Below are 132,284 nucleotides of genomic sequence, written 5' to 3'. Positions count from 1 at the left end.
TTTGTACAGTGTTCCAACTTTTTTGGAATCGGGTTTGTAAACATTCTATTAATTTCACAGGAAGAATGTTTGTTCATAACTTTGAACCTTAAGCAACAGTTCTGAGAAAATTCCCTGTTAGCTGGGGTGATGGGGACAAGAATACAGTATCCGTATCCATGGAGACTTCAGGCCTGAAATTACTTACAGAGAGCCTGCATGCAGTAGAGGAGATAGAATGATGTTTGATAGCTTGTTTAAATGTTAAAAAGTGAGAGAGTGGATGTGTTGACTGCAGAGCCTTGGTCTAATCCAGTTATGCTTAAATCCTGTGAGAGATTCTGGGTAAGACTCAAAACAATTACCCCTGCCAACAGTCTGTGTCAACTCTGATATTGTTATTGTCTGAGCGACCCAATCTGGGAGAAGCGCACCTACACACAGATATATTCCCTGGCAAGGCATGCAGACAAATGTAAACTCATTAATGAACCCACTTGCCAGCTGTACGCTCAGTCAAAACAAAACTTCAAAGTAATGCCTGCCAAAAAAAAAAAAAAAAAAAAAAAAAAAAGCATATTTGAGGGGTAAATCAATTTAGATTCAGGCAAGGAATTTTTGTTCAGAACTTTTTTTCTTTCTTTTCTTTTTTGCTTGCTTGTTTGTCTGTTCAAAGCAGCACTAAACAGTTTTTTTTCAATTGCTAACATGCTTTTGTCCAATCTGTAGTCACAGTTTCAAAACTCTAAACACATTTAGCAGAACATCCGTCTGTTGTGACCATACCATTAACACAATTCATGTCGTTTTCACACAAAATGCAGTCAATTAACATGTTTGTAAAATATTTAGAAATATTTATTACAATTTAATATTTAGAAACAGTAGATTCCAATCTCATTTGGAGGCATAGTCAGGTGTTGAATTTATTTTCATTACATGGACATACAGTAAAATAGGACTCTTTGAATCAGGTTTGTTCAGTGTGGATGAAGAACAACACAGAGGATCAGAGAGAAAATAATATCTGGGTAAGGGAGAGGAACAGATGAAGAAGGAGAGGAGAAGTTGGATCAGGACAAGGGAGAAGAAGAGGTATGGGAGAAGAGGAAGAATGTGTGCTGGATCTCTATGGTTTTCCCCCTCACACATGTGGAACCTATGAAAACTTATTTCTGCCATGAATAGAAAATAAAAAAAGGTAATTGTGACTTTTTATCACACAGTTCAGACTTTTTTCAGACTTTTTTCTCTCAATTCCTTGGTCATAACTCACAATTCTGGTAAAAAAAAAAAAAAAAAAAAAAGTCAGAATTGTGAGATGTGAACTCACAATTGCAAAATAAAATAAAAAAAAAAATTGATAAAAAGTCACTATTACCTTTTATGCTTTTTTATTCTGTGGTGGAAAAAAAAAATTCCGTAATAACCAAAGACCATGTATGTTGGATTTGTTGTTGATCAACTGCAGCAATTTCATGTTTTCATTTCAGTAAAAGCTTTATACTACAACGATTTTACTACAACGATTCCACTACCACTGTTCCATATACAAAATATGTGGCCTGCATAGGGCACTAGATACCAAGGGGACACCATCCCACCCTCTATAGGGGGAACATCAACACCACACACCCAACCCCAGAAAGAGATTTCAACTAAGGGGGACACTGAAGTTCTGCATATATGGGGACTCATTTGACCAGTAGCTGCCCTGAGCAATTCTGTTACTTTCTTCTTCTTCTCTTTTTCTACTGTACATTCTATAAAATAATGACTCACTTCTGTTGCCAAGAATGCACACAATCAACACTCAACCAAAAAATGTAGAATGGCTTACATGCATTATACTTTTACTGCAGTAAAAGGAAATTGAATTTTAAAAACTATGGATTTCTTATTTTCTGTTGGTAAAACTGTAAAAATCCACACTGCATATGCTATTGCTGACTTTTTAAACACACAGGTGGAGCTATGGATACTAAACTGTTTTTTAGGGGAAGATACAGTCTGCAGCATTTATCTCTGTAACTTTATGTATTGTGTTTCCTTTATAAATTCCTTTAATTTTGTCCTATCAAGACAGATGGAGGTATGAACTGTATGTGTGAGCTCATATCATTCTAAACCTGTGTTTCAAAACCTCAGTGTGTTAATCAATGTAGCAAACCTTGACAAATCATTCAGTCCATATCGCTTCAGAACTATGCTTGAAGCTTCACTTTATTATTTGTTCTTTTTGGCTTTATTTCGATGCAGCAGATAACTTCATCGCAACCAAAAAAACAGATTCAGAACCTAAAACACATTAATGATTTACAGCCCAGCACTTGTAAAGGCTGAATAACAGTGCAAATGGAAATCTAGTAGAACAAAGACTCAGTGAACCTGCAAAATGTTTACACATAAATGATTGATGTCAAATTACAGGGAAATTATTACATCAGCATACTGTTTTCTCAAGTTTCAACAACTGCTGGAAAGATTTTAGTAACTCTGGCTGTTTGTTTACTTTTCTGACAGTTTTTGCACATATTCTACTTTGTAGACTTATGAATAAATAAAAAATAAAGCTATTGTAAAATATGAAGATGGAAGGACTAGAGAAAACTGCCACATAATCCTTGTGTTTTGTGACTACTAGTAGATTGTGGCTTTGGTTTTAGGCATGGAGAATACTGTTAGAAACTGGTTTTGTCATTTGTGTTGTGCCAGTCAATTGACTGAAGGTCCACTTGTGCTGGTATAGAGAACATCACCAAAATTAACAGGGTAATATTAATCCATGAACTTCTTTCTAATTCAGTCTTGTAGTGCTCCTATTTTTTTATTTTGGTGAGCTTCATGTGAAGTCATATCGAAATGTCAGAAATGTTTGGTATCACCCCTCTTCCATTTTTAATCAGTAAGTGTGACAGACCTCCTCCAGAAGAGGTTGAGATTTTGAAGAAAAAAAAAAAAAGAAATTTAAAAAAAATTAAATTAAAAACATTGGTGTGAAAACACAATAAGTTTGAAACCCAAGACAAAAATTGAGTTAGAGTTGGTGACTGGGACCTGAAACTTGAGGGATGAAAATCTTTGTAAGCTAATAACTCTAAAGCAACTTGCCACAGCCCAATAATGAACATATTTTAATCATTAAGTGTCTATATTATGGTGCAGTATGCTATATTGTGTCTAAATATCAACAGTTAAATGTGGTTTTGGTGTTTTGAATACTATAAAATGTTGAGTGTAAATGGTAACTTCAATTGTCCGTTTTGCTTAAATTTATTCAAAAAGGATTTTATTTGTCCTATTTTCTTTATCATATCATATTGTAATTTTAGCATTTTTGTTTTGTTTCAGACCAAGCTGCATAAAGCTTCTGTTAATGGAAACCCATAGCTTGAGAGATTTTCAGGGAGGCAAAAACATTTTCACTCATGCAAGAGAAAATAAAGCTGTTCAGAGTTGGTTTTAATAATTTGACCCCAGGGGGAACTGGCTCGCTAAAAAGAGTAGTCCTTACTCTCCCACTGTGATTTCTCTGCTTACTATTATTCAGCACAGACTGCTCCATTACTGTTCTGACAGAGATGTACTGTTTTGTACATCTCCGTCAGAAGCACAAATGCTAGTATAAGGTGTGGTAGCATTAAAAATCTAGAAGTGCTTGACGCCAGCTGACCAGAGTTTCTTTGCAATAGCTTCAGTAATCCAGCAGTTTCACAAACGCAGCAAAGTTTGTTTGTTTTTTTCTTTCTATGTGTCACATGGGTATCATCATTAGGTGATCATGTTGACCACCGTTATCAGTGTCAGCAGTCATGGCACCAGCTTCAGGGGAGCTGCAGGACACAGCAATTAGAAAAAGTGTTTGTGCTAGTATGGCATGTTCTCGTCCAAAACACCAGAATAAAATGAATTCCATTCCCACAATAACTTTTCAAAGCTTCCCTTTCAAAGGTCCTCCTTTCCGCCAGCAAAGGACATACACATCTAACAACAGGGATCTTTTCATCCAGGCCGTACTGCCAGCTTCTCTTTTTAGCTCTGCCCATTTCAACACTTTGTTTGCACAAGATTGATACTCAAAACACATCTTCCATCTCATGAGATATGACAGCTGCACATCTGTTTCCACCTCCTTCACTTTCAAGGAACGGATCAGTCAACAGCCTCAGAACACCACCAGCTGCGCTTTGTAAAACACGGACTGAAAGCGAACAGCTTCCTGACTTGGACTCATGATCGAATTAGTTATCATTCTACTTATGGTACTGTCAAATTGTCAGCAGATGTTTGAGAACAGCTGGAGTGGAGACTGTTGATCAGTCCGTGAGCATGTGAGCCATGTGTTTACGACTTAAACTGGTTGATCTGCATACTAACTGAGCTCAGTTCGGTATTTGACATTATGTGCTACTGAAGAGTAAAACATCATACCATCAGTGATCAGTATATTACTCTGGAGAAAACTTTTCAAAGCATATTTTTCCCTTTGCCCATAAGTGTCTTGTGCTGAACCTAATCATTATATAATAACATCATAAAAGCTTCATGCAGGCAATATGACTTTATGAGTAGTTGTCAAGCTGTCAAAGGAATTTTGTCTTATTTTAGAGTTTTATAAGAGAATATATTGCACAAGCCATTGAAGGGGCAATTTGATCATCCTGTGGCAGGTTAATGCTGATTTGATGCTTTAGAATTTAGTACCAATCCATCCATCCTCTCTTGCTCGCTACTTTCCTCCACCCCGCCTGGTTTCTCAGCAACTGTCTCTAGTCACAAATTGTCAGGGGAGCTGTACACCACCCACCTAAGCATTTAATGAGATATTATATTAAGAGGGTATTAATTTGTTTCCATTTTCATATGCTTATTAAAATCCCAAGCAGGCCGCAGGCGCTTAAAACGTCCTTTTTAATTTCATTTAGACACAGCATACATGTTTTCTGTCTCCATAAAACAGAATTAGGGCTTAGTCTTTAAATGATGAACTGTCATGCAGGATTTGTGTGTCTGTGGGTCTGGTATTGCTAACATTGTGGCAACCAAATGACCCACCTGAAATCTCTTGCATAATAAATAGGTTTGTGCCAAGGCATAAATCTTTTTCAGACCTGGCATGGATAACAACTTTACACAATAAATAAATAAATAAATAAATTCTAATAAAAAAAAAATAATTAGAGGAATATTTTTAATTAAATTAACATATGTGAAATTACAATGCTATGATACATTTGTGTTAATATGACTCATTAAATAAATTTTACATTTTAATGTTAAGAATGAAAATGTGCAGTGTGTGATTTCAAGTTCAAATCGAATGGATTTGATAGAAAAATTGGGTCCTCCCTCGAAATCGGGTCTCCACTAGTGTCACACTTCATGTCCAATGAAGATGAAGATGGTAAGATTTACAAAATCTAGTCAGGTAGCTTCCAAACAGAATGAGTCAGCGTGTATCAAACTTAACACAAACAACAATGGACCAAACTGATGAATTTAGAGATAATACATAGAGATAATGATAATGTGCTAAATGAAGACAGCTGTGCTCTTTAATTTAGTCTCCATGACAACAGATAATGGTCGGAATATAAAACAAAGGAAACACAGGAAACAGGTAACTGAGGAACACTAACTAAAAGTCCATGAAAATGAAACTAACTGAACATAACTGTTACAACTATGGCCTCAAATGGCACACTTCATATGCATTTACGGACTTGCATGTGCGCATGAGATCCATGAGACCGTAGAGTGTTCCATTTGTCATTTTAGGTTTTAGAAATGTTCTCGCCAGCAACCCCTTTGCGGTCGATATGCACCCTCGATGCGCACATTTGCTGAGCCCACACTGAAGTGAGCTCCACAGCAGACTTCTTCCCGACAGTCAAAGCAGCTTTAAGTCATGAAAGCACAGACTCGTTCTGAGTTATATTAATAAATATCCTGACGCGCCCAAAGTTTATAATGGCAGTGAACAGGGGCAACGAGTTTGAGGCTCAAGAAAGTTAATCCATCCATCATAAACATGTGCTCCACATGGTTCCGGGGGGTAAATAAAGGCCTCCTGAAATAAAGTGATGCGTTTGTGTAAAAAAATATCCATATTTAACAAATTATAAAGTAAAATAGCATCCGCCTGACCGCCTTCCGTATTCAACTTAGGAAGAAAGTGTAACGGCTCTTGCAGTTCATCCTACGCCTTCCGTGTTCAACTAACAGAAAAAGCTTAACTGACGCTTTTTCCGTGAATATGAATATGGAAGACACTCTGAGGACACACACACACAAAGTGGTGGAACTGTGCCACTTGGTGGTGTTGTAATTGAACAAAACATTAAATTGGGTCTAGCTACAATATTGTTGGTCTGACTGACTTAAAAATTGACATGCAGTGTCTTTGTCTCAGTTGCTATTATAGTCCATTATGACACTGGTGTACCTTGAAAAACATGGCCATCATTTTAATTGCAAAATGACAAAAAAAGACCCAGAACTCTGCAATGGTAATGGTTTTGCATATTGACACCAAACTCTCCGTGTGTTGTTGTTATGCCACACTGACAGCAACACATCAATTTGCTGATAGCAGCACCCTTTGGTCAAATATGACAAGCAATTAAATAAAAAAAAAAGTATTGTATTTATGTTTTGTTTTGGGATTTTTTCAACCATTTTGCCTAATATTAAATGTCTAAAACTGGTATTTTTACAGTTGGTCTTGATGCTCCATGCCATGTTTGTTTCGCTCATTTTGCCTCTGTTGTGCTTGGCCACAATAATTGCTGCTCGCAGCTATATTTAAATGTGTATAGGGTCACTAGAGACCCGGGGTATGAAACAGTGTAAGTATATTTTTTTCTGCGCAACAATAATTGAATATCTGATGAGACAATAAGTGCATTTCACCTTTATTCTTCAAGGTGGCAATGTCTGATACACAATGATGACGTGATGTTTCACTCATAATTACCACAGGCATTAAACCTACACAAGTATCATTAGCAAAACATGAAATAGCTCTACGATTTACTGCAGAGCAATTACTGTATGCAATCAAATTATAGTGTCACTGTTACTTGATGGTGGATCTGGTGAAGAAGCTGTCAGCTCTCAAAATATTGATTTTGAAGACGTTGAAAATGATAGCTTTGAGAATATGATTGAGCCAGTTGCTGAATGTACTGGGAAATGAGCTCTGACAATGACTGTGATGATGGCAAAAACTCCTAGAGATCCGTGTTAGATATAGATCCAGGTTGCAAAAGACCCGAATATGTAATAACGATTGGCAAAATATTCATGCCTTTAAGAGTTGAATTGAATTTGTTACATGTGCCCTTGGTCTGTGTTCATCAACTTGGTTATATGGACTTCATTTCCCACAATTCCTAGGAACTAATCATGCACTCACACCTGTTTCCCATCAGTGACACTTTATAAGCTGTACTCTAACACACACACACATTGCTGAGTATTGTTTAGCCCTTTGTTTGCATTCCCTCTGTTCCTTGTCCTGCCTATCCTTGCCTGTGTTTTTGACCCTGGACTGATTCCTTGTTTGATCGTTTGCTGCCTGCCTTGACCTTTGCCTGTGTATTGGACTTTTCCTTTGCCTTGCCTTTCTGTTTGCTGGTGTTTGACCTACTGCCTGTACTACTACGCTCTCCTGTAAATAAAGCCTGCATGTGGATCTCCAACTCCGTTGCCCTGTTCCCTTCCGTTACGTGAATATAGCTAGCACCTAAAAATGGTAATTTTATTCAGTTTCTCTTCCATCTAAATACAGTTAATTTTGTCATTGCAACAAATAGGCCTACATAGTGTATTTGCTGCTGTATGAATAAACATGCTAAACAATGTATTCCTGAACATTTTGTGTGAGGATTAGGTTTTGGCAATAGAAAATATCCTTAGCGCAATGTAAAAACAATAGAAAGCCAATAGAAATTCCCCATCATTATAGAAATATGTGTGCATTTACTATTATGCCATACTTATTTATATTCACTCTCATGTAAAGGAAATATAATATTGAAGACCTCTAAATAAAAGTGCACCTGTCAGAATCAAATTTTTCCTCACCAGTTACACCAGTAGCAATACACAAATGTCATTTATTGGGTAGATCAAATATTCATGATAAAACAGAATGTGTTAGTATAAGCAAAGGCACAGCTTAACAGCATTTATTTAATCTCAGTCTTATCAGATGCAGGCACAATAACCTGCATTAAAGCTGCCATCTCTGCAGTGGCAAACTAATGTGCCATTTAGTACGGATTTAGTAGGGAGTCACAGGGATTGTCTCTTCCATCTGGACATTGTACACTTCTCGGAAACACTTTAGAATACTGTTCTGTCATATGAATAACTACAGTGTACACAGGAACAAATGAGTAAAGCACCATTAACATACTACTATTACAGTTTTTTACGATTTCTTACACACTAAAATTAAAAATAACACACAGTTACTGAAACTCTACACTCCAGGAGCAAAACCTTAGCCCAGATCTGCACAACTATAAGCACATTCTCAGCCTCACACTTTTTGCAAAAAACTACACACATTGTTTTGCACAACACTAAACACACTTCTCTACATTAGACACAGAAATCTAACATAATGTCACTTCTTTGCCTTTTCAAGACACTGCTTTCCAAAATACCACCCCTATAAACCAATTGATCAAACATGTCCGTCAGGTCTGCAGACACTTACAACAATCGATTTCAAGTACTATAAAAAGGCAAAAGATGAGTTTATGTGTCTTCAACAAAATGAAAGGCAATGTTGCAGTAAGAGGGAGAGGGAGAAACATCATTTTGAATCTCCCGGGCCAACGTGGTGTTAACATCACAATGTATGTTGCAATCATGCAGAAGTGGTCCTACACCAGCATGCAAACTTAGGCCCTTACAACACAGCCCACATACTCACATTTTAGACAGACTACACAAAATCGTCACAGCAGAAGACCAAATGCATGCAGAGCAGATGAGATACATTGTTATATGGGACAATGTAAATTTCCAACTATCTGCTCTGGTCCAAAACTGGTTACAAGTGTTTAAGATTGAGCACAGCAGTGTGTAAATGAATCAAACAGAATCAGAATGTATGAACCATATGTGTTCCATACGGTGTCAAAGTTGGGTTTTGTTAAATGAATGTAAAGTTTTGAATAAAGTGTTTCATTTTGCAAAAGAACTGAGGTGTTCTGCTACTTGTGTGTGTGGATCTGTAGTGTTTTGACAAAATGAGCCTTGTTTTTAAAATTGTACTAAAGCAATCGTAAAAAACTGTAACTAACAAGAAACTCTAATTAATGAGTTTGTAAGTAATAGTGCTCAGTTGAATGTGGTGGTTCACTATTAGCTAATCAGTAAAGAACTACTATATACAGATTCATAATTAATTTGAATAATGCATAATGTATAATTAATTCTGAAGTAAAGATCATGGTAACCCACTAGTAATGACTGAAGTATTACCAAATCCATCAGAAGGAATTACTATCCAAAACCTCACAAGGTTACAAAGACTTCAGTAATTAGGGAGTTATCATGCTGTTCACTTTAGAATACTGATCCAAATAATTAGTAGTTCCTTCTGAAAGATTCAGTAACACGTGAGTCATATCCAATACTTTTCAGTCATTAGAGAGTTATCATGTTTTTCGTTTCAGAATACAGATTCAAATAATTTGTAATTCCTTCTGAGGGATTTGGTAACACTTAATCATTACTAGTAGGTTACCATGATCTTAACTTTAGAATTAATTTTACATTATTAATTATTCACATTAATTATGAACCTGTATATAGTTGTTCTTTGTAGTTCTCTGGGAGGTATGAAAAAATAGTAGTTATTGATTATAGCTAATAGTGAACTACCACATTCAACTGAGCACTATTACTTACTAATTCATTAATCAGAGTTTCTTGTTAGTTACAGTTTTTTTCAATTACTAACATGCTTTTGTCCAATCTTTAGTCACATTTTTAAAACTCTAAACACATTTAGCAGAACATCCGTCTGTTGTGGCCATACCATTAACAATTCATGTTCATACAGTTCATGTCATTTTCACACAATGCAGTCAATTAACATGTATCTAAAATGCTTACTGTTACGTGTGCCCTGGGTCTGTGCTAATCTACTTGGTTATATGGACTCCATTTCCCACAAAATTCCTTGCCTTGCCTTGCCTTGCCTTGCCTTCCTGTTTCTGTTTGCTGGTGTTTGACCTACTGCCTGTACGACAACGCTCTTATGAATAAAACCTGCACGTGGATCTCCAACTCCGTTGCCCTGCTCCCATACGTTACAGAGCCTGCTCAAGCCCATGAGTTCACTCCTGAGCCTTCTTCAACCTATGAGTCCAATCCAGAGTCCACTTCAGTCCAATAGTCCAATCCGGAGTTTGCCGCGGTCCCAGAACCCAGCCTTGTAAGCTATGAACTTCCTGCCTGCCTGGATACGACCACAGAGGTTATCCATGAGTTCCTTGTCTGCCCTGAAACGACCACAGAGGTCGTCAATGAGTTCCCTGTCTGCCTGGATGCGACCACGAACGTGGTTTCTGGGGTTTCGGTCTGCCTCGACATGACATACCGACAGGTCATACCAGAACTGTCTGCCTGCCTCTATTTGACTAGAGAGGATGTTCTAGTTAGAGCCCTGGGAGGGCTTTCCTGAGCTCCCTGCCTGTCCTCTTATGGCCCTAGTGGCCAACTCTAATCTCTCTGTGCTTCCTGTTTCAGTTTCATCTGATCAACCTTTGTGGTTCCCAGTGTTACCAGATCTGGGCGTCTTCTAGTCCGCCATGAAGATCTCCAAGTCTGTCTGAGCTGCAGTGGTGGTCGTCCGCTCCACCATGGGGATCTTCAAGCCCGTCTGAGCTGCAGTGGTGGTCGTCCGCTCCACCGTGGGGGTCTTCAAGATCGTCTAAACTGCTTTGGTGGGCGTCTGCTCCGCCGTGGTGGTCTTCAAGCCTGTCTCCCTGGCCATCTGCCCTGCTTCAGTCTCCAGGCCGCCTTCCTCTCCATGGATCTGGCCCTCCATCCCACCCCCTGGTCCACCTCCGCTCCACTTCCCTCCGGGACTGTTTAGGAGTGTCTGGAAGCCACTCCTTTGAGGGGGGACTCTGTTATGTGTGCCCTGGGTCTGTGTTAATCTACTTGGTTATATGGACTCCATTTCCCACAATCCCCCACCTAGGAACCAATCATGCACTCACACCTGTTTCCCATCAGTGACACTTTATAAGCTGCACTCTAATACACACACTGAGTATTGTTTAGCCTTTGTTCAACCTTGTCTCCGTGTTCCTTGTTCCTTGCCTTGCCTAGCCTAGCCTGTGTTTTTGACACTGGACTGTTTCCTTGTTTATGATCGTTTGCTGCCTGCCTAGTCCTTTGCCTGTGTTTGGATTACTCTTTTGCCTTGCCTTCCTATATCTGTTTGCTGGTGTTTGACCCTCTGCCTGTACAACCACACTCATCCGATTAATAAAGCCTGCACGTGGATCTCCAACTCCGTTGTCCCGTCCCATACGTTACACTTACATTTTCTTTTCACACAAGCTTACCCAATACCAAAATCATGGATCTTTCTCATCTTATTTACAAATGCTTAAACACAGCAAGTCAGAAATGAAGACCTAATGTTCCAATCATTAAATATAGTATAAAACCTCTACTTTTGCAACAGCTCAAAAGTATTGAAAAAAATATATAAAACAAATACTGAAACAATTGATAAGCAATTTTAATTGGCAGATCACTGAAATATTGAGAAATAGCAGATTCTCAGTTGGAGGCACAGTCAGGTGTTGAAGTTTTTTTCATTACATGGACATACAGTAAAATAGGACTCTTTGAATTATATTTGTAAAAATATCAAAATACTAAAAGTTGATGGCATTACGAAAACTGCATTACTTGTCATGTTTCGGTTCTACCTGCAGAAAATATGAAATTCAGTTTCCTTACATGAAAGCCATTCTACATTTTTGGTTGGGTGTTAAATGTGTGCATTCTTGGCAACATACTATCTAAAAGTGAATGAGTCATTACTTTATAGAATGTGCAGTAGAAAAAAAAATAGAAATTAACAGAATTGCTCAGGGCAGCTACTGGTCAAATGAGTCCCCTATACAGAACTTCAGTGTTCCCCTTGGTTGAAATCTCTTTCTGGGTGTGGGGGTGGTGTTGATTGTGCTTCCATAGAGGGTGGGATGGTGTCCCCTTGGTAGTTAGTGCCATACGCAGACCACATATTCGGCATATATGGAACAGTGGTAGTGGAATCGTTGTAGTAAAAGCTGTACATGAAGCTTTTACTGAAATGAAAACATGAAATTGCTGCCATTGATCAACAACAAATCCAACACACATGGCCTTTGGTTATTATGGAAGCTTTTTTTTCCACCACAGAATAAAAAAAGCATAAAAGGTAACTGTGACTTTTTATCTCATAATTCTATTTATTTATTTATTTTAATTTTTTCCAATTGTAAGTTTATATCTCACCATTCTGACTTTTTTTTCTCCGAATTGTGAAATATAAACTATAGGAATTGAGAGAAAAAGTCAGACTTATAAGCTTTCATAGGTTCCACATGTGTAAGGGGGAACTCCTCTCCTCTCCTCTCCTCTCCTCTCCTCCCCTCTACCTCTTCTTCTCCCTTGTCCTGATCCAACTACTCCTCTGCTCCTTCATCTGTTCCTCTCCCTTACCCAGACATTATTTTTTTCTCTCTCTACTCCTCTGTGTTGTTCTTCATCCACACTGAACAAACCTGATTCAAAGATAATGAAAATAACTTCAACACCTTACTGTGCCTCCAACTGAGACTGGAATCTGCTATTTCTCAACATTTCAGTGATCTGCTAATTAAAAATGCTTATCAGTTGTTTCAGTATTCGTTTGATACATTTTTTCAATACCTTTGAGCTGCTGTTGTTGCAAAAGTAGAGGTTTTATACTTAATGATTGGAACATTAGGTCTTCATTTCTGACTTGCTGTGTTTAAGCATTTGCAAATAAGATGAGAAAGATCCATGATTTTGGTATTGGGTAAGCTTATATGAAAAGAAAATGTAAGCATTTTAGAAACGTGTTAATTGACTGCATTTTGTGTGAAAATGACATGAATTGTGTTAATGGTATGGCCACAACAGACGGATGTTCTGCTAAATGTGTTTGGAGTTTTGAAAATGTGACTACAGATTGGACAAAAGCATGTTAGCAACTAAAAAAAAACTGTACAGAACAGTATTCTAAAGTGTTACCAACTTCTCAAACACCACTTCTCCTGCCTACCCTTCTTCCTCCACACAAGCTGGCCTGTGCCACTTGCTGCTCTATTTAATTGGGAAAATCACCCAGAGAGCTGGTCCTCTGACAGCCGATCAAAGCTCATCATTCTCTAATACGCTAATAGAGCATGCTAAGCTATGGTTGTTTCTTCAGACCCTGTGCATGAGGGATTGAGTGTACGCTGCATGCACAATGGACTAATGATAGAACTTCTTTAATTTAAGCTTGCTGTCTCAGGCTGCTCTGTGTAAGTGATATTTCAGTGGGTTATTTCTCTTCATTAGGGCACAGTGTGCACAGCTGCACAGGCACAAAGAGCATGAGGTTCAACACAGCCTTTGATGGGATCTTATCTAGTCTCTGTGCTGTGACAGGCATTGGGGCAGCATTATGTGACTGTAGCTATCGTAGTATTGCACATTCCCAAGTCCATAATTGGTCTGTCAGTCCTGCAAGGAAAAGCCCTCCAAGGACTTCATAGCAGTCACTGATTTTATGATGGCAGAAATTTCCAGTCATTAAAAAAGCCTTTTCTTTCCCAAGCCTTGCATCAGGCACAAGAGCTTAATTCTCACTTTAGTTGATCTGTCTGGCTGATAATAAAAGCCAGAGAAGTGTTGCACATAATAACAAACCTATACGTGGCACACATAATGTTTTCACCAACATGTGCAGTAAGCAATAAAGTATATACATCATAAGTTATATTTTACAGCTATAGACACATCTCATATGAAATACTGAATTAGAGTGCACCAGAGCCACGGGCAACTTTCAACAAATATGCAAAATGGAACGGGAAAATGTCCCCGATGGCCATGTTCTGTTGCAAAGGTTCAGGAGGTCTTGTGCCAGTCATTTCAAGTGAAATTGCTGTCTACTTTAAATCATAATCTGCCCCCAGGCCTGCTCAATAAAAGGAAATGAGGAAAATGGCCTTACCTCACCCTCAGTTCAACAAAGACAATGGCTGTCGCCAAATGGACAGTGAATTCTTGTCTCTGTTACAAACTGATCACTTAGATACATATCTATATGAGATTTCTCACAGTGATTTTCTTTTAATAATGAAGGGACTTATACAGCTTATTTCATTATCAATAATACTAGACAATTTCAAGTATGAAAGTACTGTATTTGTTTTCAGTCACTGTCTATCACCATGTTTCACTGACAAGGAACAAGTTGGGAAATTTTTAAAAAACATGTCCTCTATCCATTTCGACATTGTTCTGTGGTAGGTGTGTGAACAAAAGTGCTTCATTATTTAAGATCCCCTCCGGTTGTTACATATCTTTTCTGCTGATTATGTTCATGCATCGTGCTTTTGAAAATGATCTATGTGAAATTAATCTGAAAATATATAATACAATAAAATATAAAAGATCAAAACATTTTATCTTTAATCATTTATAATTCCCTTTTTTCTTGTGTGAATATCTTTTTCTCCCATAGAAGTAAACCACCCAGTATGTACAGAGACCACAGTGAGAAGAGCAGTAATCCCATTTTTCCCTCTGTCTTCACTCTTTGGCTGTCTGAAGTTCCAATCCTTTTACATCCTTTTATCAACCTGATCTGTTCTTCAAGGCTAGGAAGCACCCCGATGAACAGCCATCAACAGGCTAATGGATTCACAGAAATATATATATAGAAAGAGAGAGAGAGAGAGTGCTACATGACTCTGTCAGAACAACAGGTAGACGCACTGGCAGTTTATGATTATCCTTAAAGTCACCATGAAATCAAAATTGACACTTCTTATTTTTACGGAATATTGTGCACATCATTATTTTTATTCATGTGCCCTCTTAATCTTGAATCAAAACTAGAAAATAATAATTAACTTCACCCATGAATAAGTAAATGAAAAGAAAAAACAGTTGTGTACACAATAGCAATGAACAGGAGTGTTGTTAGCATAAAACATAGCAAGGATGCCTGAGGCACTCTTATATAAATAAATATGCGCGCACACACACACACACACACACACACACACACACACTTTACGGGGTTTACGGGTACTCTCCATTTTTATACTGTACAAACTGGATATTTTATCCCCCTACACTACCCCTACACCTAATCACAGGAAACTGTCTGCATTTTTTGAATTTCAAAAAAACACAGTTTAGTATGTTTTTTAAGTCATTTGGTTTACAAGGACACAGGAGGTGTCCTCATAAACCATGTTTATGTTGTAATACCCATGTCATTATACACATTTGTATCCTCATCAAGCATGTATACAAGAACAAGCACACACACACATGCATACATAAATTCATAAATACATAAAGACATATATAGAATCAGGAAGCAATTAATGAAAAGAGGAGAAGATGACTCAAATTTCAGAGCTTATCTCATGCATTCATTGTATCCACTTTATTTTTCAACATATCAGTTTAAAATTTATTTAAAGGGATAGCTCACCCAAAAATAAAAATTTCTGTTCCAAACCTGTAAGAATTTTGTTCATCTTTGGAACACAAATGAAGATCTTTTGATGAAATCTGAGAGCTTTCTGTCCCTCCATAGACAGCTAACGCAACTGAAATTTTGAGGCTTCAAAAAGTTCTAAAGAGATCGTAAAACTAATCCATATGAAATGAGCAGTTTAGTCTAAATTTTCTGAAGAGAAACGATTGCTTTTTATGATGAACAGATTAAATTCAGGCTTATATTCACATATAAACATTATAAACATTATTCATATATAAACGTTAATGTTTGCATTCTTTATGTATTACTGAAATATGAGACTGAAAAAGATGGACCACAACACATGAGTAGTCATAATGAAACAATCCTCTGGCAGACGGGGATTTGCGTCTTGATGAGGGACACAGTGATGACAAAGGATATGTAAATGGTAGTAGTAGCAATAAAGCCAATACACAGCATTGTTACCTGACCACTCAAGGATAATATTACTTTGTAAATCACATTGTGTTTTTTCATGTGTTCTGTTAATTTGTCAATAAAATGAATTTTTACCATGACTTTGACACATTCATTAGATAGTAGTACTTTGTACTTAATGTTCCTTCATTATAATTCCATGAAATTCCATGAAAGATGATAACAGTCTTATCAATAATGCAAAAACACCTTTTCAAATACACACAAGTTAAATAGATTTTGGATGAACTACATCAGAAAAGCATTATGCATCTTTCATTCTTGCATTGCATCAAGGAGAAGAAGAAAGAAGGAGAGCGAAGACTGCAAAAAATACTTTTAATTTGATCTCAGTGTAAAGACACGCCTCCAATTTCTTTCCCACCTTACTTTGGAGCTGAGTCATTTCCATCACCTCCCTAAAGTGGCCCTGTGAAAATTCATTTAGCCTTCACTATTAAATTGATCTAATCAGTTTGCTCCAATTTTTGTCATGCATTTAACAGCAGCAGAGGGAAATCAGGCCCATAGTCTAGGGGGGGTTGAAAACCCTTTGCTACTAATGGCAGCTTTGTTCTACAAAAAGTGATTTCCTGGCTGAAGAATCATTGTGTTTTGTCCCCAGTTGTGCTGTATGCAACTTTCTCCATATGCTTCTCACACCAGCTAATATGCCCATGATGCAACTGATAGTCCGCCTAACAATTAGTCACTCTCATACTCTCATAATTTCTTGGGACCAACTGGCCCATTTTCCCAAAAGCCATCAGCAATAGGCCCAACTAACACATCCAGTCATTGTTTTTGTTCTCAACTGGATTGTTCAGGCTTCAGTGTTCAGTTCAAGGAATGTGGCGGGTCGCCCACCACCCTGTGCAATTTAATCAATGTCACCCGAGTCATATACAGTGGAAGGGTTTTCCAAAAGGTGCAGGACAGATGGTGTGCAAATGGGCAAATAATGGCAACCATAGAGGAGCATGTTGGTTCATGTTGGTTGTTGCATTCTGCACACGCACCAGTGATAAGACGTTTGCACCCATGCTTTACAAGAGCACCTGTTATTGGTATTTCTCAAGGCAACATCAACAGAGCAAATTAACTCAAACACATTTTGAGATGAAAGAAAATTGGTTCAGACATTTGAAAAGAATGCTTGTGGGATTTTTTTCCCCCTTTCAACCATATTGAGAGCATCAGCAAAGGCAATAAGACATTGAGAGTTTATTACCTTCTCATGTGAATGTAGGTTTGTCATTAGCTGAAGCCCTCTTTCATTATTCATCATTAACATCAGAAACTCTCCTTCTATTTGTTTCATTTTTTGTAGCACAGTGGTCTCACTCTGAGTTGACAGCTGCCCTTGTGTAATTTTACTGCTAATGAGGTCACTCCTCCGTTTTTCCTTTGAAAGGTGAAATTAAATTAAATAAATTAAAACTATAGGACATTCTTTGATTGGGCAGTTCCACACTTTTCAAGGTTACTCATCTATTTCTGTTGTACAAATTTTGGGATTCTGATTTTAAACCTTTTAAATGGCAAATATCCATTGACGATGTCTGAAAAACAAGAAAAATGAACGTCTGGTTTCAATTTTTCATTTTTGCATTTGCATTGTATGGTCTGAAAACTGAACTGTGAAGCGTTACACGGACCGGACCACCCATCACCTCTGTCAATATCATCTTCCTCACAACCAGTCATGCACAGTACACAACATTAATGCCTGTCTGAAATCAGGAATATTTGACAGTTTCTGTTTCTGTCAAATGAAGTTCCAAGTCTAATGCTATCTGTCTATGAGGAACTGAAATATAAATAACACCCTTTTGATTTGACAAACAGCATTACTGATAAGTCAAAATCAGTAAGGCTCATATTTAAACTTAAACAGGCACCTTTTTAAAATAAATAAATAAATAAATAATTTTACCAAAACAGATATAATACAAATTATAGATTCATTATTTGTTGTTTACTGTTTGTTTTGTTTGTTGTTTACTGTATTTACTGTTGTTTACATTATTACTGTTTACTATTATAGTAGTATAGTAGGAAATATAGACATAGAGAATATGTCCAAACATGTCCAAACATTTGACTGTTAGTGTAAATAAAACACTGTTTCAGATTTGCAAAGTCCACAGATAGAAATTCAGCCAACTGAGAAGTGGATCTTTCTGCAGAAATTGCATAATCATTTTCAGTTTGTGCAAACATTTTTAATGAGATTATAATAAGATACTCTTTACTTTTGCACTTTCCATTTGTGAAAAAAACATGACATTTCAATAAGTCAAGTCATAAACTTTTTTTTCTTTTTCTTTTTTTCTTTTTTTTCTTTTTTTCAAAAAATATGGCTGGGTAAGTGAAACTGAAAAGTCTAGTCAGCTTAGCCAAAAGAAAAATGCCTCTTGACAGTCTGTTTATACACAAAAGCAGCCTGACTGGCACAAACCCACTGTCATCTCTATGTGTCCATTTGACCGAAAATGACTCATAACCAGTAAAGTCATATTTTTGATGGGGAATTTTTTTAGTCAGCTTCAGTGGTGGAAAATAATGATGTATTTTTACTTCATTATTGTAGGCCTACTTAAGTAGCTTACGTTTTTAAGAATCTATACTGGGTTAGTGCCAAGCTCGGAGCCCTCTCCTCGGACAGCACGCCAAATACGCTATTTTTTTATACAATGTCTGATTATATGTAAATGTGAACTGTGTGAAAGAATGTAAGCGTACTTTTTACTCCACCACATTTCATAAAAAAAAACAATGTCCAGTTTATACTGTTGTATACACTGCATGTTAGTAATAAAAATGTAAAAGCTGCTCCAGGAAATAATGACATGTTAATATTAGTGGATTACTCACTGCTCGTGTAAAGACATATAAAGTCAAATTAGGTTAGGCATGCATTATTAATTATTGCTTTTATATTTTATTTGATAAACATTTTAATGAAGCAGACACTGAAAGTCAGCCATGCTTGCTTTTATCTTGCAACAATGGTGAAAATACAATTTTCATATATCAGAATACAGATTTCAGATCAGATTTCATGCACATACAGTAAGGACAAATTCCATGTATTCTTTATAAAAGGAAATAATACATACACACACATACATACACAAACATTATGACCAGTCACAGGTGAACCAAATGTCATTGATCATCTCCTAACAACGCCACATATTAAGGTCTGGTAAGCAAACAAGCAGTTCTGGTAACCAACTTTTTGGATGTGGAAGAAATGGGCAGGAATAAAGATCTGAGCAACTATGACAAGGGCCAAATTGTTAAGGCAAGGCAAGGTCAGAAAATCTCTGAAACAGCAAGATATTCGGCTTTCTCTCGGTCGGCAGTGGTAAGAATTTACCAACATTGGTCAAACCACAAATTGGCGACAGGGTGTTGGGCGTCCAAGGCTCATTGATGCATGAGGGTAACAAAGGCTATCCCATTAACAGCCTAGTTTGTTCCCTGGTGCTGTGTTGGTTTTGTGTTCATGTTGTGATTACTGTGAACAGTTTGTAGCAGAAGGCCTCACTCATATAGCAGTGGAGCTTTTTGATTCAATCTAATTAATCTTAATGTTTTGAAAGAAGTGTTTTCCATGTTTGTGTTTATCCACATAATATTATGCATAAATATACATTTATACATCTTTACGCCCATTAAAATCAAATGCTGCTATTAGCTGCTATTAGAAGAGATTCTCCTTATTTTATTTTTAGGCCAATTTTAAAGGTTGTGATAGCTTAAGTATGAGAAATAGTGAGAGCAAAATATTACAGTTTGGTCTGACTCTGAAAATATGAAAACAAGACAGAAAGCAATGACTGCTCTCTTCACCCTTCTGTGCATAGTCAGCTGAACTGCTGAAGAAACTGGCTGCAGCTGCTTCAACCCAGCGATTCAGCCTGTCAACCCCGCTGGAGAAAGAACCAAAAACACAGTGACATCCCCAATGCCAACACCCTCAGCATTTTCACTGTCCCTAAGAACCCTTACATCAAACACATCTCAGTCCAAAGTCTGCCTGGCAGTCAGCATATCTTTGCACATAATTGTCAAAAAGTGCACAATTCAAGTTTTAAGTAAGTATATATATTTTAGTCTGTACGTATATAACCACTGCTACTTTTCATATTTCTTATATCACTTTCTTGTTTAATACATCTTAATTGTTGATTGTAAAATGATCTCAGAGATGTCTGTTTTAATATTACTTCTATTGCAGTTTATTTGTTTATTTATTTGGATCCCCATAGCTATGCCCAAGAGCACTGCTAGTCTCCTGGGTCATCGCTTAAAAACACACTATTTGTTACATTTGTGAATGTACAAAAAATGTCTAAACAACACCAGGTCTAACACTTATAATGCATCCATCTAACTTCTGTTGCATAACCTCATATAAATATAATCATCCAAGCTGTGCCTTTACCTGTCTTTTAAAATGTAATTTCTGTGATATTTTAATTAATGACAATGGTAGAGAATTCAATGTTTTCATTGTCCTTATATACATTTAAGGAAATTAGTTTTTGCTTTGGGGAGTGAAAATCTGCCTTCTTTTGCCTGTCTAGTGGCATATGTATATGACTCTAAATTGCATTTTAATTGATTGTACCAATCCAATGGAATTTTAAACTGTAAAACCTTCCATGTTGCTAATAAAATTGCCTTAATCGTCTGGTCTTCCACTCTCAACCAATTAAGATGGAGATGCATGCTGTTAATATTTGTGCCATACGGACACTAGAGAGCAAGTCATGCCCTTTTGTTCTGTACTAGCTGAAGTTTACTTAAATCATTTTTGGTAGCATTAGCCCAAATTATCTGGCAATAGTCTAGCTGTGAAATGAAAAGAGAACCTAATACTGTTTTATCAATGTGTTTTGACCAAGACCATTTATTATCAAGGGAGACGCAATAACTTAGTTTTCTTTACTTGCTGAATAAGTGTTTTCTTTGATTTGAACCAAATACTATACCCTTTGTTTAAAATGTATTAAGTACCAGTTTGTTTTCTAAAATCTACTTTCCTATAAAGCTGTTAGCCAGCACCCCCGCTTTTGGAAAATCCCAAGAAATGACATACCCAAACTAAAACAGATACAGTTCATGAACCCTTTGCACTAAAAGCATAAGTAAGGTCTCATTTGAAAGCAGACACTTTGCAGTTTATGGTAAACTCATAATTAACTATTGTCACAATGAAGAAAATAGTTAAAAATAGCTTCAAAATTTTGAAAAGTTATTAGAAATTTATTTTTATGAAATATATTTATGAAAATAAAAGTGAAGTTGGCCTTGTGGCAATCTAGAAATGCACTGCAGCTAAAGCCACATGTCTGACCATGTTATATTTCAAATATGAAGATGATAAGTTTAAAACTCTGAGTTTTATTACATGCTTTTCAAGACCATGTCATGAGACTTTATTTAGAAAAGACTCTAAAATGTTAACTGATGTTTATTGTCATCTATTCAAGTGTATTGTCTATATTGTGTTTGTGGTGCTGACTGCCCCATTCAGTTTCAGTCTCCCCTGAACACATTCACACCTCTCCAGTCTGCTTATGGCTCTAATTATTCTTTTCTTTTGTCTCTATTATAATTACTGATGTTCTATTCAAGATGATTTAATCCCTCATTTCATTCACCGAACTTCTCACTTCACCTTCTTTCAAACTGTATCTAATGCCCTTCTTGGGAAAAAAGAGAGAAAAAAGTGAGCTTTACGATTCAAAATTATTTATTTGCATTAGCTCAGAACAGGTGCATCTCTGGGCTCGTTAGCATGTTAGCTTAGCACACCAACAAAACACGACAATTTATAAGATTAAAACCACGTTTTTGCTCCAAACTTACTAGTCGATTGTTTTAAATAACCTTCTTTGATGTGATGTGGCTTCGGATCAAAAATCAGACAGAAAATATATAATTTAATGCTATTCTGCACAATGAGAAAAGCTATCTCGATTAGCATTGCATTATAAATATAATCTACTATTATGAATACCTGACATGGCATGAAGAACACAGATAAACCACATATCGTCACAATCGTGTATTTATTACTTTCAAAAGTGACGTCCTGTATGTTTATATCAATGATTATAGCGATGTCTGGTAGCCTCTGTTAGTTCCTTGTATATCACATGATTGCCTCTTGTTCATCATGTGTTATTTGTGGACTAAGTGTACACAGAGCGCCCTCCGGCTGCAGGTATGAGTTGAAAACACAGTAGATCTGTGTATACAGCGCTCATATGATGACAACAGCGTGTTTTGGGTAAAAATTGAATAAATATTACTCCTCTGTATAGAAAATTGACATAAACGTACGAGAATCCATCAATATTTATCCAAATGTGCATGCTTTTAAGCTAAAAGCCCTGATGGATGTTATTTTGTGGAGTTTTTTCATGATGATCGTACAGAGTTTTTTTCTCAATGGCTGAGGCTGACGCTCATATTTCAATGAAAAGGTAATGACTCAGTTTCTCATATTCATAACTCCCGACGCATATTAACAAATAACGGTCACTATACGATGTTGAGAGTAAAATAGAGATTAAAAATTGAAGCTCAAGTCTTAGATCTTTTTATTGATGTATAGTTTGTCAAGGTAATTACATTAACAGTAAATTTGAGCTAATTTAAACAAAGAAGCTTCGGTGCGTCGGCGTGCCAGTACAGGTTAACTCCCCTTTCAAAATGGCAGTCAATGTTGGTGCAGATACATATACTGTAAAATCATCTGTGCATACATTGTTAATTTTGCATTTTTTAGAAAGAGAAGTAAATCCTTTGTAAAAAAAAAAAAAAAAAAAAAATGGAATACATAAGTGGTCCTAGACAGCTCCCTTGAGGAACTCCACATTCCACTGACATTCTATCTGAATAGCTTCCATTAAAAATACTCTGTGTGATCCGTTTACTAAATAACTTTCCATTTAAGCAACTGCTGAACATAACACTCCAGCTTTTCTAGAAGAAGCTTATGATCAATAAGATCACATGCTGCTGTGAAATGTAATAAGATTGCTCCACATATCATTTTATTATCCAAATCCCTATTCCAGTCATCTGTCACTTGCACTGTGCAGAGAGTCCATTTCTGTAAGCATGCTGAACATTTGTTATCAGATTGTTTTCTAAGAATCTTGTATTTGATCAAATACTGCCTTCTCAAGGATCTTACTTGTAACAAACTTACTGGACGACTATTAGGGCCATTAAATGGTATTTTCCTATCTTTGGGAAATGGAATCATTTTTGCTTCTTTTCAGTCCTGTGGAAATGTTAAGTGGCCTTCAATCTGTGTCTATGTCCTGATCACCCTTCATGGGTTTATTTTGCGATAATGACCAACCACATTATCCCTTTCTTAAACTGTTTATTTGTAGTATTCTGCATCATTACTTCTTCAAGTACAAGTGTATCAGATACATAGGCCTATGTATTCAAAAGAGTATATCATGTTGGCTTTCCACCAGCCATCTGAGTCTTTAATCAGCAGTGTGGCTGAAATCCAGAGTACACAAATGAATCTACTGCAAGACTGAATATCTGTAATACCCTCCACAAAACCTGTGGTTAACCCTGGCACTCTGAGGGAGCATGGCCAGCCAAATATTGTCTAAAATCTCTGTGAAAGTCATTTGTAAAAACATAAATACCAGAAAAAAAAACTGTGAATTTGTGAACAGCTGTGACTTTAGTTAAGAGGCATTTGACTTTCTGACAAAATATGAAGGGACACTATGAGAAAGACATTATGGCAGCGTTCATAATAAATAGGTCAGTGAGTATATCTGTGTGGCACACATTTCTACACTAATATACCTCCCCCTCACGCTCACCAACCCTGACAATGATATTGTAATCTATGATTTGTTTCCTACCAAGTTATGCTCCACTTACTCTGTTGATTATTGCGCCTCACATGTGAAATCATAATGTTCATTCCTTATTCATCAAAACCAGCCACACAAAGCTTTTGTAGGATTTTCACGTCTCCCTGTAAACTTTTGAACTACTTCTGTTGAAAATGTCAAAATCATTCAGCAGGACCAAGACAAGGCCAGATTCAAGTTTCATTCATTCAAGTTCATATATATATATATATATATATATATATATATATATATATATAGTACAGTCCAAAAGTTTGGAACCACTAAGATTTTTAATGTTTTTAAAAGAAGTTTCATCTGCTTACCAAGGCTACATTTATTTAATTAAAAATACAGTAAAAAACTAGCCTGGGTGCCAGCCCGAACCCCGCCCACAACATTTTTTGGACGGGAAGTTCGGTCTGGACTCGATCCATTGTGGAGTAATTATGCTCGGCTCCCAGAAGGCCGAGCCAATCAAATTGCCAGGGCGGGCTTTAATCGATGATGGACAGGCTATCTGCGATTACGTAACCACCCACGTCATTAAAGAGCGCTTGGGGAGTTTGATTGACAAGCGATCTAACCAATCAGAACGCCGCATCCGCCATTTTTTCCGACAAAGCAGTCAGGAGTTAGAAGATTAACATCGGTGGAGTTAAACTTGAAAAATTGTGCATATTGACGTCTTTCCGCGTTTGAAACAACATTCATTCTCATGTTCATTCATGTTTATTTGATGCTATAAATGGACTAGTAGAAAGAGATGATCGGTTAACGAGCCTCTTGAGCTGAGGCGCTACAGCAATCTGTCACGATCATGGTCACAACACATTAAAGAGCCACAAAACGGTTTTTATGGTTTGAATTTTTTTAATAACTACACAGTTTGAAAGCTGGGACTTTGTTTAATATCATAAGTTACCTGCTCTGTCTCGTCTGTCGATGTGTTGTCAGTTTCCTCTTTGCTCCGCGATGTATTTTCCACTCTGTGTGGCGTGACAGCGCCACGGCTTGTCGGACAAAGCAACAGTAACTAAGGGGGGCGAGTCTTTGCGAAAGGTCAATTAGTTTACAACAATGATGGCTGTTGAAGAATTGAGATGTGTAGATTCCGCCATCGCGTCCGTTATAGAAGATATCGACAGCGCATTAATTTTAAAAGAGGAACAGAGGACCGCGATCAAGGCATTTGTCGATGGGAAAGATGTCTTTGCCGTCCTTCCTACGGGATTCGGCAAAAGTTTGATTTATCAGCTGGCCCCGATGGTCGCTAAGAGTTCTGTTGACAACTATGCGTCGCTCAACATACGTCACTTACTCTGTAGCTCTGATTGGTTGTAGGTCTATCCAATTGAGGTCTTTCCTGGATCGGTTGAAATCGGGTGTGTCTCATACGTCCTGAAAAGTGAAGCCGCGGGCTCTTTGATCGCCCCCTGGAGGCTGGATGCAGTACAGGTCATAAACCCCGCCCTCTCAATGCAGTCGAATGAGACTTCAGTGAAAACTTAAAAATAAATTCTGCTTCAAATAAAACTTTCTGAAAGATGGTTCTGGTCATTTAAGGTAGTTGTTATCACGCTGATATATATTCAATTGTTCGTTTTTGTGATGATTTAGATTTTAGCTAGCAATTTGATGCTATAAAAACGGGGCGTGTCGTCGTGATTCGAAGTTGATTGACAGCTTGTCTGAGGACTGTCGGAGCTTCGAGGGGAGATTGAAGATGTATTAACTAACTGTTAATTTTCGATTTCTTTGTTATTTAACACCAACAAAATGAGTTGTTCAGCAGTAAACTGTACTAACTGACCTACAGGATCTGACGGATCACTGAACTTTTTTCTGTAACATTAAATGTGGGCGTTATAAGCTAATTAATAAATGTTATTAGTTAAGATAACACACCTAATGTTAACCATGTCGGGAAAAAGCAGGTGATCGTTATCTGGCAGTTACTTATTATTTTTGTGGGTATAAAATAATAATTAGCAGGACAAAACTAATGATAGCTTACTCTAATTACAGCAATCGATCTCCTGTAACGTTAGTTGAACTTGATTTAAAATGGCAGGACCGTTTCTGGCGATTTAGAGTTGTTTCTAGTGGCATATTATATTGATTTTATCTACTGAATTTGCTGTTTCAAAAATATTATTGCTCTAGAAACAGAATAGCCTATTATTTTATAGGTAGACTTTTAAATTGTGTATAATTTTTATAGTCTATTTAAAATACATGAATGATGACGCAGTCGCCTGGGCGGAAGTTTGATATCGCGACTCCGCCTCCGGCTCCACGACGATTCCTTCTGCGCATGCCCAGGCTCCAAACTTTTTTTTTTCTGACGTATTGCGTAACGTGTCAGCGCCCATTCATCAGCCCATTTTGGCTTCAGTTCAATACAATGGAAGGAAGCGGCGTCGCGTCGTCCATCTTTTTTTACAGTCTATGGTTGAAATACGCCCCCATAATCAAAGCCCAATGGAGCAGTATCAGACTCATATTCTGACTAGAATTGAGTATGACCACGTCAGGCTAGTAAAAAACAGTAATATTGTGAAATATTATTACAATTTAAAATAACTGTTTTCTATTTGAATATATTTCACAAAGTAATTTATTCCTGTGATGGCAAAGCTGAATTTTCAGCATCATTACTCCAGTCTTCAGTGTCACATGATCCTTCAGAAATCATTCTAATATGCTGATCTGCTGCTCAAGAAACATTTAATGTGTACAATTGTACAAAATATTTGTGTACAATATTTTGTTTCAGGATTATTTGATGAATAGAAAGTTCAAAAGAACAGTGTTTACCTGAAATCTAATCTTTTGTAACATTATAAATGTCTTTACTGCCACTTTTGATTGATTTAATGCATCCTTGCTGAATAAAAGTATTCATTTCTTTAATTTCTTTTCAAAAAAATAAAAATAAAAATTCTTACTGACCCCAAACTTTTGAACGGTAGTGTATAATGCTACAGAAGCTTTGTATTTCAGATAAATGCTGTTCTTTTGAACTTTCTATTCGTCAAGGAATCCTGAAAAAAAAAAGTACACAACTGTTTTCAACATTGAAAATAATCTTAAATTTTTTATTGAGCAGCAAATCAGCATATTAGAATGATTTCTGAAGGATCATGTGACACTGAAGACTGGAGTAACGATGCTGAAAATTCAGCTTTGATCACAGGAATAAATTACTTTGTCAAATATATTTAAATAGAAAACAGTTATTTTAAATTGTAATAATATTTCACAATATTACTGTTTTTTACTGTATTTTTAATTAAATAAATGTAGCCTTGGTGAGCAGACGAAACTTCTTTTAAAAACATTAAAAATCTTAGTGGTTCCAAACTTTTGGACTGTACTGTATATACATATATATACAGTATATATATTTTTTTCTCTCTCTTTCCAGGAAACATTGGATCTAATACTGGTATTGTGGAAAGAAAATGAGTTTGTTTTCACAGCACCTTAAATAATCCTCTTATTTGTGTTCAACCAATGAGGGAAGAAAGAAAGAAAGAACGATGTCAGAGATTATCTGCTGTCCCTATCAACTGGCATTAACCCAGTGCAGATTACTGCAGTCTTTGTCATAATGAATAAATGTCAGATGTTAGCATGTGGTAAGACTGCCCCCTTGTGGCAGCAGAATCATTTCTGTTCTCTCTTTGACTTGAGATAAAACGAGATGCTGAGATAAAATTTAAATAATCTCAAAAGGCTTCTTTTTTACATGTTCACTCAGATATATTTGAGATGCAGGGCATTTTTAAGAGGGGCCGTTTGGTTTAATCATTCACTCTGGAGAAACTGTGTCATTTGCTATTTAGAGACAGCTAAAGTTCTTCACATGTACTGGCAGACCTTCTACTATTTATTTATTTATTTATTTATTTATTTATTTATTTATTTATTGGTTTATTTGATAGGGACCATGCATATTCATGAACATTGTTGTATAAAATACACCATGTAAATATGCCAGAATTAGTAAAAATAACTACTTTTCATCTGCAGTCCCTAGGCAGGTAGGCCTAACATAAGACTAACATAAAGACAGCCAAACAATCATACAACATTCATTCACTATAAATGAAAAGTTACACATAATAGTGACATATACATTGACAAAACAAACAACAAAACGAAAAATACATAATGGCAAAGACATTGTTCATCCACCTCTATACATTCAATTTAACAGTGAAAGTGTATGATGTCAGGATGTCAATGAAAATGAAAATGTGCAGATTTTAATGAAAATGTGCAGCTTATATATATGGGCCATTCTACAGAATTGGTGGAAACTTCTGTCCCACAACCAAAAAACACATTTAAAAAGCATTTAAGTATTCAAATTTTAGATGTAATAAAAATATATATTTTATATTTTTAAAAAATATAAAAATAAAAATATATTTTTTATTTTTTTAAAAGTGAAGTTAAAAAAAACTTTTTTGGGTGTTATTCCATAAAATTTCATTTTTATGTGTGTACAACTTACTGTTGAGAACAGTGTTAGGTAACTATGTGCTGATTAGCATCTTTCAGCTCAAAAAGTATCTAAAACTGTCACTACCGAAACAGTCACAACCAATATGACATCATTGTTTTTGGGGGGTTATTTGATAAAATTTAGTTTTTGTTTGTGTACAACTGTTCAGAACAGTGCTGGCTAACCATGTGCTGATTATCATCTTCAAGCAGCTCAAAAGTATCTAAAATTGTCACTACTGAAACTTCACCACATGTTTCGATCGTGACTGTTTCGGTAGTGACATCATTTTTTTGACAAAAGGGAACACATAATCATTTATTTGGGGGAAATAAACAAAATTTTAGTAACGTTATGCGAATCATTAGAATTTTAGTATGTTTTATTATGCAAATCATTATGTGGTGGCTACCAACACATTACTGTCACTACCGAAAATATGCAGTCATGACCAAAACATGGATGTTTTGTCAAAAATAAAGTATACTGAATTGTCAACTAAGATGTGTTTGGTTCAATGTATATTCAAACTAATGAATCCTTAACTTTGAAATCAGTATGATAAACTTTAAACTATGACTTTTACAAAGAAAGATCTAAACAAAATCTTAATAGGTCAATGTAACCTTTTTTTATTAAATTATTTATCATTGTGTTTCGGTAGTGACAAATTTGGGAAGAGGAAAAATATTCCAAAACTGTCTGAAAATACAATATGAGAATTAAATGTACAATTACTAGAAATATGTGCCTTGGATATTATACAATTTGTATACATACAAAATTTGTGGGGAAAAAAAACAAAAAAAAAATTTCAAGACGTTTCCCACTCTGACTTTGCACCAATTCTGTAGAATGGCCACATGTATAAAGTAAATTTAGCAGTGTTTTTGAGACAAGTGGGAGAATCTTAAAGAGTGATAAGAGGAATGTGGTGGCAATTTAGTTATTTTAACTTCTTAACTTGTTTGGTTGGAATATTAATTAAGGTGAACAGATCAAGGGATTTATGTGTTCTTACTAAAAGTTATTAAATAATCAGTTAAGGGGGAAGTAATGAAAATATAAGTAGGTGCACATATCAGGCAAATACATGGGAAACCATTACTGACCCATTAACATTTCAACCAACAGGCTTTGATCAATAGGCTACCAGCATCTCTGTAATTTTAGAAATGCACAGATATCCTACTGGAAAGGAAACAGATGTTGTAATATATACATAAATAAATTTCTTTGTTACTTTTCACCCTACTGTTAACCATTAAACCTTCCCATAAGAACATAGAAGCAGTCAGCTGATGAATGGTAATCTCTTAACAGGCCAGTGCAGAGCAGTGATGCCAGATTTATAGCCTCATTGGTTGGAAAAGAGCCTGCAATAAAAGCACTTGTCCATTAAATATAACATGTGACTCTTGATAATCTCTTTGTCTATAAATCCTTTGTCTGAGTCTCAGGAAGAGACTCATTATGAACTGAACACTGAATAAGTAGCCATCATTGTGTAATTTAATAAAGCACACATTCTCAAAATGTCAGAGCTTTTAAGAAGAAAGCAAATGTCATGAATGCTATATGCAAATGTTTATCAAGACGCTATAAGAGACGGAGCAAATGTGAAACGCTAACATATGAATTCTCTATGGCAGCTAATGCATATTTTAATCTCAGAATGGTAAATAACACCAGTATGTATAACTAATGTGACAAAGCACAATACTTTTAATGAGAGCAAAAACAAATAGCAAGGCTTGTGTGAGCAAACATAGCCAGATTCTGGGTTTTTTTAATTGACTGAAGGAGAAAAAAAAAAAAAAAATATATATATATATATATATATATATATATATATATATATATATATATATATATATATATATATATATATATATACAGTACAGTCCAAAAGTTTGGAACCACTACGATTTTTAATGTTTTTAAAGGTCCCGTTTTTCGTGTTTTTTTGAAGCTTTGATTGTGTTTATAGTTTGCAATATAACATGTGTTCATGTTTCGCGTGGAAAAAAAAACAGTATTTTTCACATAATTTACTTATCTGTATACCCCTGTTTCCACTGTCATAAAAACGGGCTGATGACTTCCTTGTTCTATGAAGTCCCTCCGAGTTCTGATTGTGCCAGCGGTTCCTGTGTTGTGATTCGACAGCAGCTTAGCGCTCCTTGCCCGGAAAGGTCACGCCTCTTACCATAACGTGGAGATGCATGCGCTCAGTGTTATTAAACATGTCTTTAATTTTACCCTATCAATTTGAGCCGGAGTCAGACCCGGTGATTGGACTGCGGGATGAAAATAACAGCGTTTCGACGACATGGCGACAAACACACTCTACAAACGCAACTCTTGTGTATTCCTGTGGGCGGAGGTTAGTCAAAACAACAGTTTTAGTGACGTCATTAAAGAAGGAAGTAGAGGGATGTAGTCCAAACTGGCCGTTCGATGTAGGCGACTTCTGTTAAATAAAATATCTCGCTTGGCATTGAACTTTGAGCTTTAAAATTTTACAGATTTTATTTATACTCTAACAACAACATTACACACTAACTAAAGTTTGAAACATGGGATCATGAAGAACGGGACCTTTAAAAGAAGTTTCGTCTGCTCACCAAGGCTACATTTATTTAATTAAAAATACAGTAAAAAAAACAGTAATATTGTGAAATATTATTACAATTTAAAATAACTGTGTACTATTTAAATATATTTGACAAAGTAATTTATTCCTGTGATGCAAAGCTGAATTTTCAGCATCATTTCTCCAGTCTTCAGTGTCACATGATCCTTCAGAAATCATTCTAATATGCTGATCTGCTGCTCAAGAAACATTTAATGTGTTCAATTGTACAAAATATTTGTGTACAATATTTTTTTTCAGGATTCCTTGATGAATAGAAAGTTCAAAAGAACAGCATTTATCTGAAATACAAAGCTTCTGTAGCATTATACACTACCGTTCAAACGTTTGGGGTCAGTAAGAATTTTTATTTTTATTTTTTTGAGTCCTGCCATATTTTTATTCCACCCATAAACAGCCAGCTGATTTCACTAATTAGTTCTACCTCGTGGCTGAAAAACTGTGCTAATTAGCAAATCCATGTGATTGGAACAAAATACTGAGGGAGACTTTTACTTTCTGAACCTGGACTTTACACCTCTGTTTATAGGATTGCTAGGCATTGAGTGCTGTGGTACTGAAGATCTATGCATGCAGATGCCTAACAATTAGGTCAAAAGGCTCTTTATAACTGGAATAAGCATTGATTGGCTCACAAATAGCCTGAACTCACTGTTAAATCAAGGTCATGCTTTCAAGGTTGATGAACACTGCTTTGTGAGCATAAACTTAACCTGAAAAACTAACTATTTTAGTTCAGGGAAGAAAGAGCTTTGCTTTCTCCTGCCTGTTATGTAATGCTGGAGTGTACTGATGACCGTGGTCACCTCGGCACCAATAGATGTTTTGGGATTTTTTTGCTTACATCTGCCTCGTGTGTAAAACTGCTTCAAATTTACATTCACCCCTCTTAGTGAAAGATAATAATGTGTTTTAACAAAATCTCTTTGTAGGCTACTGGAAAATTGTCCTGATCCATGAGGTCATTCTGTGCAATGACAATAGATTAAATCTGAGATAAATGTTGCAGATGTAGAAATGCTGAAAATATAACGTATTTGTGTTGATGAAGGTGAGCAGAACAAACGTTTTCAGCATCTGTTGAACAAGTAAAAGGAAAGCATTTGGGGTTAGTATTTATAGCTAAAACCACTGCATGGACATCTATCTTCTTCTTCTTTGTTATTATTATGATGATTATTATTATTATTAATATCTCTACAAAGTGAAAATTTGCAAGAAAACTTCCTGACATTTATAAATAAAGCTTTTATTTTAAAAAACGTTTATGCTGTTTCCGGGTTTTATAGTATGACTTCCGGCTAGCTTGTTTTGGCTTTGCAGATCTGACGTCTGACTGCGTAGTGTGTTGGTTATCGTTTTATCGTTATATCGTTTTATCGTTGAGCAGGTAATAATGTCGGGGGGAACTCGACTAGAAAACGCCAATCCTTTGATCTTTCAGCGATCAGGGGAAAGACTCCTCACTGCCACTGATGAAGATGAGGATGTAGCGGACCCCATCGATGACAGGGAAATCTTCGATATCCTTTCAGTGTAGCTGTTAACGTTACATCATTTGGCTCTCGCTACACAAAAGCTGTTAAGTCAGCCTTGTTGCTTTGAATTATCTGCCATGACGACAGCTAGATGAAGGTCATGCTTTCAAGATTGATGAACTCTTTTTGTGAGCATAAGGTTAACCTGAAAAACTAACCATTTTATTTCAGGGAAGACAACTTTGCTTTCTCCTGCCTGTTATGTAATGCTGGAGTGTAGCAAACTGCTATAATTCAGAAGCCCCAATTTAATGCATTTTGGATACTTACTTTGAGTCAGACCTTAACTAAATGAATACATCTGATCAGATCGATCAATGACCCCGAGCACCCACTGTCCCTCGAAGAACTGAATGTCGTGGAACAAGTGCGCGTCAATGTGAGTCTGATCTGCGAGCAGTTTAAATCAAAAACTTAAGTTTGAGAACAACAGACCTTTACAAATTAATAAAATATTCTACTATCTATCTATCTACCATGTTTTTCTCTCTGAGTAGGTGAATGATCAGGAGAGCACAGTGTCTGTGGAGTTCACACCGACCATCCCACACTGCAGTATGGCCACACTCATTGGCCTGTCTATCAAAGTCAAGCTTCTGCGCTCCCTGCCTGACAGATTTAAGGTAAATTTAGTAAGCAGCCAAACACTTACAGTAGGCTTTGGTTTTCCCATACAAGTCATTTGATTTTGCCTTTTTGCCATTTTGTTAGATTGACGTTCACATCACACCTGGCACACATGCCTCAGAGGATGCAGGTAAATGTTTATTATAAAACGTAGAACAACCTTAACCCTGTAAAGTCTGACATATGAATTAATGGTCTGAAAATGTTAGTTGCACCTCTAGACAAAATAATGATAATAATTTGCATATGTGTTGCATGTTATTTTGATACATCAGGCTTTTATGGCCCATTTAGTATAATATGGTGAGAATATGGAGCTCACACAGAAAAGAAAAACATACATCAATTTTATTCAGTCCGCTGAGCAAAAATATATTTTATGATCAAAGCTCTGTAGTTTTACTTGTGGAGGGCAATACGTATAATGCAATACACTGCAACGATGATTAAGAAATGAACAAATAAACATTCCCCGTAGGCCTGTTATATGATATTTGATACATACTGTACATATTTATCTAAAAATGATGCATGGGTAATCAAATAAACCTAAGTTCCTTCAGTCCAGGAAATGTTCATGACTGGATTTCCCGAAACCTTCTTAACTCTACGTTGTTCTTAAGTTATACCTTAAGCTGTACGTTTCCCGAAACGCTCTTAGTTAAGTATACCTTCTGTAAGTCATACTTTCGTAAGGTTGGTCTGGACCACTCTTATCTATACCTTATTACTGTTGACAGTCAATATGAATATAATTCTCAAGCTGTAATACAGCCAGTGTTCGATTAGGATAGTGGCAAAGAATAAAATACAAAGATTCACTGCTTAATTTAAATGTGCTTTGGCGCTGATCCAGAGACAGACACGCTCACTGTTCAGTGTTTACAACTACATCAGGTTTATTTTAGGTTTCAGGCATTTAAATGCATATTTAAATAAAGAACTAGGCTATTTAAAAAAATACATTTATTGTTGGTTAAAATCAAATTCCATACACTGATGTCTACGGAAGCTGCAATAACAACCCTTTCAATTATATCATTTGACAAAGTCTTTTATTCATATCAGATACACTTTGTGTATGAAACAATAAACTTTACTCTATTCTTTTCCCAGTTCACTGACCACATACTTCTATGTATTTGGGGGGAAAATTTGTAAATGCAACAGCTCTGAATTGCTGTGCAAGCTCATTGCGCGACAAAAATTCACTTCCACCTTATATCTATATCTTCTTACGTGCGACATTACCAGGTGCTGTCCATGGCGGTGGTGCTGAATTGGTTGATATCGATGGCTCGAGAATCGATAATTCACTCTATACAGGGGCTGCTTCACTGCATTATGTGAGAAATCAGTGTTCTTTATAAAAAGAAGTACTTCAGAAGTAGAAATTGCATTTAGGACTCATGGGATCCAAATAATCCAAATTGCAAACTAAATCTATAGGCCTATTGTAATTTATCTATATTCTCGGGGCTCTATATTCTAGCAGAGCCCCCAGAGTGAGTTTAAGGCGACCGCTATTTTAGAACATTATTTTAGAATGTATTAATTCCTTGGAGATGCGTCATGCAGCTGACCGATTTGTAGGTATTGCGTTTATATCGTTTTTCCTTTTTTATTCAAAATATTCACAAACTTATTAACTATATCATAAATTTTATGATATAATACAATTGTAAAATATGTGGCGCAAGGAGTTTGTACCGCAATTCAGAGCTGTCCGATTTATGGATTTTCCCCCGAAATACATAAAAGTATGTGGCCGGTAAACTGGGAGAAGAATAGAGTAAAGTTTATTGTTTCATACACAATGTGTATCTGATATGAATAAAACACTTCCATAGACATTAGTGTATGGGATTTGATTTTAACAAACTATAAATGTCTTTTTTAAATAGCCTAGTTCTTTATTTAAATGTGTATTTAAATGTCTGAAACCTAAAATAAACCTGATGTAGTTGTAAACACTGAGTAGTTGTGATATATGACAAGCGCGGAGCGTGCGTCTGTCTCTGGATCAGCGCCAAAGCACATTTGAATTTAGCAGTGAATCTTTGCATTTTATTCTTTGCCAGTAGTCTAACTGAACACTGGATGTATTACAGCTTCAGAATCATATTCATATAGACTGTTAACAGTGATAAGGTATTGCTAAGAGTGGTCCAGACCAACCTTACGAACGAATGACTAACAGAAGGTATACTCAAGCTACCTCCTAAGGTATAGTTCGGGGAACACGCCTAAAAAAGATAGATCTTCAGTTAAGTTCTACCTTTAGAGTCTTCGTATCGCGCTAAGAGACAATGTTATCGGGAAATCCAGCCCATATCATTTTTAAATATTACTAACAAAAGGTTATTCTCATGTTTACATGTGTACTGCAACTTAAAGGTGGACCTTTTGAGAATTATACTAAAGGCCTTACTTGAACCATCAATCAGATGGCATTACAAGGCATGTATGTAGATTGTGTGCAATGGATTTTTCAGCAAAGTTTTGACTATTTTGACTATTTTCAATTTATAGATATCTTTAGATCTATATCAAATATGGTACAGTAGGCTTTATGTGTTAATGTAACATCATTTTTTCTGTTACACAGCACCGTTTCTGTTTTAAACTAAAACTTCAGTTTGATAATATGTTGTGTTTTTCTACTCCAGTCAATAAGCAGCTTGCTGACAAAGAAAGAGTGGCGGCAGCTCTGGAGAACTCTCAGCTGCTGGAGGTGGTCAACCAGTGTCTGTCCACCAAAAGCATGTGATCTGAAGAGTCGCATGCTCCTTTGACACATCATCATGATTGAACTCCTACAGCCAAGCTAGAGTTGTGTGAATAATATTAATGTAATCTCCATTATCATTTTTTTTTTTTAATATATAATTGTAGTGCTATACTCAAACAGTACCAGATCAGGGAGACTGCCTGGTTAGTACTTATAAAGTGAGATATGCATCCAAGTTGAGTTAAAAATTCATCAGGAAAGGAAACAAGAGTAATGGAGACTGTATATGGAAACAGAATTACTTTTTCTGTTTGAGAGTATATGGATACAAAAAGAAAAATTATTCTGTAACTATCTCATATATTTGTGAATATGTACAAAATGACTTTTAACAGTATTCTCATTTTGACATGGCATCGTTTTAGAAATTTCTTATTGATCAAACTGAAGAATGTGTACAACAGAGATAATTTGCACTGATTTGTTTTTTACCTCTTGTTTTTGCCAATAAAAGAAATCAATTTTGTGATTTTAAGAAAAAGTTCAAGAACTTACCCAATAGCAAACAATATTTTCCCAAGGTCAGTTGTATCAGAGGATTGCTTTGAAGTTACAGCTATTTACAGTAATGAGATTTTTCTTGGATAAGCTTGATTGAAAGGTAACAACTTATAAAAAGCTATAAAAAATAAAAATAAACGTAGGCCTAATTTGTATGCTGTGATATAAATGTTTTATTTCTATAGATAAATCAAATATGGATTTAGTGGTACATGAATATGGCATTATACATCAGTTACTTTCCACTAGATCCTTCACAATAGAGGCAGGGTAACTTGCGTAGAATTACTTTTAGAAATACCTTCATCACAGACCATTGAACTTACACTATATGTTATTGCAATTTAACAAGTCACTGACCTGTATTATAATTAAGTTATAATTAAAAATTATTTTGTCTTCTAAAAGTTGGAAGAGAATCCATAATCTGTCAAAGATAAAGGCAGAAGACTATGCAGATACTATAATAAGCACAATAGGTTGCAGAGTGTATTTAGATTACGCTTGCTTGGCTTTCAAGTCATAAAAAGTGCTTTCACTGGCACACATTAAAAATGCATGAAATATACTATTTCATGTAATAGAACTCTTATTCAATAGTCTTTTTTATAAATTACCAGACTAGCAAACTTTGCAAGTCTTTTTTGGTCCAGTCATAAAATTTCAAATATTAATTTTTGTTTTGTGCATCTATAAGTAGAAAGGACATACGTCAGGACACATCAACACAAAACAGAACGCATATACTGTCTGAGTTAAAACAGTACAGTAAATGATGCAGTGCATCAAGTAACTGTGATCTAATACATTTATTCTGGTTATGCTCAGGTGTCCAAGACTTGGTTATGCCTATGTGACTTATTGTTCTGTAAAGTGTTTCTTCATGGTTTAGCAGTTAGGCCTTGGCATAATGGGTGAATTTTAGCAGCTAGAGCAAGCTATAAAAAATCCCATAACTTTGGCAAGTCATTGAAATGAATAAACCCAAAATTATTTAGAGTCAGTGAGTCTTTTTTTTTTTTTTCCCCAAAGAAAAAACAAACAAATCAGATCTAATAAAACATGCAGAAATTGTCATATGCCATACCTAACACTTACCACTAGATGGCAATATTTAACTACCTCTAAATGCACTCCATCAGTGTGATGAAAGGGTAGTTTTGCCCTTGAGAATTACAGGATGTCAAAAAAAAAAAAAAATTGGGGGTGATGATTATGTGATGACATTTTGGTGACGTTACAATTTGTAACTGTATGTCATAAATTCATATAATGGTAATGTACCAACCTGTCTGAGTCATTTAATTTTGTTAATGTAAAATACTGGTAATAAATAGGTGGTACAATTAAAAGCATTATGATGACTTAAAAATTTACCTTTCCAGCAGATAACAATATAGAGCCCAATTTGCCACACAAACAAGAAAACATCAGGATAACACACATAACACTAAAATAATGCTATAAATACTAACTAAATAACAGAATGAAAAAAAAAGGAGAGAGATTTAATCAAATCTAAACAAATATTTTCTTTTCATGAATCTAAACAAATGTTTACATTTAAAAAAAAATCTGGGAAAACCTCTGTACATTTTAAGGTGATTAATATCCTACTTTAAAAAAACATAATTTGAATTTGTTGTGAAGGTATAGGTCTAGCCTATATATTCTTGTATTGTTGTTAAATATAATATACATTTTCTCTGTAATTCATAATTTTACTTCTACCTTTACTTCTTGCAATGTCTATTGAAATATATATTTACCATATATGGTAAAGCATCTTACAGTAGACCAATTTACAGCATTTTCACATTGTTTTGCCTGTAAAATTACGATTTTTACAGTCCAACTGTTGCTCTGGCTGGGAGACCAGCTTAAACCAGTAAAAACCAGCAAGATGTCTGTTTCAGCAGTAGAATGAAAAAAAAAATGTCTGTACCGCGATTGGTTTTCATGAAGCTTTGATGACTGACCAGGCTATACGCCTTAGTAGCCTACAGACGATGAAGAACGCATTTCATGCCTGTACTAGTAAAGGCGGAACCTGATTCAGCCCATTGTCCATGCATTACACGCGCGTGCAGGGGAGGGAAGTCCCTCTCTGCTGGACGCCCTCGCAAAATTGTGAATCACACGCGCTGGATTTCGCCCCTCCCTCAAAGTGATGTTATTACTATAAGAGAGACGAGTGATTCTCCGAGGCAATCCCTCCCTCGGGCTGACGTCACTCACTCGCATAAATAAAGGATCCGTCTCATCAGAGAGCACAAGCGAAACCCTCAGCGGAAGACTAACAGAGATAAAACGGAATAACTGGAATTTTGACATTGAACGGAAAACGTTGTAGCCGCACTCAAATGTAAGTAACATCTTATAACTACTCTTGGAGTTATATTATTAGCTACTGTTACCTATAGGTAGCCTATAGTGTATCGAAAGTGTCATTATATAGTAGCCTAGGTACAGTTGTTATAATATAGTTCTACACAGACAGGTTTGGAGTCATGACTTTGAACAAAGGAGACAAATTGAGGAACATGGATAAGAGGAGAGGTAGCATGCCGTTTCCCCTCCACCTGCAGAACTTGCACAGAAGGAGCATGCCGGTGGACGACCGAGAGCTGCGCTCGATGCCCGAGGCTCAGCCCACCGAGCTGTCCAGCCTCATGCGCTTCAGTCCGGGAGAGCAGCACAGGAACAGCTGCGTGTCCGACTCCTCCGACTCGGTCATCTCCTCCGGCAGCGATTCAGACTGCCAGGTCTACAAGGTGGTCCTCCTGGGCGAGCACGGCGTTGGGAAGTCGAGTTTGGCGAGAATATTTGGTGGAGTTGAAGACAGTAACGACAGCGAGGAAACAGGTAAATGTCTTGATTTCATCTGCTTGAATTAAGATTTAACCTTCAGACTAATCATTTCAGAAGATTTTAGTGCAATCTTCACGCAGGATTTGTCTGAAGTGATGTGGTGCTTTTTGTTTTACAAACCTGTGTAATAATATTATTGAGTATAATATTATTGTGTACTTATGTATTGCCCTTTCATTTCAGGAAACACATATGACAGATCCCTTGTGGTTGATGATGAGGAGACGTCAATCCTTCTGTATGACATATGGGAACAGGTAAGGAATAAGAGTAATATTTATTCACTTATTTATTTTAAATTAATTAAAATAAAAAATACTAAAATATTAAAATACAATTATTTAAAATAAATAAAAATGGAATGACATTGTCATTACTTATGATCTCCAACTGTATAACCATCCAATTTATTCCTACAGGATAACAGCCAGTGGCTGAAAGATCAGTGCATGCGTATGGGAGACGCCTATATCATCGTGTACTCTGTGACAGACAAGTCCAGCTTTGAGAAAGCTTCAGAGCTACGAATCCAGCTGCGCAGAGCTCGGCAGTCGGAAAACATCCCCATCATCCTGGTGGGAAACAAGAGCGACTTGGTGCGTTCCCGAGAAGTTTCTGTAGATGGTAAGATTTCACCCATATTCTTCTCTATTTTAAATATGGCACGTAGATGGCACACAGCCTTATGTTGTAAATGTTTTGGATAAAGTACTCTCCTGATCTCCTGAGCTTTGAGGAACAGCCAGGAGGCATATAGTAATGATGACACTGTAGCCTCCGTCTCTCTGGTAATGGAGTTATTGCTCACCTGCATGTCTTTTTCCTCATCTCTCTAGAGGGCAGTGCCTGTGCCGTTGTGTTTGACTGCAAGTTCATAGAGACCTCAGCCTCCCTGCATCACAACGTACACGACCTCTTCGAGGGCATCGTACGGCAAATTCGCCTTCGCAAGGACAGCAAGGAAGAGAACGCTCGCCGCATGGCCAACTGCAAGCGCCGCGAGAGCATCAGCAAAAAGGCCAAACGTTTCCTGGGCCGTATGGTGGCCCGGAAGAACAAGAAGATGGCCTTTAGACAGAAGTCCAAATCATGTCACGACCTGTCAGTGCTCTGAAAAACTGGACTTATATGCCCTCTGAGACCCATGACCAGAAACTGTGTGTTTTTAATGCTAATATAAGGACTATATAGCTGTACAGTTAAATATATGAACTTGTTTTGTAAACAGAAAAAGAGATTATATATATGAAACAAAATTGACAAAATCATGTTGATTCTGTTGACCGGTATGAAGCTTTTTATTGTTATGTTACTTTTTTCTGTTTTGTTGCCTTACTATGTATAGTTGTCAAATTCTACACATGTAAATAGGAGGTAAATCCACAAATTACAATATTCCCTTCAAAGAGCTATGGTTACATTTGCACGAAGGCAAAAGAATTAGGTTCTTTTCCTTATGTGTAATACAGCTGTATCAGATGTGGAATGCATATGTGTGCATATGAGCACAAGTCGTTTTTCTTGTTGAAATAACAAATGGAATCAAATGTTACTTGAAACTGAGTGCGCAGGTTCGTAACTCAGCCAAGACACTGAACTAGAAGGTTTGGGTTTTTGAGGGATGGGGTGGGGTAGGGCAAGAGGCAATATAAATAAGTTTCAATATAAGAAGTCTGACACATGTCTACTTCGACATCTATGCTCCATGTGCTAATGATTGACATAGAAGCAATAAATTATGTGTTGTGAGCTGTTTTTAAAACGTTTGATTTGCACTTAATGTCATTTAATATTATTGAGTTGTTGATTTTGTTACATGTTTACAGTTGGTTTTATAATAAAATAAATTTTAAAAAAATCTTAATTTACAATGCGTTCTATCTACTACAAACAAAATACAGATACAAACTTGAGCCTATAATACCATGTAATTTATTCCCCCATACATATGCAAGCCAAGGGCTTGTTAGTCAGATGTATAATTGGAGGAAACAAGGTAGTTAAAGGTTTTCTCGGGCAAATTAAGAAAGCTAATCATTAATCAGACACAAAGCAGATGCAATGCTCTTCTAAAGCTTAAAGCCATTCTCAATTTGACTCAAGGAAAGTGTGGACGGGAGGTAAGAGCTGCTTTTATTAAACAACATATGATTAGATATACAGAAAAAAACGCGTAAGATTTTGCTGTATCTGTTACAGTTCACCCTGACGTTAATTTATAGATTTTTGTTGTTAATTTATAGATTGTTTGCGTTGTTTTTGGTAGGCTACACGGCTGGCAGGCCTATAGACTATAACCGCGTTTTACTTATGGTAGTAGCTGTCGTGACTTCATTTAGCCTATATATTTTTTTTTTTGTTTGTTTGTTTGTTTGTTTGTTTGTTTTAAGTGCGAGTAGATCTAGTAATGTGTAGGGCGTATATATAAGCTATTTTTTTCTTTCTTCGCCGACATAAGCTATTAGTACATATTTTTATTTATTTCTTTGATGTACGCTGTGTACAAGCACAGAATTTATACTTTTGTGAAACGGGTAGGCCTACGTGCCGGATATTCTTGTTTTATGATGTCTTGTATTAAAAAAAGTTAGTCTAAATCGTGCAATTGTCCCTGAAAAAAACGCGCACAGAAGTAACTCGACACTAACGTGAAGTTACATTAATGAGGTGTACTCGAGTTGAACATTAACTGGAGGAAAAGTTGTCTGATGGCACGCTTGATTCTTTCACTCAGCCAGTTACTTTCTCTTAAAGGGATAGTTCACCCAAAAATTTAAATTCTGTCATCATTGCACCCTCAAGTTGTTCCAAACCTGTATGAGTTTCTTCTGCTGAACACAAAAGAAGATATTTTGAAGTATGTTTGTAACCAAACAGTTGATGGGCCCCTATTGACTTCCATAGTAAGAAAAAAAATACTATGGAAGTCAATGACTAACATCAACTGTTTTAATCACCAGCATTCTTCAAAATATCTTCTTTTGTGTTCAGCAGAAGAAACTCATACAGGTTTGGAACAACTTGAGGGTGCAATGATGACAGAATTTTAATTGTTGGGTGAACTATCCCTTTAAGGGAGAAATGCACATACAATTATGTACATGAGATTCTAAGTGTTCGGGAACCTACAGTATGGCCTGTGGAAAAAAAGAATCTTCTCAAACTTAGGCAGCTACTGAGTACACCTTAAAAGAAAATCCAGTAGAGTCAATTTCTATCTTCATCTCTTCTGTCTTGGAAAAACTGAAGAAAACTTTAGCTTGAACTAAAATAAAAAAAGCATAAATGCTAAAATAATTTTGTTTTTGTTTGTCTTAGGCATGAAGGCTGCTGTTGGCTCGATGGAATCTCTGAGTGCTTGCTTTATTGCACTGAGCGTACGTTCTCATTGCCTTTTTGTCTGGAATACATAAATGTTTATCATTACACATGCTTCAACTTCTGCAATTAATTCCTTTCTATTTTAGGTGCTGACTCAAAACATTTTGCTTTCGGAGGCCGCTCATCTTAAAATTGGTGTTCCAGAAAACTATGATGGTATTTTCCCATGGTACCTCACCAAGGTGAGCTCCTTCTTTAAGGAGGACAAAATGTCTTTGGAAAGTTTACATATTAGTGGAACATTTAGCTCAGCTTATATTGGGCATATTTGTTAAAATAAGTATATAAAATATGAATAAGTATTAATATTAACATAATATTAATTGCCTGTGCAGGTGTGCATAGACTGAATGTAGCTCAGATAGATGAAGAGGGGAAGGGCATGAGGAACTGTAAAGGTTAAGAGGTGTTTTTTTTGCACTTAATACAGGATAATACAGGTTGCCAATTTGTCTATCAATGGTTTTGTTGACTAGGCTGATGAAAAGGGCATTGCAGTAATCAAGAAGGGAGATTATGAAAGCAAGAAGAATGTCAGACTCTCTCATATTATGTATTGAGCAGAGGTGTGCCGTTTTACAGTCTAGACCAGAGAACTGATGTAATCTTCAAATGTGAGAATATGTGACACCAAGGTTCTGAACATTTTGGTATGCTAAGAATTTAAATGAGCAGTTCTGACATTCTAAGCAACATGTTGTCAGATTTTGTAACTAAAATACCATAAAGATTACTGAGCGAAAGAAATTAGGCTATTTTTATGTTATTTATAAACTGGATTTAGTTGATTAAAATGGACTGTCCTTATGCTGCGTTACGAATGACTAAAGAGTTCTGAGAATGTATTAATGACTGCTTCTAGGAGCAATGTAGAGAAAGGACTGAAAAAGCAAATCATTGAACATTGCATTCAATAAACCCTACATCCCACTCCCCAGAGCACTCAGAACTCAAGGTGTAATTATGAGCAGGCATTCACGTACCAACCAGACGTCACCAAACTAAATATGGATCTCCTTTATAATGCCTTACTTCAATCCATGTGACAGACATTTTTACCAGATGTAGGTTAGTAATAGCCCGGTTGCTCTCTAAAAAGCTTTTCGCTTAGACACTGTAATTGGCAGCATTTCTGACTGTTTGGGTCCTAGTGCTTCTTGCTCACCATTTTCTGCGTTTGACGCCATGCTATCAAAACAGTCTCTGTGTGGAGTCCAAAACAAGTATAATGGCCTACATGTGAGTGGGTGGATAATTACCCACACCCCGTGTGATCGCTGAAAGGACAAAATGATGGCTACATAATATTTGTTTAGGCTTTAAAAATAAGTGACAAATGACGCATTCATGTATTGCTTTTTAAGCCCTCAGCTTGTGTTCTGGCTGCAAGGACCCCAGACAGAATTGATCAATTTTTTGCAAGCATGGGTTTAAAAGACTGTTCCCTGGATATCTTGTGCAGGTGCGTAGGCAGCGTATCAGATTCACCAGGCAGGGAAAGAGCGAGCTACAAAGTGCCACGCGAGTCATGCTGTGTGCAATTAGTGCTTCAATCAATCTTTACCTTTCCTAATAAACACTCACTGACATGCTATTCTAAATATGTAGGGCAAGCATGGAAAAACGAGTTACATTCCAGGAACTAAACAAAAGAATTACAATTCACTGCCCAGGCAGAGGGGTATTGTTGGTATGACACGGGCTATTTAGGTTTGTGTGCTATTTAAGACGAGATCACACTGTACCTAGTATGGGATGTGTCAGTCAATATTGTACACAAAGCATTTACAATATGTAGCCTCATGCTCAGCTGATTTCAGAATCTCTGTGCAAATTGGTGTCAACCACTGAGCCACATACCTGCTGTCAGCAGCAGCCATGTTTGTTCACAGACATTTAGAGAAGGTTTCAGCCAAACATCAGTCTCACTGATCTCTCCTATTACACAACCAGAGCTCCTGTTTACACTAACAGGCATTATTGTGTGGAGTTGGAAATTTCATAATTATGAGTTTGGAGCTCATGAATGACCAAGCAGAGTTTTTTTTTTCTCGAGTGGGAAACTCTGAATTCTGGATGATACATGAGTTGCCAAGTTGTGATGTTGGAAGGAACATGTCAATTTGAAACACTGATGAATCAAAAAAGTTAATCAAAGTTGTCCTAAGACAAGAACAGGTATTGCATTTTGGTTTTAGGACAACTTTGATGAAAGGTTTTGATCCACTTCAAATGTTGACTAGTATATATTTATAGAGAGATCAACAGTGTTGAGTGTTGGGTAAAGTTACTTCTTAAAGGTGCCCTAGAACCAGTTTTTACAAGATGTAATATAAGTCTAAGGTGTCCCCTGACTGTGTCTGTGAGCTGAGTTTCAGCTCAAAGTACCCCATAGAATTTTTTTTAATTAATTTTTTTAACTGCCTATTTTGAAGCATCATTAACTATGCACCGATTTAGGCTGCTGCCCCTTTAAATCACACGCTCCCTGCTCCCCCGAGCTCTCGACTATAATACAGTGCATTTACAAAGTTCACACAGTTAATATAACCCTCAAATGGATCTTTACAAGATGTTCGTCATGCATACTGCATGCATGAGTCGGATCATGTGAGTATAGTATTTATTTGGATGTTTACATTTGATTCTGAATGAGTATGAGGCTGTGCTTCGTGGCTAAAGCTAACATTACACACTGTTGGAGAGATTTATAAAGAATGAAGAATGCGACGGCTCTCTTGTCTCCGCGAATACAGTAATAAACAATGGTAACTTTAACCACATTTAACAGTACATTAGCAACATGCTAACGAAACATTTATAAAGACAATTTACAAATATCAATAAAAATATCATGATATCATGGATCATGTCAGTTATTATTGCTCCATCTGCCATTTTTCGCTATTGTCCTTGCTTGCTTACCTAGTCTGATGATTCAGCTGTACACATCCAGACGTCCTGCCCTTGTGTAATGCCTTGAACATGGGCTGGCATATGCAAATATTGGGGGCGTACATATTAATGATCCCGACTGTTATGTAACAGTCAGTGTTATGTTGAGATTTGCCTGTTCTTCGGAGGTCTTCTAAACAAATCAGATTTACACAAGAAGGAGGAAACAATGGTGTTTGAGACTCACTGTATGTCATTTCCATGTATTGAACTCTTGTTATTTAACTATGCCAAGGTAAATTCAATTTTTGATTCTAGGGCACCTTTAAAAGTAATGCGTTACAATATTGCATTGCTCCCTAAAAAGTAACTAATTATGTCACTTAGTTACTTTTTATGGAAAGTAATGTTACGCTACATTTGTTATTTTTTTTTCACCTGGGCTGGACTTGGTTGTTTGTTTTGAATAACAAAAAAAAATAATTTTTGTTGAAAATGAAGGCCCTTTCACACCAAAAGTTAAATGACTTAGGAGAAGAAAGTTCTACGTGAAACACAAATGTGATGTTTAAGGTCATTTTTGCTTATTGGTTGAATTGGATCATTGAAGGTCAACAGCAAAAGCCATCATGTTTACACCAGTGGCGAGGCCAGAAATTTTAAAGTGAGTGGAACTTGGTGAAATAAGGTGGACCAATGCCTACAGTCAAATTACATCATTTTACAATACATGGAATAAAAGTTACTTTTTAAAAAATTAACTAATTGCATTACTTGGTTACTTTTTATGCAAAGTAATGCGTTACATTGTGTTACTTCTCTCACCTGGGCTGAGAAAAGTACAGTACAGTAGAGGGCGCAGCTCAAACAAACATTTCAGCTGTGCTGCTATTCTGAATTAAAGAAGAATAGGATACAGGAGAAGAAAGGTCAACACTCTTATTTCTAAATCTAATCTAAAGTAATTTTTGCTTATTGGCATGGTTGAATTAGATCATTGAAGGTCAGCAGCAAAGACATCAAATACATAAAGTATATTTGTGAAATTTAATATAGTTAATTATTACAGGCGTAAAATTTGAGTATTACAATCAGTGTTTGTTGGCGTAAAATTCTGAGATTGCATTTCACTCTTTTTATTCATTTTGAGGAATACTGAATATTTTCGTGCAAGTGAGATTAGTAAATGCATGTTCACATTTAGTCTAGAACTACAATAACCATCATGTTCACACAGACAGGAGAGCTGTCAGTCAATAAATATAAAAAACAAAGTAACTTATGTTACTTATTTGAAAAAGCAACTCAGAAGTAATGCAGACTTTTCTCATTGCTTGAAAAAAGTAATCTGATTACGTAACTCAAGTTACTTGTAATGTGTTACCCCCATCACTGGAGATCAGTGATTAGAAAGCAAGTCTGTAGTGAATTATAATGAAAGATTTCGAAAGGTAATAACTCTATGTTAGACATTAAGTTTTGATACTACTACTTTTTTCATCTTTTTGAGTTCTGATGTAGTTATTTGGGTTTATTGTTCACAATATAGTATCTTATTTTGTATAGGCTACTTCCGTTTTATGTTTCCAACTTGAATTGTAAAAAAAAAAAAATACGAAGTTACAAGTTTCACAGGTGCAATTTTGCAGCATACCAGACAACTCGGAACTCAGATTTTTCCCACCTCTTGCTTGAAAAATGCCACTCCAAATCCAACTCAAAGTTCAATAACTTCTAGACAGACAGAGACCGCTATCTAGCACTAACATCTGGAATAATATACCATAATATTTGATATTAGTTTAAAAGTTTTGAATAATAAATGACAATGACAATAAATGACAAATGTTTGGGACAGTCTTTATTTGCTTTAATTTATAATTTTGCCATAACTGGCAGAACATGAAATGTTCTTGTTGAGTTATGGAGTCATCTTGTGGGACCACTGACTTCGATTACGGTTACCACAATAACTGTTAAAAGTGATGATTACACCAGCATTTTCTTTAAAAGTAGTACGAATGCAGCAAAGGTTGTTATTTGCAATATGCTATTTTGCAACACAATTACAGAGCGCAATGGCCAGTCAGAAACATTTGAATGCCACCTGCTCAAAATGCCAGAGTTTTGTTTAGCGGGACTGCTTTCACTAATCTACAAAGTATAGACACAATGTATATAAGATATTTCTTGTTTGGTGCAGACAGCTTATGGAATTTTTCATGTGATTGACAACTTCTGTGATTATGATGGGAGCTTTTTTTGCTTGCATTGTGTATAATCTATTAAATATTTGAAAAAAAAAAAAAAAAGTTTTCATGCTGCTAAAGAGGCCATCTACACACTGAAAAGTTTCAACCGCACAAATGACATCAAAGCAAAGCAGTATTCATGTGATACTTCTAAAAAGAATTTGTGTGGTGGAGGAATGGGCAGGGTTTGTGTGATTTGAATGCAGATATGAAGACTAGATAGATTACACTGAAATCCGATCCCCAACTTTCTCAATATAACAAGCAGTTACTGGTAACAAAAGCTTTTACACTTGTGTTTTTAGTATTTGCAACCTCCATATACAGGTTGCATTTTAATGCCAAGTGTAAACTGAGCCAGTTCCCACCAGAGCCATGTCTCAAACGGCACATAATGCTGTCTGTCAAAACAAACTGGTTATAAAAAATAAATAAAGCAATAGATGTAAATAAATAGCCTTTCAGAACAACTTTTTACACATACGAACATACAATTTCCCATTATAGATATGTGTTTTTATATATTTACCATATTTTGATTTTACAGTTGCAGGATCTCCCCCTGACCTATTCTGATCTGACAGTGAGTGGTGATGATGAAGGGATTTTTGGGGTGGAGTCAGGTTTCCTGTATGCTCTTAAACCTCTGGACAGAGAGAAGCAGCCGTCCTACTCCTTGCAGGTGCAGAATCATAAAGGAATTTCCTTTTTCTTAAAAATCATTCAATATTAATGTTCCTTTGTCTTCAGCCTATGTCAGTTTTTCAAGATGCATTGATGAAATAAAGAGTCACTTACATATGTATCAATTCCATTTCAAGAAGATTTGTTTTTTAACATTCATTGTTACATTCAAGTTCTTTGTAGAATGCGTAAGTTACTTTGAGATTTATGTAAATTCGCTACTGCTGCATGACTTCTTGACTCCCTAATGTTCAAATGAAACCTACACCTCTCAGATCATTTGATACAATTATTTTAGCATGTCAAAATCCATGTTCAATACATCTGGAGACAGCCCAAAATAACAAACGCTGACGAAAATGACTGGCCAATAAAATGTCAAGCAAAAAGGTTTAAGCTCTAATAAAGACATGCTGCTTTGAGTGCTTTGACCTCAGTGCTTTTTCCCAGGTGTCCTTCACAAAGTCCATGCAGACTCAGAGCTTTACTGTCGAGGTGTGCGTCATCGATAAGAACGACAATGTGCCGGTGTTCTTGGAAGAGAGCATGAGAGGCAGCGTGCAGCTGGGGCTTCTCAAAGGTGGGTGGGGAGCGCTCAGCGGGTCTACATCAGGAAACATCCTTTGCTTGATGCTTATTCTAATTGCCTTGACTTTTTCTTCAATTCTGCAGCCATGAGATGCTGTAGTCTGAATGTCACACATTTCCTACACCACACCATAAATTAGTAGCATAGCAGCGCAGTTAGAAAAAGCGCATTGTGCTGTAATTGAATGGTAGCTTTTTTTTTTTTACTTTTACTTTCTATAATGAGACACATGAAGAGATTTATGTCGGTTAGACATACAGACAAGCTGTTTTACCTGTGATGGTAGATTAAATGTACTTGAAGTGCTTGTATGTTGAATTTCTCAGAAATTCTTGTTTGCTATTAGAAAGTGGAGTGAATAACAAGACCAAAATAATGAAGAATGCTTTTATTCATCAATGTTCAGAGATTACTCATCTCTCTTATTATAAGAAGATCAGAAAAGAGAGACTCATGTACTCTGACCTTAGATTCTTCGTACTGAGGAAGAAAATAAACGTACTTGAGAAACAAATGAACAAACTGATTTAATGTTGAATACACCTTGACAATTATTTGAATATAGAACATCAGTAAAGACCTGTGATGAATGTCAGGCTTGTTGTGAGATTGTAAGTTGTTTCACAATCACTTGATTGCAATCAAACATGGCTATTAAATTAATCTCAATAGACAGCTGTTAATAATTATTTTGACTAATACCCCATTTAGTAAAAACCCATTTTCTGTGGTAATCAACAACTTTGCTTTGAGATGTTGCCTTATGGCCAATCCAATTCCTCTCTCTTCTCCATGTCATTTTCTGTCTCCTGTCACACTGTTAATAAAATGGCCAAAAATATAATTGTGAGAAACGGCTATTTTTGAAATTCCATTCTGTTAATATGCAAATAACCACCATTTGCTCATCAATCAAATGCATCAGTTCAGTCAGTTCATGTAGATTGTGATAAATAATTCTGATGTGTCACTGTCACAGGAATTCCGTTCATGCAGGTGGAAGCGCTGGACCGAGACGACCGAAACACTGCCCACGCGGACCTGCGCTTCAGTCTTCTGGACCAGATACCACGCATCCCTGCCAGCCACATGTTCTCCATCGATTCCATCACCGGAGAAGTGTCTCTTACAGAGGATGGTAATAAACTACTGATGCTTGTCTATGACTAAAATTAGGATTAATTGAATGAATAGTCTGACTTGATATATTTGGTAAAGAATAAGTCAGTACATGTTCTATCACAATGCCATTGCACTGACCAATCAAATCTTGAAAAGGCATAGAATAATACCTCTTTTCTTGTGAATTCTGGACTAGTGAACTCACTGCCTTCCTCATCTGTCGCTCCTCACACCCCAATTCCACCATGAAATCAGCTAATAACTCTTTCTTTCACTCAGCCAGTCCAACATGCTCTGCTTATTGCATTGTTAACTCGGCTGTTAACAACATCGCCCCTTGTTTTGTTTTTTTTAAACCATGGCCACTAAATGAAAATAAATGAACCAGTGCCAGAAAGAGCCAGAAAATCAAGATGGTTAATTTGAATGAGTCATCAAGACCCCAAGCCCATCAGGTCAGCTCAGACAATTCTGGTTCAAAAGCAACAAGAGCAGCCTGGCATGAACTCAAAGAGATAAAAACAAAGGCTTAATACGCTCTCGGTTTGTACACTGTGTTTTGATGTGGCAGTGCAGACAGTAGATGGTTTTGCAGTGTTGGTCTTTACTGCTGCCTTTGAGTTGTTCCCAGGGTGATATAGGGGAGCGCGGGGCACAACCTAACGCTTTTTAACTTTCTCAGTTTGTGTAAATGTACTTAGGGTTGAGAGAATTTCTTTTGTTCCACATTAATTTCACACATGTCTGGTACAAATATGTGGCTTTGTTTCATTAATACAGTGTATACTTTTTTCTTTATTTACCCCGAAAGAAGGTAAGGGAAATGCGACAACATGCCCCATAGGTGGGGCACATTGTAACATGTGATGGGGCACGTTGTAACATGACCATTTGACAGCTAAAAATTTTATGTGATTGAATTTAAAAAATACACATGACAAACTAAAATATTTTGTCAATAAAAGACAATAATTATTTTTTTCATATAAAATAATAGTGTTTTTTTAGAAATTCAATTTTAAATAATTTTATAGTTTGACAATGAACACTCTGTAAAACACAGCTATACAGCACTGATCAAAACAATACAGGCAAACAGATGAAGAAATATATCCAGACATTCAGAAAAACACAGAGCTGAACAAAAACACTCCCCTCCCTCCACTCACAGCTCTCACAGAACATGGGATAAATAGACGAGACAGTACAAATGCTGAACATTTCTTGAAATAATATTTTCTGGATGTTCAGGTTCTTCCTCTCAGTCTTTATTCACCTTTTTTCCATAGTTTATCAGCAGAAATTCACAAAAGTTTATTATGCCAGTTGTATCGTAATTGTATAGAATAATATAGTTCTAATAGCGGGGCGCATTGTAACGCAGTGTTACAACGAACCCTATCTGCGCAACTGGAATATAAACCTGGTTAGAGTCTTTTGATAGTTAGTGAAGCATTAAAGAACTACCCAAACTGCTAAACAAGAGATTGGAGATTAAAATAATATCAGATTTGTCTAATTTTAAATAAACACAAAAAATTTACATAAATTAGCTTAAGTAATAAATTGACTTTTGCTATTGTTAAATGAATGTTCAGTGATATCTCCCAAAGATTTCTGTATTTTGGCGCAATTTTTTTTTCTCTATATATTGTCGATATGGCAACTAGAAAATACGTTAAGTTTATTCATGCTAGCATGTGTGGAAGTATTTAAACCATGTGTGTTACAACTAACCCTGTGTTAGTTTGTGCCCCGCGCTCCCCTATCTTGTGTTAAAGGGGACATCGGATGCCAATTTTCCACAAGTTAGTATGATTCTTCAGGGTCTTCATGAAAAGTCTATAACATACTTTATAGAGTTAATGGTTGTGTAAAAAAAAACACCCTTTTTACCTTGTCAAAAACAGCTCTGTTCACAGCGAGCCGTTTCGGTGCATGACCCTTTAAATGATAATGAGCTACTGTTCACCCCACCCCTATCTTCCGCGGGCGGGCTGTAAACACTATTTGGCAGGTGTTGCATTGAACTCACCATTCTTATTTATGCAGTTATAAATGCTCAAAAACTATTAAAATACATTTGAAAATTACTTGTTAGTCATTAACACCTTTATAAACCTTATTGCAGTGTTACAATGTTATCTTTACATAAAATGTACACAGTTTGTAATAAGACAATCACCTTAATGCATTGTTCATTATGAACGCGCAGTTATGAATTACAGTGAGAAGGTTCCAAATAGAAATGATGACATATATGTTTGTTCGACTGTATTATTTTGATAATGAACAAGCTGCGATGTCGCCGCGATCAAACTGCAGTCTTTGAAAGGGACTTGCTCATCGTCATGGCAACGGTTCGTGGCCAGGTCAGATTACGTCAGAGTTTGTTGTCGTTTGCTGAAAATCATACCACACTGCTCAGACATTCCCCGACCCAACAAACGCCGATTAAACATGTTCAGTCGGGTGAAAACAAACTCCGACCAACAGCAACAGACGCAGACAGGGGTATCACAGGAGGCTGCGTCCTGATCCAACAAACTCCAACAGACGTGTAGATGTCTTCAGGCCAGGGCACTATAGAAACAAGTGAAGTTTGAGGCAGACTGGACATTGTATGCTCGAGTTACAACAACTTCCTATTTCATGACGATAATAGCATGCTTTAACGCTCAGCTAAGTGTTGCTAGCATATTTTAGAATGTTTGAAGCATGTTTAGCACTAAATTGCATATTTTAGTATGTTGCTAGTAGTGCATCACAGTGTTAAACACATCACTTCCTGTTGCCAACAGGTGGCGCTATGACTAACTGATATTGACATGTACAAACCCGATTCTAAAAAAGTTGGGACACTGTACAAATTGAGCAACATAGATGACATATCAAATGTTTAAACTGAGAAAATGTATCCTTTTAAGGGAAAAATAAGTTGATTTTAAATTTCATGGCATTGACAAATCTCAAAAAAGTTGGGACAAGGCCATGTTTACCACTGTGTGGCATCCCCTCTTCTTTTTATAACAGTCTGCAAACGTCTGGGGACTGAGGAGACAAGTTGCTCAAGTTCAACTGTCTTAGGTCTTCTTTGTCGCATCTTCCTCATTATGATGCACCAAATGTTTTCTATGGGTGAAAGATCTGGACTGCAGGCTGGCCATTTCAGTACCCGGATCCTTCTTCTACGCAGCCATGATGTTGTAATTGATGCAGTATGTGGTCTGGCATTGTCATGTTGGAAAATGCAAGGTCTTCCCTGAAAGAGACGATGTCTGGATGGGAGCATATGTTGTTCTAGAACTTGGATATACCTTTCAGCATTGATGGTGCCTTTCCAGATGTGTAAGCTGCCCATGCCACACGCACTCATGCAACCCCATACCATCAGAGATGCAGGCTTCTGAACTGAGCGCTGATAACAACTTGGGTTGTCCTTGTCCTCTTTAGTCCGGATGACATGGCGTCCCAGTTTTCCAAAAAGAACTTCAAATTTTGATTCGTCTGCAGTGCCGTCTAAGGGCCCGAAGATCACGGGCATCCAGTATGGTTTTCTGGCCTTGACCCTTACGCACAGAGATTGTTCCAGATTCTCTGAATCTTTGGATGATATTATGCACTGTAGATGATGATAACTTCAAACTCTTTGCAATTTTTCTCTGAGAAACTCCTTTCTGATATTGCTCCACTATTTTTCACCGCAGCATTGGGGGAATTGGTGATCCTCTGCCCATCTTGACTTCTGAGAGACACTGCCACTCTGAGAGGCTCTTTTTATACCCAATCATGTTGCCAATTGACCTAATAAGTTGCAAATTGGTCCTCCAGCTGTTCCTTATATGTACATTTAACTTTTCCGGCCTCTTATTGCTACCTGTCCAAACTTTTTTGGAATGTGTAGCTCTCATGAAATCCAAAATGAGCCAATATTTGGCATGCCATTTCAAAATGTCTCACTTTCAACATTTGATATGTTATCTATATTCTATTGTGAATAAAATATCAGTTTATGAGATTTGTAAATTATCGCATTCCTTTTTTACTCACAATTTGTACAGTGTCCCAACTTTTTTGGAATCAGGTTTGTAGATATCTTCAGGCCAGGACTCTTATCACACGTGAAGTTTGGGGCAGTTTGGACTCTGTATGCCTGACTTACAAAAGCTTCCTGTTTCATGGCGAAACATCAGACTTTGTCAGTCGCCGCGAACACGCCATCCAACGAAAACTCAAGATCTTTGCAATTTAACATCGCTAATGCCTTAAGAATAGACTGACCAAATATGATGTTGTTCTAGTTTAATCTCAACGAGGAGTTAATCACAGTGTAAAACATGAATTTTACCCGCAGGTGGCGCTATGACTGTGACTGAATATTGCCATGTAGACATCTTCAGGCCAGGACTCTAATAAAACATGTGAAGTTTGGGGCAGATCGGACATTGTATGCCCGAGTTATAACAACTTCCTGTTTCATGGCGAAACATCGAACTTTGTCAGGCTGCCATGGAGACGCCCTTCAGTGAAAACTCAAGATCTTCGTAATTTAACGTCGCAAAGGGCTTTAGATTAGACTGACCAAATATGATGTTGATCTAATTAAAGCTCTAGGATGAGTTTAAGTTTATTGGGCTGTTACATGTGTCTACCGACTTTCACACCTGTACCTCACACCATTGGTGCTCGGGCCCTAATTACATGTAGCAGATCTATACAGGTGGAACTAGGGAAGGTGGAGGGTTTCAGAGGAACTCTGAAAGCACGCTGCAAACTGGTACAGCAAACACTGACCAACTATTTAAATGTTGAGCAGCAAACTCATTGGCTGCAGATGCAGCAGGAACCAATCAGCTTGTTCCATGTAGTTAACGATGTAATTGTCAGCAGGTTGCATTTAGGACTTATCAGCCTGCGCCATCTAGAGTCTCATGACAGAACTTGGTATTTAATTTAGATTTTACATATAAGATACTTTTGCTAAATAGTTTCCCCTTTTTAGCCGTTGTTGGTGTGATGATGATTTTATGTTTTATGTTAGCCATTTGTGGGTTGTTTCTTAATAGTGTCCATCTATCCAGGTGCCTCCACGCTAGATCCAGAGATGTGTGGCCGCTACAAGCTCTCGGTGATGGTACAGGATATGGCTGGCAAGGCCAACGCTTTCTTCTCGACTGGAACTGTGTTGGTGGAGGTGACTGGGAATGCATGGGCCTCACCTGATCCTGTGAGACTTCAGGAGAATCTGCCTGGACCATATCCTATCCCAATTTCACAGGTAAGATGAAATCAAGGGCTTTAGATGCGCTAGCGGCATGAGATAGACATCCTGTGTGTATAAATTTATCATAGTTGAGTCTATATTGCATTCATCCTCTTCAAAGGCAAGTGCGGCAGCATTCCACAATTGCATATGGCTTTCATCATGACATGACCTTTTGCTTGATGTTCAGATTTTATGATATTAATCATGACTCACTGCCATCTTAACATAGAGTCTCTGTTTCTGAAACACCTGATATTGTGATAGTTGATATGGGGCATCTACTTTTGACCTCTTAGCACTTATCTTTAGTTTTTTTATATTTAACTCCACAGCAAAGGTAAAATCTAGGTAGACAATTAACATGTAACATCAGAAAATGCTTGAATACAGCCAGCAATATCAGAGTACAATTGTGCAATGTGTAGTGGAAAGTATGTATGGTGTGTTTACAGAATAATCTTTATTACCATCACAAGTTGTTTGTGGGTTTGTGACAAAAGATCCTCTGCTCTCTCCTTCATGGATGCCTCCTACACACACCAGCGCATTTCCACCCACTAAAATTCGTGGATCACAAAAATGCTTTTCTTTCCCAACCAAGGCTACTCAAGTAGGGGTACTCAAGTAGTGTGGAAGGATTGTCATGTTACTTTTTAATCCTAAAACAGAAAATATTCAAAAATATTAGGGTGAGTATTAGGTTTTTCATGGTTGAGAACCACTGATCTACACACATAAGCCTTCCAGCTACACTGTAAATAGTGACTTTTCGAAGTTTTAATAAAAAAGATTATTGGAGTAAATTTTACTAGAAAATACTAGTCTTTCTACTCAATTTCTGATTTTTATTTAATTTAATTTGAAAATTATTTCAAAGTTTTTTTTTTTTTTTCAGTGTATGGAGCTACAAAAGACAGAAATGGTTGAGACACTGTGCTGTATTACAGTATTACTTTTGATGTAAGCAATTGAATTTTAATATATTAACTTAATATATAATATATTAACTTAATATTTCAGATTAAATTGCTCATATTTTATATTCATAATTAAAATTTTAAATTCATATTTTATAGTTCATAATTTATTTGATGTAAGGGAGTCGGAGAAGAAACAATAAGATGTGTGCTGTGTCTGTCTGGATTTTCTTTTCTTTTTTTTAATGGGAAAAGCCTTTTCCCACCCACTCATGTGTGCTGTGATGGGCATGTGGGTGGCTGGAGTTACACTGGTTATGAAACAGATTAGTGGTCATCAAGGACTCTGTGTGTCGTGCATTTCTCTCTGTCTTTCATAGCAACACTGCAGTACAGCGTTGGCTGTGCTCTCATTTCATCCTTCTCAATTTTTCTATTTTTAAAATAGTATAGAAATAAAATAAAAAAATTCTCAATCCTCTTAACTCCATGTGTTCCTACAAAACACTTTTGGTATTTCAGATAAAGAGCTTTATTTGATCATAATGCTTAGTGGATGACTTGAGCTTGGGATGTCAGCTTTGTTTGTTTGCTCTCACGTAAATCCATCAAGTACAGGGGTGCCACAATTCAGGAGAGCAGCTAAATTCGGCAGTTGCCCGTTCTTCATCCCCATTTCATCCATATTTAGGTGATGCCACAATAGTGCAATCAAATTTTTCTCTCCTCTTTGTTTTTGTTCAAATTGACCCTAGATGAGAAATCACAGCTCAAGAGTCACAATTTGCTGTTTGAGAATAAGTGTGTAAGATAGAATAAGATAGAATGACAGCCCAGGTGAAAAAAAGTACATTTCTATAATATACTTAAAGTGCTCTATTTTCGTGCACTAATTTTGTACTTAATATACTAAAAATTCTTCTTTAGTACTTCTTAAGATAATCTTAAGAACATCTAAGTGTACTCAACTGTGCTATTTTGAGACAGCATGAAGAGCACTTTAAGTATATTATAGAATTGTACTTTTTTTCACCTGGGAGCAAAGGCATTTTAAAGGGTTAGTTCACCCAAAAATGAAAATTATGTCATTAATGACTCACCCTCATGTCGTTCCAAACCCGTAAGACCTCCGTTCATCTTCGGAACACAGTTTAAGATATTTTAGATTTAGTCCGAGAGCTTTCTGTCCCTCCATTGAAAGTGTAGGTACGGTGCACTGTCCAGCAAGGTAATAAAAACATCATCAAAGTAGTCCATGTGACATCAGTGGGTTAGTTAGAAGTTTTTGAAGCATCGAAAATACATTTTGGTCCAAAAATAACAAAAACTACGACTTTATTCAGCATTGTCTTCTCTTCCAGGTCTGTGTATATCCACAGTGACGCTGCTTCTTCTTCTTCTACGGCGGTTGGCATCCAGCTTATTGGTGCATTACCACCCCCTTCTGCTCTGGACAGTGATGCTGATGACGTGTTATGTAGTGCACCCGAGCTTCGTTTACAGTCTGAGGGAGACGCACGCTGTATTCAAGCTATTCTACATTGTTTGTATTTTAGTATTGCTATATTTTTTTAAATGGTGCATAGGTGTGCATGTCGCGGATGTCCTAATCGCGTCACAGTCCGGAGCAGAAGGGGGCGGTAATGCACCAAGCTGGATGCCAACCACCTTAGAAGAAGAATAAGCAGCGTCACTGTGGATATACACAAACCTGGAAGAGAATACAATGCTGAATAAAGTCGTAGTTTTTGTTATTTTTGGACCAAAATGTATTTTCGATGCTTCAAAAACTTATAACTAACCCACTGATGTCACATGGACTATTTTGATGATGTTTTTATTACCTTTCTGGACATGGACAGTGCACCGTACCTACACTTTCAATGGAGGGACAGAAATCAAGTCTGTGGAGATTGTCATGAAGCTTCGGGCTGAACATTTTCATTGTCCCCAGTAAATATTGCTAGATGCTGGTGTGCTTTTAATTAAAATTGTCTTGCTTAAACAGGAAATGCTCTACAGGTTCTTGGATTTCACTCCTCTAAAGCCGGGGACACACTTAACGACTAGCTAAAACATTCTAAGACTGAACTCAACACACAAAGATTGTTTCCTTTGACTCAAGCAGATTTAAATACTTACACATGGAATTTAAACGCCGACTGTAAACACCGACTGAACGCAACTGGCTCTGACACGGTGCGTTTGGGCATGATCGGTTGTAAGTATCAAATTACATTCATAATCGGCCTTACAATCGTTAAGTGTGTCCCCGGCTTAAGCCTGATTATTCTGTCCTGTTCTGGCCTTGTTCATTCTGTCTGTTCTGGACTTTTCGCAAAGTTTGAGCCCATTCCAATTTAATGTATTACTATTTCGTTGTGAAATTGCTTTTTTAGCTTTGTGAACTAGACGGACATGTTTGATCATTGTGCCAATTTTATTTTTTTTTAAGATGCCATATCATGTTAAATTAAGTAAAACTCATCTAGAGACCCTGCATTCATTTCCTGTATTCAAAACAGTGGCACTCTTGGGTAAGACTCTGAACAGGCAGTGAGATGCGGCACACTAGGCAAAACAGTCAAAGATGTCCATCTAGCTCATGTTTACATAGAAAAAACTCTAAGAAATCATGGCAGTGGAACATAAAAGCACTGTGTGAACCTGCCCTAACATTTTCTTTTAGATTTTAAACATACAAAAGCCCTGGTGTGTTAAGGTGTGGCCATATTTACCGCTATTCTGCAAATTTTTGCAGGTCAAATTTCAATAGGAATCTGCGTGATCTGGAAAAAAATGTGAAATGCTTGAGCTCTTTAAAGTTGGGTGGATTCTGATTGACTGTAAATATTTTTATTGTTTATTAGCTGGAAAAAAAATTGTTCTGAAAGTGATTTCAACAATATTGTTCTTCCGTGTCGTTGTTATTACAATTGTGTTCTGAACCCCCATATTCTTATAGATTTAGAATGATTATTAAAACTTATGGAGTAGTTAGGGGTTCAAGCACCAAAACATTCAAGGTGGGTGGACTATAACTCATGAATGGAAATATGTTCATCAAACTCAGCACACTTACTTCCCCGCAACTTTTTTCAAAAGTTGGACAAATTCTTATTTTGCCCACTGATCTATATTCATATTTATATAGATCAATGATTTTGGCATTATGATGTCATCTAGTGACATTTAGCTACCAGTTTTAGCTACTTTGAATTGAAAGCAGTTGGCAACACTGATTACCATTAGTTGATAAATGTGCTTCAGTGGAAATGTAAATAATGGCGTCTATATTATCAAATTGAGCCCGAATCAGACCCAGATAGCAGTAATGATGAAAAGGGTCAAGCAAAACCTCTGCAAGCACGGTTTATTTCTGTTTGTATTTGCGTCAAAGTGTTTAGATGCTGTCACTTATAAATGTTACTGCTGTTTGTTAGCGTTTAATATACGGTTTTATCCTGATTAAAGCTTTACTGTTGCCAAATACATGACTGAGTAGTAGCATTTTTGTAAAGATAGCGTTTAATTTATAGTGTGAACAACTGTTTGTCTATAAACAGAAGTTTGTCATTTTTTGGGGGGGTTTTCTTGGAGAAGTATGCAATAGAATATTGGTCTTTGTTTGCGTCCTTGATGCAACCAAAAAATAGCAACAGAACTACATTTAAAAAACATGTACAAACAATAAAACATACTTACAGTTAAGGGCCCACAGCAGTTTCTGGGAACTGCTTCATCTTTCAGTAATAGCCTTGGTGCAAATCCAGCATTGAACTTGTGTAGATTCTGGAAGCTGTTTTCCGTGCCGAATCCAGTGTAGACAGGGTTTTTTACAGTCGATGGTGAAGACAATATCACTGATTATTATTATAATGGGTTCTATTATCTTTTGACGCGTCGCATCGCTCGTTCAGTGTAGACAACTCTTCCGCTTCCATATGCCGCGTGACATGGCCTCGCCCACTTTGTTGCGTGTTCCCGTGGGCGTGTTTTGCAGGGTTTATGATTTCACCGACCCGGGAAGAAGCTCATTGTAGTCCAAACCGGTCATTTTTGTAGGCATTAAACTGCCATAACTTTAAAAGACAATAACTCCGTTTGCATTGAACTTTCAGCGCTGTAACTTTGCAGATAGTGTTTATGCTCAAGCAGCAACATTACACACTAACTGAAGTTAAAAAAGTGAAATCTCAATGAACCACCCCTTTAAAAATGATATATTTCCTATAGTAAATTGCCTGTATTTGCTGTAAATGGTCTTTTCCATCTATGATCCAGATGGTGACAGACTTGCTAATTAAAACATAATACCTTTTTACACATGTGCTTAAAGACATTAAAGGATTAGTTCACCCCAAAATGAAAATTGACATTTATTACTCACCCTCATGCCGTTCCACACCCATAAGACCTTTGTTAATCTTCGGAACACGAATTAAGATATTTTAGTTGAAATCCGATGGCTCCGTGAGGCCTCCATAGGGAGCAATGACATTTCCTCTCTGAAGATCCATAAAGGTACTAAAAACATGTTTAAATCGGTTCATGTGAGTACAGTGGTTCAATATTAATATTATAAAGCGACGAGAATATTTTTGGAATGCCAAAAAAAAACGAAACAACGACTTATTTAGTGATGGCCGATTTCAAAGCACTGCTTCAGGAAGCATCGGAGTGTACATCAGTGTATATTACAGCTATATTTACATTTATCGTCTTTGTTTGTTTGTTTGTGTGTTTGTTTGTTTTTGGGGGGGTTACCTTATATTATTGTGATCAAAATGAGTTGTCTCACAATCTCAACACAACTCATGCTTTTCATTTTATAAGCACAGTAAATATAAAAGGGTCCATTATGGATGAGTAAATTATCTTTTTACTTTGATTAGAGATTCACACCAATGACTCCTATGAGTGATGGAGCATTTCCAAATCAGTATACTTAAGAATGAGGATGAGGCTACAACTTTATCTAATAGTTACACAAAAGTGACTCTAAACATGTGGTGAGTTCTATTGTCAGCCAGCTCGAGGACCAACACCTGCATGATAATAGAAATTAAATGAGTTTTTTTTTTTTCTTTTGTGATAACAAGAAAACAAAACTGAATGAAAATAATTGTGCCCTCTCCTGTATTAACCTGCATCTCCTAAGTGAAACTTGAGCATGGGTGGACTGCCAAAGCATCATTCTCCTTATCGCAAGAATACATTTTCATCATCAAACTGTTAACACTCTCTCTTGTCAATCCACAGCACTTAAGCATCAAAGGCATGAACTGACTCGTCCTAAGAGGATTCTATCACTTCTATCAAAAACAGACCATGGAAACTAAATAGATGACATCACCTTAGTTGGTGCTCACCATTTTTAGAACAGCAGGACGACACTAATCTCTTCAAAGCTCTGCTCCCTTGACGGTTCATAACAGTGTGGGCAGGTCATCTTTAGAGAGGCCCACTGATGTATACAAAGTGCTTGAGTTTGGAGAGCCATCTCCATAACAAACGGCTGGAGGGCGAGGTATTGAGGAGATACACATGTCCCCCTCGCTCTCCCCTCTCCTTCTTCGGTGCGTTTCCACACCCTTTCCAGGACCGTTTGCATTATTTGTGGCAGCGGAGTGGAAAATCCCTCCATCGCAAGGGCAGCTGGTTTGTTTTGGCAGGTGCCGGCCTCACTACACTTATCAGCTAACTCTCAGCAGTGCCTAAACATGCAGGGTTTTCCTCAAACACTGTATCTCATCGTTGTTTAAATCTGATGTCCAAGCCATTTAGACGGTGCCCTCACAGGTGCCTTGTGAACATTGCATAAGAAAGCAGTCTTGATTTTAAGATTATCCTTTGGGTATACACTTTCACTCAAGTTAACTACTGTTAATGTCTTCAGTAATATTGATTGCTTATGTTGTGTTTGTGTGCGTGTGTGTGTTTGTGTGTGTCTTTACAGGTGAAGTGGAGTGGCAGTCCAGTTGAATATAGTCTTGAGGGAGAGTTTCCAGAAATGTTGTTCACTATCAACAGGGAAGGAATCATTTACCTGAATGCTCCTCTGGACAGAGAAACACAGGACCAGGTGAAAGATAAACAACTCTGTCATACATTTTTTACATCAATGTTTAATGTGGTGAATCCTGTCTGAATTTCATTAAAACAGAATGAACGGTTTTGCTGTTGAATATTTAAAAAAATCAGAGAACAAAAGTGAGAACTGTAAAAACTCACTCTGGAGTACCTCCTACTCCATTTTTAACCCCAATATAATTTAATAATTTTAAATTATAATAAATAATAAATAAATAATAATAAATAATTTTTCTATCTATATTTCTTTCTTTAATCAAGTAGTCCAGCAGGGATCAAGCTTGAGCCAAGATTTGCACTCAAGTCCGTTTTGGACACCGCTTCAAATCTGTTTACCTATGTCATGTGTAACCCCTCCGGGTCTACTCGCCCCACTCCGATTCGAACCAGCATGGGAGGAGGGTGCACTAACAAGGACGCTAAAGACCGCAGCAGTCACTAGCTGGCCTCTGTTACACATGCTTGAGGATTGTGAACTAATAAATATACACTACCATTCAAAAGTTTGGGATTGATATGATATTTTTAATGTTTTTGAAAAGAGATATATGCTCACCAAGGCTGCATTTAACTTATTAAAAATCAAGTTATTATTGTGAAATATTGGTAAAATTTAAAATATGTGTTTTCTATTTTTATACATTTCAAAATGTAATTTATTCCTGTGACGGCGGAATTTTCAGTAGCAACTGCAGCCTTCAGTTTCACATGATCCTTCAGAAATCATTCTAATATACTGATATGGTGCTTAACTAACAATTCTTATTATACATTTTGAAAACAGCTGTGTTGCTTAAATTGTTTTTTGGAAATGTTTGAGGAATAGAAAGTGTTTGATGAATAGAAAGTTCAAAAGAACTATTAATTTGAAATACATTTATTTGAAATAGAATTAAAAATGTATTTAATTTTAATCAATTAAATCAATGCATCTTTTCAGAATAAAAGTATTATTTTTTTAAAACAAAAACTTACTAACTCCAGACTTTTGAATGGTACAAAAAAAAAGTCGCTGTTTGGATTTTAATAGACAAATACTTAAGAGTCTATGGATGGATCATTATTACAGCGATTATTATTTTTCTAGCATGTTATATGTTTGACAACAGTTCTTTTAACCCTAAAAGATGGAGTGTGTAGCTTTTCTTTTCTTAAACAACCATGTATTAAGATGTATCATGGCCATATTCCTGGATGACAATGTCAAGATTCATCAGGCTCAAATTGTGAAAGAATTGTTGGGAGGGAGCATGAACAATCATTTTCACACATGAATTGGCACTGACCTTAACCTCAGTGTAAGTTGTTTTGGGATGTGCTGGATGAGACTTTACAGAGTGCTCACCTCTTGCAATGTCAATACAAGATCTTTTCACAATTTTAACCCTGGTGAATCTTGACATTGTCATCCTGGAACATGGCCATGATGCATCTTCCTACATGGTTGTTTAAGAAAAGAAAAGCTACACACTCCATTTTTAAGGGTTAAAAGAACCGTTGCCAAACATATAACACGATAGAAACATAATAATCACTGTAATAATGATCCATTCATAGATTCTTAAGTATTTGTCTATTAAAATCCAAACAGCGACTTTTTTTTTTTGCCCGGGCAGTGTATAATCAGCAAGTTAAGCCCAAAAAAAAATCCACTTTAGTTCCATTTAAATTAATTGTTGTGTGAAATACTCAATGAAAAGTCCTAAATAAATAGCCCAATGGATCAAAGAATAATGAAACTTTCTCAACATTCTCAATCAATAGCCAAATATCAACAACTCCATGGCTGAATTGGCTCAATAGGAACGCCTCAGAGAAACTTTGTATCTGTCCTCATCAGTAGTACAGGGAAATCCCAATCTTTTTTTTTTTCTAATCACACAATGAAGTTAGAGACTTCACTACTCAAGCTACATTATGTAACTTGCATAGCATCAAATGTCCCATGATGTTGCAGTGTCACTAGGTATATGCAGGGCTGGAAATGGCTGAGATTCACTGGGGGGACTCTATATGGGAAGGAATTTTTTTTATATGTATATACTTTCAATGACTTTTCAGATGTATTTAAAATAAAATATTATTCGATTATATAATATGCTAACATTAATCGAGCCTATTTCATGTTTCCTCCAAACAATATTTTCTTAATTATCAAAGGTCAATGAACAACATTTATGAATTGTGTGTGGCACAAACATGTTAATTCAACAGAATCTTTGCTGATTTTCAACTGCTGATTTTTACTCAATAAACTGCAAGATTCTGAAAAATTGAGAATCACATTTTTTTAAAGTGTTCACAATTCTCCCATGATTCTGAATAGACCACTAAAAAAAATAAATGTAATTTACTGATTCTGACATCATGTTAGTTGCTGCAGTCTATTTCCAAAATATTAATTATTTTGAATGAATTTTTTTTTATAAAAATCAGTTTGAATAAATGATTCAATGACTCAATTATAAAGATGTCACTTGTTTCATAGATGAATCAACATTTTTGAACAATTCTTTGTAATGAATGTATCAATGACACATATATTAACAATAATTTGTCGCCACCTACTGGTGTAACGATGTAATTGATGCAATCTTTATTTGAAGTATCAAGTTACTTTCAAAGGGTAATTTACTCTATTTTGTTCACTTCCATTTGGGATGGGGGGACTGGTTGTCTTCCTTGGTTGCGAGGAGTTTGGGTTTGCTCCCTCGTGAGGTTTATTTGTTTGTTTGTTGCTTTATTTTTGCAAAATGGTCCACACATGCAGAGTTGGTTGATAACACAACTGCAATAAAGTAACAGCCTATAGTTAACAATTAATTGTTTACAAAGTGCCATGGGAAGTCAAACTATCTACTTAAAATGTTCTTATACCGAACATGTTAATTCTTGGAGTACAGCCAGGTTTTTCCTAATGGGCATATATGTCACACTAGTAGAACACATTTTACACATGAGGAAAACTAAAGTTTAGTCAATTATTCAAGAAGATACATGATTCTAACTTGTACTTGGCCTTATGAAAAAGTAGTTCTTCTAATTGTTTAACCATAGCATTTGTTACAATAAATAATTACAGCTAGACCATTGATGGCTCCTCATTGCATGCTTAGGGAAATGTTAACTTTTCTCTCTCTCCCTTTTTAAAAAAAAAAATCTATTGCCTTAATAGATTATATATTATAAATTCTTGAACAAGTTAGTTAAAATGTACCACAATAAATACAATAGAACGTGAATAAATTCTAGGAAAAGTGGTCATGAAGTTTAAAAAGCTTGCAAGATCATCGTCATGTTTTCCCTTCTTTTCATCAGTCTTTTTAGTGGCTGTTTTTAGATCATGATGACTTTCTCCATAACGTTTTACTACATTCTCAATAGGATTCAAATGAAACTCATTTGAATTCTATTGAGAACGTTCTATTTTATCATAGGAACGGCTCGCGCAAATCTTATCACACTTTTGGAGCGCGCTGGTGAACGCGCCTGCGGTGATTCGCGTGCGGTGCGCCACTCATGCTTATAAAAGCTCCGAACGCGCGATTTATACAATTAAAGCTGCTGTAGGTAACTTTTGTAAAAAAAAATATTTTTTACATATTTTTTAAACCTGACATTATGTCCTGACAGTAGAATATGAGACAGATAATCTGTGAAAAAATCAAACTCCTCTGGCTCCTCCCAGTGGTCCTATTGCCATTTGCAGAAATACACCGCTCCCGGTAAGAAACAACCAATCAGAGCCAGGAGGAGTGTCTTAGCAGTGTCAATCAATCAAGCTCGCGTGCGCGCTGATCACACTCCTCTCATGCACAGTGTACAGGCGTAAATTCAAGATTACCGTTGTGCCGCAGCTTTGCTTTTGGCGAAATAAAACGATGTTATATGCAAAGGACCACCCTGAAATCTACAAGAAACCACGCCATACATAATTTGTCAGTCCTGTTTTGAAATTATCTTAGTTGTGTAGTTCTTAAAAAATTAAACAAATCAAGCAGGGATACTTACTTGTCAAGCAGAAATGTGGCTGACTCTGCATCGGTTTTTAATCCGTTCAGGACACGTAGCTCCCTCCACCTCGGAAAGCCGCTCCGATATTTACCCTCGTTTTATTTCGGGCTCTATCTAATTCTTTCTTTTGGCTTTTTTATCATCGTCATCTGTCTTTTTCCGTTTACCCGTCTTTATTTTATGAGCAGGTGCCACTCGAGGAATTGGCAGTTTGGATTGTTTTTCCGCCATAAGCAAAGCTGCGGCACACCGGTAATCTTGAAGCCTGTATGCGCTGGCGCTGTGCATGAGAGGAGTGTGATCAGCGCGCACGCGAGCTTGATTGATTGACACTGCTAAGACACTCCTCCTGGCACTGATTGGTTGTTTCTTACCGGGAGCGGTGTATTTCTGCAAATGGCAATAGGACCACTGGGAGGAGCCAGAGGAGTTTGATTTTTTCACAGATTATCTGTCTCATATTCTACTGTCAGGACATAATGTCAGGTTTAACAAATATGTAAAAAAAAAATTTTTTACAAAAGTTACCTACAGCAGCTTTAATTAACAGCCTGATTCTATGTTTCGGTGTGGTGGTGGTTAGAGTACCGGCAACATGGGAAAAGTGCCGGTACATAAAACAAAGCGTTGGTACGCTACAGATTAAAGAAGTGCCGGCCCACTTCGAGCACTGAGTAGATCGCGTGGGTGTTTGAACCCAGATTGCGATCTTTTTATGATTAATCATGCAATTTTATTGCGCTATATTTTTGCGCTGAATCGGTTTCGTTTTAGTCTAATGAGTGAATAAATACAGAAATTATTTCATTTCTATAAAAAAAAAAATCGAACCAATTTGAACCGGAACGCCGTCCCCCCTTGAAATTCACTCCGGGGACGCCGTCCCCCCTCGTTACCCCCATTTCCACCCCTGGGTATATGTACTTACTTCTCTGCCATCAGAGAGATTCAAACATCAAACTAGCCACTTTGACTGAACATCTTCAAATTTATAACTAAGTTCAGTTGCCTGTGAATTTTAGCCAACAGATGTCCTAACAGGTATGTGACAGGTGTTAAAATAAACACATTTTATTCTAATAGACTGTTCTAAATACATTTTAATAGTCAATTGTAGTACATATTGGAATTTAAGTGAGCCTGACTTCTTTTCATCATGAAGTACTCCAGGTCACACACTATTATACTGTACATCAATAGGCAGATGACATACAGTTCTAATTTCTTTGCAAATGAGAATTCACAAGAATGATTTTAGATTACTACTCCTTTCTTTGTCCCCCCCCTTTTAGTTTCATATTGACATAGTGGTGGAAAGGCCAGATGGCAGAGAGATTGCTAAGCCTGTGGAGCTGAGAGTGATGGTGGGGGATGCCAATGACAATAGGCCCACATTCCCACAGATGCAGTACCACACTGTGGTCAAGGAGCTTGCGACTAAAGGTTACACAGACATACGTGCACAATATAAACACTAAATCCTATGTAAACACTAAAACAAAGCAAATTGTTAAACGAGTGATATGATCTTCTGGTCACAGGTACAGAGATTCTCACAGTCCAAGCAGCTGATAACGATGATCCGAAAACCGACAACGTGCGGATCTTTTATCGGCTGGTGGGCCAGATGCCCGAGTCTCCTCGAAATTTGTTCCGTGTGGACCGGGACTCGGGAGTGATCACAGTGCAGGCGGACAGCATGGAGGGCACCGCTCCACAGTACACACTCACCATCACAGCAGAGGATGCTAAAGGTTGATACATTCTCAACATTGATCAATGCAAAAATAGTCTAGTTAGAATGGCACCATGTAATTTAGTGTCATTTTGTGCAATTTTCTCTGATTGGTTTGCATGATTAGAGACCCTTCTTTTTTCAGATTTCACATTGTGATGCTCAAAAATAATTTCCTATAACACCTGAGGTAGTTAGTGTAGTTATGGAGCACAATCTCTGTCATTTTATTGACCCGACTAATGGCTCTCAAAATGTCACTTCTTTCCACATACAAAGTACGACTACTCTATCAGCTGACATAAATAATATGCCATGTAAAATCTAATTTGCTGTCAGACGGCAACATGAGATCTTTTAAGACATTTTTATGAACCTTAAATGGCAGTCACTAATGCTGTGATATTGTTAAAATAGATAATTAAAATGTTTTTTGACTTGTTCCTCAGGGCTGAACAGCTCCTGCACTGTCATAGTCAAAGTTCTGGATGAAAATAACAACCCACCTATCTTCTCCCATCATGAGGTAAAAGCTGGTTTCAGTTTTGTAAATGAGATCAATTCTCTTTGGACACTTGATGTTGTTGCTGTCATCCCAGCTTCTCTCTCACACTTTCTTTCTTTTTATCTCTGTGTGTGAGAGTGTATGTACAAGACCTGTGTTCTAGAAAATGTGATTTACAGAGACAGAGGAGATAAAGAGCTTTCAGGGGGAATCCATGCTTTAATCTTGGGCTTATGGACATGTAATAATTTAGCTGTGAGTGTTTCTTTTTTGGTTTTGAGCACTACAAATGGACAGTGTTCTGCTATAATAGGATGACACCAATCAGGACAGTTTACTCACATTGATTCTGTATTTCACCAGTAATGTTCTGAGATCTTTGATTGCTTGCCAGTTAAATGCATTTTTTCAGTCACTTTATTGTGACTTACACATTTGAAATTGAAAAGCAGAGTATAATTTCTAATTACTGATCTATTTTGTTATATTCAAGGTGCCAGATCTCTACCACCATCACCAAAAAAACAAAACAAAAAAAAATATTTTATGTTGTGAAGCCTAAACTCACTCATAGCATTTAAAGGATTGATTTTAGTTTCTCTTTTTTTCTTTTTTGGACAAATGCATATGGAATTGTAATATGAGCCATTTTTTCAGCTGTCAACCAGAACATTAAAGTAATTATCACCTTATCTGTATGGGCCAGAGTGTAATCTCAGTGTATCCATTATTACATTCAGTGAGCGAAAGTAATATACTTTTCTGAGATCTTATTGTAAAGCATTTTTTACAGAACATGTCTGATTCTGCTATTTTTGGAAGAATTTCTTATCCTGAGGTGATGTTCTAAATATGACCGCTTACTAATTTGTAGCGCCGTCTATTTACGGTACATGAGCGCATTCACTTATGCGGAACAGCCTTGAGCACCTTTCTTATGTCATCATCTTTGTTCATTGATGTGGCTGAGTTGAATAATAAACAGTGAGATGGCTGACTAAAATGACTGGAAGAGAGGAGCAAAAGGGGGGATGGAGAGCAGATACAGAACAGAGCGGATGCAGAATGGAGGCAGGCATTGGTCCCTGATTTCTGGAAAACACCCTGAGTGTTTACGCCTACGTGTTGTGAATAATACAGGAGATGTACGTGGGTGCAGACAGAGTGCTGGTGTAAAGATGGAGGGCAGCTGCAGTGGAGGGGTAAAAAAGCGGTCCTGGCTTGAATTCAAGAGGTATATATAGATCCTCTTTGAAAGAATAGGAAGACATGCTCTGCTTTGCATTCTGAAAACATCCATAACTCTCACCTCACTGACTATCTGCCTTTCATTTTCATTATGTATCCCGCAATTTTGTTGACAATGAAGTTTGGTCACCATGATGCAGCCAGAAATTCTTAGATGGATGATGTGAAAGATAAATTGTGCTGAACAGCATCATTTGCAGAAATGAACACATACGTTTTCTTCTCTGCTGCTAGGCACTATGCCATGCCGACACATTCAGCTAATATTCTGGTTCCTCTCTTCCTCTGTCTCCTATTTCTCTCTCTCTCTCTCTCTCTCTCTCTCTCTCTCTCTCTCTGTGTAGGTAGAAACATTTTTGAGAGGGTTATGTCTGTATGTCAGGAGTTTAGTGGTGAAGTTCTGGGGGTGTTGACAATCCTTGGTTTGGAGATCAGTGAAAGAGTGACTAACATCTGAATTCAGCACTTCTGAAGACTCTGAAGTTCTTAAGGTCAACAACAATAATGCAAGCGGTCAAGGTTGTCTGGTTAGCATGGTGTCTACCAGCTCCAACTAGCAGATGTTGTAATTACGCCATCTGACTTCAGAAAACATCTTTCTCCATTGACAACAATATAAATTATTAAAATACTCTTCATAGTAAAAGTATAAAAGTCTTTCCTGTCAGTTTTGATCAATATAATACATCCTTGCTAAATCTCTCTAGCTCTCTCTAAACTGCAGAACATGCATCCATTTGGTCAATGTGTTTTCTAAATGGTGTGTTTTGCCATGATTCCATAGAGTTCCCCCAAAATGAGTTCCATGGATGTTAAAGATTCTTCATGGAACCATCAATGTGTCACATTTTTTGGTTGTAAAGCACACAATGAGGAAGATAGATTTCAAACTGAGTCTTTAATAATAATCCACAAGGAAAATAAGAATGAAGGTAGCAAGCAAGCAAACTAAACGTACACTGACGAGATCGGACAACTGAACACTGAAAACACAGGAAGTTAAGTACTAAGTCAAACAAGGTAATTAATGAAGCACAGCTGAACAGAATGACACAATCAAATCAGGAACCATGACAACAAATACAAACTCAGGCAGGGAGATACTGAAAACAAAGTCCGAACACAAAAGAACTGTGACAGTGCCAATAAAGAACCTTTATTTTTTATGTATCTTAGAAATCTTTCATTTCTTTCTGTCTCTCTAGTATGGACCCTTCCACCTGGCTGAGGACTCATCAGTGGGCACCACAGTAACTGTAGTGTCAGCATGGGACGCGGATGAGTGGGGTGGAGACAGCTGGCAGGTGGACTACAGACTTGAATCTGGGAATGAGGAGGAGGTTTTTACTCTAGTGACAGACAGACAAACCAATGAAGCTGCCCTCATCCTTGATAAGGTATCATCTCTGCCTGACTATACTACTGCCATTCATAATGTAGATAAACTTCAAACCAAGAATGTTCTTTAAAGTACAATCATACTTTTCAACAGTGTTTGAAATGAGGGTTGAGAGTAGCTAATGACTTTTTTTTTTTTTTTTTTTTTTTTTTTTTTTCGTTGGTCTGTTCTTTTTCACTGAATTAGGGAAAAAAATGTTGAGTTATCACCCTGACATAATGTGATTGTTCTTTGTTTATCCAACTTTTATTCTGAAATTGATGTTCCATCGGAAAGTTCTAAACACATTCAAGTGAACCACATGCAGAATGGGACTGACACTGGAGATGCTCATTGTCAAATTGTCAAAATGTATGATTGTTCATACTCTTGAGTTACTATAATTATCTCTGTGTTTACCTTCGCTGAACAGTTTCATTTATACAAGCTGATATTTTTATAGGTAACGTTAAGTGCATGGATGAGGTTTAAGTGTTAAATTGTTCACCATTCAACCCCCAAGAGTTCAGACACTTTTCAAGCAACATATTTCATGAAAATAAGTTTTTGTTATTTTGAGTATGAAGTAAATTATGAGAAAATGTCTAGTATCATTTGTTTCCAAATGCCACTTGGTTAGATCTAGCACAATAAATTTCTTACATTTTTAAATGGGATTTAGGTTTTCAAATACTTTTTGAAGCCATTGTATAAAAACAATCAGTTAAGTCATTCTTTAGCTGGCCATTCAGCCGGGGCTCAAGGCCTGATCCTCACCATGACCTACATTCCCTCCAGGTGATGCAGTTGTTCCACTGCAGGGTCACCAAAGCATATGATTAGTGTCACCGATTCCCTTGATCTTAAACTCTGTCCACCCTGTCTGTGATATACAACCAGTTTGATCCATTTCTTTTATTTATGTTCTAATAGCTTTACATCAGATTGCTAGCTGGGGGGTGGTGACATTTCAACTGACACATACATTGCGTTTATCTGTGTTCTCTTTTACTTTACTCAACTCTCTCAGATGTTGTTCTGTCACAGTAATTAAGTAATTGTATTCTTAGTTAGTGCTAATTAGAGTATGTCATGTTTGCAGCATGGATCCAGTCAATGCTGGAGACCACATATTTTCTGTATTTTTTTTTTTTTTCAGTAGAAGGACTGTTTTTAAGAAAACAACAGTAACAATTGTAATTTGTTGTTGCCTTGAAGCATGTTAGAGTAGTGGGCTGATGTTTTTACAGTTGTCAGGAGCTATAAACAATGTTTTTTGTGTTTGACTTTATGCAGGGATTGGCTGAGGATTTGAGAACAGCTCATTTCTTGTCCATGGTGACAGGTGTGCTGAACTCTCCTATGTATTCTGTGTGCAGCAAAAGGACAACTCATTATTGCAAGGGAAGGGCATAAAGCTTTGTGTAACAAATTTAGAAATTCATTATTGTAAATTAAAATTATAGAGTTTCTTATACTGATTTGAAAAAAAAAAAAAAAAAAAAAAAAGTGACATTATGACATTTAGACATATCATGACATTATGTCAACACTTCTGGCCGGGTGTCCACCAAAGCATTTTTTCCAGCGGCTAGCATACTTTTCCAATGTTTTCAATGGGAGCGCCGTGTTTTTTAAACGCCAGGAGTGTAACGAGGTGCTGAGCGTGTTTTTCACGCTCAAGCGCTCAGTGTTTTTTTTTTCACCAGTCGCCTCGAGTTGAAAAATGTTCCAACTTCGAGTAAAATGCTGCGCCTCATCACTGTCACTTTTTAGCTAGTCTCACATAGACTCTATCGCAGCTTTTATTGGCCAAGGACCACCCAAGAGGACGTTTGACGCAACCACGTTACGCAACCAATCACAGTTTGTTTTGTTCCGCGTTGTGCAAGTTTACTTCAGCAATGGAGCCGCAAACTTCACATACTTTTGAAAATCCAGCGTTTAGTTGATTCTGGTAAGCGCTCATTGTAACAGTTGTAAGCATGATGCCGTTCTTCTTCCATGAGGGGGTCACGTTATTTGTTTCCAGGCGGACCATTAAAGAACGTGACACAAACGTCTCACGGACATCCTAGAATTCAACCAACCAGATGACGACTTTGAAATTCCTGAAGCGTTTCCAGTTAAGTATGCCATATGCATCAGATATTCAGCCAGCAGTCCGTGGGCGTGACATCTGAGGCTGAGACTACTTTTTAGCCATCTGTCCAATCAGAGTGGAGGAGGGCGAGACAAATACAACACCGCCACATTCTGCTTGTACAACGTCAACAGATGACGACAACAAGAAGCATAATAACGGAAAAAAATTATTTAAAACAAGAACCAGAGCAAATACTTTACATTGTATTGACATTTTTATATAGAAACAGTACAGAAACAAACTATCTGTGAAATGAGGATACTATTGGGATATTCCGTATCATAGCAAGCAAAGCGTTTAAAAAAACCCCGCTGCACTGGCGAAGTGTTCTCAAGCGCTCACAGATAGGCGTTTTCAGAAGAGCGCCTAGCATTTTCAGCTGGCTAAAAACACTTTGGTGGACATGCGGCCTCACAGTACCACAATGCAAAGTTTCAGATGTATAAATTAGAAGCAGAAAAAGAAGCAGACATGCAGAAAAGTTGAGAAAATAGACAACAATAAGAGTTTGTTTCATGAAGATTGTGATGAGTAGCTTGGGTGGAGGTTGGAAACTCGTTCCACTACACAAGAACAGAACAAGGTTTCTAGAAAGTGGCTTTGTATACTTTTTATATCTTTGTTGATTTTTGTAATTTGCAAATACTTTATTCAGAAAGGAAGGGTCTGATTTTTCTGATTTCATAAAGCATGAACCAGCAAGACTGTGTCTTTGTCGAGAAGTGGCCAATGGATTGGTCATCGAACACTGCCACCAGGTTCCTGGCTGTCCTGGTTGCGTTTGATTTGTAAATCCTAGTTGAACACTGGTCAGCTGATGGGTTGGCATGGGATGACAACTGTAATATTGGCAAAGAATGACAGAACAGCAGGGTCTGGTCAGAATGCTGTCTGCTCTTTAAAATACAAGTGGATAAAGTGGCCTAATGAATTAAATTAAGTGAAATTTGGATTTAATATTACTAGTGGGGAAAACAGCGGTGCTGTTCACTTCCAGTCAATAGCATTAGTCTTTTTTCTCTCTGTCTGTCTTTCTCGCTCTTCTTTCTGGTAACATTAGAACAGATTTAACATTTGCATCATCGCTGACATCAAAATTTGTTCTCAATTATAGTAAGGATTATTTTTTATTTTTTTTTCAACAAACACATTGAAGTGGAAGGGTTGAGAATTAAGTTAAATGAGAAATTAAAATAGAAAAGATCAAAATTACTGGTAGGGATAAAAAAAATAAAAATAAAAAAAAAAAAACAGTATTTTGACATCAGTAATGACATGTCATTACCACCCACTTCCAAAGCGACAAATTTTTTGCACTCTGTTACCTTTTGTATTACAGCTATATTTTCCTGGAAGACAGCCCAGTGTATGACATACAGTCAGTGACATCAGCATGTTGTGCGCATCCAGAAAAATGTCTGACCTTCAGTCTGATGAATGACATCACAGCATACAATGGATTACTCAGAACCTGATTTGAACACATTTTACCTTCAGAAATGCAGTTTGACACATTGTGATGACTAGTGAGACGCTCTCTGATTTTGTCCTGGTCTACAGTGTGCTAGTAAAGATTAAGGGAGCTGCTTATAATCCGAGCACTGCTTTTTGTTCTTTTTTTTATTTTCATAATTACAGAGTGGCAGTATTTTCTCTTGAAACCATCCTTCAAGCATGGCAAATAAATATGTGATGTACTAACAGTGCGTTCATTGGTCACTTGTGTGTAGGTGCTGGACTTTGAGCGGGAGAATGAGTACATACTGGTACTGAGCGCTCAGAACCCAGTTGCTCTGGTGCGAGGCAGATACGGACCAGCATCCACAGCCACTGTCACCATTTTTATTGATGACATCAACGAAGGTCCCGTTTTATCTCAAAGCCACTATGAAGTCACTGTCAGAGAAGGGGAAGAGCCAGGACGTGTTATTGCCACAATCAGAGGTTATGACCCTGACTCTCATCCAATCAGGTAAAGTGACATTTCACTAATTTAAATAAGTAGTAAATATAACCACCAGTCATAATTCAAATGGTATCTATACATCAATTCATGCCCTGAAACAATGTATGTCTCACTCATAAATTCAATGCTTAATCTAAATATTTCCACTTGCTTTCGCAGTTTATTAGGGACAAAGGATAATATTAATTCATAATCAGTGTTAATGTATTCATAGTAACAGATTTTATTTGGGAAAATTGCAATAGAGGACTGATATTATTATTATTATTATTTATTTATTTTTATTATTTTATTTTTTTTCTCATTATTTACAGTATTTTTGTTTGGATACACAGGTTTCACAGAATTATATACCCATTTCCAAATCATATAATAATCTACATAAATCTCAGTTACCACAAATACCACATTTTCAAAATCTAAAATGCAGAGAAAAGTTTTTTTTTTGTTTTTTGTTTTTTTTTAGTTAAGGAATTTATACTGATCCACATCCCGTGTAATCACATGACATTGGCTAAATTCATAAAACCCTGCATGTCTTATTTTTTGTATTATATTCCATAATGTTATAATTGTTAGATTAGTAAAGAGAATTATATGACATGTTATATGACATAATTATTATATGACATGACAGGTATTCGCTGAGAGGAGACACTAAGAAATATTTCTCCATTGGAAAGTACTCAGGAGAGCTCAAGACAGTCCAGGCATTAGACAGAGAGGAGAACAGCACCTACACCATGGAGGTGGTGGCTGAAGATGGGCGTAAGATATTTTTCTCCCTCCTCATGCTGTGCATTCACTGTGGAGGGCTGTCAATTCATGTTGTTTGTTTGAATAAACATGTCCATCAAACTGAAGTTATTATACAGAGCAAGTGCAAGAAAAAGAGGCTATCAATGCAAGACATCTGGGAAAATCAACATCCCTCAGCTTTCTCTTTTTCAAAATCATCAGTGCTGCCGAGACACTTGACATTTCAAAACGCTGTGACAGGCTCTTTTCAGTATCAAACCTCATAGAAAATTCTGGACCACATCCACATGCTGTGAGAGAAATCTGAGACACTGTAAGTAGTGGTGAATGAGTCACCAGTTGAGATGTTGCTGCATGTGTGTGTGATACATAATTCCACATTCGCACCTGAACGGAGGGAGCAGATCAAAGACTGTAAGGTGTGAAGGTCACACAGTTCACCCTCCAATTACCTTCTTCCCCATCAATGCTCTCAGATGAGAAATCAGTCCAGTCCAGAATGCTCAGTCACAAATGTTTACGGGGGAGAAAGAAAGGAGAGAGATGAGATGAGATGAGATGAGAACAAGAGATATGACTCACAACTCCTGGTCCTGTGTTGTCATAAGAGGAGAGAGAAATTAAGAAACTAAATTTAAAGCAAAAATAATACACATACCTCGGTATAAGAGAGCTTCTGACCTTTTGAGGAATTTACCGTATTGTACTCTATTTTTTTTTTGTAATTTAGTGTTGTTGTTATTTTTTTATTTCTTTTTAAAGCATACCAAAACATTTTGCAATACTATAAAGATAAACTTATTAGACCACTATTACCCCCATAACCCTTCCCTCACCAAGCCCATTACACTCTACAGGACAGATAAACATAATACAAGATAGAAACAAGATAGACATAAATAAAATGGGATAAAGTAAATACATAAAAATAACTGATAGATAAATAAAGCTGCAAGTAGCGATGAAAGGGCCCTCACACCCAGGGGCCACCACCACCCTGTGGCCTTAGGAAAACAGTGAATAGTGGGTGACATGCATGTAAGCCAGTAAATACAGTTGAAATATGGCAAAGTCATTTTGATGTGCCACACTTCCTGTTGCCAACAGGTGGCACTGTGACTATTACTGAATATTGCCATATAGATGTCTTCAGGCTAAGACTATTATTAATGATGTGAAGTTTGGAGCAGATCGGACATCGTTTGCCTGAGTTACAACAACTTCCTGTTTCGTGGCGTTAAGCGCAAATATTAGCACTTAGCCAAGAGTTGCACGATTTAACGTGTTTCTAGTATGTTTGGTACTTCATGGCATATTTAAATGTGTTTCTAGGAGTGAATTATTGTGCAAAGCATGCCATTTCCTGTTGTCAGCAGGTGGTGCTATGACTAACTGAATATTGGCATAGAGATGTCTTCAGGCCAGGACTCTAATAAAACCGGTGAAGTTTGGGCAGATCGGACACTGCATGCCTGAGTTACAACAACTCCCTATTTCATGGCGAAACATTGAAGTTTGTCAGGCCACCACGGACACGCCTTTCAGTGAAAAACTCTAGATCTTCACAATTTAACGTTGCCAAGGCCTTTAGATTAGACTGACCAAATATGACATTTTTCTGATTAAAGCTCTAGGAGGAGTTTGTTAAAGTACAACGTCTGGAAATGGCAAAAATTTTGCAGAGAAAATTCTAAATATCTCACTTCCTGTTTTCAGATTTTGCACCCATGGACTTGTTTGCAGGTGTTGGGCTGGTACATGTGTCTACCAAATTTCATACCTGTATGTGAAACGTAGCACGAAGGGTGCTTAATTGAAATTTTGTAGGTGGTGCTATTGAGCCATATTGCCACACCTAATTCAGAAACCCATATCTAACGTAAATTTTTACCACTTCTGATGTGTGTGCAAAGTTTCATGAGTTTTCGAGCATGTTTCAGCCCTCAAAATACGATTCATTTCAGAGAAGAAGAATAATTGACTGAGCAATTACAATAGGGTCCTCGGAAGGGAGTCGCCTCTGGACTCGGAAGGGAGTCGCCTCGGGACAAGGGAGGGAGTCGCCTCTGGGGCTGGATTCGGTTCTGGCCAGAAGTCTATCAGCCATAGGTCCTCCATACTCTCTGGAGAGGCATGGCGGCCATTTTGGCTGAGGGCTCAGGAGTGGTGGCGGCCATCTTGACTGAGGGCTAATGCCTCTGGACGAGCAAGGGAGTTGCCTCTGGACTCGGAAGGGAGTCGCCTCGGGACTCCGGACGAGCAAGGGAGTCACCTTGGGACGAGCAAGGGAGTCACCTCTGGACTCTGGTCAGGGGCTGGATTCGGTTCTGGCCAGAAGTCTATCAGCCATAGGTCCTCCATATTCTCTGGAGAGGCATGGCGGCCATTTTGGCTGAGGGCTCAGGAGTGGTGGCGGCCATCTTGACTGAGGGCTAATGCATGGCGGTGGCCATCTTGGCTGAGGGCTCAGTCGTGGCGGTGGCCATCTTGACTGAGGGCTCATGCGTGGCGGTGGCCATCTTGGAACAAGACTCTTGGGCTGGGTAAAACTGGTTACTTTAATAAGCTAATATTAGTCATCAGCTTACTGGTGTGCATGTAAACATGCTCAATGATACCATTTAAAATTAGGGCAAATATATTTTATCAGTAAAGAATCCTAGCTTTTTCCAATAATTTACTGGTGGGGGGAGAGGAAGCATAGAGCTAATAAAATTAATGCGGGGCAGAAAATTTATTTTTTATTGTAGATATTTGGGCAAATGGCGATGAAGGCAGACACATCCATCTTATCAGACTTAACTTTGCCAAAATTAACATGTAATTAACTTTTGAAATGAGGGGTAAAGTGGGTCTCAGCTCAATCCCTAAATATTTGACTTGTGTTGATATCTGAATATTATTTGGAATAGAGAAATTAAAACCATTCAAATTGAGAGGCATCAAAATAGTTTTAGAATGATTCATTTTAAAACCAGATAGTTTGCCAAATTCATCTATGATTTGGAGGGCAATAGGAAGTGTTGTAGATCAGATAAAAAATAATAAAGTATCATCTGCATATAAAGAGATAGAATGGATTTGATGAAACTAACTGAATCGGGGTAATACGTTTACACTGTTTCAAAAAATAACATGAATGTTTTATTGATATCTGTGGGATGTGAGGTGAGACCATTTTTTTGAACTTTTGATTGCCTGGATGTTAAAGGGGACCTATTATGCAAAATTGACTTTTGCATGGGGTTGGGACATAAATGTGTGTTGCCAGTGTGTGTACAGAACCACCCTATAGTGCTAAAAATCCACCCACTCCTTTTTTTTAAATCCCCATAAATCATAAGCAGTGTCTCAGAACAAGCCGTTTCCAGATCCCTGGCAGTGTGACGTCACAAAAGCCACAGGCCCCGCCCACGAATAATGACAGACACTGACATGTGAACATAGGACCGCCCTGAGCGTGTTCGCAGAGAGTTTACACAGTCCGCCATTGCTGCACTGACGAGAATGTCTCCCAAGCGTTTTGTGTTTGGCGTTCTGTAGCTGGATGGCTTCATTTACTACCTAAATCTGAGCTGCTGAAAATAAGGTGGATTAAAGGAATAGTTCACCCAAAAATGAAAATTTGATGTTTATCATTTGTGTTCTACTGAAGAAAAAAAAGTTGCCTACATCTTGGATGCACTGGGGGCAAGCAGATAAACATCAAATTTTCATTTTTGGGTGAACTATCCCTTTAACTTGGTTTTCCAGAAAATTCTCCCTCAGTTCTGTCGAAATTCGTTTATGTCTGTGCGAATCATTTCACACCAGACTGCTTTGTGAACGAATATCAATACAAAGGGACAATACAAAATGGAGACTGTGCTAAAAATGTGCTACTCAGGGATATACAAGTAAAAACTGTTCATGATCCAGCTTTCAGTCTCCAGAGTGATACTGGATACAGCAGTAATGAAGGTGAAAGCACTTTATTACAGTTCATTAAGCACCACCCGAAAGGCATAAGGTCTTTATATGTTCATTTACTGTTAGTTGTAACGCATGTTTCTGTGTTCTTTGCTATGTATGTTGGTAATACAAGGAAAAGAGAGAGAGTTTATGGATAATATTTTAATGCACACTTGCAGTGTTTTATTAAGCTCTTACAATGATTTTCTAGAGTGAAAACGGACGCTTCAGCTTTTGTGTGAAGTACAATAAACGTCATAAAACTCATCTGTATAGTTTTGTCCATCATTCGGACAGTACAACAGGCCTGTACTAATATAGTGGATTAAAAACAAGACAATATAAGTTATAACCGTAATTAAACTAAACTATACCTGTTCTATCTCCATGCAGCATATATTAGCAGTTTCTGACGTTATTTTGCGTCCTGACTGAATCCTGACACCGGAGAACGAGCTCTTGAAGCTCCGCCCTCTCAGGCCGAGCACAGCAGCTCATTTGCATTTAAAGGGACCACACTAAAAGTGGCAATTTTATCATGCTATAAAAAATTATCTGTGAGGTATTTCGAGCTAAAACTTCACGAACACACTCTGGGGACACCAGAGACTTATTTTACATCTTGTAAAATGGGGCATAATAGGTCCCCTTTAAAATGTCACTCATGTTTTTTCAAGGTAAGTGCAAGGAGTCGACTTGGTCTCCTTCCATCTATGTAATATTTTTGTTTTGTAATGTGAATTAAATATTCTGCTCTTCTTCGAAGCAGATCATTAAGAGAAGCCCTTTCATCATTTAATTTTTGTTGAGTGTCATTGGAAAATTGATGACCTAATTCCCTTTCTAATTCCCCACATCTTCTCTCTAATACTGATAGTTGTTCAAGATAGTTGTTTTTAAGTCCAGTGGAAAAGGAGATAGCATTGTTCCTTAAAAACCCTTTGATGGACGGCCATAACATTTCTTGATTGGAAACAGAGTCCTGGTTTAATTTGATAAATTCAATCAGTCCTGCTCTCAGTTACGTAAGAAAGTCTTCATTTTGCAGCAAAAATGTATTAAATCTTCATCTGGATGGTTTACAGGATGTATTTATCTAAAAATGTGCTAATACAGCATTATGATCTGAAACACTTTGTGGTAGAAATTCAACATTGATTAGACCTGAAAGTAGTGATTATGAAATGAAAATATAATCAATTCTTGAGAATGATTTGTTATTTGGGGAAAAATAAGTGTAATCCTTAGCTGTTGGATTATGTAGTCGCCAAGCATCACATACATCTAAATCTTTAGTGAACAATCTCAGCACTGTAGAAGACCGCTATTGCACTACTGAAACTGAAGGATTGGAACGGTCCAAACAAAAAACAAAACAAAGATAGTCCTGAGTGCTTTATGTCTCCAAGCGCCCCCTCCCTTTCCCTCTCCCATATCCCTCCTTTAGCAAATGTCTGTGGCAGTCGCAAGGCAATGTCTAAACACTATTCACCTTATTAGCCCCGTATGAATTTAACAATTAAGGAAATTAAATTTATAGAATGAATATTTCCAAACTAAGAAAAATGCAACGATTTTCAAAACTTGATTTTTACAGCAACCAGATTTAAACCAAGAACTGTAGCCCATCTTAAACAAACATACAATAATTAAACAGGGCCTTTACATATAACAGTCTAACAAACTGCACATGAAAATTGTTTAAAATAGATTTTGAAACAAAATTCATTTGTATAGAAATAAGAGTAGTTCCCATTTCACTTTTGGTGAACTGAAACACAAGTGTACGCTGAAAAAGTCTTTGATCCATGTATTGCACAGGTTTATCTGCAAAGACATTACAAGTTTCTTTAGTCAGCCTCCTCCATTTCCTCCTGAAGCGGGAAGTTTAAAGATCTTCCAGCAGTAGGTACCGTTGCAGCATCAAGACCCTTGAGATATTTTTCAGGGTCCTCCGGAGATTCAAACAAGTATTTCTGACCCTTATGGGTGACCTGCAGCAATGCTGGGTAGATCAGGAAAGTTTCAGCGCCTTTCTGGTGAAGCTTAAATCTTACGGCCGAAAACGCCTTCCTCTTTTGCGCCATCTCATGACTGTAATCAGCATAGAATTCCAGGCGCGCTCCTCCGGGTTTTGCTTTCCAGGCTCCTTGAAGGATGGCTTGCCTGTCAGGAAGTTTGAGTAACATATACTCGATGAGCTCTATAGATCTAGATTAGGCTTGAGACGTATGGTCGGGGATCCATTTAGGTAGCCGACAGGATCATCCCCTTCCATTCCTGTTGGTAGATTAACCAGGCGGACATTGTTGCATCGTGACCGGTCTTCGAGGTTGTTGCATTTTCGTTGCTTCGTTCGAGCTGTGTTCGGTTTGTGTAAACTGCCTTGGAGATCATCCACTTTCGTTGTGATCGACGCCATACCTTTAATCAGTGAATCCATTTCTTCTTTCAGAGAACGAAGAACAGTGCTGTTTTCATTAATATAGTCATTAAAGGGATTAAGGGATTTTATTGCCTCTGTCAACATACAGGAAACCATTTCACGCATAGCCTCTTGCTGTGCTTCGATTGCATACTACAATTGTGGCTACGTTGTCCTTGACCGTTTTGAGGTGTTTGCACCTCACAGCCGATTTTTGGAGAGACATGGATTTTTTTACTAGTTTCCATTCTTGAATTATACTTGTCAAGTTGTAAAACAATGATGTTATCTTTCCTCATTGTGAAAAATTCCTTCAATTAGGAGGTTTTAGTCTGGAGCCTAGTGCTGTGCAGCCATCTTGCAGTGCGCACCACCGGAAGTCTGCCCAGGCTGAGGGTTTCAAAGCTGTAGGAAGGAATTTACAACACATGCTTTTCAGAAATGTATATGTATGAATATTAAAAAAAAAACAAAAAAAAAACAATGAAATTATTTACAATTATTTATTCAGAAAATGATGCATAATTTTCTCATAATTAAATAAAGATGCTGAATATTAAAATCTGTTTACAAAGTAGGCTTAAAATGCAAAAACTCATTAAAAGATACATGGCTGAATTAAACCAGTATTTCCACTTGCCATTGTGCAGCGTTTACTACAGTAAAGTTGACCAAGTGGATCTCTGAACTGGTGTGACTGAGTTGAGGCGAGGCTAATTTGAATATTCATGGTTTTGCATATATTAGTTTGAGTTAGCTATTTTAACGTATGAAAAAAAAAAAAAAAAAAAATCAACCAAACCAAATAATCTCATTTGGTGAACAAAAATGAGTTAGAAATTCCTTTTCAAATCCGTTTTTATTGTTTTATAACAATAGCTCTCTCTTGGTAAAACATTACTGTTGCCACTGAGCTTTGTAGAACTAATCTCAATCTGCACAGCCTTTAATGTATCCCCTGACCAATATTTAGCATCAGGTTAATGCCAGCTTTAAAACTTCTGTTTTTTAAATGTGTACTGCAGTGAAGAAACAGCAGCCTTATCATACCAACAGCTTAAATCCACTAAACACTGACTGGAGTTGCATCTCTCTTTATACATAGTAGATTAATAATGCATGGCTTGATCCACTGTATAATGGAGCTTTCGTGGTGTAGTGTGTGAAACTTGTGTGGATTTTTAGTATAGTATATTTTTAGTACAGATTGTCATCATTTACTCCATGTCATTCCAAACTTGCGTGACTTTCTTTTTTCTGTGGAACATAAAAGATGATATTATTTTGTTATATTTTGATATATTGATATCTTTTGTTGTCCATACAATGGTCATTTTTGGGTGAACTATAAGAGTTTTTGACACAGTAACATACTAAAATAAACGGAATAAATACACACTAAACATAGTTCGAGATTAAAATTATTCATATTTTGTCACCTATTCTGTCCTTCAGGTAATTCCTCCTTGTCTGCCTCCACGCTAGTGACAGTACACATTCTGGATGTAAATGACAACAGCCCAGTTCTGGTGGGTGATTACTCCTGGAAGTACCTGTGCACACCTCGCTGGGAGGATCAGGCTCTGGTTCTAGCCTCTCGAGACAGCGATGGGCCCCAGCATGGAGGAAGGCTCAACTTCTCCCTCCGCAGTGACACCACTGTTCGTCGCAACTGGAAGCTCACTCCCATCAATGGTTTGTCTATTCCTCTCACCCACTTCCAGCCATTCGATCTATTGAGTAATAAGAAGATTGAATGTGAAGTGACAAATCATCCCTGTCACCCAAGAACTATGTGACCCATCTCTGAATATCTATTTGTCTGTCAGTCATTACAAAAATACATGTCAGATGAGATTCACTCACTTTTAGTTCCCTTAAAGTCTAATTCTAATCTAATCTAATTTTCCTTGATCTTTTGACATGTAAGAGGTCATTGTACTACAAAAAAACTTCCTGTAAGTTTTAGAACTAAAGACTTCCTCGTTAGTCTAAGGCCCCGTCCACACGGAGACCCGTTTCTGTTCAAATTTTTTTATCGGATAGGCGTTTCGTCTACACGGATCCGGCGTTTTTGACAGGTGAAACCGCTATTTTTTGTAACCAGGTCCCAGAGTGGATACATTTGAAAACGCCATCTTTGCGTTTTCACGTGGACGGGGCAATCCATATATTTTCTGAAACGATGATGTCATCATCCCACGTGTCGACCCTTGTCAGACAGCGCTAACACCACAAAACAGCACCAACAACAGCAATAGCAGACTCTAGATGCTTGTGTTTATGCTGTAGACAATACTGAGCCAAAATAAAGCGTTATTTCTAAGCTTTACTATAGTTTGTATTCAGCGTGCAAGGTTTATGCGTATGCTGCAAGTCTTCTTCGCTGCTTTAAGTGCATTTCTTTTGTTACTTATTCTTTATTTTGAATGTTCTTCAGATCTCCTTTTACAACAATTACTTGCACACAGAAACAATATCCTTTACAGGGGATCATAACATTCACGCATCCTTACATGTATGATCAATTCCACAGAAAAATATGTCCAAATTTAAGTGCATTTCTGTGACAGAATTACACCGCCACATAATGGTCTGGCATGTATACTACATCATTTTGAGTTGTTTCAGTGGTTTCGTGTGGATGCAGATATTTTTTGAGACGAGGAAAAAAAAAAAGATTGGTTAGGGGTAAGCTCCAGCTTCGTGTGTATGTAAAGGTTTTTTTTTTCATTGAATCCAAGCTCAGAAATGACCTGGAATTTTGTCACATTATGATGTCATAGTGCAATGAAAGACCGCCTCTGCAGATCAGATCAATGCCTACTTCTACATCATCGCATATTTGGCCACACCCACAGCCGAGTAAGTGAGATGAGGAGAGAAGAGTGATACAGGATCACTGGACTAAAAATAAGATTAGCTTCCAAAGGATTTTAAAGGTGCCCTAGATTAAAAAATTTAATTTACCTCGGCATAGTTAAATAACAAGAGTTCAGTACATGGAAAAGACATACAGTGAGTCTCACACACCATTGTTTCCTCCTTCTTAGATAAACCTCATTTGTTTAAAAGACCTCCGAAGAACAGGCAAATCTCAACATAACACTGACTGTTACGTAACAGTCGGGGTGTACGCCCCCAATATTTGCATATGCCAGCCCATGATTGAGTCATTACACAAGGGCAGCCAGTATTAACATCTGGATGAAAGGCATTAGACAAGGGCAGAACGTCTGGATGTGCACAGCTAGATAAGCAAGCAAGGACAATAGCGAAAAATGGCAGATGGAGCAATAATAACTGACCTGATCCATGATATCATGATATTTTTAGTGATATTTGTAAATTGTCTTTCTAAATGTTTCGTTAGCATTTGTTGCTAAAGTTACCATCGTTTATTACATCGTGTATTCACAGAGACAAGAGCCGTCGCTACTTTCATTTTTAAACACTTGCAGTCTGTATAATGCATAAACACAACTTCATTCTTTATAAATCTCTCCCCAACAGTGTAGCATTAGCTGTTAGCCACGGAGCATAGCCTCAAACTCATTCAGAATCAATGTAAACATCAAAATAAACACTGTACTTACGCAATTAGACATGCTGCATGACGAACACTTTGTAAAGATCCATTTTGAGGGTTGTATTAGTTGTTTGAACTTTTTTTTATGTTGTTTAAGGCAAGCGCGAGCTCTTGGGGCATGGAGCACGGGATTTAAAGGGCCACACACCCTGAATCGGCTCATTTATAATTATGCCCCAAAATAGGCAGTTAAAAAAAATGAATAAAAAAAAAAATCTATGGGGTATTTTGAGCTGAAACTTCACAGACACATTCAGGGGACACCTTAGACTTATATTACATCTTTTAAAAAAAGTTCTAGGGCACCTTTAATGCTAGGAAAGTGGTCATTTATTTTCATCTGTCTCAGTAGAGATTATTAGTTTGTTCGGTACATTTCATTGTGGATTATTTGATAAAGCAGTCACATTTCAGCACAGGGTTTGCAAACAGACTTTTACTGTAAGATATGGACCCAACAGTAATGCCACAACATGTAAGTAACCATTTTAATTCTAATGCCTGATCTTTGATGAGTGATTTCTAATATGTAATGATTCATGTACAGTCAGACGTCTGACTGTCTCAAAATTGTTTATTGCTGTTTATGCATCAGTAAATCAAGCTAGTGACTAAACGATCAACTTCATATTTTTTCTCTTAGTAACATAAATCTTTTTTTTTTAAATTGTGATTAAATTATATACAGAAAGCGATTAAAGAACCCTCCCTTTATAATCACTGGAGCTGTCAATCACACTGCACAAGTTTATCAGTGACTGAATTATTGACTGCCAAAACTTCCATTATAATCAATAACACTGTCTATACATTGTGTTTGAACTATTAGTTATGATGAAAGCATTCATGAGAATGCAGAAATCGAGTTTTATTGACGAGATCACTGCATTCATGCGCTCAATAGACATGACTGTGATTGGCTACAATGCTCATCGCTGCAGCCTTTCATGCCACAGGAGTAGATCTAAATATAATGCTATAATTAGCACTTTTCACAATTAGTTAATCTCAACAGCTGTAATGGTAAAAACGAAGTAAAAGATTTCTAGAAAGTTCCACATGTAATACTTATTTCATATGCAAAGATGTGGCTGTTTACATTCAAGCAGACACGCCCCTTCCAACAGAGTGTTAGAATCAGATGGCTAAAATTAGGGTAGAAAATGGCCTTTTATTTCTAAATTATGACCATTTTTGATGTAAAAATGATGTCAATTATAAGTGCACCTCAGGAAACATTATAAAATAATTTTAAAAAAAAATGCAGTTCATGATCCCTTTAATTTTCTAAAACGTTCTATAATCACAATAGCACTGACATGCCTGGTTACATTGACCTCCTCTAACAATGACGTCAATGTGGATAAAATTAGGGATTTAAAATGAAGAAAGAAAAAAAAAATACTGTTCTGTGTCTGAAGGGTCCATGCAGTCAGCTTGAGACGTCATCTGAATTGGGTATAATGCTTACTACCTGCTGAATCACACACAGTGCAGGTCTGGGGAAAAGAGTGTACAAAGAAGGAAATTGCCCTCCAAGTCTAGTGTCTTCAGATGAATCTGTCCTGGATGTAATAAACGTAATGGCTCTCTTCCTGATAGCTTTAGGCGTCATTAATGTGCCAAGCTGATGCCGGTGAGCAGGTTGACTTAGTTGCAGCATCTGAGTCATGAACCAGAATCAAATAGATGTAGGTTTTTTTGTTTTTTTGCACACACGCTCTATTTTTTTTTTTCTACTTCGTCTGTCTCAGTATTTCTCAGGGTTTTTTTTTTTTTCATTGTAATTATGTTGCCTTTATATGATCTCGCAGCTAGGGTCAGTTGGTTGAGTAGGTAAATGTGTACTTCCATTGACTTTTCATCTAATTGATCTTTTGACACACAACAGATAGATTCCTTATTATCCACTCACCTCTCGCTCTCTCTCTCTCTCTCTCTCTCTCTCTCTCTCTCTCTCTCTCTCTCTCTCTCTCTCTCTCTCTCTCTCTCTCTGTCCTTGCTTTTCACTCGTACAGCTTTACCTGCTCTATAATGAAAGTGTGACGAGAATGATGAATGAGCGAGTCGAGGATGACGTAATATGGCATCTGTAACATTAGGTCCCAATTGTGCTGCATATCCACTCATGATACACAAATACATCCTTTTTAATGGCTAATGGAGATATATAACCTTGTTGTGCACCATTCAGAATTGAAAATATCTTTTAAATTCCAATTCCAGGACTTTTTATTTAAATTTAAGGAAGTATAATTAAAATGAATTAGAACTCAAAGAAATTCATAAATTCAATTGTACATTTTAAATAGAACAGCAAGTTTGTCAGTAGTCAGACTTTGAATGTTGGCTTGACTGAAATGTATTTGAAAGCATTTAAGTTTGAAGGTCTATTCATAGTTTTCACTAGTTGACATTTGGAACGTCCTATTTTTTAAATTTTTTTTAAAACCAGGTTTGTACTAAGTACTTAGTCTGGGTAAACCCAGCCTGATCTGCCGGCGATTTGATTTATTTGATTCGGCAACTCAGTCTGGAAACCCGTGCATACATTTCTGCTGCGCTGTTACACTTTTGCGGGAACCAATCACAGACTGGCTTATCCACCTTGCTCGCTATTGGCGGGTATAACACGATGACGATAGAGAAGCGACGGCAAGCAGCTTTCAAACTCTATCTGATCTACCCGTCTCTCACATGACTGTCACTCCAAAATAACAATGCACAATCACAGTGACGCCGATTGTGTTAAAGGTGCTAAAGAGGATGTTTTGTTTTATACATTTTTGCAATATTACTTGAAACTGTCTTTACTAACTGATAAAAGCCTATTTATTAGGTGCACTGAAAGGAATGATATTAATATACATAATCTGTGCACGAGGTAGGGCCTTAAAAACATCAGCCAATCGTTTACGCGATCATCACATAAATGGTTGGCCCTCTGCCTTGTCAATCACTGCCGTGACGTTCCTTCTGAGAGACGAGCGCGGCTGCGCGCTCCAGTAACTTTCCACACTCCACAGGCACTGCATGCAATGTTTTTGTCAGGAGACAGGAATAACAACTGCAGATTATGAGTTACCTGCAGTGAGTCCAACATAATGAATCCAAAAAACATGACACAGCGAATGCCGGTGGTAAACACTCGTGTTCCAATACTCGTGCATGAGTTTTGGGAGGCATTCCTTTGAAATGAGCTGTGAAGGAGGGGGGTTGTTCTTACGCATGTGCTCATTTCAAAAACTCAGTAACAGTCTTTGGATTCTCAGTCGACGAAAAAATCCTCTCTATCACCTTTAAGCATTTACCTTATCTGAGAGAAATGTAGCAGAGCGTTGATCTGACAGTCTCTTCATAGGAAGATTACAAACAGCGATTAATGACACACAATGATTCTCTGCTGTTATTTTGGTGGTTTGCTTCACAATGTGAGTACATGACTCTTTTACTTCAATGCCCTTTGATGGTAGACAATATTTTTATTATTTGCTCTATATGTTTCGTCTCCCTGCTTCTTGAATCTCACGCCGCCTGAGCTGACTGGAATTCTTTTTGTTAGGGCGTAGTTTAGGGCGGCTATATTCCGCGTTCATTTACACTTAACCAGAACAGTATCAGAGTCGCCTTTTAAACTCTCGACGATGCTGAATGACTTCTTTAGTTAGTAAACAAATTGCTCGAGTGGGTGTAAATACCAATCACTTTCATTTTTTTGCAAAAATCGCTCGATGCCATTGCTGCTTCTGCATACCGCAGATCAATGCTACAAACCAATACAAACTAACCCTGCGTCTCAATCAGCTCCCTAGTTCCCTAGGTCGTGAATCAGTATATCATGAATGTGAATGTGGCTGATTCCCTGATCAGTGCCCTGACTACTGAACTAGGGAGCTGATTGAGACACACGGTAAACCTGTCTGGAGTTTTCGCATCGCTCTGCAAAGTACGTCACCTGGATCGTTGATCTGATTGGTTGAAGGACTATCCAATTGCGTGACTAATGCTCGTTGATCACGCCTCTTGTGCAGTAGGAAATACATAGCAAACTCCCCAGACCAGTGTTCAATTTTAAATTGAGCTTGGTCTGGTGATAGCCAGACTACTAAGTACTAAGACTGTGATATTAAAAGACCAAATTCAGTATACACCCTGTTGATAATACATACTGTATACAGGAATACTCAGAATATGAACGCAACAGGCTAAATTGCATTTGAAGCGTTCTCTCATAGAAAACCATTATAAAGAAAATGCATAATGTGGCTTAATGTACTCAGACAGTGATATTGAAGGACCAAAAACATAGCCTACAACTATATATAGCCTACTGTATTTACAGGCAAGCAGATGAACCCAAAATATGAATACAAATGCAATTTACAAAGTTTAACATTAAGCATTTTCCCATCAAGAATAATTAACGTACAATTTAGTAAATTGCGATCATATTCTGGGCTCATCTTTATATAGTATATCAATAAGGTGTAGCTACACTGAATTTGATCTTTTAAAAAAAAAAAAATCACTGTCTTCTTAGTACATTAAGTCATATGAACCATTTTTAAGTGTACAAAATATGAAGTTTGGTCATATATCTTTGTTTTTCATCTTTTGAGAAGGATCTAAATATTCATGGCTTAAAACAGAGTTGAAATTGACAGGCCTGTGTTGCATTTCTATGGATGTTTTGCCATCCAGGTTTGTGTGTCAGTCATGTGACTATAAACTGTGAATAGGCCTGAGAGATAGTTGTGTTGAACTGTCTATTGTGTAGAATTAACTATACATTTCTTTAGGTTGTTCCAACAGTATGCTTTTGACATGGAGGCCATGGGCAACATATTGGTCACCTCTGACAAGAGAGATAATCCTGTATTAGTTTACTGGTGACCCTGTTGACTAGCACATTAAAGGACTCTGGTGTCAAAGGGCACAAGTGGGGCTTCTTGGACCATTGATAAGAGTAAACAGAGACTGATAACACCCCCTTGTTTACTGGACTGAGTTCTTGCTTCTCCGTCACACGGCCAAATCCTGATTAGGTCCAGTCAGGAGTTTTTCCATAAGATTTACTCAGCAGCATTACTCAACCACTTGACTTAATGTTGGGTCACCTAATAATTTTTTTTGTTAATATCAAGAGTAAATATAACTTATTTTAAAAACTAGAGAAATTAAGTTTATCAGGACAAACTTTGATGCTGGATTGACAAAGCCTTATCTGAAAGTTTAAAGTTTGATGCCTAGGTGGTTATACAACTAGCTAGCTAGGCATTGATAACATGATTTAACACAATGCTAGCATGTTTTATAAATTACTAGAATGTTTTATCACACCATTGGTATATTTTAGAATGTAGTTAATATGTTTAGCATGTTGCTAGCATGTTCCTAGCATGTTTTAGTTTGTTGTTAGCATTTTTAGCATGTTGACAACATGTTTTAGCACATTGCTAATGCTAATATGTTTATGTTGTCAAGCCAAAATAGTGGTAAGAGCAATAACATTGTTCTTTATGACTAATCTTGGTTACACGTTATTTTGATAGTCCACTTTAGACAAGTAACTTTGCAACTACATGTCAACTAACTCTCATTAGAGTATTAGTAGGCTTTTAGGATCAGGTTAGTAGAATAAATTGACAAGTAGGCTTCTTGCAAAGTTACTTATAGTCAGTATAATGTCTGTTGGGGGAGCATCAAAATAAAGTGTTAACAGATATTAAGCAGACAGTCTACTAATACTCTGATGACTGGTAGTTGACATGTGGTCACAAAGTTACTTATAGCTGGTACTGCAGAATGTCTGAAGTGGACTATTGAAATAAAGTGTCACCTTAATCTTTCTTGTCTCCACAGACACTCACACCAACCTGTCTTTAAATGTCCCGTACCTGCCTCCAGAGGTTTATATCGTACCTTTTACCATCTCAGACAGCAGCTCTCCTCCCAGAAGCACATTCATCAATTTACCAGGTAACATACATGGACTAACATAAAACTAAACGATTTAAGAGAGCATGTTTACATTCATGCGTTGCATTCATTAGCTGTTAAATGGGCTCACTGGAGACTGTAATATTCATTGGAGGTCATAAATGGAATGTTTAATTTTAGATCTCTCACAATGTTTCATCGACACATAAAAACGCATTTCAGCCACGTCAATGATAAACAAGCAATGTCACATCATTTGTGTTATTAAAAGGTATAAATAAGCTTAATGAATGTTCAGTCAGAGGATTTTTGTGTAACAATTTAGGTCTAATGTAATTTGTATCTGTAATAAAACTCCTATATCACTTATAATTTTCTACAGCTCATGTTGCCTGGAGTACTTTATCTGCTGAAATTTCTTGGAAATATATTTTTGCATCGTTTCGTCAGCAGAACAATCCAAAAACTCATTCAATAATAGTACAATCCACTGAAGAGATGCATGTCTGTCCCTCACAGCCTCGCTTTTGTTCCAGTTAAAAAATCAAAGATGGCACTGCTGTGAATAAGGTCTATGTTGAGGCTTTTTGTGTCTGCATTGTCATGCATTCACATCCATTGGTTTAATAGATTCTCTCCTGAAACATCCTGTTCACACAGTCTCCAGTGATGCATGGCATGGCCACAGGTGCATGATACCTCTCTCTGTCTCTCTCGCTTTCTCTCTCTCCCTGTCATGCTCTCATCTTGTCTGACTCTCATTCTAGTTTCCCACGAGACCTCACCAATGCAATCACCCTCACCTAGTGCTCCATAAATATGTCCTATTTCTCTGTGTGCAACCATTGCCCTTTTAATGCATTTAAAAAGAGCTCAATGTTCATTGTCTCTCTCACAGTGACAGTTTGCCCATGCAACGTGAGGGGGAACTGTAGAACTGCACCAAAACAGCTTCAGGGCATGCCCACTATTCAGTCAACAGTGGGCATCTTGCTTGGGACTCTGGGATTTATAGGTGAGACACGTACACAGCTCATTCAAAACATCCTGAAATGATTGGAAACGGAAGAGGATAACACAATTTGTGGTTCATGCAGTCACATTTTATGTTCTTGTTTACAGGCATTATACTTATTGTTATATTTGTGAGGCTGTCCTACCAGAATTCAACACCACCAAACAAAGGCTGCCAGGAACGAGTGCCACTTAAAGTTTCTCTGTAACTACTGAGCTTTTGAGACCATTCTGTCATTTTGTCACTAAAGTCTTGAAACTAATATCAGCTCATTGAGGGATTTCTATGTTTTAAAGTCCAGTTTGCTTACTTTAGATACAGTACCTTTGTTTGAGGTTTTTATTTTAATTTTTTTTTATTTTAGCAAAAAGTAAAATATTAGACAAAAAATATTAGTACTATTGTGAAGCATTCAAAACAGTCTACATGAGATATTTCTATGTTATTTATTTGTTTTTATGCTATCTAGTTACATTATCTTTTTTGCAATCATAGTCTATTATAATTAGTAAGTAGTAAGTGATTATATATTTTGGATTGATAATTTAAATATTAATTTTGTTTCCCCTCTGAGTTGTGTGATCAATGAACTGAAATAAAGACAATTAGAAAACAAGCTCTGTTTGGTCACTCGTATACATAAAGAAAAAAGATTCTGGTTCATGAATTTTGAAAAAAAAAGAAAGGTTTTTTATATTATTTTTATAGTATTTTTCTGTTATTTTAATGTAATCCAGTTAGAATGGCTTGTTTGCGATCATAAATACGGTAGTGATGATTAAAACATTTGGATTTATATGAGCTGTATAATTGATTTTGTTCAACTGAAATAAACAAGCTTTGTTGGATACTCATATAAGTAGAGAAGAAGATAGAATAACATCAGGAAAGCAAAGAGAGAGCTTAACCTCATTCATGTTTTTTTCAGGCCATCTTAAGGCCAAACAGTTTTAGAGATGGAGAATAATAATCCCATCCCTTGGGATAACAACCATCCTAAAACAGTTTCACATTTAGTGAGACAGGAAAGATTACCCACAATACCTTTTAGCCAGCCATCTCCTGTTTATGGTGAGACGACACTGGCGAACGTGACCCAGATGACCTTACAAGTATGCTATATATAGACATTCATTGCGCCACAAATAGACATGCCTCTGACTGACTCCAAATATCAGCCTTCCCACTATGACTGTAAACGAAGCCTGTTTGGCATTGAATGTATAGCACCCACCGTTGTTGTGTCCCCAGCATTAGCAGCTTTTTCAAAATATCGGTAAGCGCATCACACTGCCCCATGCAATTCATGTTGTTGCTAATACTTGCCATGAGCCAATAATTCACAGGCAGCAGATGAACAGTGTATTATCCCAAGATCTCTTTTATGAGTATTTGGCTAAAGCATGGGATCATAATATCACATCCAAGGTTGTTCATCCTGTGAGAAAGAAAGAGACTCGTAATATCCAAAAATAACATGCTGATTATTTACCTTCAAGCAGAGTTCCCGATACAGACGTTTTCAAGACGTTCCCTAATGTAATCTTAAAATAAAGCATGTGCGCAAATATTACAAAACATGAATTGCTTTTGGAACTGTCAACACATTATTTCGCTACGAGAAACCCCATGAGGGATATGAATGGTCATGATTGTGTTTTTCAATGGCAACAGCCCAAAAGAATATTTACAAAAAGCCCCAGTCATTCGTAGGTCAAGTCTAATAATACTGTGAAAGGCAGGAACTATATTTAGATTCTCTGGCCTTGTTTTAGTTCTCTTAGGATCAGATCGGTACAGCTGGCTATAAGGCCAGATTAAACTATCAACCAGCTGTAACTGTGAGCTTTTGCTTTTTACCTCTATTGATGTTCTCTACATTTTGTACTATAAAAGAGGAAATATATGCTCATTGGAAAAACGTAGTGTACATACAATTCACTGCAGTTTTCAACTGAAATGACCACTAGTGGCAGTAAAACACCAACAGCTTTCATTCCTGTTCACACAATACAGGTTATGACAACATCAAAGCGCTTTTTACCATAGTGCATGATTTGTAAACTGTTATATTTTGACATTTGGATCACATCAATCTGCTCCAGTAAACTTGCTTGGTAGCTAACCTGGTAAAGCATTGCACTTGCATTGAGGAGCGCACGGAAACAGGTCCTGTAAAACGATAAAAAGCTTTTTTAAAAACTAAAAGCAAACTAAAATGGCATTGTTGCTTTAACAGATGGGTTATTTTCTCTTTTTTGCTTTTAACTATTGATTAGATTTAGTGTAGGGTTTAGTGTAGGTGGTATTTATTTTCAAACGTGATATATATATGTATATAAGTATATATAGATATATGTTTTGTTTTGTATTGCTGGTTTGGTCAAAGAGAAATTTCAACCCAGGTGAAAAAAGTACACTTCTATAATGTACTTAAAGTGCTCTATTTTTGCACACTAATTTTGTACTTAATATACTAAAAATTCTTTAGTACTTTCTAAGATAATCTTAAGAACATCTAAGTGTACTGTGCTATTTTGAGACACCATGAAATATGAACTAAAATGTGCTTTTAATATACTATCCTCTGTATTTAAAAAAATGTATTTAGTTACCACTTATAGTAGTGTACTAAAAGTGGTAACTAAATAATGTTAGTATATTAAGTACATAAAGCATAAAGACAAAAAGCAAAAAACATAAAGTTGTATTGTATTGTATAATTCTGCAGAAATGTCCACATGCATGTTTTTCTAATGAGCCTTGGTTTGAAAATATACAAAAAAGAACATCTGTCTGTCTGTATGAGTCCTGTGGTGATTTGCCAAATGTCTCAGTCAGATGTAAGTCCTGTTTCTATTCTTGGCCAGGAAGAGTGCAGCCGTGAACTCTATGAGAGACGTATAAACACGTTTCAGGGTGATGAAGTACCCATGATGCTGTTGGTTTGGTGAAAATGACTTTGTGGAAAATATTCGTCATTTCCAGAACTGGACACTGTCCTCTTTCTGCTAACTGTCTCTTCACTCTTCGCTGCTTTTTCAGAGAACATAATGTTCAGAGTGCATCAGCAGCTCTTATCGTTTACTGTTTACACATGTGGAGGCAGGGACTGGTGACCTCAAAGTGATGCCACAGTGGGCAGGCCAGAATCAAGATTGGCCATCCTTGCTCCTACCAGTTTCAGCAACCACACAGGCCGTGTGTTCACACTTGGGCAGGATTCAACATCAGCAATGCTCTGGATCCTTCTATTTATAATCCTATTTAATCTATCCAAAATGAGCCAAGTGTTCGCCTGCCTGATTAATTTAATAGGGCTTTGGCCACTTAGCCTCTCTCCACTTCTTCCTGTTGACCCATCTTGTTTACCGCAGCTGAGATTGGAAAAGGTGAGTGAAGGTTAGCCATCTAAATCGAAGAGGCCTTTTTTAACCAGAAAAACCTGTAATTTTCTTTATCTGATGCATATTTAATCTCACCACATTGACTGATGCAATCTCCCGTGGAGCTTTTTGAAGAGGGACAAGCATGAAATCCAATTTATTCAGTGATTCAGAATCAGATCACCCGACCCTCTAGCACAGCCTCATGCGGCATATTCATTCAGTTGTCCTCTTCAACATTTACATTTTCATTACTCAATAATAGGGTTATTCTTTGGGAACACTTTGTGTGCTTACACCTTTTCCATACACTCTCAAACATACCGTTTGTGAGGTGCCCTTTTTTGCATGACTGTTGTTGGCAGGACCTGAGACTTCATGTCACTTTTTGTTACTGTTTTTAATACTTACAGGTATGCATAAGTAGCTATATAACTGCACGGTAAAAAAAAAAAAAAAAAAACGTAAAATTAACGGTAAAAAAACGGCAGCTGTGGTTGCCAGGACTTTACCGTAAAAAATATGGTAGCAACGTAAAAAAAATTCTGTTAAATTTGTGGTAAAAAAATGTATTTCGTTAACTGATATAATGTTAATTTACCAACATATTGAAGTATTAATACCTTTTTTGTAGCTTTGTAATACACTGACAACCACCAAACACAGTGGTGATAAGAGTCACATGATGAATCAAAGCTCTTAACATAAGCAGCTTTTCCACAAGCTGAGAAGAACAATACCAATATATAGAAGATGCACACAGTGTCATTCACACAAACACTGATAACACCATCATGGTAACACACATTAAATTTTAAAAATGCAATAAACATTAATTTAACATCATTAGATGTAACAGAAAACCCTAATGTACATAACTGATTAGAAAAAAACTAAGAAGAAACAGAAATATTTCAACGAAAATACATCAAATTTGAAGTGTCACGCAGGGAATTGTAGGAATGTCAATTTACGGTTGTTCACTGTAAATTATACAATGACTTATTATTTTTCACTTCCGAAAACTGTAAATTTAATGGTATTTTACCGTAAAATTACATTAAATGTACCATTAGATCTATTACAGTTATTCTCCGTATATAGTACGGAAACTTCACCCTAGCGTTTTTACAGTTTTTTACCATTAAAATCACGGTCATTTTTTACAGTCTGAGCTGTACATATTCAGTTTTTTCAACTGAAACTGTGGCATTTCTGTTTTGGTAGTCAAGATATTAAAATTTCGAATGTTATTTTCTATGATTTTAAAAAGTCAGGACAATTACGACTTTCTGTTTTTTGACCATCGTCAAGTATAATGATGTGAAAAACTATATTATACCGTTGTAAAGGGTTTTTTTTCAGCATCTCGCGCCATGAGCGCCACATTTTAAGACAATGTTAAGAAAAAACAGCACGCAACACATGACGATGATATCTGATAAATCCATTGTGTTCAACATGGTCCAGTTTTCAATGGCATAACTAGTCTAGTGTGAACAAGTAATTAATACAGTTAGAAAAATGATAGCACAGTTATAGCGCTTTCTGTTGGTCCAAACAAACAACTATAATCTCTGTTGAAAGACTCCTTTTTGACACATTTCACTTTGCAAGTTGTTTGAAATGCACGTTTAACTAAAGTAAGTAAATAAATACATATTAATACATATTAAAACAAATTACAATAAACATTTCTGAGGACAGTCCCAGAACAGATGGATGTCTTGCCATTCTAAAATAAACATTTATTTTCATTGTAAAAGTCCAATCCAGTTTTCTTAGTACAAACTGGTAGAAAATGGTAATTCTGATTTTCTAACTTATTGGGGAACAGAATCATGTTCTCTGTTCTGCACAGTCAGTTCTGCATCAGTCAAGTACATGAGATATTTACTCTACAACATGCTGTGAGGCATGTACCTTTGAGTTTCCAGACTGTTAGACCTCGCAACTACGTGAATGCCAGATCTAAATTTAACTACCTGACTGTCGGGCAGCAGTGATACAACTAGTGATTACTGGCATTTACTAACTGTAAGGGTTGTGGGTCTTAATCATAAATATGGGTCAAACTGTATTGTGTTACACTACAGCTGAACTACACACAGTGCAGACTCTAACCTTGCACTGAATAATCATTGACATTTCGTGACAACTACAGAAATGTGACCGTTTTTAATACAAGATCATCAGTAGCCTATATGTGGTGTGAGGGCAACGTCAGGCAGTCTATGAGATGCACAGTTCAAACCCTACATACACATTCATTCTGTATTTTGGTATACATTTCCAGACAAAGCCTCTCTTTATGAGCAAGTCATTGAATCATTCACTTAACCGATTTGCTCAGAATTATTCATTCATACAAAAAAAAACCCAGCTGTGGCATTTTTCATTCTGCTGTGGCATTGCTTGGAACTATTATTGTTGGCTGAGCAACAATACACAGATTTAACTTAAATGTGTCTAAATCTACTCAACATTAACATCATATTTATTAAACCTTATTTTTAATGTAAGAGCAGACGCAGCCATTTGTAAATTGAATGTGTTCTGCTTTCGGTGTCTATAATTTTTATGTATTGTCATAATTATAAACACTGGTTTAATAGTTTTACCATTTACTTCACTTTGTTATTCTTAGTTATTAGAGGCAAAAGAATCGGAAGTATTGCACATTCACAGAAAATAGTTTATTTCCATATTGCAATATAAGGTGTTATAAAGTAATTGTGCTAAACAGCTCTATATATCAGCAATGCTGATCGCCTGCCTGATATTGATTCAGTGTCACTATTTGCAAATGTTCATTCCCAAACACACAGCATGTGTTTGAAGGGAGAGAGAAATGGTTGAATGTATATGTATACTCCAGGTAGACTGATTTTGCAGCTATCGGGTGTTGACTAACTTCTGGCATCGTATTCGGTTGTTAAGTCTGACGTCACGCAGCAGTGTCAGGTCAAGTCAAGTCACCTTTATTTATATAGCGCTTTTTACAATGTAGATTGTGTCAAAGCAGCTTTACATTGATAACTGGTACATTATTTTGGCTGCACAGCAGCTCTTAAAGAATAGTGTGCAGGCAGATCAAAGCACTGTTGAATATCAAATGTCAAGTCAAATGTCAAGTGTCCCCAACTAAGCAAGCCAAAGGCGACAGCAGCAAGGAACCCAAACTCCAACAGGTGACATCACGTGGCAAATAGGTGTTAAAATAGAGAAAAAAACCTTGGGAGAAACCAGGCTTAGTCGGGGGGCCAGTTCTCCTCTGGTGAACAGTGCTTTGTTACGACTCAGAATGCTATCATAAGTCCGATAGGATCGCAACATTCAAAGTATTTATTTCAGTTCCATCCAGTTGAGGATCGTATTCATCACGCCGGTATGGACGGTTGTTGAGGAGCCGTGTCACTGGTTTTTGTGTCGATGAGGCCTTCACAGTGGATGATCTAGTTGACTCAATCTCTGCTGATACTTCAGGGCTGCGTTGTGGTCGTGTCAAGGTGCAGGTCCTCGGTCTCACCTGGATACGGCCCGGATCCGGTTGACTACGGTAAACCTCGGGATAAACAGAAAGACTAATATTAGCGTAGATGAAACGAGTTGAGGCTTGGACCCAGAAACGGTGTTCCTTACTTCATGACTTAACAAGCGGATAGAGGTCGGTAAAAAGACTCCAGAGCCACTTCAGCCATTATTTGTTAAGCCACAGGTGCAAATCCTTAGAATGAGGGTTTGAGGGATATTATAGGACAAGAGCCATGACTATGAACCTCTGCATTGGTTTGTAATTTCCTTTTTCCATATTTCAAAAATGAAATGACATTTTATTTCACATCAGCCAGATCTTCAGTATGTGCATCTCTATTATTATCTGTGTCATAACAACACTGCAGACTTTGTCATTAAAATGAAAAGATTGTAGATGGCATTTACTGTAATTTATGTGGCCGAGTGATTTGCTATTTTCAGAAAGAGGTCCTGCTGCTTAAAAATGCCTGCCAGCTAATGGCCCTAGTTATCTCTTAAAGAAAGCTACAGACTTGGGGCTAATAGAATAGACCTTTCTGTTATTGCATTATGATGTCAGATAGTTGCTGCTCAGTGAAAATGGTGCCTGGCCATGCTAACTACATTAAAGTGAGTTTTACTCTGTGGAGAATGCAACATGCTTTACATATCAGATGGTCTGTCTTTGTCAAGATCTCTAAATGCCAGCATGTTGAACAGAAGGGTTGACTGTATAACAGTACCGCCTATGCAGCAACAGCACCTATACAGTCTTTGAAAGTTGCTGTTTATATTTATTACACGGCTCTCTTGAATACTTGATTTTGATTGGTCAGTTTTGATGTAATATTGCTGTAGTGTTTGTCTTGTTGGTGTGTACATTAGCAGAAGCTTTAAAATAATATACAAGTAAAATTACAGTTATTCAAACTCAAATTATTTACTAATATAACGCTTTAAAGTAAAACAAATATTAGATGAAAAACTGAAACTTACTAAAAGTACTAAAATTACTAAAACTGAAAGTGAAAAAAATAGAAATCTAAAAATAATAAAAATGACAAAAGTACATAAAATTGCAAAAATTAAAATATAAAAATAAAAGCTAATAATTCAAAATACTATATGTAAATAACACTAAAATAACACTGCTGATCACCCTGTCTGTCTTTGTTTTGCATTAATGACCAGCTGACTGTCCATTACCCCTTAAATGGTAACTCAATGGTCAATGCTAGGTTGGTGGCATTACTTAATAAGTACTTTCTGAATCCCATATCAACCAGTGTTGCCAAGTCTGCAGTTTTCCCGCAGAATTGGGCTACTTTAACACTGTTGCCGTGGGTTGATTTTTGTATCCACAGGTTGAAGCGACCCTAAATAACATGATATTTAGCCCCAAGCAATGTGATTTTTACCGGGGGAACCCCACCAAAAACACAGATTTTACCCCAAGCAATGTGATTTTTACCGGGGGACTAGTTTTGGGCTAGTTTTGAGTAGCAGTTGGGCGGGTTTTGTTGTGAAAACCTGGCTACCCTGATATCATCCTCCATCAGTTGAACAACAGGAAAACAATAAGACATAAAACTGCTTTTTTAATTCTTTAAAATCAATCATATAAACCTGCATAAATTGTTCTTAAACTGACCAAAGTATTTAAAGGGAGAAGGTTACATTATAAACATACATTTTATCATTAGACATTCATGTTTTTATGTTAAATCCACTATTGTTTTATATAGGATTGTTATATCTATACAGTACTTAATTCAATTAGCCTACATCAGAGGTAACTAATTAAAATGAAAAGTAATCCCTTACTTTACGTTTTCATGGAATTAGTAATTAAATGACAGTAATTAATTACTTAGTAATGCATTACACCAACACTGCTAATGCATCATCAAAATATGTCAGAGCTTTAATGGATAACCAAAGTAAAAATCATTCACTCAACAAAACGTCCTCATATTTTTAACTCAGTGATGTTCAGCTTATTTTCTTTCTATCAATACTGATGACATAAGTGCCAAAGACAGTGTGGCTGTTGTGAATGGCTTGATTCTAACATAGAGACGTGATCACACAGCTGGAGAAATAGTTTGCCGTGATTCATAGCCTGATTGAAAACAGTGAATCAAGGAAATATGTGAGAGCACAACACTGCCCAATCATAATAGCCTCATTACATGGTGTGGTCCACATTAGGAGGCAGACATTGTTTTAGTTTCAAGCTTTTTATAGGCAGTACTGCACAGTGAATGCCCCTACTCAAGGGGTGATCTTAATGTTCTAAAAGTAAAATTATGCTATTCTTCTGTACCTTGAATAGGAAGTTTGATTTTTCTGTGGGCACATCCGCTGCATTGTCTCGGTTGTCATAGAAACAGCCCAATTCTGAGGCTTTAATTCAGATTGATTCTCTTTCTTTTCCCTTTTGAGCAACACACAATTTTGTATGTCATTCTCTTTTGTGCTGACGATATCCTGCTGAGCAAAACTAGCACTTAAATCACTGCGTTTATCCACACCTTTGACAGTGCGCTCACAAAGTGTCCTTCTGCAAAATGGAAAGATTCATTCCAGATGAGGCCAGACATGAAGAGCTACAGCTCAATTGTTACATACACCGTGTGACAGAAAATGTTCAGTACAAATACAGCTCTGTCCTCAGATTAATATGTGTATTTTTCACTTCATGTCTCTTTTTTTAATCACTCTTTCCTGAGCGAGCCAGATTGTAGAAAGTGACAGCATATAACCCACCTACACACACTGGCCGCTCTGTGTTGCTGGTGGTAGTAAAGCTCTCTGAGCTCAGTCTTACTACAGTCATATGCCCAGTCGCCCACACAAGCCGCCCACTGTCTGAGTCTTTACTAGGTGGTGTGAATGCAGGCCATCACGAGCAGACTTATAGGCATTATGTGTGGGATTACATCCACTACTCTGAATGCTTGTGGACCAAGTGCATTATCATTGTGATATTTTCCACACTGACTACTGCGTGCCAACACTACAGTGATTCACTCTTTATTATTCGGTATGATTTGGCTTTCTAGATGATTCAAAATGGAGCAGTATAAAGGTGTCCATTTACAGTTAATTATGCAATACTGCATGAATTTAAATGTCTTATATAAAAAATAAAGGGACAGTTCACCCAAAACTGTATACTCACCCTCGTGTCTCACCATGTTGTTTTGGATCCCACAGACTTTCTTTGTATGGACAAAAACAGTTTATTCTTCATAATATCTTCTTTTGTGTTCCAAAGAAGTAATAAAGTTAGTATTGAAATGACATGATCATGAGTAATGAGAGAATGTATCATTTTTGGTGAACTATTACTTTATAACCCAAAATCCTGTTGGTGTTGTCCACAACAGTGTTATTATTGTTAACAAAAACTGATACTAAAACGATTAAAAATCATTTTCATTAACTGAAATACCGCTGAAATAAAATAAAATACAAATATTAGATTAAAAAACTTAAAGGGTTAGTTCACCCAAATATGAAAATTCTGTCATTTATTACTCACCCTCATGCCGTTCCACACCTGTAAGACCTTTGTTAATCTTTGGAACGCAAATTAAGATATTTTAGTTGAAATCCGATGGCTCAGTGAGGCCTGCATAGGGAGCAGTGACATTTCCTCTCTCAAGATCCATAAAGGTACTAAAAACATATTTAAATCAGTTCATGTGAGTACAGTGGTTCAATATTAATATTATAAAGATATTATATTAAACAAAATAACGACTTATATAGTGATGGACGATTTCAAAACACTGCTTCCGCGCCACGCTGACGAGCTGTGCCAAGGGACAACGCACGTTCAGATAACTGTTCTGCATATGACTGCAATTGCAGGTTTCAAACAAGAGATGGCAAAAAAGAGGAAAAATCGCGGACTGCAGCTTTAAAGGTGCCCAAGAATGCTTTTTCACAAAATGTAATATAAGTCTAAGGTGTCTCCTGAATGTGTCTGTAAAGCTCAAAATACCCCATAGATTTTTTTGAATTAATTTTTTTAACTGCCTATTTTGGGGCATCATTAACTATACACTGATTTTTTCAGCGCGCCACCCCTTTAAATCGCGTGCTCCCTGCCTCACAAGCTCTCGACTATATTACAGCGCATTTACAAAGTTCACACAGCTAATATAACCCTCAAATGGATCTTTACAAGATGTTCGTCATGCATGCTGTGTGCATATATCGAATCATGTGAGTAAAGTATTTGTTTTGATGTTTACATTTGATTCTCTATGAGTTTGAGGCTATAGTCCGTGGCTAACGGCTAATGCTACACTGTTGGGGAGAGATTTATAAAGAATGAAGTTGTTTATGAATTATACAGACTGCAAGTGTTTAAAAATGAAAATAGCGACAGCTCTTGTCTCCGTGAATACAGTAAGAAAAGATGGTAACTTTAACCTCATTTAACAGTACATTAGCAACATGCTAATGAAACATTTAGATAGACAATTTACAAATATCACTAAAAGTATCATGTTATCATGGATCATGTCAGTTATTATTGCTCCATCTGCCATTTTTCGCTGTTGTTCTTGCTTGCTTACCTTGTCTGTGCACAGATCCAGACGTTAATACTGCCTTTCCTTGTCTAATGCTCGAACATGGGCTGGCATATGCAAATATTGGGGTCATACATATTAATGATCCCGACTGTTACGTAACAGTCGGTGTTATGTTGAGATCCGCGTGTTTTCCGGAAGTCTTTTAAACAAATGAGATTTACATAAGAAAGAGGAAGCAATGGGGTTTGAAACTCAATGTATGTCTTTTCCATGTACTGAACTCATGTTATTCAACTATGCCAAGATAAATTCAATTTTTCATTCGAGGGCACCATTAAAATTATAATGTATCTTGTACATGCAAACATTTTTATTAGTGGAAATTTAGCTAGCTATAACAAGCTAATTCAGAAAATGCTAACTTGCTAATTTGTTAAAATGTTAGCAACAGCATGGTATAGCACTTGCTGAATGAGTACAACAATATAAAACATTTAACATACCTGCTCTCAAACCAAGCCGCACGTACCATTTGTCACCATGTTGGTAACTCTCTAAAAACCCACATGAACAGAAACTCTTATAAATTAGCATAAAGACACATTAATCACAAATTTCCCACTTCACATTAATCTTGTACAAATATATAGCACTCTGGAGAAGGTTTTCGTCCAGGATATCCCTGTACTTGGCCGCATTCATCTTTCCCTCGATTGCAACCAGTCATCCTGTCCCTGAAGCTGAAAAACACCCCCATAGCATGATGCTGCCACCACCATGCTTCACTGTTGGGACTGTATTGGACAGGTGATGAGCAGTGCCTGGTTTTCTCCACACATACTGCTTAGAATTAAGGCCAAAAAGTTATATCTTGGTCTCATCAGACCAGAGAGTCCTTGGAGTGCTTTAGGTGTTTTTTAGCAAACTCCATGCAGGCTTTCATGTGTCTTGCACTAAAGATAGGTTTCCATCGGGCCACTCTGCCATAAAGCCCCGACTGGTGGAGGGCTGCAGTGATGGTTGACTTTCTACAACTTTCTCCCATCTCCCGACTGCATCTCTGGAGTTCAGCCACAGTGATCTTTGGGTTCTTCTTTACCTCTTTCACCAAGGATCTTCTCCCCCGATAGCTCAGTTTGGCCGGACGGCCAGCTAGGAAGGGTTCTGGTCGTCCCAAACATCTTCCATTTAAGGATTATGGAGGCCACTGTGCTCTTAGGAACCTTAAGTGCAGCAGAATTTTTTTTGTAACCTTGGCCAGATCTGTGCCTTGCCACAATTCTGTCTCTGAGCTCTTCAGGCAGTTCCTTTGACCTCATGATTCTCATTTGCTCTGACATGCACTGTGAGCTGAAAGGTCTTATATAGACAGGTGTGTGGCTTTCCTAATCAAGTCCAATCAGTATAATCAAACACAGCTGGATGAAGGTGTAGAACCATCTCAAGGATGATCAGAAGAAATGGACAGCACCTTAAATATATGGTGTCTGAAATATATAGTTAAATATATGAGTGTCACAGCAAAGGGTCTAAATACTTAGGACCATGTGATATTTCAGTTTTTCTTTTTTAATAAATCTGCAAAAATGTCAACAATTCTGTGTTTTTCTGTCAATATGGGGTGCTGTGTGTACATTAATGAGGAAAAAAATAAACTTAAATGATTTTAGCAAATGGCTGCAATATACATTTGCAATAACATTTACTCTTCCTTTTGAGTGCCATGGGCAAAGCATTTTGGGAAATAGAAATCCCAGCCCAGTTTCAGCTAAACCTAAGTTCGTCTAATTGAAAATGAATTAGTTCATAAAACTCAAGACAATGAAACAGTTCGGTTTACTTAAAATATATCAGTTCTGTGAACTTGGGAGAAAAATAAAGTGCTAAATACTTAGTTAATTTAATTTACTTAGTTAATTTGACTGAACTAATTTGTTTAATTTATGTTTGTCCTCAAAACAATGAATTATTTTGAGCATTAGGGTTTACAGTGTAACACTGGTCTGCAACACCATTCAACATTTCTCTGTCCCAAGGCCTTGAACCTTATGGCTCTTAAATGTGACAAGTAGAGGGCTTGAAGTTTTTCCATTTGCTCAGGCCCTCCCATTACACAGTTGACCTTTGACCCTTTCTTTTATGAGCAGGCAGGCAGAGAGCCCAACTTGAAAGTTTCGTTTTGTCTCCCACTGTGAGGGAACTATCAGTAGTTTTAATCGTGCTGTGCTCTTCCAGGAACAACAGCCCCGATATGGCTGCATTAAAGTTTAGACAGGCCAGTGGGACAGCTGCTCAGCTTAGATCTCCTGTAAAGCCTGCCCGACCCTTGCCTTCCCCCCCTAAACCCTGGAGGCCAGCAGACGTCCTGCTGACATCTCAGTACATGGTGGCTGCTCGTCCACATGGAAATTTTCTACACAAGAACTTCAGGGACTGCATTGTGTATTGTGTAAATCCCTTTAAGATTATACAATATTTAAAAAAACAATGGTAGCTGCAGAATCCAAACTATGAAGTTTAATCCATCATGTAACTTCCACTGTAAATAAGTTAATTTCATAAATTCATAAAATAAAAAGGTAAAAGGCATCTTTCTATAAACCACAAAAATATCTCTGTTATAATTTATAAAGAATAAAGTTATATCAGAAGTTATATGGACTACTGTAATAATTTGTCCTTTTTGGAGCTTTACAGTAGTGTTGTTGAACTGTTGTATGGAAAGAGCCTTTTGTATTCCACAGCACTTGACATAAAGGTAATAAAATATAACTAGGAGAAAAGTTGTTCATATTATATTATTTGCTAATGAACACTTTTTCTTAGACTATACTAAATTATTCTCTAAAAGCATGAATTAAACCGTGTTGTTGACTAATCAGAGCTTCTCTAAAAAATTAATGACCATAGATTGAGTGCCACCTCCTGGTTAGGAAATCAATAATAGGGTCATAAGTAATAGAAAGAAAAAAAAAAATGTTTTCAAAAAATAATATTGAGGGTCTGGTATTATTTTGTTATTAAATTCAGGTATTATCTCAACTTCATATATATTTAAAAACAACAATAACAGAATCAGAATATGACTTTTTGTTATGAAACAGAACATTGATTTCATATGTCCTCTGTAGGACACCAAGACTTACAGTATGTTTTAAAGGCATTTTGGGGAGGCAAAACAAGTGAATAGGCAAAGAAATTATATAAATTATATATTTATATAGTTATATATAAATTATATATCAATATTCCTATGAAATATGAGATATTCTTTAAAAAAATGTTGCCAAGTTATTATTACACTTCTTTTGTCATTAAATGTTGTCCCAAGAACATTGTTGATACATTGTATAAAATGGGAAACCCCATTCTATACATTAAGGACATTTTTACACACATATTGCATAAAGTAAAATAGTATATCAAATCATTCTGTTATATCTTTCATAACATAGTTGAAAATAATCTTTATATGAAGTTTGATATATATATATATATATATATATATATATATATATATATATATATATATATATATATATATATATAGCCTGAAACCTAAACATTTATTGGAACATGATCAGGAACTGACTTTTTTCTGGTTCTGGTTTTTCTGGTTAAAACATAGGCTGTGTCTGTCTTCGGTGAGATCAGCTGTTTTTCAAATAAACCCGTTAATACCTTTGATTAGCCACCCTGGATCCCATGAATGGTTTAAGGTCTCCTGTTTATTTCAGCCATTGCCAGGAAAACCCTGGAGTTGAAAAACAGAATAAGAGCCAGGAGTAACATCAGTCTCCTTGATTTTATCTGGTGAAAATTGCCTGAACAATAGAGGACATTTATAATGATTTTTTATTTTATTTTATATTTTATTTTAATTATTTATTTATTTTATTTTTGGTTTATCTTCATAGATCTCTCTCATTCTACCCTGTGAACTGGAATTAATTTTTAAGTGATGTATTTTTTATTCATATTTTTAATTATTTTACTCTAAACTACATCACTCAGAATGAAGATTCTCTATTACTAATATTTGCCATTATTTATCTTAACAATACAAAAGTGCTTTTGTATCTGCATTGCATTTTTAAGCAAGCAATATTTGAATGGAAAGAATGTGAGCAGCTGATTTGTCGTTAAGTTTAAAAATGGTGTTGTTACGGTTACGACTGTTGGCGAAACACACGTGCAAAGGCTTTTCTCGCAAGGTGGTGCTTTCCAGCAACCTGGCAGACATGTGACCTATTGAATGGTGACTGGAAAGCATGCAAGTGCTACTGTCAACACCAGTGCATAAATAAAGCTAAAGATAGGGCTGCACCACCATCGCCACCAACCAGCTACGCTTTTTATAGGGATGCTTTGATTTATAAAAGGCAGAGGGGTCTATTTTTTGACTAACCGGTCTTCTGGTGGAAACTTGTGATGGTTGCATGACTGACCCCTATGGCCTGAGTGTGGCTGGGGTTTTGGGAGATAGTGCTTAGTGCAGAGTGAGTGACACAGCAGTCAAAGTCTGTATATCCTGGATGCCATCCAGGAAGAAATGGTAATGAACTCCTGCGGTGGAGTTCCTCAAGGAAAACCTCACAGTGCTCAGTATGTGAAGTAAGATGACAGTGACAAGCATGAGTTTCCTTTCCACTGAGTCCTTGGGAAAAAATATATACACAAATATTTAGTTGTACAGAATGACTTTCACCCTTGTAAGGCAGTGTTATTTTAGCATTATTTAGAGAATATTATTGTTAATGAATATTTTAATTTTTAGGTTTTTTTTTTTTAGTTTTTAACATTTTCTTTTTCAGTTTTAGTTTATTTTAGTATATCATGCGAAATGTTACATGAAATGTATATTTTATTTCAAGTAACCTATTTTTATGGCCTTTTAGATAGCTAACCCAGTGTATACTTACCATATTGTCTTTTGGATTTCTAATATGAGATGGATGAATAACAACACAGTGTCCAAAAAGGGTGAGCAGAGACCACAAATGATGAGCAGAGCAACTATAATGCTTCAGTTCTTAGGTTTGCAGGTAAAGATAAAGGATGTAACTTCAAATAGTAAGTCCACACACACTGCTAGAGTGATTGAATAACAAACAATGCCTTTGTCCTATGGGATAGCGGGATCGCAGGAGCTGGAGAACTGACAAGGGATCAAGGAGACAGGAACTTGGAGAAATCACAGGAGGTAAATATCCCAGGTAAGTATTCCGTAGTCTAAGTCGAGGCCAGTGTCTGGGGTTGATGAGTGCAGTAATTGCTGACAAGTGGTGGTGATCAATAATACTCTGGTGACTGTGTTCAGAGTGAGGGAGTGACATTGGAGCCTGGTCAACCCAAGACAAATTGCAGATATTTCCCAAATGACTTCAGGATTTGTAAGACGAAGTGTGGGACTGATAGATTTAACAGACAAAATATCATTAGATATGCTCAGTAATTAGTTATTCATAAAATAAAAATGGACTCCTTTCCTTAGTTGAAAAGTATTGAATTGAATTACATAAAACCACTAAAATAAAACAATACTCTATGAATTTACAATATTTCTTTGATTAACTGTAATGATAACAACTACTTGATAATAAAACAACTTAAAGGTGCCCTAGATTATGTTTTTAAAAGATGTAATATAAGTCTAAGGTGTCCCCTGAATGTGTCTGTGAAGTTTCAGCTCAAAATACCCCATAGATTTTTTTTTTAATTAATTTTTTGAACTGCCTATTTTGGGGCATCATTATAAACGCGCCGATTTTATGCTGCGGCCCCTTTAAATCCCGTGCTCTCCGCCCACAGAGCTCACGCTTGCCTTAAACAGTGCCTTAACAAAGTTTACACAGCTAATATAACCCTCAAAATGGATCTTTACAAAGTGTTTGTCATGCATGCGGCATGCATGCATCGAATTATGTGAGTATTGTATACTGTTATATTGTTTACTTCTGATTTTGAATGAGTTTGATAGTGCTCCGTGGCTAACGGCTAATGCTACACTGTTGGAGAGATTTATAAAGAATGAAGTTGTGTTTGTGAATTATACAGACTGCAAGTGTTTAAAAATGAAAATAGCGACGGCTCTCTTGTCTCCGTGAATACAGTAATAACCGATGGTAACTTTAACCACATTTAACAGTACATTAGCAACATGCTAATGAAACATTTAGAAAGACAGTTTACAAATATCACTAAAAATATCATGTTATCATGGATCATGTCAGTTATTATTGCTCCATCTGCCATTTTTCGCTATTGTTCTTGCTTGCTTACCTAGTCTGATGATTTGGTTGTGCACATCCAGACGTTAATACTGGCTGCCCTTGTCTAATGCCTTTTATAATGTTGGAAACGTGGGCTGGCATATGCAAATATTGGGGGCGTACACCCCAACTGTTATGTAACGGTGTTATGTTGAGATTCGCCTGTTCTTCGGAGGTCTTTTAAACAAATGAGATTTATATAATAAGGAGGAAACAATGGAGTTTGAGACTCACTGTATGTCATTTCCATGTATTGAACTCTTGTTATTCAACTATGCCAAAATAAATTCAATTTTTCATTCGAGCACCTTTAATTAACTGTAATTACTTGCCCAGCCACTTAATTGTTTTTTTTGTTTTTTTATATTTAATAATAAAATTCATTTTTAATTTACATTGACAGACACTTCCAAAGCATTCAATGTATATATTTTATCAGTTTTCCTCGGGAATTAAACCCATGACCTTGGTGTTGCTCTTCTGTTTCATCTACAGGAACACACTACATATCTCACACACAAAAGGAGAACTTTGACCTCTGAAACATCTAAACACGTTTAATTAGCAGTTGAGACCGTGAGCACAGAGTGTAATGGACAAGTGACCTGTGCAGTTGGGAGACTGACGCTTCTGACACATTTGAGTGTTGTTCTTTGGGAGAAAGGTTAATGTGATGGCATGTTCAAGAGGGCGGCTTTTCAACTGAGAGAAAGCAGACATGGTGGCCACTTTGTTCTTCCCATCATTGGGTCAGCATGAGTGAATTCAACAGAATTATAGAAATCTATCTCAGTGTATGAATGCCATGCATGTATGTGCAGATATTTTTATATGTGTGGGGGAGAGAAAAGCATATATATAAATATAGTCAGTGGGTTTAAAAGTGAGATGACACTGCCTGTCTAATGAACAGAGAAGGGCGGATGGTGAGAAGGCTTTGAATCATTTCTGGTGAGTGCTGGTATTAGAATATTAGGATGATCCCAAAGGAATGCACATTTGCATTCTAAAAATTTTCCAAATTTATAAATGTCCCGCTAAGGTTTGGGGAACACCCTGGTTGTGTCATTTCCAAAATACTGTCATGACGGTACAGCCTTGAATATCCTTTACACCTTGCCAGTAATGCATCTACGCCGCAATGCATGGAATATGACCGGCTTTGCTGTTCAGAGTTGCTATGACAATGCTGATTCAAATGACTCGACTATGAATCAACAAATCAGTAGCATTTGGTCTACGTGCCAGCAGAGCGCAGCCAGGCCATGTCACCATCCTCCTCATCATCACTGGGAAAAAAACACCAGACTGACAGAATCTTGTGACCGACGATGGCTTCCAGGACTGTAATAAAGTAATTCTCATCAATGAAAATTGTGTGGGAATCAACAATCCCTCTTAACACCCCTGCCAATGTTATTGGCACATATAGTACATGAAACAGGCATGCCTGTGGTTCTGCTGAGATTCTCACTTCTCAGCATTGCTATTTCAGCAGGACAGACTCGCAGTAACCCCGCCAAACCTGTAACCGTACCCTGCTGGTAACTGACCCAGTCAGTCATGTCAGAGTGTATACGTGGACCGTCCCTGACCCCCAACACAGAGAGCACGATGATGAGTTATTGATAGCGAGATCAGTAATCATGCTTCTTGCGTGTATAGCTTCACTGGTGTGACTAATGGTGACTGAACTCTGATTTGACAGGCTATGACTGTTCAAGATCGAGGTTGAGAAGATTGAGAATTTCAATGCAGTCTCTCCATGACGTATACCTGGCAAAAAATAAAAAATAAAAAATGTGTGGCAGCATCACGTCACAGAAACGCAGAAAATATTTCTGTGTCCTTTTATTTTCTGGTGTGCCAAGACAAAAGATTGCTTGTTCAGAGGTATATAGAAGTGAAGTGGCGGGATTGTTTGTTTGTAACCATGGCAACATCAGCCTGTGAAGAGATGTGACATGGTGCCTTTAATCTTACCTACATGCTGCCCCCTGCAGTTCAAGACTCAAACTTACCATCTCCTCACTGTAGTCTGCAATAAGATGGATGGAAAATAAGATATCTCAGTATCTTACAGTTTATATTTGTTTGTTTATTTGTTTAAACACACATAGCAGACTTTTGTTGGATTTTCAACAAAGTTTTTCAGAATATGTCCTTTTATATGACGACAATAGTTCTATCTTGGATAATTTCAATTTTGTAATCAATATTATCTATCTATCTATTTATAGAAGAAAGTCACAAAGGTTTGACATGAGGGTGAGTAAATGAATTTTCATTTTGACAGAATTTTTGGGTGAACTGTCCCTTTAAAGGATTAGTTCACTTTCAAATAAAAATTTCCTGATAATTTACTCACCCTCATGTCATCCAAGATGTTCATGTCTTTCTTTCTTCAGTCGAAAAGAAATTAAGATTTTTGATGAAAACATTCCAGGATTTTTCTCCTTAAAGTGGACTTCAATGGCTTCCAAACGGTTGAAGGTCAAAATTACAGTTTCATTGCAGCTTCAAAGCATTCTACGTGATCACAGATGAGAAATAAGGGTCTTATCTAGAGAAACTCATTTTCTATAAACAAATAAATAAATAAATAATAAAAAAAAATTATATATGTTTTAACCAGAAATGCTCATCTTGAACTAGCTCTCTTCTTCTTCTCTATTAGAATTCCGGCACAATAGATGCTGCTAAGTGTATGACTGCCCTCCACAGGTCAAAGAACTAAATTGTCATACAATATGCTAGTGCAAGTATATAACAATTAGTTCAAACTTTGACCTGTGGAGGGCAGTAATACACTTAGCAGTGCCTATGCTGCCGGAATTCTAATAGAGAAGAAGAAGAAGAAGAGCGCTAGTTCAAGATGAGCATTTCTGGTTAAAACGTATATAATTTTAAATTTTTTTTTTAGAAAATGAGCAAAGGTTTCTCTAGATAAGACCCTTATTCCTCATCTGGGATCATGTAGAATGCTTTGAAGCTGCAATGAAACTGTAATTTTGACCTTCAACCGTTTTGGGTCCATTGAAGTCCACTATATGGAGAAAAATCCTGGAATGTTTTCATCAAAAACCTTAATTTCTTTTCGACTGAAGAACAAAATACATTGTTTTTTATTTGAAAATGAACTAATCCTTTAAAGGGTTACTTCACACAAAAATGAAAATTCTGTCATTATTTACTCACCCTCATGTTGTTCCACGCCCGTTAAGACCTTCATTTATCTTCAGAACACAAATTAAGATATTTTTTATGAAATCCGAGAGGTATATGACTAATCCATAGACAGCAATTTAACCACTACTTTTAAGGTACTCAAAACATAATTAAAGTCGACATGAGTGCAGTGGTTCAACCTTAAAGTTATGAACGAGAATACTTTATGAGAATACTTTTTGACTGACTGACTGCAGATATAAATATCAGAGTCTTGAATAATCACTATATTGCAGCTGAATAAAACGTTGTAAATAGCTGTGAATTAAAAACAAAATGTGCTATTATATGACTAACTGTCAGTGTATGGTTGTCTGATGGTGTATTCTTAGCCTGTGAAATAAACAGGAGCAGAAGCACGAGGCTGCATCTAAAACACCATAACATTTCATTAAATTTTCTGTCTCTGACTAACAAGGGAACAACAGCATGGGTTTGTGACTATATCTGCTTTGCTTTCCCTTGGGCGATATTGGTTATTTCTCAGATTGAGACAGCGGTTGATATCCATGCTTCCAAAAATATCAGCTTGCTGCTATTTTTATGACGTCCAGATGCAGTTTACATTTCATGCTAAATTGATTGCAGCCATACATTTTGTGCTTGCTCAGGTATCATCGATCTTTACAGCGGCACAGTGACTATTCTGGGAATCCTATCTCTGCAAATATGTTAAATATATACTAGACATCCAGCCCCATTAATTGTTAATGAAGCTACAAACAGTAAAATTTCCATGAATCAGACTGCTCAAATGACAGATAACAGACAACAGAAACAAGAGATATGACTCCACCTGGGATTACTTAGCAACCAAAAGCATGATATCATCACGTCATGTGAAGAAGAATCAGATACTATGATGTCATCAGGAAACGCATGACCTTGGAGAAAAGGAATGGTATCCCTATATTGGTGTTATATATAGATAAACTATACAGGTATATTCGTTGTTTAATAGTGTACTTTATTATTAAATAGTACATTAGTATGAAATAGAGATCATTTGATTGATTTTATTGACTGATGAAAAAAGTCTCCAGTTGTAAAAATGACGTGCACTGAGGGCTAAAACCTGTTCGCTATGTATATGCTGCCATCTGCTGGTTAATGCTGATTAGACACCCTTTAGAAACAGGACGTGTTGTGCAAATTTGTTTTTAACCAAGTTTTCAAAAGCACAAAACACAAGTAATGTAGTCGTTTACCTTACAGTTGTGATTGCAGTACGGCAGTACCATACAAAGCAAGTAAAGAGAAATGGAAGCGCAAAACTCCCTCATTATTATCACCCCCCTTTTATTATTATTTCTTTCCCCGTGCAATGCGCCTTGATTGCTTGATGGAACAAGTCTGTGCTATTGAATATTCCACACTAAGACACTTACTGCTGCTCCCTGCAGGAAAACAGTGACTCATAGATCGACAAGGTTAAACATTTCCCAGCCTCAGTCAATTCTGAAGGCTGCAAACAGAGGTTGAATCGTGAGCTGACCTTAAAAACTGCAAAAGCATTCTAGAGGCTTTTTGATAAAGCTTGGGAGCTTATGGGATAAATCAGTAGTATTTAGACAATTGAGAATTTTCAATAATTTGTAGTAATTTTATTTAATTTTTTACAATTATAGTTATACAGTTGCAAGAATAAGTATGTGAACCACTTGCAGAATCTGTCAAAATGTGAATAATTTTAACAAAATAAATGAGATAATACAAAATGCATGTTATTTTTTATTTAGTACTCTCCTGAGTAAGATATTTTACATAAAAGATGTTTACATATAATCCACAAGACAAGAAATAGCTGAATTTATTAAAATCAAATTGATCCCACCATTGATCCCATCTAAACTAATTGCAAGTTATTGTTAATCCACCTATCATCAAATGAAGGCGCCAGACAAGTCATAAAGAATCTGTAAAGATCAGCGCTCCTTTTTAAATGAATCGCTAATATGTGACAACTGACTGATTAAAAGAAACTAATGGATCTTTAAAGGGAACAGTAGTGTTTTATTGTGCTGTAGCTTTGCTTGGAAGCATTTTAAAAGTACTTTTAAAGGTGCCATCGAACATTTTTTTACAAGATGTAATATAAGTCTAAGGTGTCCCCTGAATGTGTCTGTTAAGTTTCAGCTCAAAATACCCCATAGATTTTTTTAATTAATTTTTTTAACTGCCTATTTTGGGGCATAATTAGAAATGTGCTGATTCAGGCTGTGGCCCCTTTAATTGCACGCGCTCTCCGCCCCCTCCCGAGCTCTTGACTCTATCATTGCATAAACAAAGTTCACACAGCTAATATAGCCCTCAAAATGGATCTTTACAAAGTGTTCATCATGCATGCTGCATGCATACATCGGATTATGTGAGTATAGTATTTATTTGGATGTTTACATTGATTCTGAATGAGTTTGAGGCTAGTGCTCCGTGGCTAACGGCTAATGCTACACTGTTGGAGAGATTTATAAAAAATGAAGTTGTGTTTATGCATACAGACTGCAAGTGTTTAATAATGAAAATAACGACGGCTCTTGTCTCCGTGAATACAGTAAGAAATGATGGTAACTTTAACCACATTTAACAGTACATTAGCAACATGCTAACGAAACATTAGGAAAGACAGTTTACAAATATCACTAAAAATATCATGTTATCATGGGTCATGTCAGTTATTATTGCTCCATCTGCCATTTTTCGCTATTGTCCTTGCTTGCTTACCTAGTCTGATGATTCAGCTGTGCACAGATCCAGAAGTTAATACTGGCTGCCCTTGTCTAATGCCTTGGACATGGGCTGGCATATGCAAATATTGGGGGCGTACATATTAATGATCCCGACTGTTACGTAACAGTCAGTGTTATGTTGAGATTCGCCTGTTCTTCGGAGGTCTTTTAAACAAATGGGATTTATATAAGGAGGAGGAAACAATGGTGTTTGAGACTCACTGTATGTCATTTCCATGTACTGAACTCTTGTTATTTAACTATTCCAAGATAAATTCAATTTTTAATTCTAGGGCACCTTTAATGCATTTTTCAACAGTGGTCATGAGGATTGCTTAGGATCTTACTGTGTACGCCTTAAGCCACTACTTGCTTTCTCTTTTCATTCCTTTGAATTTTGAATCAAGCTGCAGGACTAAAATGTCGAGATTGGTGACAGTATGTTAGCAGGACTGTGGTAATGCAGAAATAGGACCACATGGAGGATACAAGGGACAAATCACTTTTGTGGAGAAAGAACAGTCTAGAAAGAATCACAACTTTGTCTGCATCCAGAAGGCCTCTAATTTGCTGCAGTGGGCAAAAGTTTAAGACAAGGAATTAAAAACAAAGTGTGGACCCAAAGAGGATTTAATTGGTCATTTAAGCTACACTGAAATTAATTGTATATCATTGCATAATATAACAAAACACCCAACCATGTCAAAAAGAACTTTGACCCTCAAGTTCACATAGGTGCAGTTCATCATAGCATCCAGCAGTTTCTAAATGTGGTTTGTCTTCATGTTGAACTTTATATATTATTTGTAATTTTTTTAAAAATAAATAAATTGACTTTTGCTTGAAATGTGTGGTTGTGCTGTCTTTTTTAAATAAATAAATACCATATGATTTGATGTTACGAAATAAATTGTAATTGATTTTAAAAGAGTTTGAACAATGTCCAAATACTAATATTTTTGTGAAGTAAAATATTGCATATGAACATTTTTATTTATGGCACAAATCTTGCTATTGCAATTACATCTTCTTATAAGTAGCTTAATGCACAAATATAGTGACAATGTCAAAAAACAATGTCAGAAACAATGACAAATAGATTATTAAAACAGTTTTATTTTTGCACATACTTAAAGACTAAATACAATATAAAATATACATTAAATCCTGCCAGCCACCAAATACACCCAAAGGAAAATCCCTGTCTTTTCAACTGGATGTTGTCCAGAAGTTAAGTCTAAATACGGCACTGACCTTATAGAGATCTTCCGTAACTCTCCTACAGCTATGCCAGAGATTCCATTAGGAATTGCATATAGGAACTGTTTTTTAAAGTGTAAGCAGTGTAATCAATCATTCATTTCAACCTCTACACATCACCCTCCTATTACTGCAAAAGCGTTCATAAGGCTTCACTTAAAGCACAGGAACATTCACTACAGTGACTGCATTGCAGTGTTAATAAAAGAGTCTGTAAAGAATGCAAAGAATCACAACAATCGGATAAACAGAAATGCTATCTGCGTATATTTGTGAGACATTTCAGTATAATAATGCAACTTTCAGTGTTAATGATGTGCCATCCTGCCACCATCAGGTCTGCGTTCCTGGAAGCGCCATATATTATATATATATATATATATATATATATATATATATATATATATATATATATATATATATATATATATATATATATATATATACACACACACACACACTATAAACAGCTTAAATGACACATGCCTTAAGCCTCTGATGTAGACTAACGGGTTAAATTTCAGGCTCCTGGATTACAGACACTTTCCTATAGCAGTGAGAAAGCAGACAACAGCCGGTTTATCAGACCCCATCAGCTTGGACCCTTTGGAAGCACAAATATCTCCTGCAACAAGAAAATGCTTGCACAAGCCTGATCAAGGTGGATGAGAAGGGATCTAAAAATGTAGAGCCTCGGATTCAAAGAGCTCAATGTCAAAGTCAAACTGTGTTCGAGGTCATCGGCCAAAACACCTTTAAGCAGCAGACAGAAAGTGACATGATTGAACACACCCCAACCCCTTATTAATCATACTTCAACCACAGAGTTGATTCTAGAACAGTGTCTTGAAGTATAGTTGATCACAATTGGTGATGTAGTCTTGGTCACCAATAAGCAAACAGGCTACTTAAAAGATGCCCGCACTGTCCTGCCTTTCAGTGGCTGTGGTGGTCGGAAGTTGTTCTCCATGCGCTTTCGGTCCTCTTCCTCTTCTCCGTTAAACAGCAGCGTCCGGAACTTTCCCATCTAAGTCCAGAAAACATGAAAAACAGCATGCAAGACAGAACCTGGCAAAGTGACAGCTGCATTGCAAAAGAAATCAACTACGTCTTATGTAAGAGGCTTGGTCCTCCATGCTGTGGATCTCCTGAGCTTTTTCCACTTATAGCTCATCAAACATTTTAATAAGCTGTACAAGATCAAAGTCTTGTGGCCTCACGCCAGACGCGCCAGGCTGCTGTCATGACTATGCCGCCAACATGCCAACCTGCTCATGCTTATTTAATGCAATTTCCTAGCAAAGTCTGAGGGACTAGACAAGAGCCGGAGACCAAATCCACAGCAGTCTTTTAGATGGACATAGATCTATATCTGAAATGCCAAACTAGTAATATGACACTTCATATAGCAAAGGACATACATTACCATTCAAAAAGTTTTTGAAAGAAATCTCTTATGTTCACCAAGGCTGCATTTATTTGATTTAAGCAATAATAAAAACGGTTGTCCTGTGAGATATTATTGCATTTTAAAATAACTGTTTTCTACTTTAATATATTTTAAAATGCAAGACATTTCTGTGATGGCAAAGCTGAATTTTCAGCATCATTACTCCAGTCTTCAGTGTCACATGATCTTTCAGAAATCATTCTAATATGCTGATTTGCTGCTCAGTTCTTACTATTACCAATGTTGACAACGTTTTGTGGCACACCATGATACATTTTTCAAAAGAACAGCATTTAGATATCGTTTTGAAATAGAAATCTTTTGTAACATTATTTGTGTCTTTACTATGACTTTTAATCAGTCTAGTCAAGTCTGCATCCTTGCTGAATAAAAGTATGTAGTGTATGTAGCACAAGTCTTGTGCTAAAATGACCTTGATAGCATGTTGAATCAGCTGTAAGATTTCAACTGTGTTTAATGCCAGAACATGCATTTTTTGTCTGAATGAAACTTAAACTCTGACCTGAACCCTCCCATTGCAAGGGATTCATTCACACTCATTCAGACTTTTGCTCACTCTTTAAACATGCATACCTAGACCATCGGAATCCATGCAGTATATAACAGAATACACTATTGGGAAATAAGAACACTCCTTTATGGCTATTGGGCATGTTAATGTGTTGCCTTGACAGAGCAGGGCGACAGAAAAGATGAGATCATTTCTGACCAGATTCACTGTCATCACCGACATACTGGGATGTTGTGGATTATCCTAAATTTACATCACTACCAATGATTTTGATTCAGCGGGAGTGCTTCCCACATCCATCTCCCTCCAAAACCATTCATTTTCATAAACCGACATCTGCCAGTAGGCCAGATGATGGTCATGACAAAGTACTAGCAGTACAGTTGATAAGTAAGGTTCATCAAGTTTATCATGTGAGCCAACTAAAGAAAACGTCAATCACAAAAGCAACCCACCTGCTTCTCCGATACATAAATAGGTTCTTTAAGCACAATCCATGTGACGCTCTCATGCAGTGGAGGAGTGGTGAGAGAGCCTGGGTACGTCCAGTATTCCAGACTGTTCGGCAAGAGGCACTTTGGGTTAAAACCCTTGAAATCAACAACACTTCCCTACAAGAGAAACAAATAAGCATAAAATGTCTGTACTGCAGAATGAAAGATGCTCTGAACAGGGGTGTATTGGGGCTTTGAACATGCCCCAATATTTTCATTAGTGGTCAACTAATATGGGTTTTGCAATGGGCAGTTCTTAAAATGTTACATTTAGCATTCTACAATAGTGGATATTTTGTGTAAATTTAACTAAAATGTCAAGCAAATGCAAGAAAATTAATAATAATAAAAAAAAAATGTGACTCGTACTTGAAAGAATGGATGTGAATGTTCATGCCAATACAGAAATGCATAAATAAAATTTTAAAAATGAGCTGAATAATCAGATTTCATTGATGTCAAATACTCTAAATACAGTGGCCAAAACCACTAATCTGTGGTGGTGTCAGCCACTCTTAAAAAATAAAAAAATAAAAAAACCTGAGAGGGGCTCATTTGAATTCTTAGAAACTGATTAACATATTTCAAGACATACATTTCCAAATGAAATCACATGCAAAGAGGCATCTGGGTGTTTCCAAATTCAGTCAGATGCAAAAATGGGGATTAAAGTACCTCATCCGTTTGGCAAACTACCTGAAGACCTCTATTGTTTTAATATGTTCATTCATGCTTTCGCTCCAAAATAGCCAAAAGAAATTAATTTATTCCCCAGTTTTTATACATTTACTATATAAATACACATACTGTACCTTGAATCTAACCATATACAAGGCATCTGTTATCTGATGAAGAGCTCTGTGTTCATCACCGGTCTAAAAACAAAAAAAACAAAAACAAAAACTTTTTTTTTTTTTTAGGTACAAAATAAAATAAATAAAAAAATCTGCAAGGGTTGCAGTGTGTAAAAGATCTGTAAACATCCCATTTCTGCATTTCAATATTTGCACTTTGTATTTTTGCTCTTTACTTTGGACGTTGCTACCTTTCTGAACATGAAATTTGGTTACACTATATTGAAAGTCCACTTTAGACATTCTACTAACTATAAGTAACTTTGCAACTACACAATGTCAACTAACTCTCATGAATTTGTAACTACTTGCCAAAAAACTTTTATTAGAGTATTAGTAGATTGTTAGGTTATGGTTAGGATTAGTAGCAAAGTTGCGAAGTTACTTAAAAGGATAGTTCACCCAAAAGTTAAGAGATTGTTGAGTAAAGTCGTTATTTTTGTTTTGTTTTTGCACATAAAAAGTATTCTCAACGCTTAATAAAATTAAGGTTGAACCACTGCAGTCACGTCGACTGTTTTAACAATGTCTTAAATTGGACGAGTCATATACCTGTCAGATTTCATCAAAAGTATCTTAATTTGTGTTCTGAAGATGAATGAAGGTCTTACGAGTGTGAAACGGCATGAGGGAGAGTAATAAATGACAGAATTTTCATTTCTGAGTGAACTAACCCCTTTAGTAGTCAGTAGAATGTCTGTTGGGAAACCATCAAAATAAAGTGTTAGCAGACAGTCTATTGATACTCTAAAGTGGACTATCAAAAAAACTGACATTTTTTGTCTGACAAGAAAATAAGTAAAATATACAAATATAAATTAAAAAGATCTTTTATGGATCCTAAATTAAATAAGGTGATTCTAATATAGATTTTGAACTAATGCTGTATTTTTTGGTTCTTAAATGAGTGCTGATTCACACTAACTTCCAGAAAGATCCCAAGGACAGCCAGACCATCAGGGGCTACTGCTGCCTCACCAAAGGACTTGTACTTTATGGCGTTCCAGTGAACCAGATGAAGCTGGAGAGAGGACAGAGGTCATGCCAAAAGATTGTGATAAAGCACAGAAAGAGATAACATACACACCGAGCAGACACCCTCACCTCAGACACATAGGTTTTCCCACCAACCGTATGCTCAGAGCCACTGCAACCCTTGCCTCCCCAGTGGAAGTGAAACTGTTTAAGTCTGTACATGTTTTCCAGAGGACCTCCTCGGATCACTGCCACAAGAAAAGAGTAGTTTAAGGGGTCATTCACATTTCGGTGTTACAAAAAACATGGGAATCAGAGCATTTAAAAAAAAAAAAAAAAAAAAAAAAAAAAAACAACAACAAAAAAAACAATAAGGTCTAGAGATGCATTTTTTTTTTTTTTTTTTTTAAATTTGAACTTATTTTAAATTGAGCACAGCGTTTTTAGAACACTGTGTCATGTGCGACAAACACGTCTGTCTGGCACATTTACATAGAAAAACAATAGAGAAGCAGTGCAGTGAAATGCAAAAGCACGTTCTGTGTGAACGACCCCTAACTTGCATGTAAAGTGAACATCAGCCTTTTTTCTCAGACTCACTCAAAGTGCAATGAAGGGTAAAGACAACAAGAATCTACACACTACCATTGTAACCCATTGATTTCCCTCTTTATGTCTCCGTACATTTACACAGTTGAATTGCACGTAGCACAATGACATTCATGTGGTTGGTGTTTTGCACACCCAATGTCTAAAACTCCAGTTCAGTGAGAAAAATTACATCTGTCTGACACCACTGGAGCCAAGAGTCTGCCTCCAGCCTCACTTTCTTTTTCTTACTCCTTATATAATTCTATCTCTCTTTCCTTTTGTTTTTTTTCATTCCTAGATCTCTTTCTCAAAGTGAGGGATGCTTTATAAGAGACACTTTAAACATTTCAACAATTTGACAATGACAACTTGTTTCTCAGACCTTTGTGCTGGCTCAGAAATGGAGACAATTTATTCAAGAGCTTCTCTTTGGATAGACTGCTGAGTGAACAGAGGTAGAACTACTTTTGATGTGTGCAATTTCACATAACAGTCATTACATTCCAGAGCTCAAACGGTGAGGTGGAACGAGAACTGAAATGACAGGGTCATTTGTGCAGAAAAACTGAATTTTAGACTTTCATTTGTGAGTGACAGCATGGCCCAGACAGTGTTACTTAACATTAAAGGCGCAATACGTAAGATTTTTATATTAAAATATCCAAAAAACACTTGCACAGTGTTATATTTCGCTCAGCTGTGTACTTTAATTATCCTAAATGTTTCCAAGAATTTGTAAATTCAGAGAAATTCAATTTTAAATAGTGCCCGTCCCCCCCTTGTCTCCTGTCAATGACGTAATATCTGCGTTTCCCTGGATTCCTTGTGCTGCACCGTAACCATGGCAACAGACGGCCGCATAACGTCTAGTGGCACGCTGTTGTTGTTTTGTTCAAACATTATGGATCATGGCAAGCAAACTTTGGGACAAAAGGAGAAATAAAACGAGGAACAATATCGGTGTGGCGTTTCCGAGATGGTGAGAGCTTTGCGACAACTTTACTCTTGCACGTTATTAGACAAGGTAAGCAAATGTAGGCTACATAAGACTAATCAATGTTATATAGATTATAACATGATGAAATTTTAGAATATCATCAGTATGATATTCTATTGTTGATCTAGCTTACTGTTAGTCTCATACAGCCAACAAACCAATACATAGAATAACATTACAGTTTTCAATGCAGTTGTATATTGTAACGTTAGGCCAAGTGAAACAGTGCTGCCTTACCGCACAATTTTAATTCGTCAAATAAACTGACCTGTATTAGTAGTATTTCAGCTTTGCGGGTAGTTCGGTAGAATGAAATATCCTCATTCCTTTATATCCCCTGGGACTCGCGTGTGGCACTGATATCGGTCTCACATTAGCAATCGCGCCCGCGATTCTCGGCCACGCGCTGCTTCATACTACAGTCATGTTAAAAACATGAATGCATTCACTCATCCATAAATATTATTTCGTCATAAACATTAGATCCATCAGAATGACGACAAGTTCCATGATTCCACGCTCATTCACTGCATCATCAATCTACACCTTTGTTATTGTTTTGAATTGTTTAGCGACCACTAGCGGCGAAAAAACATACTGTGCTTTTAATACTAAAATAGCATTATTTACATTTTCAGTTTTTAATAAAATTTTAAATGTTTTAGTAATTTTGTTGTATGACTGTCATTTTTATTAGTTTTTTTTTTAATAAAATAGAATTCTCTTTAGTTTTAATTTATTTTTAGTACTTCAACGGAAATTAAAAATGTTGCCTCTGCAACTAACTGAAATAAGTTTAAGTTTTTCATTTAATATTTTATTTTATTTTCACTTTATTGCAATTCCCGAACGCATTTTTGATAGTTTTAATTAACAATACCAAAATTGGTAAGGCCTTATTCAAAAACACACTACAATCAGTCATTCATCTTTTGACACAACATCTAATTTTCAGCTGGTTACTGTTCTTCTAAAGAAACCTTTCTATAGCATACAACAATCTCACAGTGGCCTTGCACAACATGAGAGCTATAAGAAGAGGAAGAGGAAACTAGCTGTGTGTAAAAACCCAAACATGCAGAAACAAAACTAAACATTGCCAGCTCAAAGCGGTGTTCTTCTCAATCCATCATTCTGTGACAGTAACATTTCTAAAACAGTAATAATGTTGTCACTGATACCAACCTGACCTCTCGTCGGTGTCAACAAACTCCACTACTACAGAATGGCCATTGTTTGATATGTTGAGAGAGGTGCAGTTGTTGTAAGACAGAGAGATCGGAGACAGTCTGGCATCAAATACAGCTTCTGCAGGGACTATATCAATAGGGGATTGGCGGTTACCCTCGGCAATGGGATAGTCTTTGTGCCATGCTGATGGACCTAGAAAACAATATTTAAAAACCAACCAGAAATTACTAAACAAAACAACACAGTGATTTTTAAAATGTAATTTTAAGGATATAAACATGTACCTTACTGTATTGGTTTTTGCCTCATCTAAATTGGATTAGATGTTATTTGTGTGTGTGTGTGTGTGTGTGTGTGTGTGTGTAATAGATGGATTTAACAACTTTTTTTGTTGAATTTTAGACTCTCAGACAAATAATATGCATTTCATAATAAGTCTTCATAAATTGCATCATACCATTTCAAGCTATATGTTAAACATTTTAATATATGCTGAGAATTTAATTATGCCTTCACAAAGGTAACATGTGGTTGATAGTTGTGCAGTTCATTTTGACAGTAGCTTGTGTCAAACTGAGAATCTATCACTTATTTATGATACAAAATCATGATAACAGAAATGACAATCTAAAATTGTTCCCTTCTGGAAAACCTATCAAAAAGTGTTTACCTTTATGGCTTATTATGGCATTATTTTTATTTATTTATGGAAACATCTGATGGCAGTACATTTATGTAAAGCCTGGGGACACAAATTCATGTATTATTAATAATGCGGTAACACTTTACAATACGGTTCGTTGTGCATAATTTCAACTAAAATCTAAAAATAAACAACGATCATAAAGAAACGCTAGCTTTCATTTCCATATATGTTTTCATCAAAATTTGCATATTACATTAAAATGTGCTAATAAAGGAAAACAGCAGTGTGGTCAGGCCAAATTCAGGCTTCCTTATGACAAAGGAAAACATTAACAAAAATAAGATGATGATGATGATGATGATAAATTCAGACAATTTATCCAACACAGTACAATCAATCTCAGATATTCATTGTTAAACTTTATTTTTTTATGCAAAGGCCTACAGTGACATTTTTAGTGTGAGTGTACAACATTTCGAAGTCTTTCAATGTTTGTCTGTCTCATCTGTAGCAGGACGCCAGTCTTGACATTGCAAAGGCCTACAGCCTAGTTATGTTTAAGCAGCAACTATCCCTTTAAAAGATAACTGGGCTAATCTCGCATTAACGGTAGATTGGGCAGCAAAATGTGCTACTAAATCTAACGACAGATGACAGGACATATTAATGAATGAATGAGAACAAACACAACAACTGTTGGCTATTGATCCACACAAGTCTGTAAAACAGACATTTAGAAAATGTCTTTAAGACATTTATGATTTAGAATGTATGAAAAAGAATGCATGTTTATCAGAACACAACATATGCTTTCAAGATGAAGCGCGAATCTTGGAGACCAAGGCTACATGTGCTAATAATAATAATAATTTTATTCCATACATGTTGCTGTTATAATAATAATGGCCCATTTTAAAAGTTGAACAACTTTTCCTGTAGAACGTTTCCTTTTTTCTTAACAGCTTCCACTCACTGTGGAGCGGTGATGTGATGCTATTTTTGCAACAGTTTACAGAATTTGAGAAATAAAAGTCTATTTTAATACATAGCCTACTCATTACCCCGAAGCACAACAGTTACCGTACGGTGCTTGGCAGTGGTCAAACTGGATATACAAAACGACTTTGGATTGATACTTTCTTGTAAACTTACCGTTGTCCTCTCCATATCCCCAGTGATGTCCAGTCATTGCTCCCTCTTTTTTGAGCAGCGGATGTTGGATGTGTGCAGTCGGCGAGTGTCCTGAGTCGTACAGTGGAGAGGTGTGTGTGTGTGGATCGACTCTAATGACAGCGGTAACAGGTGAATGAAGCACGCTGTGATTGATTGACAGATGAGCTGATCCGCTCAGGCCACGCCTCCTCCAAAGCAGATATCACCAAGTACCGACTTTTGTTCTGTTGTGTACTTTTTAGTTGCATTTAATTGAATTAAGTGAACTCTGAAGGGAGCATGGCATTACCGCCGTCAGATATTTAGCTCTGACACTTCATTTTGAGTTGCTGACGGGATTCATTATTGCAGTTAACAAAACCTATACCGCAAATAACCTACTGTATTATACAAAAACAAACTAAATATATGTAAGGAATATTTCCTGTTAGGTTTGAATAACAACTGCAGTGACATAACTAATTGTAGTATAAATAGGCCTAGCTAGATAAACCTACATGATCGTCCAGTCTTGGTTGGCGGGATGGTGTCTCATGTTGGTAATCCAGCACTGTCAAATGTAAAAGAAAACCAAGCTTTTATTATTAGACTTACATCAGTGAAATACTTCAACCACCTATGACATATTCTTGACAAATACTGATGTTTTTTAATGATTGATAATTTTTTATATTTTTTATTGTTTGATGCTGAAAAGGAAAAAATGAAAGACAGCAGTCATTTTTACAGAATGTCTGACTGTATTGCGTTTACAGTTAACATTTGACTATTATCAGTGACTATTATAATATTAACAAATCAAAATACATTTTAAGCATGTAATTAATTACACATAAAACAAAAAAATGTTGTTTATATAGGTTGCAATTCTCTGGTGCATAAGCTATAGGTTTGCATAAATCAAAAGCAATTAAAGGTGCCCTAGAATTAAAAATTGAATTTACCTTGGCATAGTTAAATAACAAGAGTTCAGTACATGGAAATGACATACAGTGAGTCTCAAACACTGTTGTTTCCTCCTTCTTATATAAATCTCATTTGTTTAAAAGACCTCAGAAGAACAGGCAAATCTCAACATAACACTGACTGTTACGTAACAGTCGGGATCATTAATATGTACGCCCCCAATATTTGCATATGCCAGCCCATGTTCAAGGCATTACACAAGGGCAGGACGTCTGGATGTGCACAGCTGAATCATCAGACTAGGTAAGCAAGCAAGGACAACAGCGAAAAATGGCAGATGGAGCAATAATAACTGACATGATCCATGATATCATGATATTTTTAGTGATATTTGTAAATTGGCTTTCTAAATGTTTCGTTAGCACGTTGCTGATGTACTGTTAAATGTGGTTAAAGTTACCATCATTTCTTACTGTATTCACGGAGACAAGGCTGTCGTTATTTTCATTTTTTTAAACACTTGCAGTCTGTATAATTCATAAACACAACTTCATTCTTTATAAATCTCTCTAACAGTGTGTAATGTTAGCTTTAGCCACAGAGCACTATCAAACTCATTCAGAATCAAATGTAAACATCCAAATAAATACCGTACTTACGCGATTAGACATGCTGCATGACAAACACTTTGTAAAGATCCATTTTGAGGGTTATATTAGCTGTGTGAACTTTGTTTATGCTGTTTAAGGCAAGCGAGAGCACGAGAATTAAAGGGGCCGCAGGCTGAATTGGCGCATATTTAATGATGCCCCAAAATAGGCAGTTAAAAAAAATGAATAAAAAAAATCTATGGGATATTTTGAGCTGAAACTTCACAGACACATTCAGGGGACACCTTAGACTTATATTACATCTTTTAAAAAGACGTTCTACGGCACCTTTAACAGAAAATTACCTCACAAATGACTTCTACCTGTGAATAACTTGAGTATGCATTGCCTGAATAAAACCTCACAGCTATTATGATCATTAAGTGGCTCAGGGTGAATGCACCTATTCATAGATCTGATCACTGTCTACTTGATAACCTGTTTAAAATTTAAAGTGCATGACACCAAACCTGTACAACATGGGGCAGATTATACTGGAAGAATGGGTCAAAATCATAAGTGAACAGTGCGTGAAGCTATAACCAGTGTTGAGTAGTTTTGTCATGGAGTCCATATATACATTCAGGCTATCCCAGAATATTTATTTTTGTAAACAATTCCCATATATTATTTGTTATGTGATTTATTATATATGTGTGATAACTATTAAAGTTACAAAAAGGTTTTAAATGCACAAATACTACTAAGCAACAGTAACATGAGGCTGATGATTATATGTGAGTTAAAAGCAAAGTCAAGAGACTTCACTCTGACTTGTAAAGCAATGTCTGTAGTTTTATTAGTCTCTCTTTAATTAATCACAAAGCATGCAACAACAGTTTAAGCCACTGTTTGACATTCTGAGCTTCTGAACCTTTTTAAGGCTCTTCACTGACTTTTGGACTACTTTTTCATATATATATATTGTCTTTTTAAAAACAGTTAATATACAGTGTTAAAACAATCTACACCTAAAAGTTCTTGAAATACTGCAACAACTCAGTCAAATAATAGATTCTAGTGAGAGATGAGGACATATGTCAAAATAGTAAGTTAGCCACATGTGAAAACAGCTGTGACAGCAATAAAAATTTCAATGCCAGCAAAACGTGCACTGTGATGAGACATTTACACTTTGCTTTAACAGCATGCTAGTGTTACTACAAAACAATGACTGAATTTGATGCAATATGTGTTTGAGTCAGAGCTGCTGTCTGAGAGACTTAGCTTGACTCTAGAACTGTAATTTCCAAAATTAATAACACCAAAATGGCTATACTTAAAACCTAGGCATGGCACAGGTACATTACAGAGTTGTACAAGAACAACAAAACAGTGCAACAAGAAATATTATGAATAGGAATAACAGAGCAGTCAGTGAAGCTGCAGATGTTGTATACTGTATGTTCTACATGTTTAAATGATGTATGTTATAACAGTATGGCATTGCACTATGATTCATTTGGCAGCTTTAATCCAAAGTAACTTGCATTGCATTAAAACCAATGTGTTCATGCAATCCCTGGGAACTATGAGAAACAAATTTACTGCTGTATGATAAATTAAATTATTAATTGAGATATAATTAAAAAAATATATATTGCTGGATCATGCCAGTCTGATGTTTTTTGTCATCAGGTACGAAGCTGTCATGATGATGTGAGGTTAGTTCCTCTGAGGACTTGAAGTGGAGAGAAGATGGCCAGGATGAGACTGTTTTTCTTCTCTCCATATATATTTTTGGCTCTCTCAGGGTTGTTAGATCAAGTGTCCACATCAGAAATATTAGATCCAACCCAAGACGCCAGATGCTGTAAGAAGATATCGGTTTTGTCTGGTATCCAAAACCTGTCAACATGTAGCAAATCTCGTCTGGTACCCAAAACCATTCCAAAATCTGTGTTTTTTTCTGATACCCAAAACTGTATTAGCTGTCTTCTATCAGTCTGAGAAAGAGAAAGCCAGAGAAGAGCAGAAGCAGAAGAGGAAGTAATAATTATAATATTATGAGCAGGGTTTGTTAAATAATCTGAGATGCATATGTATCAATGTTCAGACTTCGAGCATATTCCAGACTTCTTCACAACAACATCCCTTTAAACCTTGATTGAACATCAGTGTGTGGACGTCAAATTGACATCAAAAAATGTCAAAAAATGTAGTGTGTGGACGTCAATTTTATCAATTTTATGTTTTATTTTCGACATCAATTGGACATCAGTGTGTGGACGTCAAATTGACGTCAAAAAATGTACGTCAATTTGATGAGGGGGGTTTCGACATCAATTGGACATCAGTGTGTGGACGTCAAATTGACATAAAAAAATTGACGTCAATATGATGTTTTATTTTCCACATAAATTGGACATCAGTGTGTGGAAGTCAAATTGACATCAAAATATTGACATCAATTTGATGCTTTTTTTCTACATCAATTGGACATCAGTGTGTGGAAGTCAAATTGACATCAAAAAATTTATGTCAATTTGATGCTTTTTTTCTACATCAATTGGACATCAGTGTGTGGAAGTCAAATTGACATAATAAAATTGACATCAATTTGATGTTTTATTTTCGACATCAATTGGACATCAGTGTGTGGACGTCAAATTGACGTCAAAAAATGTACGTCAATTTGATGAGGGGGGGTTTCGACATCAATTGGACATCAGTGTGTGGACGTCAAATTGACATTAAAAAATTGACATCAATTTGATGTTTTATCTTCGACATCAATTGGACATCAGTGTGTGGACGTCAAATTGACGTCAAAAAAATTGACGTCAATTTGATGGGGGTTTTTTTTCTACATCAATTGGACATCAGTGTGTGGACGTCAAATTGACATAATAAAATTGACATCAATTTGATGTTTTATTTTCGACATCAATTGGACATCAGTGTGTGGACGTCAAATTGACGTCAAAAAATGTACGTCAATTTGATGAGGGGGGGTTTCGACATCAATTGGACATCAGTGTGTGGACGTCAAATTGACATTAAAAAATTGACATCAATTTGATGTTTTATCTTCGACATCAATTGGACATCAGTGTGTGGACGTCAAATTGACGTCAAAAAAATTGACGTCAATTTGATGGGGGTTTTTTTTCTACATCAATTGGACATCAGTGTGTGGACGTCAAATTGACGTCAAAAAATTTACGTCAATTTGATGTTTTATTTTCAACATCAATTGGACATCAGTGTGTGAATGTCAAATGGATGTCAAGTTTTTGACGTCAGTTTGACTTTTTTTTTTCAACATCAATTGGACATCAGTGTGTGGACGTCAAATTGACATCAAAAAATTTATGTCAATTTGATGCTTTTTTTCTACATCAATTGGACATCAGTGTGTGGAAGTCAAATTGACATTAAA

At 36.7% G+C, this 132,284-nt stretch overlaps 4 protein-coding genes across 7 annotated transcripts; 3 read left to right on the top strand and 1 right to left on the bottom strand.

Moving 5' to 3' along the window:
* Window positions 1–32,346: 32,346 nt before the first annotated feature.
* ciao2b (cytosolic iron-sulfur assembly component 2B) lies at window positions 32,347–36,913 on the top strand. 2 transcript variants are annotated; one of them, XM_048184679.1, is made up of 6 exons: window positions 32,347–32,415; window positions 32,698–32,830; window positions 33,145–33,224; window positions 33,343–33,468; window positions 33,557–33,602; window positions 36,142–36,913. In XM_048184679.1, the coding sequence occupies exons 2-6, from the start codon at window positions 32,704–32,706 to the stop codon at window positions 36,240–36,242; spliced, it is 480 nt and encodes a 159-aa protein (XP_048040636.1). In that variant the 5' UTR covers window positions 32,347–32,415; window positions 32,698–32,703; the 3' UTR covers window positions 36,243–36,913. The 2 variants fall into 2 exon arrangements, with proteins under 2 accessions (XP_048040636.1, XP_048040635.1); XM_048184678.1 differs by lacking the exon at window positions 32,347–32,415 and having other exon boundaries at window positions 32,586–32,830.
* A 1,915-nt stretch (window positions 36,914–38,828) lies between these two features.
* On the top strand, window positions 38,829–41,448 carry rrad (Ras-related associated with diabetes). 3 transcript variants are annotated; one of them, XM_048184677.1, is made up of 5 exons: window positions 38,829–39,129; window positions 39,353–39,629; window positions 39,819–39,892; window positions 40,055–40,259; window positions 40,472–41,448. In XM_048184677.1, exons 2-5 carry the CDS (start codon window positions 39,371–39,373, stop codon window positions 40,747–40,749), a joined length of 816 nt encoding a protein of 271 aa, XP_048040634.1. In that variant the 5' UTR covers window positions 38,829–39,129; window positions 39,353–39,370; the 3' UTR covers window positions 40,750–41,448. The 3 variants fall into 3 exon arrangements, with proteins under 3 accessions (XP_048040634.1, XP_048040632.1, XP_048040633.1); XM_048184675.1 differs by having other exon boundaries at window positions 39,265–39,629; XM_048184676.1 differs by having other exon boundaries at window positions 38,835–39,129; window positions 39,261–39,629.
* Window positions 41,449–41,594: 146 nt separating this feature from the next.
* cdh16 (cadherin 16, KSP-cadherin) lies at window positions 41,595–94,102 on the top strand. Its single transcript, XM_048184674.1, has 18 exons — window positions 41,595–41,755; window positions 42,954–43,012; window positions 43,103–43,198; window positions 48,711–48,845; window positions 49,298–49,427; window positions 50,416–50,574; window positions 55,640–55,836; window positions 62,701–62,826; window positions 68,141–68,291; window positions 68,390–68,602; window positions 69,033–69,109; window positions 71,542–71,733; window positions 75,591–75,832; window positions 76,464–76,594; window positions 84,417–84,656; window positions 92,413–92,529; window positions 93,389–93,505; window positions 93,613–94,102. The coding sequence occupies exons 2-18, from the start codon at window positions 42,956–42,958 to the stop codon at window positions 93,711–93,713; spliced, it is 2,481 nt and encodes an 826-aa protein (XP_048040631.1). The 5' UTR covers window positions 41,595–41,755; window positions 42,954–42,955; the 3' UTR covers window positions 93,714–94,102.
* A 24,761-nt stretch (window positions 94,103–118,863) lies between these two features.
* Window positions 118,864–127,489, bottom strand: ca7 (carbonic anhydrase VII). Its single transcript, XM_048184673.1, has 7 exons — window positions 127,326–127,489; window positions 125,522–125,719; window positions 122,878–122,996; window positions 122,699–122,794; window positions 121,732–121,794; window positions 120,881–121,036; window positions 118,864–119,470 (listed from the first exon to the last, which is right to left on the bottom strand). The coding sequence occupies exons 1-7, from the start codon at window positions 127,360–127,362 to the stop codon at window positions 119,348–119,350; spliced, it is 792 nt and encodes a 263-aa protein (XP_048040630.1). The 5' UTR covers window positions 127,363–127,489; the 3' UTR covers window positions 118,864–119,347.
* Window positions 127,490–132,284: the final 4,795 nt, after the last annotated feature.

Source organism: Megalobrama amblycephala, linkage group LG3, assembly GCF_018812025.1.
Source record: "Megalobrama amblycephala isolate DHTTF-2021 linkage group LG3, ASM1881202v1, whole genome shotgun sequence".
NCBI classification, from domain to species: domain Eukaryota; kingdom Metazoa; phylum Chordata; class Actinopteri; order Cypriniformes; family Xenocyprididae; genus Megalobrama; species Megalobrama amblycephala.
The sequence above is the reverse complement of the archived record's forward strand: the minus strand, read 5'-3'. Positions and strand labels throughout refer to the sequence as shown.

Excerpts from the sequence above, each read along its gene's own strand:
- ciao2b (XM_048184679.1), top strand. The coding sequence starts at position 32,704 with ATGTCGGGGGGAACTCGACTAGAAAACGCCAATCCTTTGATCTTTCAG. Across the intron at positions 33,225-33,342 it reads TGGAACAAGTGCGCGTCAAT|GTGAATGATCAGGAGAGCAC; the intron begins GTGAGTCTGATC and ends CTCTCTGAGTAG. Across the intron at positions 33,469-33,556 it reads CCCTGCCTGACAGATTTAAG|ATTGACGTTCACATCACACC; the intron begins GTAAATTTAGTA and ends CCATTTTGTTAG.
- rrad (XM_048184675.1), top strand. Across the intron at positions 39,893-40,054 it reads TGTATGACATATGGGAACAG|GATAACAGCCAGTGGCTGAA; the intron begins GTAAGGAATAAG and ends TTATTCCTACAG. Across the intron at positions 40,260-40,471 it reads CCGAGAAGTTTCTGTAGATG|AGGGCAGTGCCTGTGCCGTT; the intron begins GTAAGATTTCAC and ends TCATCTCTCTAG.
- cdh16 (XM_048184674.1), top strand. The coding sequence starts at position 42,956 with ATGAAGGCTGCTGTTGGCTCGATGGAATCTCTGAGTGCTTGCTTTATT. Across the intron at positions 75,833-76,463 it reads CCTGACTCTCATCCAATCAG|GTATTCGCTGAGAGGAGACA; the intron begins GTAAAGTGACAT and ends ATGACATGACAG. Across the intron at positions 84,657-92,412 it reads GAAGCTCACTCCCATCAATG|ACACTCACACCAACCTGTCT; the intron begins GTTTGTCTATTC and ends TTGTCTCCACAG.
- ca7 (XM_048184673.1), bottom strand. The coding sequence starts at position 127,362 with ATGACTGGACATCACTGGGGATATGGAGAGGACAACG. Across the intron at positions 125,720-127,325 it reads GGGATATGGAGAGGACAACG|GTCCATCAGCATGGCACAAA; the intron begins GTAAGTTTACAA and ends ATTGTTTTCTAG. Across the intron at positions 119,471-120,880 it reads TTTATGTATCGGAGAAGCAG|ATGGGAAAGTTCCGGACGCT; the intron begins GTGGGTTGCTTT and ends TTCTGGACTTAG.